The sequence below is a fragment of the Hylobates moloch genome, unplaced genomic scaffold (genome assembly GCF_009828535.3).
Source record: "Hylobates moloch isolate HMO894 unplaced genomic scaffold, HMol_V3 SCAFFOLD_4, whole genome shotgun sequence".
NCBI classification, from domain to species: domain Eukaryota; kingdom Metazoa; phylum Chordata; class Mammalia; order Primates; family Hylobatidae; genus Hylobates; species Hylobates moloch.
In genome coordinates this window covers 46,067,242-46,211,420 of record NW_026652279.1, presented here as the reverse complement: position 1 = coordinate 46,211,420, position 144,179 = coordinate 46,067,242, and the positions used below count along the sequence as shown (strand labels likewise).

General features: G+C 39.0%; 1 protein-coding gene across 7 annotated transcripts; it reads left to right on the top strand.

Moving 5' to 3' along the window:
• The first annotated feature begins 37,517 nt into the window (after positions 1-37,517).
• Positions 37,518-137,098, top strand: GAP43 (growth associated protein 43). 7 transcript variants are annotated; one of them, XR_009213120.1, is made up of 8 exons: positions 73,307-73,860; positions 78,396-78,790; positions 90,349-90,946; positions 92,324-92,433; positions 93,022-93,093; positions 113,808-114,144; positions 114,556-114,643; positions 136,465-137,098. XR_009213120.1 is itself a non-coding variant. In XM_032150119.2 (4 exons), exons 2-4 carry the CDS (start codon positions 78,653-78,655, stop codon positions 136,551-136,553), a joined length of 825 nt encoding a protein of 274 aa, XP_032006010.1. In that variant the 5' UTR covers positions 37,580-37,728; positions 78,396-78,652; the 3' UTR covers positions 136,554-137,098. The 7 variants fall into 7 exon arrangements, 3 of the variants coding, with proteins under 3 accessions (XP_032006011.1, XP_032006010.1, XP_058293457.1); XR_009213121.1 differs by lacking the exon at positions 113,808-114,144; XR_009213122.1 differs by lacking the exons at positions 92,324-92,433; positions 113,808-114,144; positions 114,556-114,643 and adding exons at positions 91,391-91,489; positions 92,054-92,213 and having other exon boundaries at positions 73,308-73,860.
• Positions 137,099-144,179: the final 7,081 nt, after the last annotated feature.

Here is a 144,179-nt window from a genome sequence, read left to right as displayed (position 1 = left end):
GGAATGGATTCTCATTAATTACAGCTATGATACTTAATTCTGTGCTAACTTAATTTTCTAATTGTAAAAATGAGGATAATACTATGTACGTTGCATCTTATGCCTCATGGGTTGGTTAGGAGAGTCATGTGAGACTGCGTGAAAGTACTTTGAAAATAATTAAGTGCTACAAAGACGTAGAGGATTATTAATAGCATCTGACATTTATTAAGTACTTATGATGTGCCAGGCATTGTGCCGGCAGTTTATATTCATTAGCTTAGTTAACTCTTCTGCAACCCTCCGAGGTAGATGCTGCTATCAACATTTCATTGAGGAGGAGACTCAGCTTTACATCAATTATTTGCATAAGAGTAATTGTCCCAAAGAGATTTCAGACTTGAGCAACCATATTCTACAATCCCCACATAATCGTTTTTCTCATCAATTATTATGGAAGATGCCAAATGGCTGAGTGACCATTGTCTACAGATGGACAAGAACAAACCCTGCTCATTCTCCTAATGATGACCAGATTTATACTTGGGGTCAGAATGGGGTTAAAAACCAAGCACCTTGCTGGGGTTGGAGTGGGGCAGAAGTGGGTGGAGAAGGTAAGCCTTGGAAAAAAGAGCATTTCTCAGGAGACTCACTAAATCCCTTTCCTTCATGTATGCATGAACATGCACACTCCTGCCTTGGGTATTTAACCAAGCTAATTTCACACTAATATTCAAGGCTTGCTACAAAGGCACTGATTAATCCATTAGCCACCTTTGTTAACAAGCTGAGGAATTACAGCTTCAACTGCTCTCTTCCTGCTCAAAGCCCAGTGGGACTGCCTCACATTCTCTTCCTTGCCATGGATTCAATAGAAGTTCCCTGGTCAATGAACCAAGCCACTTGAGGACAAAGTTTGAAGCCAAAGCTGGAGAACCTGGGGAGCCAGCAGATGATTCTGGGAATCTTGGCTTCTTTTTATAAAGGTGAATCCAAATTCTGCTCTCACTCTCCAAAATTCTCTAGCAAAAGCCTGAGGCTGAGAGCAAAAGGTGAAATGAGACTTAGAAATAAAACCCCAGAGGATGTGTGCCTGCATATTGTGCGGAAGCAGAAAAAAGAAGAGAATACACTGAAGAGGGAGGGGCGGTATATTTGATGTTGGAGTGTCAGCATTTCCTAGCTAGGAGAGAGCCTGGCTGGCATCGAGAAAGCATCTCCCGCAAGGCTGCCCTGTCCTCACCCCAATATCTCCTGGAGCGCAGGGCCCCAGCGAGAACTAGCAATCATGCTAATTGCATGCTGGCTGGAGAAGCAGTAGCTAGAGAAGAAAGTCACTGTGCGATGAAGTAAATGCCTCAGTGCTGCCCAGTTTGCAGAGAAATATTTGCAGATTCTGGTTAGGCCAGTGTGAATAGCACAGGGACATCATCTATTCTTTCTTGCCACCCCTTCCCTAATCCCTTCCAGAAAAATAATGCAACAGAGGAGATGGGAGGGACTTGGGGTCTTCTGACTTCTTTCCTAAAAGCCAAGAGTCCTCCCAAATGTATACTGAAGCTCACTGCCCTTTAATTTGATTTATTATGTATTAGGCACTGTGTCAATCACTCAGTATACATCATCTTATTTAATCTTCACAACACTCCTAAGAAATAAGTGTTATTATCTCTTTTTGCAGATAAGGAAATTAAGGGTCAGAAAGATTCAGTAACTTGTAGCAAGTAATATAGATACAAAGAAATGAATTAGGGTCAGAACCCATTTTCTCCAACTCCAGAGCTCGAGCACTTATCCCTAAAGCTTACTGTTGAACTGCCACACTTTGGGTATGTCCCAAGCAAGAATAGCAAAAGAGAAGTTTGGCTTTGGTGATCTCAGGTTGTGTGCATGTGTGTGTTTCTGTGAGTGAATGCATGCTTATTTTCATTCTATTTTCAATCTCTTGCTCTCAGTCCCCCAATTCTTTGCACCCATATACACCTTTTACCTATCCTAGCAGTTTTCTTATTCTTAATTATCTTGTCACCTACCTGAGAAATTAATTCATGAGCACGTGTTAAGAATTTAATAATTTAACTTTCCCTAGACTATTTGCATTTTAAAAGGAAATAAAGAGTGAGATGCTGATAAAAATGTACCAGTCCTTCAAGCAGGAGTAGGTCAAGATATTTTCTGGAAGAAGACAAAATGATAATTCGGGGACCATAAATCCCAGTTCTTTTCACAGAACAGGTGAACACAAAAACTCAAATGTTCAGACTAATCTCAGATACATATGGATTAAAGGAGGAAGGAGAGCCCAGGCTGATTCTGTTTGAGATTGCCCAAACATGCATGTTTGGGTCTCAAAATGGAAAATGTTCCTGGCCTTTGAGGAACAAAAACTTTTGTGTGTCACCGAGGCCCAAAGGCAGGGCTGGACCCAGGAGAGGGAGCATGATGGAGCATAGTCTTCCCCCGCTATGTCACCTCATGCACCCCACCAGCCCAGGGTAAGCAGGCACAGCCTCTCTGTCTGCATGTCACCCATTCCACAGCAGACCCTGATGTACAAGCTCAAGATTTCTGTAGTATTCAAAGCAGATCAACCCATACTACAAGCTTCATAGTGAACAGGAAACAGTCTTCCTACCCTTGCATTTCAGCATAGAAATGCAGGCTGCAAAGGAAGAGGGGTTTGGGGAGACAGGAGGAGGGGAAACTGGAGAGTATCACCATGGTAACTACCTTCCTGGCATCATTTTTTCCCTCAGACCAAGCCCATTCCCAAGAGCCCAGCCCTTTCTGGAGTGATAGCCCTGTGCAGAAAGGACCATGCACTGTGCAACTCTGTCATAGATCGTGCTCAAGTGGTTTTTTCTCCCTCCTCAATGCATAGTCTGAGTGTTTGTTCTTCTGTAGTTTTCTGCTAACCAGACTAGTCACGGTCTCTGTTTCCATTTCACCAACTGCTACCTCATTCCCACTCCCCAAATAGAATATAATAAACTCCATGAAAGCTAGGAATTTTGATTATGTTTTTAGCTGATGTATTCTCAGTGCATAGAACTGTGTCTGGTACCTAGTAGGTGCTCAATAAACATTTGTTTAATAAGGGAAAGAATAAATTTATACATTTGTCAGAAAATGCATAGTTTAGCTTTAATACAGACACCCATTAGCATTTGGCCAAATATGCCTAGTGAAACCATTGAAATTCCCATTCCTTGGCCACACATTGGGTTACAGCTACAGCTTGTTGCTTACTGAGGTAAACGCATAGGGCAAGTGTTGCCCTGTCTAGAAGGTCAACTTTCCCTTCCCAGAACTTTAAATCCAGATCTGAGTTTTTCTACCTTCTGAGTTTCTGGTGAGAGCCATAAAGTTAAAATGGGTTTGCTCATTCATTTATTCAATTAATATTTAGTGAGTCCCGATACACCAAACACTCTTCTGGGTGCTGGAGCCAGAATAACGACTGAAACATAAACATGGAGTTTATGCTCTTTGGAGTCATGTATGAACAAGACAGGGTTTCTGCAATAAGATGCCCTGTACTCATTTTTTTTTCCTGGAGATATTTAGCTAGTTGTATAACCAAAGAGGCTGCATTTTGCCTACAAACATTCCAGAGTGGGCTGAGGAGGGGAGCCTCTAATCCTTTGGTATAAAGAATTGGGAAATATTTATACAAAGGAAACTGGAGAGTGGCTTTAAAAAAGAGAGTGCTGGTATTGACGGTTGTTGTAAACGGGATAGCCAGAGGGCAGATGGGGGGACACTCAAGGACCTGAAAACCTAATGCCACTAACACGCTGATATGAATTAGTTTCTCAAGCAGGTGATTAGGGAGCAGATTTCAGTTTAAATCCTAGCTCTACTTTTTCTTAGCTCCTGGTATTAAACAAATGCTCATTAGCCTCATTTGCAAAATGGAGGGATGACACTGTTGCTCATCCCACAGGATTTAGTGAAGCCCAAGACCCAGTGCCTACCTCATAGTGGAAGCAGGGCAAATCATAGTACTGGTGAACTGTTGAAGAATGAAAGGGAGCAAAGATGAAAGGGAGACGAGAAGGTCCCCACAGACAAATCTCAATTCTGGATTTTGCCAAAACCAGATCTTGTCCCTCCTCTCAGAGCCAAACATAGACATTACTTTACTAGGGTTGGGTTTCATGCTCTGTTTTTGTCTTTCCCATTAGAATGGTGATTCTTGAACTTCAGTATCTACAAAAGCAAATGTGGACACGTGTTAAAACACAGTTTACAGAATTCAAACCTAAGAGACTCTGATGTTGTGAATCTGAGATCAGGCCCAGGGATCTATATTTTAAAATGGCAATTCAAGTAATTTTCATGCATGTTATTGCTAGATCCTACTTTGTAAAACTTGCAGAGGACTCCAAGACAGAGGTTATGTAAATTAATCTGAGACATAGAAGTGGCAATGCATTGTAAATAGAAGGTGTAAGCAGAGGTTAATTTACAGAGTGTAGTAGTAATTATATTTAAGAGAGGCCTGGCTCAGGACTACCTCTGGAGTGAGTTGTCTGATGAACACAGGCCCTGCTATTTTTCATCCTCTCAATAAAGCAGCTCTCAGTTTGAGAGCTTTCACTATGTGACTTAAAACTCTAAAGCTATCCCCAAGTATCTAGATGTTTGATAGTCAGATGGTAGCCTGGACTTTCCTCTATTCATCTCAATGATTCAGACTCATGTAGATGACCTTAATTGTCCAAGTCTTTACCACAATTCTAGGCTTAGGCAAGTTATTTCTGTAATCAAGTAACTCTTCATAAATAACCAACTTCACAAAATTAGCAAGACAGGAAACAAGCAAGAGCACACTGCCATAAGTAGTACATGTTTCCATGTGGGTAATTGCTGGGGACTATCTCTTCTCAGAATGTCAATGTCTAACGAGAGGAATCTATGTAGGAAAAGGGAACAGAAACAAATGACAATAATGAAAAACATTTTTATAACTAGAAGGAAAATCTTGTAGTCCCAAATATAGTTAGCCACAGTAGGCCTGTTTAATAGTGAAGGGGATATCAATTAAATAAAAGCTTACTGGCAGTGCAATACCAATTAATCCTAAATGAAGGCACATTCTTTCAAAATGCAAAGTTGTGTCTTTAGGGTGCCAAAATGCCCAGTTGAGTAGTAAAAAACCAAGCCACTAGGGTTGTTTTGTCTACATCCTTATTTCACAGGTCTTTTGTCTTCACTACATCCTTGCATGTATACATTTTCTGCTATTGTCCATGGGCTATCCCCCAAAGCAAAAAGAAACTTGGAATAGCATTATGTATAGCAGTGTGGTAGACTGTAACAACATTAGTGGGCCCCAAGGACCCACACACCTCTTGATATTCAGCCCTTCAGTAGTTCCTACCCACATGGAGTTGGAAACCCAATGCTTTGGAAAATGAGATATTAGCAAGCATGACTCAAGCAGAGGCCTAATATTTGCAGATTGAGCTTGTCTTTTGAAACATTTGCTTTTGAAAGCCAGCTACCACCTTTTAAAGAAGCTTGATTTTGACAATGAATAATGAGAAGACAAGCAGAGAGGGGCCCTGAAGCACCACTTTGGACATCCAGCCCCAGCTGACTCCCAGCTGAATGCAGCCACTTAAGTGACCTCAGCTCTCCTATATGAAGAATAAGAATGCTCAGCTGAAACAGTCAACCCACAGAATTGTGAGAAATAATAAATCATTAGTGTTTTAAGCCATTGGGTTTGGGATAATTGTTATGTAGCAACAAATATTAACGTAGCAATTATCTACAAAAACCTGAAGCAAATGGCATTGAATTGTCTTTCAATATACTTGGGATATGTTTTTTGTTTGTTTGTTTGTTTTGTAATTCAAGTCTAAATGAAAGACAACAGAGATGTCAGGAAAAGATAATTGATTACCCACAGGTGTCAAGAGGAGATGGCATGCCATGCTACGCAGGGCCACATTGGGAAGCACCAGGGTCTGTCAGGAAGCAAAAGAAGTGAAGGTAAAGCATGGGCAAAAGTCCTTATTATGGTTTTCATGGTACGCAATGAGTGAAGCAGGCTGATTAGGCTAAGCAGGTTTAGGATTGCAGAATCTGAATGACTTTAGTGGGCTCTGGGGTGTAGGAGCTGTCCTGAGTTGTCTCATATTTATCCCTGGGGCGATTAGGGCAGTGGATGACAGATGAAATCTTCACAAAGGAGGTAATTGGGGAGTGGGCTCTAGACTAATTGGTATTATAGGTTGAATGCTTGTGTCACACCCAGAATTCATATGTTGAAGCCTTAACCCACAATGTGATGGAATTTAGAGTTTGGGCCTTTGGGAGGTAATTAGATTTAGATGAGGTCATAAGTGTGGGGCCTCCCAAATGGAATTAGTGACCATTTAAGAAGAAGAAGAAGAGACCAGACCTTTCCCCTTCCCTGCCATGACAGGCTATGTGAGAAGGCAGCCATCTGCAAGCCAGGAAGAGAAGGCTTGCCAACAATCGGATCATGCTGGAACCCTGATCTTGGATTTCCCAGCCTCCCGAGTGAAAAATAAATGTTTGTTGTTTTAGCCACTCAGTCTATGATGTTTTGTTAGAGTAGTCCAAGCAGACTAACAAAGTTCTTCTGCATAGAAAAGGTGTGCTGTTGGGGGAATTTCTTGCTATCTCTAGGAATTAGCTAGCTCTGGAAGGGGCAGTCTCCCCTGTGTCAGCAAGGCCCTCAAGATGTCAAAGCATCATCAAATACAAAATATAAAAGACATGATTAATACAGGATTTGCGACTAGATAGAATATGGAGGCCTGAAAAGTGAGGAAATGATGGGTAGAGGCTGGAAGAACAGTAAAATTTCTACTGAAGGCTAGAGAAAAAGGAACCTGTGTTATATATTAGTAGAAAAGTGAAGGAGATTGTCACCTGTGGTAATGTAGAAGGCAAGATAAAAGAATATAACTAGTAACTTGAAATTTTAACTAAAGAGATTTCGAAGCAAAACACTGAATGTGTCAACTGGTGTTTTAAGTTAGCTGTGATAAGATATTGCTTGAGTTTTCGACAGAATTTAAAGAAAATATTTCCAGCTCAGGACTTTCTGGGTTAGACAATACCACTGTTTCTCATTTCTTCTATCTCCAGCTGGCAAAATGTTTTAAAGAAAGAAATGTCCTCATGTGTAAAGATCAACTCTATGGGGCTATCAGTAAAATGAGGCCTAAGAGTAAATATCAGGTCAAAGATTTACAACCTCTCAGCTAGAAAAAAAATCTCTTCTGAAGATCTCATGGACATTTTATGCAACATACTTACTCTCAGCCCAAATTAGGGAGAAACCTATGTAAAGAGATTTGTGTGTGCAAGATTTTGTGTAATGCAATGCATTTTAAATTTGATACATAGAAAGCCCATACCATTTTTAAAGGAGTTGTATCAGCTTGGATACAAAGGGACAGGTCAAAATGAAAAGAAGCCTCTGAGTCACCAACTTACTCTCAGCAGTTAATGGCCTGAGAGTATACTCAGCTGCAGGCATGAGCCGTTCTTTAGGGAAAGGAAAGCCATCTCACAAAGTGGAGCCAAGAACTCAGACGATCACAGTTGAGGAGAGCAATGGATTCAGAAACCGCTCTCAGGAATCACAACAAACATTTCCTTTCCCCAAGTGACATGTGCTCAGTGGATGACAGAATTGCTATGGGGGCAGTAGTTGTGTACCTCTGGCCCTCCTCCTCACTTACATTTTTGGAAAGGAAGTGTCTACTGCAGTGATTATTTCTCTTTTTTATCATTGAATGTTGGATGTGTGGGGGCAGATTTCTTGTTTTACTTCACATTTCTCTGTACCTAAGGAACCACACCCCAGGGATGTCATCTATGCAAAATTGTAACTGTCACCTTGTGACAATAAAGTTGGAACCGAAACTGATTTATATGCCAAGAGGCTAGATGCCAAGCCTGAACCTGATGCTAAAGTAAAGACATTTTGTGGGTCCTGGAAAGAAGGTAAGTATAATTTGAATGAAGGAAAGACATGAATAATTGAGGGCCTGAAGGCAGACTGTGGTGGTCTGTCACATTGGTGGCCCCCAATGATCCATGCTTCCCAGGAGTCACACGCCTGTGTAGTCCCCTCCCACATTGTCTTGGGGATCATCCATGTGACTCTTGTTAGCCAATGAGATTTTAGCAAAATGATGGAAGAAGAGGTTTGATAAGCACTTGCAGTGTTGGGCTTAAACTCTTGGTCCATTCCTTCCTGGAAGCCATATTCCAGGAGATAAAAGAGCTCAGATCAGACTGATGAATCATCAGAAGCTATGTGGAGAGAGGCCTTGGAGGATAAGGAGCCACCTTTGATGTTCCATCTGTAGTTAAACTATCAGCTAAATGCAACCACATAAGTGACCTCTGTTGTGCTATGGAACAGAAAAACTGCTCTGCTGAGTCAGTCAACTCTAAAAATTGTGAGAAATGATATAGCCATTGTTGTTTTAAGCCAGAAATTTGCAAACTATAGCCTTGCAGGCCAAATTTGGCCTACTACCTATTTGTAAATAAAGTTTTACTGAAACACTGGCAGGCTCATTTGTTTACATCTTATCTATGGCTGCTTTTGCATTACAATGGCAGAGATTATATGGCTCATAAACCTGAAAATGTCTACTAAACAGTTTCTATAGAAAAAGTTAGCCCACCCCTGTCAAACTTCAGCAGTGGTTTGTTATACAACAGTATGTAAATGGAGCAAGTGGCTAGAGAAAAGTGTAAGTCTTTACTGAGTATAGGATACAATAAGAGAGGCAAAGGGAAGAAGAGAAATAAGAAAACAAGAGAGAACAAATGCCTAAATGGGGAGATGAGATGCGGGAGATGTGACCAAAACAATGGGAAGATGAGGAGAAGGCAGAGGGAGAGAAATAAGAGGAAGAAGAACATTTCCTGTGGAATAGGTATAATAGTAGAATTGTGTTTAAAACTTGGAATTATTTGGTCAGTAACTATGAAGTCATGTTTTTGTTTTGTAGGTGGTCAGTGTTTATACTATAGTTAGTAAAAGGATCAGTGCTGTTTGTTAGCACAATATCCATTTTCCCTTAATCTGTGCCTCAGAGCTATGGGGTTGTTTTTTAAGTATAAAATATGCTCAGCTAAAATATGAATGAACCCATACTTCCTCCAGCTATGAGTGGTCATGTGACTCAGTTTCCCCAGAGATGTAAGCAGAAATCACTGAAGGGTCTTTATGGAAATCCTCTTAAAAGTGGACAGACAACTGGGTTTTCAATTCCTTTTGCCCTTAGCTTTTGTCATTTCACTTTCCTGCCTGGAACATTGATATGATTTGCAAAATTGTAACCGTCATCTTGTAACCACAAAGATGGAAGCCCTGGCTACAGATGGAGAAAGAAGAAAATACAATGAGCCTCAATTCGTAAGAGCACCTTTGAATGGCCACATCAGCCTTGGACTATCTACCTTGATATTTTTTGTTATGTGAGATAAAGGAGTCCCATCTCTGTTTATGCCACTGTTTTTCAGGTTTTTGTTACTTACAGCAAAAATAAATCATAACTGATATGGATAACGCTCTTGCTTTCCTCAGTTATCCAGTCCTATCTTCGGAGAGTTGGCAGACAGAAGGATGAAGAATAGGGATACAACATGAGAACTGCTCTCTTTTTCTCTGTAGCTATAATTTACCGTTGATCAAGCAGCCCTTGCTTTTATCATTTTACAAGTGATAAAGAGTAGGTGCATTCTTCTGATACTTTGGCTTGTTGTGAGTGAGAAATGGAAATTAGACTTAATTGCTGACAAAATTACATTAGACTGCTTAAACTAATGTACCATAAATTGTCCCTAAATTGCATGTTCCTTATAATACACTACTCGGGTCGATAGAAGATTTTTCATGTTTTATTGTGGAAAGATCTACGGTACACTTAGATCAAATACTCTCTCTCTGTCTTACCATTTTTAAAACCTGTGAATTGACTGATTGAATCTGTCAATGACTTTCAAACTAATATTCCCCTCTGGGGCGTTTTCTCTGACACCAACCAGCTTTCCAATTTTATAACACCAACTTGGTGTCCAACAGTTCACTTCTGACACTATCCAGACCCCACAGTTTAATGGCTCAGTCCCATAAGACTTCAGGCACCAATGGTAAGTTTCAGAGACCACCCACACTCTAACCAACCAGCTATAAATCGGAAGTTCCCACGACACCCTCCTGATTTTTGATAATTTGCTAGGTTGCCTCAAGGTTGGCTCACAAAACCCAAGAAAACATTTTACTTACACCTACCATTTTATTATAAAGGATACAACTCAGGAATAGCCAAATGGAAGAGATGCATAAGGCAAAGTACGAGGGGTGAGGCGTGGAGCTTCCATGCCTTTTCTGAGCATGCCACCCCCTGAGCAAGTGGAAATGTTCACCAACCTGGAAGTTCTTCAAGAGTTTTTGTAACCCATGGCCAGGCATAGTGGCTCACGCCTGTAATCCCAGTAGTTTGGGAGGCCAAGATGGGTGGATCACCTGAGGTCAGGAGTTCAAGAACAGCCTGGCCAACATGGTGAAACCCCATCTCTACTAAAAATACAAAAATTAGCCAGGCATGGTGGCAAGCGCCTGTAATCCCAGCTACTCAGGAGGCTGAGGTAGGAGAATCGCTTGAACTGGGGAAGCGGAGGTTGAAGTGAGCTGAGATTGTGCCATTGCACTATAGCTTGGGCAACAAGAGCAAAACTCCATCTCAAAAAAAAAAAAGAAAGAAAAAAAAGCGGGGTATGGGGTTGGGTGCGTTTTATAACCCAATCTCCAGCTCCTCCTTCCCTCCCCAGAGGTCAAGAGGCAGAGCTGAGAGTTCCCATTCTTTTAATACACATGTGGCCTTTCTAGTGACCAGCTCTTATCCTGAGGCTATCTAGAAGCCCCAACATAAATCAACTCACAAAAAGAGTTATCCAAAGGGGCTCCTTATGAATAACAATAGACATTCCTATCACTCAATAAATTCTTAGGGTTTTAGGCACTCTGTGCCAAAAACAGGGGACAAAGGACAAATGTATTTCTTATATTACCACATTCTCATTCATTTTTCTTCCTCTAGCTAACCATAGCAATGGTATATACACAAAGTCCAGAGTATTTTCTCCAGCAGTTAATGAGATGAGTATGAACTTCATAAAATTCTCAACTCTTACATCATGATATGGTTTGGTTGTGTCCTCAACCAAATCTCAACTTTAATTGTATCTTCCAGAATTCCCATGTGTTGTGGGAGGCACCCAGGGGGAGGTAATTGAAGTATGGGGGCTGGTCTTTCCCATGCTATTCTCATGACAGTGAATAAGTCTCAAGAGATCTGATGAGTTTATCAGGGGTTTCCACTTTTGCTTGTCCTTCACTTTCTCTTGCTGCTGCCATGTAAGAAGTGCCTTTGCCATGATTCTGGGGCTTCCCCAGCCATGTGGAACTTAAGTCCAATTAAACCTCTTTTTCTTCCCAGTCTCTAGTATGTCTTTATCAGCAGTGTGAAAATGGACTAATACACAACTATAAGAAGAAGCAATGGTAGCCAGTTTAAAACTCTTCAGATAATCCTTGTATTATCATTATAAAATTCATCTAATCCATGCTACCTAAGACTGGGTAATTTATAAAGAAAAAGATGTTTAACGGACACAGTTCCACGTGGCTGGGGAGGCCTCACAATCACGATGGAAGGTGAAAGGCACATCCTACATTGGTGGCAGGCAAGAGAGAGCATGAAATCCAAGAGAAAGGGGTTTCCCATTATAAAACCATCAGATCTCATGAGACTTATTCACTACCATGAGAACAGTATCGGAGACAGTCTATTAAATTATGGAGATGATTCTTTAGTTAATGTATACTAATTATAAGAGGAAATCTATACAGGGACAACAGTTTGGGTCAACTAAGCTAATTGGAGTTCTGCTCTGTAGAACAGGCGTCCTCAGCACCAGGGCTGTGGACTGGTACTGGTCTGTGGCCTGTTAGGAACTTGCCACACAGCAGGAAGTGAGCAGCAGGGGAGCCAGCATTACCGCCTCAGCTCTGCCTCCTGTCAAATCAGTGGCAGCATTAGATTCTCATAGGAGCGCTAACCCTATTGTGAATTGCGCACATGACGGATTCAGATTGCACACTTCTTATGAGAATATAACCAATGCTTGATGATCTAAGGTGGAACAGTTTCATCCTGAGACCATATCCACGCCCCCCTCTCCATGGAAAAAAATGTCTTCCACAAAACCTGTCCCTGGTGCCAAAAAAGGTTGGCGACCACTATTCTGGAAGAGACAACCCAGAAGTCCGAGATTTTGAGACTGAAAGTCTTCTCAGGCTGTCAAATGTGTTAAAGCTACTTCCAGGGAGCTGTCCAGACCACGGATAGATTCTGTCTGAAGTGCTCTCTTATACATCCAGAGCCACCCACCCATCTGACTGCCTTGCCTGGAACTTTGTCTCTCTGACTTCAAGCGCTCTTAATAACAGCTGCCCACCCTGACCCCATCAGATCCACATCTGTCCATCATTAATCCTTATAATCAGTTTCCTGATCCAATTGGTTGTCCATGACTTTATCTGACCTCAACTATCATCCATTCCAGTAGCATAACATGAGGCAATTGCACACTGCATCCGTACTGAAGTTGTCGCAGTGAGTCCCCTACTGCTACTATTTTAACTATGATAACTGCCATAAAAAATGCACCCACATATATGCATTCACACACATATATACACACACACACACATACATACACACACCAATAATGCAACACTCAAAAGTTATCAGGTTATAAGAAAAAAGATTAATAGAAAATGGAGATAATTCTGATCCAGCTTTCTTTTTAAAAAAGAAGCTATATTTTTTATATAAAACATTCTCTTCAGTCAAAAGTCTTTTCAGGAAACAAAAGTCTTTCCAGGAAACAAAAGTTTTACAAAATTATTTTCTGTGACTACATGTACCAAGCATTTAATCAATTCTAATCATTTCATTTAAAAAATCAGAAAAAAACTTAATTTTTCCCCAAATTCACACAAAAAGACAACTATTAGTTTACCAAAAATTTAACTTCTGGCTAATGAAGTGTTGTGTACGCTCAGCCTAGAAAAGCTGAGAACAAAGCAAGTGTAAAGCAGTGGAATCTGACCACTATAAAAAGATATGCAATATTAAAGCTGGATATTCAGTTAAGGAGAATTCATGAGGGAAAAAACAGACCAATCCACTTGCAAGATATGAGATGGCATATCTAGAATAGATGTTTAAGTATTTGGATGTGGATTACAGCTAATCTAAAAATACACAGGTGGGTATATATTTAAGCTAAGTACATTTAGGTAAATGCAAAAACGTCAGATGCATTTATTATATCTTTGCTAATGTGTAAAATATGCAATTTATACTAGTGTTTTGCTTGAGTTAATGCTTTCAAAGAGAAGTAAGCAAATTAGAAGGCTCATACAAATGTAGCAGAGAAAACTGAAACAGAAAAAAATAGTTTTTCTAATAAGACATAATAAATAACTAGGGATATAAAATGAAAGCTGGCTAAAAAAAAAAAAAGTACCGATTGCTTTAAAAATCTGTCCTAATAGAATAAATGAAGAAAAGTAAAATCAACAGAAACTAACAGTAATAAGCAAGGTTGAAGATAAAAACTTGGTGAGTTGAGTATTTCTAAGCAATTGGAATGAAGGAAATGCATGTGAATCACAAAAGGCATAAAAACTAGCAGGCAGCATATGCCTGGCAATCTTGTCTGTGTAGCTTTACTGAACTGACCAAAACACTGCCAATTTATTTTGTTTTGTTTTCTGCCATTATAATGGATAGTTACTGAGCAATTGATTGTATCATTGTGCACTAGGTTGGATTTGGTCATTAAGATGGATGAAATGATTGGAGCAAGTGTTTCATGGTCTGGCGATCTTAGTCACCTTAACGACCCAATTGCATTGACCGTAAAGAAGCCTGACTGCCATGCATTCCCTCCATCTTCAATGGATATATTCTTATAATCCATAAAGGAAAGTTTTCATGTTGCCTCTATTTCTTAAAAAGGCTCTGAAAACTAAGTTGACACTAAAGAAGGTCTAAAATGAACATAAACTAATAACACAACTATATTAAGACATAAATCTGTAAGCATATTGTAGATAAAGAATTTAAAAATAGCACCTACAACTGAGATGCTTTAAAAAAAAAGGTACAAGATAAAACTTCCACTATGGAATCATATGGAATCATTAAATTGAGATTTGTAGATCCCTATATGCCTTTTTCCATCCTCCACCCACAGTATAATTTTAGGTCAAACATTAAGTGTAAATTAGATTTTAGCAACTGCCCGGTATGGTGTCCTGATCTCCCAGCTGCATTCAATAGAGCTTCAAGCCTGTAGGCTTAGCCCTGTCTCGCATCCTGAGGCAGTGCTTATTGAGGCTGGTGAGGTCTTGAAATAAATCTAGACACCTAGACTGGAGGCCTGAAATTTTATCTATGACTGCTAGGGTTTTTTTCATGACTTACAACTATCTTTTCCTGCCCGTTTCACCCAAAAACTGTAATTTCAGAGTGAATTGTAGGTGTCCTTGCAGCCCATGTTATAGAGTACTCCCCCTGATAATTAGCCCTGGCTGTGCTATCTTACTTCTGCTTAACTTACTTCTTTTTGGTTTGTGACCAGTTATCATGAGACAGGCATCCCTCTCCCTACGCCCAGAGCCCAATTCTGCACTGTAGTATATCTGGCTAGAGCCTGGACCCCACCTGGCACCTGTCAGCGCTCCACACCAGGAACTGGAGCTTTGCCTGAACTCATCCTTCTGGAGGAGATTCTGCAACATATGGGCACATCTCCCAGAACCATGACTGCCACCTGCCTGGCTCCCAAGGGCTCACCCACTGCTGTGCTCTGTCCTACCACATTGGACCTAGTATCCAAGATTGCCTGAACCATAACTGAGCCTGCTCCATGCTTTTCAGCTGGGCTTTATCCTTGCCATTTCGGGAACTAACCTTACAGTTCCATCTCCTTGGCTTCTGCTCCACTAGTCTGATGCTTCTAATATCTGACATCTTTCTCATACCAAACCCCTTCATACCTCAACCTACTAGAAGTAACATCAAACCGGAGGCCAAGAAGCCAGTTTATAGCATTATTTCAAACACTAACTAGTCGTTTTTAATTTTTCAGTCTCAGTTATCTGAACTATAAAATAAAGGGTGTTGGAGCACAATGCCAGAAGCTCCATTTGATTTTGATCTTCATTTATTCTACAGAAAGGCTTAATATTTGGTTTAGATAAGTGAAGAAATTGTAAAATGAGCATTCATAAAGTTGGTGAGAAATGTTCCCATTAGGATGACATAAAGGTCAATATTATACATTCTAATTTGGTTCTATTTAGTGTTATATTCATGATCTAGAAGGGAGTATGCAGCACACAGTGAAATTTGTGAATGATATTAAAATTTAACTTATTGAAGACAAAATAATATAAATGGACCTAAAATGCTTAAAAGACAGGTAGAAAATATTAGTGTTTGGGCTGTAAAAATGCCAGCGAATATATCAGGGAAAATGTTATTCAAATAGATGTTACACAGGTGAGAAAAACAGTAGAATCCATGTCCAAACTATTCAAAGACAAGTTCCATAAAAATTTTGAATTAAGAAAGCAGTGGAGTAATATAAGATGAAAAACAATTCTAACTGGGAAACAGAGCAATGATTAGAGTGTGACACCTGATCTTATCCCCTATGGCAACCAGGAGCTGTTTTCCAACCCCCTTTCTCTTGCTTTCCTTCAGCTCTAAACACAGTGGGGAGAAAAGCAAGGTACTTACTTTTCCAACCTCCCTGCTGTCCAGGTGTGATCGTTCAACTCAATTCTGACCAACGCGGCACAGGGTGGACTGCTGGGAGGATTCTGGGGAAGCTGTTGAGAGGTGACAGCATGCTGGCAGTCCTCACAGCCCTCGCTCTGGGCACCTCCTCTGCCTGGGCTCCCACTTTGGTGGCACTTGAGGAGCCCTTCAGCCCACCGCTGCACTGTGGGATCCCCTTTCTGGGCTGGCCAAGGCGGGAGCCAGCTCCCTCAGCTTGCAGGGAGTGTGGAGGGAGAGGCGGGAGCGGGAACCGCGGCTGCGCGCGGCGCTTGCGGGCGGGCTGGAGTTCCGGGTGGGCGTGGGCTTGGCCGGCTCCTCACTCAGAGCAGCTGGCCGGCCCTGCGGGCCCCAGGCAATGAGGGGCTTAGCACCCAGGCCAGCGGCTGCGGAGGGTGTACTGAGTCCGCTAGCAGTGCCGACCCACCGGCACTGCGCTCAATTTCTCACCGGACCTTAGCTGCCTTCCCGCGGGGCAGGGCTTGGGACCTGCAGCCCGCCATGCCTGAGCCTCCCACCCCCTCCATGCGCTCCTGTGCCGCCGGAACCTCCCCGACGAGCGCCACCCCCTGCTCCACAGCTCCCGGTCCCATCAACCACCCAAGGGCTGAGGAGTGCGAGCGCAGGGCATGGGACTGGCAGGCAGCTCCACCTGCAGCCCCGGTGCAGGATCCACTGGGTGAAGCCAGCTGGGCTCCTGAGTCTGGTGGAGATGTGGAGAACCTTTATGTCTAGCTCAGAGATTGTAAACACACCAATCAGCACCCTGTGTCTAGCTCGAGGTTTGTGGATGCACCAATTGACACTCTGTATCTAACAGATCTGATGGGGACATGGAGAACTTTTATGTCTAGCTCAGGGATGGTAAACGCACCAATCAGCGCCCTGTCAAAACAAACCACTCGGCTCTACCAATCAGCAGGATGTGGGTGGGGCCAGATAAGAGAATAAAAGCAGGCTGCCAGAGCCAGCAGTGGCAACCCGCTCAGGTCCCCTTCCACACTGTGGAAGCTTTGTTCTTTCGCTCTTTGCAATAAATCTTGCTACTGCTCACTCTTTGGGTCCACACTGCTTTTATGAGCTGTAACACTCACCGCGAAGGTCTGCAGCTTCACTCCTGAGCCAGCGAGACCACGAACCCACCAGAAGGAAGAAACTCCAAACACATCTGAACATCAGAAGGATCAAACCCCAGACATGCCGCCTTTAGAACTGTAACACTCACCACGACGGTCCGCAGCTTCATTCTTGAAGTCAGTGAGACCAGGAACCCACCAATTCCACACACACTATTACTTTCTTACAAAAGGGCCATGTATTGGTATTCCTGCTTCGTCTCTTACCTGCCTGAAAAGCATCTGTAATTCCTGGAGCTGTAGCAGCCATTCTACCATCAGAGACAACACCCATAGGATGGGAGGAAGGCAGAGAGGGGGAAGGCACACACAGAAAATGGTTAAATATATCCAAGCATACAAAAGTAAAGAGCTTGGGTCCCTAACGATGCCATCCATGAGATGAATGAATGCAAGAAATTACTTACCACCATGCTTCTTATTATAGAATAATGTTCAACTCTTATTTTTATTTTGTTTGTTTGGTTTTGTTTTCTGTGTGTGTGTGTGTGAAAGAAGGTTTCGCTATGTTGCCCAGACTGGACTCAAACTCCTGGGCTTAAATGATACTCCCGTCTCAGCCTCTTTAGTAGCTGAGACTACAGGTGAACCCCATTGTGCCAGGCTTCAATTCTTAATTTTTTAAGTCATTAATAAATTGGGTTCAGTTACTTATAGCTCTAAAGCCTTCCTGGTACATCCCTTCTATGCCCGGTTTTGCACATACATACATACACTCCAAAAAATTTTACCCAACAGTGATGAGTCTTACATAAATGGCAGAGTATAGTAGCATTTCTGGGGCAAGGGAGTTGGGTTTAAGGAAATTTTGTTTCTGTTCTCAAAAAATTAAAATGTGGAGAAAAGTGTTTATTAATAAAACTAATGAATTTATTATTGGTTCATTAATCTAGAGCTGAATATTGCAATTATGTTTTGAGAAGAAATAAAAAAGTACTAATCCCAAAGAACCAGCCTCTGTTCATCAAGAGCAAATCAGGCTAGTTTCTACATTTCTTTCTTTAAATGGGGTATCATGTATTAAATAAAGTCATTCATTCAGTGAAGATTTACTGAGTTACCTAAGATGTGATGGGCCATGTGCTAAGAACTGGAGATACAAAGATAAAGACAATTTAATTCCTTCCTTTAACAAATTTGTTGCTTTTCAAGTTCCCATCTAGTGATGAAAATAGGCAGGTAAATAAATACTGTCAACATGTGACAAATGCTTGACAGTGTCCTGTACAAGAAAGAATTGTAACATGTAAGAAATTGTGGTATGAGGAATGTCATTTTTCACAGAGGAGAGTATATTTTAGCTGTTACTTGAAAAAATGAGAATTCAATCACTAAACAATGGGGAAAATTATTCTGTGAATTGCAATCAGGGTGTATAAAGACATAGAAATAATTAAGGCATAGATGTATTTAGAAAATGCAGTAAATTCGATATTTAGGGATGTCATTGGAGAGGTAGCCAGACAGGTTACGTGATGATGAGGCATTTAGACATGTTTCTGACATGAACTGAGAGCCACTGTGGGGTATTAAGTAGTGGAGGACCATGACCTGGCAGGTTTGTTTCAGAAAGATGATTCTGGTTGTAAGTAGAGGAAAGATTAACGAAGTGAGACTACAGGCAGTGGAAGTAATCAGAAAACTACCATTTAAAAAATCTGACAAAAAATGAGAATTTAAAGTATTGACATCTAGCAGGTTTCGTGACTTATTGAACGTGGGTGAAGAGAAAGAGAGAGGTTTCCAGGATATTTCTGGCTTGGGCAAGTGGGTGAGTGGTAGTCCTATAAACAAGAATAGGGATTGCAGGAAGAGGTGCATATTTTGGTGAGAGGATGCAGGGGGAAGAAAAAAATGTTCATTTTGGGAGAATGAATCACGCATATGGAGATCTACATTTGAAGCAAAATTCCAACAAGGTCTAGGCTGAAAATAGAGAATTTAGAGTCATACCCAAAGATGTGGTGGTGGTGGAAGCTGTGGGGATTGCTGAGAATGCCCAGGCAAGTGGAGACTGAGGAAGAGAAACCTGACAAAAAGAAAGGGAAGAAATCCAGTGATGGAGAAAGAAAATTAGGAGAGTAAGGTGTCATTGAAACAAAGGTAAGAGAAAAAGAAAAAGCCACATAAAACAGAAGTGGTTAGTCTTGAAGCTTCAGAGAAGTCAAATAAGGTAAGAAATCACAAGCGTCCATATGTATGTATTTGTGTGTGTGTGTTGCAACTATGAACTTCCTGGTGACCCAGTGGAGTGGTGAACCCAAAAGGCAAATTGCTGAGAGCTGAGAATTGAAGATGGGGTGAACAAGTGCAGATGGTAGGCAAAGGAGTACAGTAAGATGGAGAACTAGAGTTGAAGGGTAATATTTTACTTATAAAGAGAAGAAAGAGGCTAGAGCCATCTAAAGGATGAGGCTAAAGATTCAGTTGAGAAGAAGAGAGTGATGATATAAGAGACAGAATAGGAGAACCAATGTCTCTGAGGAATTACTGTGAGAAGATGATATTCCAAATATGGAGGGGAAACTTCCACCTCCACTTGGCCAGGTTCGGGTGCTGATAAGTCTGAAGGTGGCAAAGCAGCAAATGGGTGGAGTCCCTGCCTGAATGCATCTACTTTGTAAGTGGGAGCAAGGTCATGGTATTAGTCATCTGCTGAGAATAAAGGGGGACAGATGGAATAGTAAGCCCAAGGAGAGTGGAAAAAACTGAAATCTGCAATATGCCAAATGGGAGAAAAGGCAGAGTGGAGAAAAAAAAATATTTTCAGGCACAGCTTATATGTTATGTTTATATACTAGAGAGTGGAGGTAGGAGAGGCAGGTTGAAAAGAGAGATGAGAGGAGGTATCATTGATGCATCCTGGAGAGTGTGATCAGCTTTGCATAGGGGGAATGTAACCTTTATCTCTGACATAAGAAGGAATTAAGTGAGGGATTCGGGACTCAGTTATGCACTAAATAAATAATTTCTCCAGAGTCTTATGCACAAGGTGAAGAAAGAAATTTGGACTAGATGCAAAGGCAATTCAGTAGGCAAAATACCTTGTTGAATCAATGTTGATTAATGATTTGGTGTTTGTGTGGAGTGAGAATTCAATTTGCCTGGCCAAGGATTCTATCCTTGGCTATGTCCTGTAAGGTCTTTTTTTTTTTTTTGAAAAATTCAATACCTTGGGTAGAAAAATATAAGGCTTGCTAATTAAATGTGTACAAACAAGCCAGAAGGGATAAAGATGATGGAGATCTGGGATGACAGAATTAAGATCTAAAGAATATTGATAGAGTGAAGTGATTGGTTTTATCTAAGGAGATAAAAATAAACAAGAACACATATCCAATATTTTACCCTGGTGAAAAAAATGAAACAAAATTATAATACAACTGAAAAGTTCAGGATGGTGTAAATAAATGTTTTGATATTCTAGTTGGAATACATTAGTGGTATTCTAGACATGGTAGTATGGGCTTTTGTGAGCCAATTTTTTTTAAATTTATTTATTTCAGTAGGTTTTTGGGGAACAGGTGGTGTTTGGTAACATGAATAATTTCTTTAGTAGTGATTTCTGAGATTTTGGCACACCCATCACCCAAGCAGTGTATACTGTACCCAATGTGTAGCATTTTATCTCTCACCCCCCTCACCCTTCCCCCTGAGTCCCCAGAGTCCATTGCATCATTCTTATGCCTTTGCATCCTCATAGCTTAGCTCCCACTTATGAGTGAAAACACACGATATTTGGTTTCCATTCCTGAGTTACTTCACTTAGAATAATGGTCTCCAGTTCCATCTAGGTTGCTACAATTTCCATTATTTTTTTCCTTTTTATGGCTGAGTCATACCCCATGGTATACCACATTTTCTTTACCCACTCATTGATTGATGGGTATTTGGGCTGGCTCCATATTTTTGCAATTGCAAATTATGCTGCTATAAACATGCATGTGCGAGTATCTTTTTTGATTAATGACTTATTTTCCTCTGGGTAGATACCCAGGAGCAGGATTGCTGGATCAAATGGTACATCTACTTATAGTTCTTAAACAGTGTGGAATCTCCACACTGTTTTCCATAGTGGTTATACTAGTTTACATTTCCACCAACAGTGTAAAAGTGTTTCCTTTTCACCACATCCATGCCAACATCTCATTTTTTGATTTTTTTTTATTATGACCATTCTTGGCAAGAGTGAGGTGGCATCACATTGTGGTTTTGATTTGCATTTCCTTGATAATCAGTGATGTTGAGCATTTTTTCGTATGTTTGTTGGCCATCTACTTATCTTTGTTTGAGAATTGTCTATTCATTAGCCCACTTTTTGATAGGATTGTTTGTATTTTCCTTGCTGATTTGATTGAGTTGCTTGTGGATTCTGGATATTAGTCATTTGTCAGATGTATAGATTGCAAAGATTTTCTCCCACTCTGTGGGTTGTCTGTTTACTCCTTTGATTATTTCTTCCGCTCTGCAGAAGCTTTTTAGTTTAAGGCCCATCTATTTATCTTTGTTTTTGTTGCGTTTGCTTTTGGGTTCTTGGTCATGAAGTCTTTGCCTGAATCAATGTCTAAAAGGGTTTGTCCAATGTTATCTTCTAGAATTTTTATGATTTCAGGTCTTAGATTTAAGTCTTTGATCCATCTTGAGTTGATTTTTGTATAAGGTGAGAGATGAGGATCCAGTTTCATTCTTCTGCACGTGGCTTGCCAATTATCCCAGCACCATTTGTTAAATAGGGTGTCCTTTCTTCACTTTATGTTTTTGTTTGTTTGTCAAAGATCAGTTGACTGTGAATATTTGGCTTTATTTCTGGGTTCTCTATTCTGTCCCATTGGTCTATGTGCCTATTTTTATACCAGTACTGTCCTATTTTGGTGACTATGACCTTATAGTATAGTTTGAAGTCAGGTAATGTAATGTCTCCAGATTTGTTCTTTTTGCTTAGTCTTGCTTTGGCTATGTGGGCAATTTTTGGTTCCATATGAATTTTAGGATTGTTTTCTCTAGTTCTGTGAAGAATGATGGTGGTATTTTGATGGGAATTGCATTGACTTTGTAGATTGCCTTTGGCAATATGGTCATTTTTTTGTAAGCCAATTGTTAAGTTTTCAGGAATTTTGAAAGCCAGTTGGTAAACAGTCATTATTACAAATTAAATTATATGAACACAAAGTTAAATAATTATATTAAAACAATGATAAATACTGAAAATGCATCACTTCTTAATTATTTTATTTTACTGTTATCTATGCTTTTGAGATTATTTACATCTGTTTTATCTGTATGGTAGACGTACTATATAATGTTATGCTGTGCATCATTTTCCAGCTCTGCATTTAATGATGCCACATTCATGGCTTGAAATATGTCATGGTGGGAGTGTTTACATCATGGAAATTGAAAAATATTACAAATAATATCTTCTCCTTCCCCCGAAAGCCAGTTGTTAAACATTTAGCAGCACATACCACTTAATAATTTCACAATTAATTGGTATGATAGTGAGACACACACACACACAGAGAGAGAGAGAGAGACAGAACAGAGCTCTTAAGTTCTGTGATATATTATTTAATATTTAATATTAATTATGGCAGTGATTTATTCACTTTTCCCATCTCATCTTTTCTCACCTCAAATACAATTATTAGTTATGGATCCTACATTTTCCAGGATATAGATAAATTATAGTGTGTTGAAAGAAGATAGGAGCGTAACCAAAATGAGGAGACTCAAAATCTTGTAAAATGAAAACTAGCTCAAGAGATGTGTAGCATACCGAAGACTTGGGGAGGATGCAGGTTTTGTATTAAACCACTTGCTGAAATAATATGTGAAAGTAATATTATTGTTGGTGGCCCCAACACATCCAAACAGGGCTAAACAGGTGAACTTTATAGGGAGACAAACATCAGTTTTTATAGGAAAGAATCCCAACAGTTGTTAAAAGTTAAAAATGAAAAGCTTGGAAGTAACCTGCTTTCCTTCAAGCACAGGATGTTTTAACTTTTAGTAACATCAAATAGGGAGCTGTGTGGATGATCTTATAGGTATTGTCTGACCTGGAATCTTTGAAGTTCAGCACATGCAATGTAAATGATTGGAGTTAAGCAGAGATAAATTTCTGTGAATCTAATTTTTCAAGGCTTGTTAAGAGGGAGTCCATATCCTCATTGTCATTCAGACCATTAAACACATCTACTCTGATGGAGGTCCAAAAGATGACAATTTGCTAACAAGAAGGAAAGACACTCCTAATATATCAGATATTAGGAATGAGAATGACAAAACTAATGAGAGACTTCCTTGATTAAAAGAAAAAGTAAAACTTCAGAGTAACTAGTTGGTGACAGGAATATAGACAAGAAGATGTTTTTGAACTCCAGCTTCAAAAATTGTAAACTTCCAATGCTGTATAGTCTAAAGAAATGAATTAAAAATATAATTAATGTATGTATAAAATCACCCTCTTGTACTCAACATTCATATGTGGATTAGGGAGACTGTGGTATGGATCAAAATACAGTTAACCCTCGAACAACATGGGGGTTAGGAGTGCTGATTTCCCACCCAGCTGAAAATTCTAGTATAACTTTTGGCTCACCAAAATCTTAATTGCTAACACCCTGCAGTTGACCAGAAGCTTTATCAATAACATAAACAGTTGATTAACATATATTTTGCATATGTAGCATATATTGTAGTCTTTTTTTTTTTTTTTTTTTTTTTGGAGACAGAGTCTGGCTCTGTCCCCCAGGCTGGAGTGCAGTGGCACCGTCTCGGCTCACTGCAAGCTCCACCTCCCAGGTTCACGCCTCACGCCATTCTCCTGCCTCAGCCTCCCGAGTAGCTGGGACTACAGATGCCCACCACCACGCCCTGCTAATTTTTTTGTATTTTTAGTAGAGACAGGGTTTCACTACGTTGGTCAGGATGGTCTCGAACTCCTGACCTCGTGATCCGCCCACCTCGGCCTCCCAAAGTGCTAGGATTACAGGCTTGAGCCACCACGCCCAGCCCATATATTGTAGTCTTAAAGTAAGCTACAGAAAATAAAATGTTATTTAAAAATCTTAAGAAAAATATATTTATTTTTCATTAAGTGGAATGAATCATCATTATCCCCCTCATCTTAATGTTGAATAGGATTAGGAAGATAAGGAAGAAGGAGCAACAGTCTTGCTCTCTCAGGGGTGGCAGAGGTGGAAGAAAATCTGTGTATAAGTGAATCCATGCAGTTCAAACCCCTGTTGTTCAAGAATCAGCTGTATAGTGCAGTTGTAGATAGCTAACATTGTCTTAGAAGTTCAGTCAGGGACCTTTTTTAATCAACAAAAAATTTTGAAAGGCCTCAATGGTGAAGTTTTTGGTTGAATTTTAGAGAAGTTTGGGATTTTTAGATGAAAAAGGAAGAGAGAACTTGACGTAGAGAACTTGGAAGTAAAGAACTGAAAACCAGCAAAATAATTTTGGAGTAACTAGTAGGTCTAGAAGCAATTTAAAGGAAGATCGAATGAAGATTATTGGAAATCTTTATCCCCATGCTTTAAGGAGAGAAAATGGAGAAGTTTGTTCAAGAAAATTCTGTGGCTGGGTTACATTAGACATTCTCGTGTGTTTCTGGTAGCTTCACTATGAACAATTTTAATTTAAAGGAGAAGGGTAGATGGATTTCAGGCATAAAAAGACCAAGGTTGTTAAGTAAAAAAGCTCAGTTTTTGGCTTGACAGAATTATAGAAGGGTGGGGAAAGGAAACAGTAACCCAAAGGATTAAATTACAGAGCGAACTTCCCTCTTTGAATGAGGGTTGAAATCAGTGAAATGTATCTGTGCCTCAAGCCAAGAAAGGAGATTAAGTAAAATCATGCTAAATATCTGAAATTTATTTTACCGTACAACTGTAAATTTTATAAATATGAAACCTCCCAATACTTTCCCAGTCTGTAGACAATAGTGTATTTTAGAAAGAGGTATCATATGGTATTATAGTAAAAGAGGTATCATAAGACAAGAGAAGATAAAAGGTGATGCATTTAGGGATATGGGCTTTGAAGAAAAACACCTCTCTGATACCCCATGTGATGACAGTTAGTGTTTAATAGAACCCAAATGGAGAGCTTCAAGTTTAAAGCCCACCAGAAAGGCTGTGTTTTGTCATTTCTCCAAACCATGTGCATTCCAGAAGAAAATTTAGAGTGGGACAAATGCAGGATATGAGTGGAGATGGTGAGAAATCTAGCCATGTCTGTGCAGAACAAAATAACAATAGCAGATTGAAACAATTAGGTATTCTGAAAATCAATGTTCGAAATTTAGCTAAAACAGCCTTCCTCCTTTTTTTCCCTTATTCTCTGGTTTTCTTCATCATCTCTTCCTTTCTTCCTCCCTCCTGTTTTTCTTTAATAATTAATTGTTTATTGAAGATTCAATAGCTCTGTACTCAATCCGAGAGGGCAGAATCATATTAACCAAGAAACTAATGTGGCCTGAGCTTCAGAGCTTCTCACTTGGATGGACCATGTGTCCATGGTTCCGCTTTTGTATAATATTTGAAATAGCAAAATATTTTAACAGCAATCCATTAAGACTGCTATCTCTTTCTGTTTAAACTTCCCCTCTGCAATATTTCCCCTCAGGTCAGGTTGTGTTGAATGGCTGTGGGAAATTTAGGAAATCAGCTAAGATGAGGAATTGTATTGGTATTACATGCAGATTAGGTTTAATGGGATATATTTATGTTGCAACTAGGGACTTCTATGTAGAGTTAAGTTATTGCTAGTTATCCTGGTGTAGGAATGGCTTCAAGTAATGCAACGTGCCAATGCACTGGGCATCGTGACCAGAAGGTCAGGACCAGAGGTTGAATACAAACATGTCATATGTTGCCTGGCATCTGAAACACATGGTAAAGATGAGAATCAAGGTTTGAAATGTATGAAGCCAGAAGCTGGTCTGGGAGAAATTCCAATCATTACCTGTGCCAAATTGTGAGTGGGAGAATTCAGTTCTTATCAAAGCCTGATAAAAATCAAAGATATTTTTGTCAGAAATAAGTTTGATAATGCTGTGTATACAACTATAAATATACATATTTTTCTCTTTTGATAGCAATTGTTTGAAATAGAATTTCTCAGAATTCCTGTGTTTTTGTATTACTGCTAGTGCCCTACACAACAAATACATCTGTACATGAAGTCTCCTGTTTTAAGACTCCCAACTCTCAATAGTAAAATCAAATCCAACTATTTTAGAGGAAACGCTACATTATCTTTCCATTCTCCCTTAAAAAATTATATTACAAAGTCATTTTCACATAAAGAGATTATCAAAGAGCAGAGAGCTAAAAAAATGCAAAAAAAAATTACAGAGATCTGCCATGCAGTTATTAGAAAATATTACATTTATTAAATAGGGATTCCTTTCCCCATTGCTTGTTTTTGTCAGGTTTGTCAAAGATCAGATGGTTGTAGATGTATGGCCTTATTTCTGAGATCTCTATTCTGTTCCATTGGTCTATGTGTTTGTTTTTGTACCAGCATCATGCTGTTTAGGTTACTGTAGCCTTGGAGTATAATTTGAAGTCAGGTAGTGTAATGCTCCAGCTTGGTCCTTTTTGCTTAAGATTGTCTTGGCTGTATGGGCTCTTTTTTTGGTTCCATATGAATTTTAAAGTAGTTTCTTTCTAATTCTGTGAAGAATGTCAATGGTATTATAATTTAATGGGAATAGCATTGAATCTATAAATTACTTTGGGCAGTATGGCCATTTTCATCATATTGATTCTTTCTATCCATGAGCATGGAATATTTTGCATTTGTGTGTCCTCTCTGATTTCCTTGAGCAGTGGTTTGTAGTTCTCCTTGAAGAGGTCTTTCACTTCCCGTGTTAGCTGTATTCCTAGGTATTTTATTCTCTTTGTAACAACTGTGAATGGGAGTCCATTCATGATTTGGCTCTCTGCTTGTCTATTGTTGGTATATAGAAATGCTAGTGATTTCTGCATGTTGATTTTGCATCCTGAGACTTCACTGAAGTTGCTTATCAGCTCAAGAAGCTTTGGGCTGACAGGATGGGGTTTTCTAGATATTGGATCATGTCATCTACAAACAGAGACAGTTAACAAATGGGGCTGGGAAAATTGGCTAGCCATATGCAGAAAATTGAAACTGGACCCCTTCCTTATACCTTATACAAAAATTAACTCAAGACAGATTAAAGACTTAAGGTAAAATCCAAAACTATAAAAACCCTAGAAGATAATCTAAACAATATTATTCAGGATATAGGCACAGGCAAATATTTCATGATGTAATTGCCAAAAGCAATTGTAATAAAAGCAAAAAATTGACAAATGGGATCCAATTAAACTAAAGTGCTGTCACACAGCAAAAGAAACGACCATCAGAGTGAACAGACAGCCTACAGAATGGGAGAAAATTTTTGCAATCTACCCATCTAACAAAGGTCATCCAGAATCTACAAAGAACATAAATACATATACAAGAAAAAAAAAAACCATTAAAAGTGGGCAAAATATATGAACAGACACTTCTCAAAATAAGACATTTATGTGGCCCACAAATATATGAAAAAAAGCTCAACATCACTGATCATCAGAGAAATACAAATTAAAACCACAGTGAGATACCATCACACACCAGTCAGAATGGTGATTATTAAAAAGTCAAGAGGCCAGATGCGGTGGCTCATGACTGTAATCCCAGCACTTGGGGAGGCCAAATTGGGCGGATCACAAGGTCAGGAGATCGAGACCATCCTGGCTAACAGGATAAAACCCTGTCTCTACTAAAAATACAGAAAATTAGCTGGGTGTGGTGGCAGGTGCCTGTAGTCCCAGCTACTCAGGAGGCTGAGGCAAGAGAATGGCATGAACCTGGGAGGCAGAGCTAGCCGTGAGCCGAGATCACGCCACTGCACTCCAGCCTGGACAACAAAACGAGACTCCATCTCAAAAAAAAAAAAAAAAAAAAGTCAAGAAGCAACAGATGCTGGTGAGGCTGTGGATAAATAGGAACACTTTTACACTGTTGGTGGGAATGTAAATTAGTTCAATTCAACCATTGTGGAAGATAGTGTGGTGATTCCTCAAGACCTAGAACCAGAAATACCATTTGACCCAGCCATGCCATTTACTGGGCATATACCCAAAGGAATATAAATCATTCTATTATAAAGATACATGTATGCGTATGTTCATTGCAGCACTATTCACAATAGCAAAAACATGGAATCAACCCAAATGCCGATCAATGATAGACAGGATAAAGAAAATATGGTACATATACACCATGGAATACTATGCAGCCATATAAAGGAACAAGATCATGTCCTTTGCAGGGACATAGATGGAGCTGGAAGCCATTATCCTCAGCAAACTGATGCAGAAACAGAAAACCAAACACTGCATGTTTTCACTTATAATTTTGAGCTGAATGATGAGAACACATGGAAACAGGGAGGAGAGCAACACACACTGGGGCCTGTCAGGAGAAGGGGAGTGGGAGGGAGAGCATCAGGATAAATAGCTAATGCATGCGGGGCTTAGTACCTAGGTGATGGATTGATAGGTGCAGCAAACCACCATGGCACACCTTTACCTATGTAACAAACCTGCACATGTATCCCAGAATGTACAATTAAGTTACATTAAATTAAAGAAAATAATACATTTGTGTTTCTGAATGCTATGATGTTTGTGATAGATATCAACGTTTAAAAATATATAACTTGTGATTTATTTCCTTATTCTATATAAGTATTCATTTCATACTTAACTCGTATTCTTTTTCTTAAAGAAGGGCCCCTCCAAATCATATACTCTTTAAGCCAGATAAGGCCCATATATATCCCTGCTGGAAACACCAACAAATTGGTGTTTAAATGGTTTAAATTTAAAACAAATTTAAAAAACAAATTTAAAAACTGAGACATGGTGCTTGCCATCCAGAAATGTGCACTTTAGGCAGGATATAGGCTTGTAAATAAACCGTCACAATACTGAAAGGCGAATAGAAAAGAGGTATGCAAAAAGTTCTGTGGCTACTTCAATGACTAAGTCCAATGGAATGCTTTGATTTCAGCCTGTGATGGTGTGTTGGTGGTGGAAGTTGGTGTAATTTAATGGAATTTTTCACCTTACCTGCTTAATGCACTAGTAAGCCCCTGAGTTAGATTTTTCACTCAATCATAAACTTCCTCTGGAGCTGAGTGACAAGTTAAGTCTTAGCTTATGGGCTACATAGATGAAAATCTTCTCTTCCTGTGCCACCAGCACAGGGCTCCCTCACTAAGATTTCTTTATTATGGAATATTGGCTATTCAGAAATTCAGGTGGCTTCTATGGTGTGCTGGAAGGAGGAATTCTGAAAGGACTTGAGACAAGTCTGGAAAGATGGATGGAGTTTTGGAGGGTCCCCTAAATCATCCAGATCTTGGCTTCAGAAATCTTGTCTGCCTACAGGAAGCAGGGTGAGTCCTGGCAGTGATGCCGTACTGAAAGGCTATCAGCCTAATTAATATGGTGACATCATATCATAGAGGCAAGCCTCTCCTTGGAACCAGATGCAGCCATGTCTGCCTGGAAGCTTTTGGCAGGCTCTGCCTGGCATCATCATCTCAGAACAACAATCCAGGTCTGGTCAGAAAATATTTGCTGAGTACTTGTTATGTGCCAGCCACCAGGACAGGTGCTAGGAGTAAAAAGACGAATAAGAGAGGGCCCCTGCAAACAAAAAACTTACATCTGAGTGAGGACAGTAAATAATATTAGTGTGGCAAGTGCCAATAAAATACTGTATCCTGCGTGTTATGGGACCCAGAGGAGGTGAGCAAGTCTCTTCTGGGAGTTCAGAGAAGGCTGCTCAGGGAAATTTACTATTTGTCTGGTTACTGAGTTTTCAAGACTCATATGAAGTGGGTAAATTTTTCTAAGTATATGGAACAGAATGGCTTCAAGAATGGAAACAAGATGGGGTGTTCATTGAACGATTTCATCATTACATTATAAAGTGTAAAATGGGGAGAGGTAGAAGATACTGCCAGAACAGTTTCAGGAGTCATTAATTCGAGCTTGAGCTTTGTTCCTCAGACCATTCTTTCTTGAAGTGTGATCCAAGGATCACTGTGCCAACCTTATCCCAAAACGATAACTATACACATTGCAGATTCTAAGCACTTCCTCCCATCTACCGAGTCCAATGATCTGTTAAAGAAGTACAGAGAATCTGCATTTTTAGCAAGTTCCTCAGGCGGTTCTTTTGTGTGCTGAAAGTTTGAGACTGACTAATTATGGCACAGGGATCCACAGAGGGATTTTAGGAAGGGGAAGGGTGTTGTTTGATTTTCATTTTAGATAGATCCATCTGGGTGAAGTGTGGAAGGTAGAACTAAATGGTGGGTAAATACAAAAATAGCAAAACCAATTAGAATGTTATTGCAATAATCTTGGCCAGAAATGCTGAAGGCCTGCGTTAGAGGAATTGAAGAAGAACGACTTAAAAAAGAATATTTCAGACATAAAGATGGGCAGAACATTTAGGAGGAAATGAAAACTGGTTGGTTGCGGAGTGGTGGTTGTCATGGAGAAGGAGGAGGTGATGCTGACTAGGGTGAATGATGAATCATGGGGTGCTCTACTAATACTGGGAATACATGGAGAGGAACAAGCTGGCAGCCAAGAGGCCAAGTTGAGTTTTAGTTTGAGATTGGGGTATCTATGAGCCATCTGTGTATATTCACAGCAAGTAGTTGAATACCTAGTTCTAAAGTTTCTATTTGAGAGAGATTTTATTTAATGTTGTACTGCTGGGTGCCAAGCCATGGAACAGGGCAAACATGAGGAATCCACATTTAGGGTGGTTTGGTGCTAACAGACCTTGAGAAATGTGTCCCAGACCAAGGTCACCTGAGCCCTGAATGCTGTTAAAAAGTATTTAAAAGTCCACAGGCATATTGAAGATTTCCCAGTACACTCTTAGATATAATTATTGTTTCAGCTTGATTTGTATAGAGCAACGATCTAATTTTATGATTTCTGCTGCTGCTGCTTCTTCACCTGGTAGACGCACATGAGGCATCTTCTACTGTAGAAAATGCCCCACTATAACCGAGAAGGTGTGGAAACCAAGCGCTGTAAGAATCTCGCCACTGAAAAGTAAAGATTTTAATTTGGAGTTTTCTTTGTTGTGTTTTTTGTTTTGTTACTTTTTAGCTAAGAGGATGTTAGTTTAACGTCAGTCCACCTCCATGTTGTCCTACTTCAAATCTTGGGTCTTGATGATATATTGTTTTCTGACCAGCTATTGTTATGGTTTTTGAATTTCAGTATTTCCATTCAGGATGTTTAAAATTAACATCTTGAGACAGCACAATGTAGAACGTTCCCTTCCTCTGGAAAGAGGTGTGTCATTCCATGAATAGTTCTCACTATGGATACTTATAAAATCACACCTGGTTTACTTGCTAATGCAGGTATTTAAATAATGACAAATCAATTGAATTTATAAATGACATTTTAAGAAGATAAAGGCAAGGAACTTTCTCAAGCATTTTTTAGGCTATTGTTACCTCTAGTTTACCCCCTTGATGGCTTCTTTTCTTGATCCTGTCTTTAAGTTCCTGAATCCTGAACATTTCTCAAAGTTTATTCTTTGGTCCTCTGATTTCTATAGCACACTGTAGCTCACAAAATGAATTCCCTTTGATGGCTCCAACAATGACCCATAGAAAGACAATTCTGACTCTTGTTTCTTACCATCTGATCCTGTATTGCTCTTGAACATGTCAATGCTTTCATAAAATGAACACTTTCAAGCTTGACTCATCACCTTTCTCACAAAACCAGGTCCCTTTCTGACTTTTATAATTCTCATTTTCCAGGCTGTCTAGGTTCAATCTCTGTACAACTTTTGGTTCTTCCATTCTTCTCTTCCTCCTAGATATTCTCCTGTGAGATAAAAGAAACAAAATATGTAAAGCACAAAATATGTGGTATATGTAACATATTAGGTACTTAACAGGTGACAGTTCACTTTTTCTCCCACAGTTCCTCCCAGATATATGTTTTTCTTACAAGACCCCAGTATATCTTTCTCACCATTTCATACTACAAAATGTTACCACAGGCATTCTCTAAAATGTCCCCATCCACAAATCTTAGGTCTAATTCCTTGTAGTAGGGTGACTTGCATTTCTCAAAAAGCTATGTCCAAGTCCTAATTCCTGGTACCACTGAATGTGAACTTTCTTGGAAAAAAAGTCTTTGCAGGTGTAATTTGTAATGAAGTTGAGGATCTCAAGATGAGATCATCTTGGATTTAGGGAGGGCCCTAAATTTGATGACAGATGTCTTTCTAAGAAAGAGAAAGATGGGGCCAGGCGCAGTGGTTCATGCTTGTAATTCAAGCACTTTGAGAGGCTGAAGCGGGTGGATCATCTGAGGTCAGGAGTTTGAGACCAGCCTGGCCAAGATGGCAAAACTAGTACTCTACTAAAAATACAAAAATCAGCCAGCTGTGGTGGCACACACCTGTAGTGTCAGCTACTCAGGAGGCTGGAGCAAGAAAATCACTTGAACCTGGGAGGCAGAAGTTGCAGTGAGCCGAGACCCCACCATTGCACTGCAGCCCAAGTGACAGAGCAAGACTCTGTCTCAAAAAAAAAAAGAATGAAGAAAAGGGAAAGACACAGGGACACAGAGAGGGGAAGGTCTTATGAAGATGAAGGCAGAGATTAGAGTGATGCTTCTTCAAAACAACACCAAAGATTGACCACAGCCACCAGAAGCTAAAAGAAAGATCTGGAATGTATCCTCCCTCAGAGCCTCCAGAGGGAACAAACCCTGCTAACTGATTTCAGACTTCAGGTTCTCAGAAATGTGAGAAAGTAATTTTCTGTTGTTTTAAGCTACCAAATTTGTTACAGCAGGCCTAGGAAACTAATACATCCCCTTAGCCTGATCTTGAAGATCCCTCTTAACCTGGCTTTAACCTACCTTTTCAACATTATCTCTTACCATTATCCTTTACAACTTCCCCCACTTCTGTATCCTGCCAGTCCCTTGATCATGCAGTGACTCTTTGTGCATTTTCTCTTTTCTAATGTCATCCCTTTCCCTTTTTTAAAACTCCTATGTCTTCTCTATTCATTCTAATCCTAATCCTGAAAAGAAAGGCCCATCTTAGTCTACAGTGGTTTATTTCCTATTTTGAATTCTTATCAAACACATTTGACATTGAATCATATTTTGTGCACACAGTGTTTGCTTTGCTTTTCATGTATGTGTGACTTTTCTTGAGGGCAGGATGATTTTTGCAACATAGAAACTATAGATTAAGTGAATGAAAACAGCAAGTATGGACAGAGAAAGCAGGTGTTTGGGTTGAATTATGTCCCCCTTATTTGCAAATTCATATGTTGAAACCTAACTCCCAGTACCTTAAGATGTGACTGTATTTGGAGATCTTTAATGTGACCTTTTACAGAGAAAATTAAGGTGAAATGAGGCCATAGGTGTGGGCCCTAATCCAATTTGATTGGTGCCTTTATGAAGGGGAGCTTACGATACACAGGAACAGAGAGCAGGGGTGCACATGCACACAGAGGGACAACCACGCCATGTGCAGAGGCAGCAGAGGGTGGCCAGCTGCAAGTGCAGGAAAGAGGTTTGGAAAGAACCTTCCTTTAGGACCCTCAGAGGAAACCAACTCGGCCAGCAGCCTGATCTTGGACTTCCAGGCTTCAGAACTGTGAGAAATTACATTTCTGTTTTTTAGGCCACCCAGTCTGTGCTATTTTGTTACGGCAATGCTAGAAAACTAATGCAGCAAGTAAAAGGCTTAGATTAAGCACTGAAAAAATAAGAGAAGAGGCCGAGGTGAGAGAATTGCTTGAAGCCAGCAGTTTGAGACCAGTCTAGGCAACATGATGAGACCTTTCTCTACAAAAAAAAAAAAAAAATTAGCCAGGAGTGGTGATGTGTACTTCTAGTTCACAGAAGGCTTGTGTACTCAGAAGGCTGAGGTAGAAGATTGCTTGAGCCTAGGATTTCAAGGTTGTGGTGAGCTATGTTTGCACCACTGCACACCAGCCTGGGTGACAGAGAGAAAACCTGTCTCAGAATAAAATAGAATAAAATAAAATATAAAATAAAATTTTTAAAAAGAGAGAAATAATACTAACATATTTTCTACCTGAATTGATGACATTATCTTCTCTCAAGTACCAGCCATAATCTTAAAATGGTAGACTATTTGACAGAGCCCTTAGTAAAGGCCAGTGACTTCTGGATTTATTATACAAGCAGTATCACTTTAGTATAAAGTTCAAAGAGATCTGATCATGCAACTGGGACCTGGCCTCCACCACTCTTCATTTTTTTCTAGAATGTTATTATTGTCTAACCTATAGTCAAGAAGTTAATTGATAGTATTATGAGTTAATTTGCCAATCTAAAATTGTAAAAGGTAGTCATGGGGCTTAAGCCTATGCATTTTCTAGGATTAGTTATAAAGAACAAGGATTAGTGGGTCTATTGTGTATTTGCTTGGCAAAAATGGGGACATCAGTTATTTTATTTTTTATATATTTTTTGCAAAGCTCATATCCGTTTGTGCTTTTCACTCCCTTATTCTTTTGCCGTCCATAACCACCATTGCTTAGAGAAAAAGATCCATTAGAATTGATTCCATGTTATTCAAATTAAATTTGGAATTTTAGGCTCCCAAATTGGGAGGTAATTTTTAAAGTTTCATTGACAGAATGTAGTATGTCCAGAGGAAGTCATCCAAAATGGTGAGGACCTTACACACTGAGACACCTGAGGGTAGTTGAAGGAGCAGACATCTCGTCAGAAATACATGGAGGGCTCTCTATTGTATGCAGATATCAGCTTGTTCTCCATGGCTCTTGAAGTAAGAGTTGGGCCTAAAAGATGGATCTTGCTGATTTCATTTCAACATTGAATGCTGATTTCATTTCAAGATTAAAACTGCCACTATGTAGTTTAATCTCTTTAGGACCAGAAGTAATGAAGAGTAGAGGCCTATTAACTGGTGATTGACGTAGCCTAGTGGTTAAAAGACTTTTAGAGTCCTAGCTTTACTACTTATTAGCTCTGTGACTTAGTCAAGGCACTTAACTTCCCTTAGCTTTAGCATCCCCATCAAAATGGGATTACTGCTTGTGCCTACCTCATTTTGAGTATTAGATAAAATAATGCATGTAAACTGATGAGGAAGCTGATTCTGCGCTGGGTGGTTTCACATATTTAGTCACAAAGTTCATTAATGCTTGTGCCCAGTTTTAAGCCCTAGCTTGTTTAACTTCATTATGCCACTTTGCTTCCAAGGTTCCTTCCCATAAATAAAGGGGAAAAAATATAAATGGGATGGCTGAGGTGAGTACAGGGAAAGGAGTTAGTCCCACTCTTTAAGTTTGGCCACATAGTTATGAAATGGTCTTATCAATGGAGTTATCCTGTTTAAACACCAAAAGGAGCAATTTCTTCTCCATCATCCCAAATCCCCACATTCTCTGCCTCCTCCCTTCATTACTCTTTAGCCACTAGCAGGCTAGGTAGGGTGTTCCTAATCTGCAGCCGGAATGTTTCTGGTAGGAGCCATTTCTCACCCACTCTTTGTCCTCTTCTATCACTTAAAATCATGGAAGGCTGTCCTGAAAGCAGCTGGGCTTTCAAAACTGGGCTCACTGTAACATTAAAAAATTATTAAACTCAGAAACTAATTCTGTTTTTTAATCATAAATATGAAAACTAGGAAGCAAACTGAGAAGAATGAAAGACCAAATCAGCGGATCCGAAGCAGGCCATTCTCAGGAAGACTCCTGAGGAATAATTAAGGCTAATTTTAAGTATCACCTCCTGGGTATCATCATCATCATCATCATCCCCAGGTACCTGTCTGAGATGGTCCATTTTGAAATAGATATACCTTAAATTATGTTAAAATGTACTAAGCACTTATTGAGCTCAGTGGTCTTGAAATATGCCTAATAATAAGCTGCCTAGTTGCCACTTATTAACTAGGTTTATGTCTAGGAGGGGACTATGAAGAATATGAGCTGTTTAATTTGGGGTACTTGTCATCACTAATGAACAATAAGAAATAGTTTGAAAACTTCTTTGAGATACTCACTTGCAAATGTCATCCGAGTTTCAGAAAAGTACAGTCTCTGGAGTAAAGCTATTATACACTCAGAGAGACTGTTGTGCTTTGCATGCGTTATATCATTTAGTCCTCAAAACACATTGTCAAGGTTGGCATTATTATCTCCATTTTAAAGATGAGAAAATTAGGTGCAAAGAGCTTCAGTAATACACTCAAACTCATTCAACAATAAATAACGAAAAATTGTGCTATACACACTTTAAGAGTCACATGTTCCTCCGCCCAAATTATGAAAGGCCATAGAAGGAATTTAAGAAGTAGGCTTCGTGACATATCGTTTCTTCTCATCTCAGATGAATTCACTTTAATCTATCATGATCAAATTGTAAAATATCATTTTGATCACCATCAATATTACACAGACCTGTTTAAATGTGCTCAGCTTTTTCAGTAAAATTAGAAGAAACCACAAATTACAAACAGGTATATGTGCATTAAGAAAAATAAACTACCATGTGATTTTTAGATATGGATACCAATTCTTAAACATTATTTATTATTTCTGAGCTCAAGTGCTTAGAATGTTTAAAATGCAATATATTTATGTGGATTTTTTCCAGGATATTGGAATATATATAAAATATGCTTGTGCATATCTAAGCTTTGTATTTATTTCAGGTTATATGTATACTGAGAAGAATATATAAACAGTGTATGATATTTACATATTATTTCATTTTTTGAGGGAAATTAACCTCAGTTATTAACCATGCATAAAATGTAATGGCAGATATGACTTATATTGTATAGGACTGACTACAGTTCCTCTTTAGAAATAGCTGTTCTTTGCTTCTATAATAGTAGGAAAAGAGGAGAAGAGTTCTTAAAGAAATACAAGGATTCCTCAAGCCCCTCTTCCCTAAAACATGCTCTATCCTATCTCCTGGATTGACTGGAATATCCTTCTCTGCCCCCACCCCATTACCCTCTCAATGCAATGGAAAAGTCGGTGGGTAATTGGGTCCAGATTGGAGGTGTTTAAATATTCATGAGGCTGGCAGGGGACTGGGAGGGGGCGACTGTCTAGAATGGGGGTAGGGGCCAGAGGAAGTGATTAGTCACTGAAGGCTAGCGAACAATTCCGAGAAAGAGACGGAGAGACAGGGAAGAAAAAGACAGATAGATAGATATTGGGGGGGAGGAGAAAAAAGGAGAAGAGAGGGAAGAGAAGAGAGGACAGCGGAGAGAGAGCACCAGAGAGAGAGAGAGAGAGAGAGCGCTAGAGAGAGAGAGAGAGCGAGCATGTGCGACGAGCAATAGCTGTGGACCTTACAGTTGCTGCTAACTGCCCTGGTGTGTGTGAGGGAGAGAGAGGGAGGGAGGGAGAGAGAGCGCGCTAGCGCGAGAGAGCGAGTGAGCAAGCGAGCAGAAAAGAGGTGGAGAGGGGGGGAATAAGAAAGAGAGAGAAGGAAAGGAGAGAAGGCAGGAAGAAGGCAAGGGACGAGACAACCATGCTGTGCTGTATGAGAAGAACCAAACAGGTAGAGCTAAAGATTTTTTGCTTCTTGCCGTTGTGAAATAACCAGAGTACAGTATTTCCCTATAAAGGCAAACAATTTTTTTTACTGCTTCTGCTCTGGCCATGGTGCTCTCGCTTCCTTAGCATATGGTAACTGATGGTTGCATCCCAGCTTTTATTCTTTTCTGTCTTTCATGCTCTGGTTTTGGAATGCTGCTACTAATTAGGGAGAGGGTAGAAAAAACATGCCTGTTTGGCTAGAAATATATATATATTTTTTGCTTATTAGTGAATGCTCAGCATTTGAGGTCTCTGGTCTTGAGGGTGTGGACGTAGAAAGGGGTGCGGGGGAGATGATGTGGGGTCTACCTACAAGATGGGGAGGCAATTCTTTATATTATTTGCAAAAAGCAGGGTTGAGGAAATAATATTCAGGACTGAGTATTGCCTCTCTCTCATACAATTTTCTCACATGTGCTGCGGAAGATGCCTTATTTCGTACATGCATGAGCTTCGAAGGGGCGCAAGTATTTATGGAAAAACGTGCAGGTCCTATTTATTTATTTATTTATTTATTTATTTTTCAATGAATGAATGAAACTGTGATTTGATAGATTTTTTTTTAAAGAGAAGCTAAGACAACTGGGGCTGGGGGAGAAATTGGCCATGCAGAAGGGGAAAATCCCCTTCCTAATATCAGCAGCCGATTGTGCACCAGCTGGTCGGAGGAGAGGGTGGACCACGCCCCTAGGAGCTCCGATGGGATGGGAAAGACAGCCGGGTATTACCTGTTGGAAACCAGGTCTTTTCTCTTCTCTCCTTCCCTTACTTCTTTCCTGAGATTGTCAGTGACCAGAGACAGGCTAACATCCTGGATAATAAGTATGGTGACTCATTTTCATCAGGAAGAGGGACACATCCAAGATTAGCAAGAATCAGAGCCCCTCCTTCCCTCCCCCACTGCCCAGGTTTTACAGCCATTTCCAATTGCTCGCTTATTTCTTGAAAGACATTTTAGAAACTTGATTGGGGTGAGAGTGGGAAGGAATGACGAGTGTGGTATTCCGCAGCAACCGACCATGCCATGGCAGTCTCCAAAAGAAGCTTTCAAACATTTGTTGGAATGCATTTGAGTGATTTTGGCGAAGGTTAAGGAGAAAAATGGGTGTGGGATACGGGTGAGTGTGTGCGTGTGCTTGACCGTGGTGGGGGTGGGGGTGTGGTGGGGGCAATTTTGGTCAAAGAAGCCCTTTGCAGACTGATTGCCTTAGGGGTGGGGTGCAAGAGATGGAATTTGGGTATAATTTCCAGTGCAGGTATTGGAAATTGGGCAATTTGTAATGCACTCCCTGAATCCGAACGGGGTGGAAGAGAGTGGAGAAGAAGCAGCCTGCCAGCTTAGCACATTTAGCCAGCGCCCTGGAAGGAAGGGTGGGGAGTGAGGATGAAGGAGAAGGAGCAGGAAGAGGAAGGGAGACCGAAGCAGAGTGTCAGAGCAGTGAGAGTAGAGGTTTGGCATAAATAAATAAATAAGCAGATATCCTGGATTGTGTGGGGCTATTTGGGGGAAAAAGTCGGATAGTGGGGGATTGAGTTGGGGGCGGTATTTGTAGCATCTCCTGAAACTGCCCTATGGTTACAGAGATTGATGCTTCTTCCATTGGCCCATTTTATCAAACCAGGGCATTTTCTCTCCGTGTCCTCCTTCATTTTAATATATAAATGTAATAAATACAGGTGTCTGGGTTAAGAACACTGTCAAAGAAAAGTCCTGAGGTTATTTCACTGGTGAGCTGGGGAAATAAAATTTAGGAAGGTGGAGCACTAAGCCAAAGCTATCCACTTAAAAAGCTTTAATTTTGGAAAGAAAAATATTCAGGTTCATAATTTGTTCCCACCCTATGTGTACACATGCAAGTGTACATACATCTCCTTTAATAAAGGAAATCATGTATGATTTTTAGAAAAGGAATTAGGGCTAAAGGAATTCCCTTCCGCAAATGAAGCCAGCTGCCTTCCCTGGGGCTCTATCTCACCAACAGCCCCAAGCATTCACTCTGATGTGCAAAGTGATGAAGCTGAAATTGTGTGTTAAGAGTTGTAGAAATTCGCATGTAAATGTATACAGCATCCACATACTTCATATGCTACAGTTGCATGTATAAGTGGTTTCCACATGCCTCCCTGTGTTTTAGCATCATTTATATTCAAGAGAAAATTAAAGGTATAGAAATTGTCCTACTTTGCTCATGCATTCTATAAATGTGTACTTCTGTGTGAAATGGTCATGTCTCTTATATACCACTGTTGTGTACCATTCACATTAGCCAGTATTTAGGATACCATTCAATCAGACTAAAGGAAATGGTGTATTCAGGGCGTGGGCTCACACTACACTGACTGGCATTTATGTAGCACGAGTACTTAAGTCTCACGCAGGTTGCCTGCTTGTGGATAAAATTCTGTATCATTTATGACAAAATCCAGTGGTGTCCATCCTTCTGCTGGCATCTATTCATCATCTTAGTACTTAACAGGGAATAAAACAAGGGCAAAAACCTGCAAAGGTCTAAGCTCTGCCACACCCATAAAATCCAGCAGAAACGTGGGAGGGGGGCTGAAGGGCTTGCACTTCCTTCCTCTTCCACTTGAGCGGCATAAAGAAGCAACCTTGGATTTCTAAGTTGGAATACATTGCCAGTGGGTGAGAAGAAAGCATAAATAATCTCTATTAGCCATTAGTTATCACTATAGATTATTATAGCAGGAAGAAGAGAATGAGAGTGGGGTAGAGATGAGAATGTGGTAAAGGAGTGGGCAAAGGAGGAATAAAATAAAATAATCCCTAAGATTGTATTGCCTTATGATTTTCATACATCTTGGGGCTTACTTTAAATAGCTTAATTGCCATGTGTATTGCAGATCATTAAAAACTTGGCAAGGTGTGACTTATGTCTACAAAGCAAGAAAACTATGAGGTGTTTCTTTTGTTGAAAAATAATGACTTTAGTTTGTAATTGAAGTGTAAAGAATTTCATGCAAGCAAGTAATCCCTCTACTCCCCAGCCCCCTATCCATGCTTTTTTCCTCATGCAACAAATAAATCTTATCTCTGAGAGTGTGATCTGTGGTTTAGAATTCCGACCTCTCTGTGCCTTTTCCTTGCAGTGTTGGGAAGGTGTGGAAGGATGCTGCCTTGCTGCTTGGTGCAGGCGATTCTTCCTAGTGATAAATTGGATTCCTCCCAAATCTCTCTGAGCCACACCCAGTGTCACCCAGGGACTTAGTGAATTAATTAAGCTGAGCCATTTTACTTAATATAATTGAAGCTTCTCTTTTTTTTTTTCTTTAAATAGTGATTTTCACCACAGGTTTCCAAATTTAAACAGAAAAAATATTTGAAGGGCATTTTCTTTCTTTCTTTCTTTCTTTTTTTTTTTTTTTTCCAAATTACCTGGACTTGCAGAGAACCTTAGAAAATTCATGGTGAGTCTAGAAAGTGATCATTTCTGGTGACACTATAATTCCTTCTAACCCATGCCAGGGCGCATACACAATGAGCCCTGATCTCTCCTGCTGACAGAGTCTGTTTAACTCTCTTCCCCACCCCCTCCCCACCAACCCATGCTGAGGCAACTGGAATAAGAAAATGCAGAGTTAATTTTCTTTCTTGCTGAGCTGGCAAAACTACAGAAACCTCCTTTGATGTTTCATGCTAAAGGGCAGTACTCCTGTTCACCAAGAGGGAGAGTGGCTTGGGGTCTCCTTTGCCTCTGTCATAGTGAAATTGCCAGTGTTATGCCTGGGGCTGAATTAATCCACAGACTTCAGACTTTTACCTGGCCCCATAAGGAAGGGTACTGGGGTTCTTTCAGGCAAGAATAGAATATATATATTAACCAATCATATTGATAAAGTAAGACAAATCTTCCTCTATTAATAGTTCAAAGAATGCACATAACCAGGTCATCTCAAGAGAAGGTACAGCAGCATTTAACTATTCACTTCCCTATTAGTATTAATAAAGGCATTAGGGCAACCAAGCAGTGGCTGTTGCAAACCAAAGAAGTGATTTCATGCAGGAATTCTCCCTTTTGAATTTCTGAAGGGTGGTCAGGTGGCTTTTGTACCTTTGTAATTAAATCTTCATAACATTTTCAGAAGTGTTGGGAAGCATATTATACTGTGAGTCCTTAGTGGAGGCCACTTACTGACTGTGATCTTGAATGAATCACATCACCTTGGGCTTCAGTTTCCTTCTGTAGAATGAAGAGTAAAAACCAAAAACCAGACACAAATGACCACTTTGCTTACTTTAAGGATTTTTGTAGGGCTTAAACATACTTGATGTGAAAATAAAGATCAATATAAGAAATTTTTATTCTCCCCAAGTTTTGCAATGTGAGGCTTGTCTTAGAGCCCCCAGTTTTGCAGGATGATCTAGTGCCTGCTATGTCTACCTTTCCCTCTTAGAGATGAGTTCCTTCTAGTCTTAGTTGAGCCTTCTGCTTGTACTCTTGCTCCTCCCCCCGTGTATTCCCCAGAACCCCACTCCCTCATGCCTTGCTCTCTCTTGAGATTTCATTTTCTTGTGCTGCACTGGCTCCTTTCCTTATAGCTTATGAATATGCTTTTGCCTCATCTATCTTAAAAGATCCTCTCCTGACTCTATGTCCCCATCTCTATAGTTCTCTGTCTCACTCTCCCTTTAGAACAAAGTTCCAGGTACTCTCCACCCTCATTTTCTCCTCTTCTTCACTCCCCATTCACTATTCCATCTAGTTTAATTTGGCTTTGGTTTTCATAATTTCACTGAAAAACATATTCTGAAAGGGTGCCACATCCAGTGACCCTTCATTTTACATATTATTTGATGTCTCTTTGACAGTTTGTGTTGTTGTCAATCCTTGTTCCTGAAACTGTCCCCTTACTGGGTCTGCATGATATTAACAGCTCTCCTTATTCTCCTTCTCAGATAAGACCCTGCTCAGTCTCCTTACAGGCTTCTCTTGCTCTCTTCACCCACCTCCCCAAATCTATGATCTCCTGGATCATAATCTTGATTCATTCCACTCTTCTTGTTTGACTCACTAATCCTAGGTGATCTCATCGGGTCATCCATGACCAAATCTTTAGCCACCTGTGTGATTTCCAGATTTGTAAATCAGATGTCTGTTTTTAGCTTCTGATCCATAGTTATCTTGGTTTAAGTGCTTCATTTCAGAGACACTCAAGTTTGTTAGCTACAAAACCCAACTCAGTATCTTCTGTTGTGTATCACACTTGATCTTCTTCACTACACTTATCGCTCTGATACTGTCCCTCCAGCCTCAGAGCTCTAGGAACCTGAGAGTAATCCTGAATGTATTTTATTTCAACTCCCATATCCAGTTTCTAAATCCTTTGATTCTTTCATTCTTGTTGAAAAGATTGAATAAATCCTCTGCTTTTCTACCCTGTTTATATAAATAACCTGGCTCAGACTTTTCATGACTACTCATCTGGACAAAAGCAGTAACTTTCTATGTGGAGTTCTACCACCACATTGTTCTTTAGTTTACCTTGCAAATAACACCACAGCTATCTTTACAAAATGCAAATCTGGTTTTGTTATTTTCTTTGTTAAAATATAAACTCTTCAGCATGAATGACATAATCTAGTTTTGCCTGCTTTTCTAGTGCCAAACTCCAACAATCCCCCCTCCTTTTTTTTTTACCTGATGACACCATGCCAAGATTTCAGGCCTTGGTGCCTTCACTTGTACTCTACTCTCTGCCCACGTTAACACTTCCCTCTTAGCCTGAAATTTTCCCACTTTCCCTGAAAGAGTTAGCTCTTTGAAGCCATTCTTAACCTTCCTAATTAAGTTTTCTTCTACCTTCTTTTTGCCCATGCTGTATTTTGTACTATCTCTATTATCACTTATTGCACTATTTGACATTTATTTTTTTACATACTGGTGTCCACACCGTGAGCTTCTTGGGGAAAAGGATGAAAACATAATTCTTGTTTCATCTCTGCCATAATACTTGGTACATAAAATAACTCATGTTAACCACGAATAATCTGTTTGCTAAATAAATATGGAACCAGGTTTACGGTCTTTTCACAAGCTGTAGCATATCTAAATGGATAGAATCACTAAGAGATTTTTTAAAAAATGTCTTGGCATGAAATTTTAAAGTGGAACTGACCATCAGTGATTCTTGTTATTCACTTATAGACATTGACAGCCATCAGTTTTTAATAAAAGCAGCTACAAAATGAACCCATTTATAGACTGTATTTCTCTGAACTCTCATAGCTGGCACTATCTCCCCTCCATGTCCTCCTCGTCCAACAACCAGCATTACAGCCCCACCCTCTCTGGTTACCACAACTCTGGATCTTCACGTGCCCTTCTTTTGAGGCTCCAAGTACTTGCACTCACTGCTTTGCTTCACAACCATTACAAACAGACCATAAATCAATCTGTGTGATCCATATTTTTTTCTTTAACTGCATGTAGTGCTGGCCTGTGCTTAGGTGTGTGTGCTCAAAAATTAATTTTACCTTCATTTAGATTTCTTTTCTTCCCTCTGAAGTATCCACATAATAATATTTCACAAAGAGAAATCATGATTGGAGGTACAGGGAGGGTGAATGGTAAGTAGTCCCTCAAATGACTGTTAAATGAATGTTAATGTCAGATGAATTGGATTTTTCTTAGGTTTAAATAGACTGAAGGGACTTGGGTTCTGAAGTAGGCCTATTGTGCCCAGCATGGAACAAATTGCAACCACTGTTTTCCATGAAAACACTCTTGCCAGATGCTAAGTAGTGTATTTTCTCTGACTGAATTGGCATGTCCTTCAGAACAGCAGAAAGACTAAAATAATTTGTAAGTGAAGTTTGTCTTCAACTGGTAAGGTTCAGTAGTATTTGTCAATTGCCATCCCCTCACTTGATATCTTGCTTACTGCTCCCAATCTCTTTGGCATTGAGTTTTTCTGTTATTTTCTTCTCCTGTCAGAACCAGGTAGAGTTTTTCTGATTAAGTAATATCAGTTCATGCTAGTGTTTAGTGGGTGAGGCTATGGAAGGAGAACTTTAAGAAAAAGTGTGTTTCTTCAAACTTTCTAAAAACTATTCATAGAGAAAACAGGTATTTTACGCTATGTCTGGCACATCTTAGATTCTCAATAAATATTTGTTGAAGTAATAAATGTAGGAAGGGAGGGAGCATCATGATGGGTCATTAGGGGAGATGTTTTGGGACAGACGACCATTTCTGATTACTTATTCAGCGTGGGCTTTGTGTAAATGCAAGCTCAGCTCTATTAGTCCCCCTCACAAGGTGGATGTAGTCAAAGTTCAATTCCCTCTCCTGTCTGCTTAGATCAGAGAGACACACTTTCAGTCATTTCATTCAGGTTTATGATGGGAATGCGATCTTCCAGATTTCCTATCCTTAATTATTTACAGATCTTATTTTCTTAGATGTTGTTTGTTTAATGTCCTGTTTCATGTCTTTGTAGTGGAATAAACCCTTTCCCTGGGTTCTAGACCTGGTTCTGCCAATTGCTTGTCATGTGACGTTGGGTAAGTAATTTAACCTTTCTGAGCCTAGTCTATTCATCTGTGTAGTGCGTACATAAAAAGAACCTCCAAATCCTGTCTTACCTTTTTTTTTAAAAAATTAGGTTGGTGTGAGTCTCAAATAAAGAGATAACAATAAAAGTGTTTTGCAATGTGTTTTTGAAATGTAAGTATTAATAATTAAGGAATTTCATAGATCAAGCACTAAAGTACTCATGGCTCTAAGCAAACAAGAAGTACTCTTGCTCTCTGTATAGAATACACACATTCCCCATTTCCATCTGACTCCCATACTCTACAGAGTAAATTTTTTTTTTTTTGAGATGAAGTCTTGCTGTCATCCAGACTGGAGTGCAGTGGTGTGATCTCGACTCACTGCAACCTCTGCCTCACAGGTTCAAGCAATTCTCCTGTCTCAGCCTCTCAAGAAGCTGGGACTACAGTTGCATGCCACCATGCCTGGCTCACTTTTGTATTTTTAGTAGAGACAAGGTTTCACCATGTTGCCCAGGCTGGTCTTGAACTCCTGAGCTCAAGTGATCCACCCACCTCGGCCTCTCAAAGTGTTGGGATTACAGGCATGAGCCACCGTGCCTGGCTCAGAGTAAATATTAACCATGCTAATGGATGGGAACATAGTATCTCTTTATTATTTCCTTTGAAAACTTCAGTGACAGAATTTAGATAAGCCAATATACAAAGTGTTATAAGACCCAAGGATCACTTCAAATGCATTAGAAATACCCACTGTTTTTCTTTTTATCTTTTTCTGTTTTAGTCTTTTCCTCACATTTAGATCTCTCTTCTTCTCCATTTGCTAAGTTTGCTACTTCCCCCTCTATACCCACCCCCCCTTCACCTCCAAACTGGGTTCTCAGCACTAAGATGGCCTGGCATGCTGTGCTCACATCCATCATATGAGGGCCCGGTCAGGCAGAAGAGTGGAGAGAAAATGCAGGGCTCATTGGGAGACTGAAAACCTAGACACAGTTTGGTTGGGGGAAGCACATTTCAAAGATGATCACTTGATCACCATTTCCACAACTTGACTTTAGGGCTCCTCAGTACAACAGGAATAAACCTTGATTAGAGAGGTGATATGTAATCCTAAACCTTTCCAAACTCAACTCTAAATGCCATAATCTTCTGAGCCCTCAAGATCTCCATAAAGGACATTATAGTTCTTCTGTGTCCCTGGGTATGACTGGGATAAATTACCAACTTAAAACAACAAAATTTATCAGATTCTCCTATAAGCACAGAATTCTACAAACCAAAGAAAATGAGTTTTTAAACATATGCATAACATTTAGAAATACTTTAAAGTATAATAACTGGATCAAATTAGTCTAAGAGATTCTATTTTTCCTAGAAGCCAAAAGTTTAGCATAAAAAAATTAGTATCGTACATATTTTGCCAAAATACTTTTATACAAAGGGCTCATGTAGACTGCAATAGAAAGGTGTGTTAACTAGAAATTTGAAAATAAACTGGTGTCCAGAAGGAAATATGATTTATTTAATTATATTTATAGTTGGTTAATGGTGAGTATCACCTTTAATCTTTCACTCTAGCTACATCCCTTTCTCCCTCTTTCTTTCTTCTTCTGCCTCAGAACACACTACTTCTATTATATATGGGTTTTTTGATTGGGAACAAGTATCCAAAACCAACTTTAACAGTCTATAAAAGGAATTTATTGGAAAAAAAAAAAAGTAGCGATCATATGAAATTAGTAAGTTGAAAAACAAAGCCTATGGGAACCAGGGTAGAATTTCAATAACAGGAATTCATAAACTCTTTCTGGGGCCCTGCATCAAAACAGACTCAGTTATTAACAATCCCAGTTACAATTCTAAATTTTAAATGGTGAGAGAGAAAGAGAGAGATGAGAGAGACAGAGGGAGAGAGACAGAGAGAGAGAGAATGAGGATGAATGAATTTTATTGGGCTTGCTTGGGTCACCTAGTAACTGCCACAGGGCCAATATCTCTGACTGGAAAAAGGGCTGGGTGACATAGGTTAGAGACAATTTTGGTAAGCCCACACTTGTAAATCTAGTGAGAGGGTAAGCTGGTTGAGAATTAGTCTTCTGCATATATACCTATATGTCCAGATAGTCCACATGTGGGTTAGCTACCCGAGTCAGGAGGAACTTATCTGAAATGTGGTGGACTACTCAATTTTCCTTTAGGTTATTTTCAATTTGGTCTGTATTACATATTATTGGTAGGGTTATTATCACTGATGGCTCTAAAAGGAAGTAGTAACCACACAGATAACTGAACCTATGAGCATATACACCTAAAAAAGAAAGGTCAGAGCAAATCTCCATACTGGTTTCAGTGTGGAGATGACAGACACTGGGTTTTCACCATCCTCCTGAGGCTTACCTCTGGCAGGTGCCACCTGTCTAGGAGGAATACTAGCTACCATATATTCTTGCTAATTTGGAATGGTGTAGCTTTGCTCTAATGTCTCTTTTTCAGGTTGTAAGGTCTAGTTTCTGCAAAAAGATTGGACAATAATGGGTGTAAAACAGCTCAATTGGACTTATCTTACAGAAATGCTACTCCTTGACATTAGTCATCTCATTTTGAATGTTCTTGAATTAATTCCAGCAATAATAACCACATTTATCTATTTTTAGCAAATTGGCACTTTGTAAAATATCGAGCTGTTGTTTCCATATGCACCAGTTTGCTCTAAATGTAGAATATTGGTAATTAGCCTTACATCCATTATTTATAATTCCAGTTCCAATAACTATTCAAAAATGTTATTTTTAAATGAAAGTTGGGAAGACCCTAATATCCTTTCATTAATGACTAGATAAAACAGCTAGATGAGGCAAAGAAAAAAATAAACAAAATGATCTCCAAAGGTTAAGCAAACTCAGAAATCGGTTGCTTTTCTTAAGTGGCTGCAGAACTTCTTAGTCAGCATAACTAGGCTTGACTGGAACCTGTGAGGATGCATATCCCCTTCCTATTCTTACTTTGCTTTGATTCTGGAACCAATTTATCTGCTTGGAATATAAGCGGAGAATTAAATTCCTCTTAATTGCCAAACTAGTTCCTATAACAGCTGTTTCCAAGGGATTTATTCTACAGGTCTACACAAATTTTAATAGAGGCAATTGTCTCTATTTACCTAAAAATGAAAGAAAGAAAAAAATTGACTGGATATGGTGGCTCATGCTTGTAATCCCAGAAATTCGGGAGGCTGAGGCTGGAAGATTACTCAGGAGTTCGAGACCAGCCTGGGAAACATAGTGAGACCTTGTTTCTACAAAAAATAAAAAAATTAGCTGGGTGTGGTGGTGCATACCTGTAGTCCCAACTACTCTGAAGGCTGATGAGGAAGGATCTCTTCAGCCTAGGAAGTATAGGCTGCGGTGAGCTGTGATCACACCACTGCACTCCAGCCTGGGCGACAGAGCGAGACTCTGTCTCAAAATAAATAAACAAACAAACAAATAAATAAATAATAAAAATTCCCCAGTTTCTAAATAATTAACTTGCAGTTAGATTTATAGGTCCATGTTGTACTGAGGGTAGCCCACTTTGGTTGTCCAGACTCTTACTAACATTCCAGTGGGGAAAATAATAAGCATTGAGTTATATTTTGCATGGACATTGCATTTCGGTCTTTTCTCTTTAAATCAATTTTAAAAAGTAATATTTTATTTGAGAGGTGGGAAGGAATAAGAGACTTCATAAGGGAGAATGATATTGTCTTACTTAAAAAACACCAGTTCTTTCTTCAGTAAAATCCAAACTGGGAGTTTGATCTATTCAAAGATTATTTTTTTTTTCCTGAAATGCACCATCTGCAATATTTCCTTAACTCTCAAGGACTTGTTTATCCTAATGAAAGAGAAGGAAATTGTTTTCTCTATCACCTGGGAAAGTTACTCTGGAGAACTCAGGTTGGTATGAAATATTCATTTGAAAAAGTCTTTCACGATAATCGTCTTAATTCAGTGTGCCTCAGGGCTTTGATTGCCTTTGGTTGAAAGACGCAAGGTGATAGCTTTTTGATAACTCAGCCAGATTTGTGCATCCATAATGATGGACAATTAACTGGAGAACTGTATAGAAAACCTAAGGACAAGACTTCCTTGCTTACACATTCTTTCTTCCATCTTAAACTTTGTACCTTACACCTCTTGAGTGAAACCAGTATGGAGAAGGAAATGAGGATTTCTATAATTGAAAAGGGAGAAGGAGACTAGAGTTATAAAATAAAATTACTCAGTTTGGAATTGGGCCATAACCTTCTAGTAAAAACTGTCATGGGATCGTTAATGACCACAGATGGCTCAGACCTCACTTCTGAACATCATCTGGAAAACACAATAAGCCTAAGAGAAACAGTATTCAGAAAAGAATCCAAGAAGTATTCTGCAGGACTAGGTATGGAAAGAAAAAATAATAATAAGTGTGAGCACTAGTATGCTTAAATATGCATAACCAAACTTAGGACCCAATTCAGTTTTTATCTTCACTTAGTGGAAGGAAACTATTGATTCTTAGCTACAAAGAGAACTGCCAATTTTCTTGTCATAGTTGTTGCCATATCTTATGCTAGACCAAATCTTTCAGCAATGAACGGTTTTCCTGCAAGCGTCTACCATTCTCCTGCATTATCATTCCCATGTCATTGGAAACTGATTGGTTTGTGTACATACTTAAGTCTATTTTATTAATCATATCTTACCAAAATTGTTACTTTTGCTTAACTTGGATATATAGTAAAACTCCATCTGTAAAGAATCAAACCATAAGAACCATAAGAATACCAATAGGAAAATTAACTTTCCCATTATTCAAGGTCTCCAAATATTAAAAATATTATTTTTCCTTTTACTCTTTGTGGTTCCCTCAAAAAGAGTCATGTTGAAATAATTATCTTCTTTGCAAATTAGACTTTCTACTCCCCTACTCTTAACAATATCTTTTGGAGATCCCAGCACATTCTGAGTTTCCCAGCTCATAACAGAAATCACTGATTACTCTCCTTCTCTTATAAAAGTCATACTATCAGTTACCAAATTCTTTTTGTAATGTATTTCACATATGCTCTTTTCATCTTCTGCCAGCCTTTCTTAACCAGCATTCCAGAAGAGAGCCAAACTCAACCCTTAAAGCCCTAAGGCTCTAATGTCCATATGTATGTAATGAGTTAATCCCTCTCTTGTGCATCTAGATGGGTGCCAGTTATATACCATCCTTGGAAGGAGAGAAAATAGTCACTCATTTTCATGTTCTGTGGTTCAGATGAGAAACTCCAGGTGAAAAAAGGCTGGACAGCTACCAAAATTCTCTACATATTGCCTGCTGGCTAATCTTACGTTTAATCCCCCCTTTCCCCAAATGTCAATGGTTTCTCTTTGTTTACAAGGTTAATTCTAATTTATTTACTTATGGTTGTGTTTCAAGGCTCCTTAGGATCTATTACCAATCTCCTATTCTTGTCTTATCTCCTAGTGGCTCTGGCATTGACTAGGCTTGTGAATTTAAATAAATTTAGTCTCTCTCAGTTGTCATTTCCTTTTACGTAAAACAAAAGTATTGAATGAAATCATCTCTAAGGCTTTCCAACTTTTAACGAACATGTTCTATAGCAAAATGCCTGTTTTACTTGGATATTGTGTCCCACCCAGACTTAGTATAAATTTAAGTATTAATTTTCCTATACTTTTGTTCATTGTTACTGCCACTACTTGAAAAGTCCCTTTTTGGGCCTAGGTCAATCTTGCCTAAACTCTGGGCCCTGAATCAAAACTTACCTCATTTGTGAGGGCTTTCCTGACTAACACAGTTCTCCATGACCTGTTCTGCCTCTTAGATCTTTTGCAGCATATACTACCTGTCCCCTTGCTTTGGCATTCATCAAACAGAGCCTTAACCATCCGTTTGCGTTTTTATGTACCTGCTTCCCCCAAGTAGTTTGCAAACTCCTTAAGGGTAAGATATCCAGTACAGTGCATGACTCAAGAAACACATATTGTATCTACTCTGTGATAAGCTCTGTATTAGACTCTAAGGGAATGTACAAGCCAAATAATTTCTCAGAAAGACAGGTGGATCTATCTTGCATTACCTCTCTGGGACATTTGACATCATGAAACATACCTTGCCTCTTGAATCTCTTTATTTTCTTGGCTTTCATAACACTTGTTTCTGCTGACCTTTCCCACCTACACCTTTGGTTGCATTTTTTTCCCACGCTTGGCTTCTCTTTTCTACTAATCTCTGAAAGGTTGGTTTTATTCAGTGTTTTGTCCTTATACTTGCATGTTCTTACTCAACACAAGCTCCGTGAATAATCTAATTTGTGCCCATAAGTCTCACTTGGACTAGCGAATCTCAAATTCTTCAGGCTCTCCATCCAAACCTACTTCCTTGGCTCTAGAGCTTTATATCTTACTGTCTACTGGAAATATTTTGCTGACCCACAGGAACCCCAATCTCAACAGGTCTTAAAAGTAAGTCACCATGTCTTGTTCCCAAATCTCTTCCCCTTTTTTAGCCAGTCATGTAATTCAGAAACAGAACCCTTATATCTTCTTTTTTTCATTGGTTGCTATTATTCTTTCTCTGGTTTCTATAAGTAAAAACCAAATAAATAAAAAACCTTTTCCTTCCTTCCTTTCCTCTTCTCAAAAATATGTCATTCATGCAAGATGGGGGCATAGTAAAAATATAAATAAACAAAAGAAAGAAATATGTCTTGACTCTATCCACTCCATCTCCAGTCAGCTCTAACCCAGCCATTTTTCATGGAGACTAATGCAGTAGCCTCCTCCTATAATCACCTTCTTCTACCCTCAACCCTTTACAATCCTTCCCTCAGTAGCCAGAGTGGTCTTTTGAAAAGTGTCTATAAGATTGTGTATCTCCCCTATTTAAAAATCTTTGATAGCATCCCATTCCACTTAGAATCAAAATCGAACTTATTACAAGGCCTAAGAAAGCCTACATTATCCAGGCTTTGCCTCCTTTTCTAGCTTCTGCTTAACAACCATGCGCCTCTTGGTCACCAAGTCTGTTGGCCTCTTTTTAGTTTTTAAAACACATAAAACATGTTCACACTTCAAGGCCTTTGCATGTGTTGCTCCCTGTGCACAGAATACTCTTTCTCTGGCTCTTTACTTGAGAAGCCTTTCCATCTGAGTGGTGTCCAAGTCACTCTCTAACACATCACACTTTTTTTTTTTTTTTTATCTTTTTGGGATGCTCTCAATCTGTTTTTTTTTTTTTTTAAGTATTTACTTTTCAATATTCTGGTCACTGCCTATCTCTTCAAGCTTTAAAACTCATCCCTCTTCACATCCCAGACTCTATTGTAATTGTGTTATTTCATGGAATGGCCCATATTATTTCATCCTTTCTCCCTTTCTAAACACTGTTCCTTTTGTCTGTAATGTCTTCCTTCCTCTCCTTTTCTACATGACACATTTCCTGTTTATTTCCATGAAAATAAACAGGAAATATGTGGCTGCAGTTGTTTTCTTCTTTATGGAGACTCTCTGATCCTCCAGTCTAATATAATTATTCTTCCTTTTGTGCCTTCATTATGTCTAGTACATACCTGTATTACAACATTCAATAGACTTTATTATATGTATTCATGTATATGTCTATCTCTTTTGCTATACCAGGAGCTCCTTTCAGGTAGGAGTTATGTCCATGTATAGATCTAGTTGAATGCTTTGCATACTATGGTTTTTCATTAAATTCGAGTTGAATAAGTGCAGCCTATAAGAATGAACAAATACCAGTGTCCAGTGAGTAGTATGAGATGGCAAAATTTGGTTAGGACTAAGGCAAAGGTTGGCCAGCTTACAATGATCAGTCATGGAAACTGTTCACTTCTGGCACAGTCCATAATTGGGCAGCTAATAGATATTTCACACAGAGCTAAGACCACACAGACTTGGATTTCACCCAAGTCATACCAGCTGGTTGCTTCAGCAAATAACGGTCACCATTTTATAGAGAGATACTTTAGTCAGAAAGATAGCCATCCTTGACACTATAAACTTCTTAATATCTGGGCTAAGGATGAGTACTCACTGTAAAATATACAGCTATATCATTTTAGCCAATTATTCTGCTTCCTAAGCTTGGTGCTGAACAGTTAGCCTCTCCTCACATCTAAAGCTTGTATCTTCTGGTACTCCTCCCACAGGAATCTTGGTGAGGTTTCAGATCTTCCTCTTTGTCAATAATATAATTTATAGTTGCATGTACACTGTCTCTTACCTTCTCTAGTTAAAAAACTATGTACAATAACGCTTAGTTGTTGTTATTTTTCTTGTCCTCCTTTATTATGGGGGAAGTATCCATCTGCCTGATGTTATTGTATCTATCCCCAAACCAATAAACAAAGGAAAAGTACTAGTAGATTTTCCTATAGGGAAATAAAAGTACAAATGGCCAGAAAAATCAATGACTTCTCAACCCTAACTTGTATCTCCTACACACAAAAATATAATTCCTGGGGGACGGATCTGGGAAGGAACGGGCTTCCCCTTATAATTCTGGTGAGGGAAAAATATCTCCAATTAAATCTGTTCTCTTTGCAAGAATATTTAAGAGAATCAAGAAGGGAAAAGAATGGTCCACGAACATTAGGTAGCTAGATATTTTTGAAGTGAAGCTAAATAACACAGAAATTAAATATATCTCTTTGGGGTCTAGATGGGAAACAAACACTCTCTTGGATTTATTTTTTTCAGGAAATGTTAGTCTAAGTTTCAAGCTGGTAACTTGGAAAATAAACTTTGGAAATACATCTCACTTGTAGGTTGGGATAGTGCTCACTCAAAAATAAAATTTAGGAAGGACCAAAAGAATATAATTTTTCTGTTCAGAGAACGGATGTTCATAAGGAAAGCAAGATGAGTTACACTTTAGCTGAAAAAATACGTCACTTTTTTTCCATTGTACTTTAAAATTTTTAATTATGTCGAAGGTGAAGAAGATGCATGAGTAGTTTGGGGTGCCAGGTAAGACAGGCAAGTATTCAGTATTGAAGACATTGATTTGGTGGGATATGGTAGAATTTTGAGAGACCCATCAGTCATGGGTAAAACCACTTAAAGCCTTTTCTAGAAAATAATTCATTTGCTATTCCACTTCTCTGGTCATACATTCCTTTGCTTCCAGTTTGCACAGGCTTTTCTATTAGGCTGTTTTCTCAACAAAACTATATGTTGACAGAGTGGAAAACCATTTCCACCTCAAGGCTCTGGACTCCTCAATTGATGTACACCCAGAGACACTGCAGTGTCAGTCCACTGTAAATTCAAATTGCCAGTAATTATATGATATTCCAAGAATACCCAACAAGTCTGGGTTACTCTGATTAAACCAAATTTCTTCCAAACTCTCTGGAAGGAAGAAAGCGGTTTCCCTTGGATTCCAGTGATGGGTCAAGAGGTCAGGTCTATGTTGGCACAAGAAAATTGGAGATTAGATTAAGGAATAATGACGTTTACTGGGCACTCTCCCTATGTATGAGCTTTTATTACCTCCTAACAATAAAACTGGTACTATTTTCTCCATGTGAAATTCTTTCTTTCTTTCCTTCTTTCTTTCTCTTTTTCTTTTTCTTTCTTTCTCTTTCTGTTTCTTTTTCCCTTTCTTTCTTTCTCTTTCTTTCTTTTTTCTTTTTCTCTCTCTCTTTCTTCTTTTCCCTCCCTCCCTTCTTCTTTCTTCTATTTCTCTTTCTCTCTCTCTTTCTTGCTTTATTCTGTTTTTTTTTTTTTTAATGAGGTTTTACTATGTTGCCCAGGCTGGTCTCGAGCTCCTGGGCTCAAGCAATCCTCCTGCCTTGGCCTTCCAAACTGCTGGGATTACAGGTGAGAGCTACCACACCTGGCCCTGAAATGTTTTTTCCTCCATTCTACCAAACCACATTCTGCCTTCAAAAATTCTGTTGAAAAATCACCTTCTTCATAAAATCATTTTAAACATTTCCTCATTCCCTATCTGGTTCCATACGGCATTCACTATAGTAACCTCCTTAGCAATTCCCCTTTTCTCATATTGTCTATGTGTGTGTGTGCCTGTGTATGTGTGTGTGTGTATAGATACACACATAGAGGTGTGCATATATATATATACACACACACACAATATATATATAAAGAGTGCATTTATGTTTTGTGCATATATTATACATACACACACATACACACACACACACACGCATAGTGCTATCCTGTTTCCCTAGAAACTGCTAAAAGGCTCATTCCTGAGATTTCCTGTTTTAGATTTCACAAGGCACTATGCAATGCTTGCACATACTGGGTCCACAGTTGAAGCTACTAAATTTTTATTCAAGCTCCCAAGGAAAAGTTGTCACCTTCTTTGTCTTTATACCTGATGATGATAATTATCATTGACTAGTAGAGCTAAAGAGAGCTTAGGGCTTACCTAATTTGTTTTTCTTTTATCTTGTATTTATTTAACCACAGCATCTTTTTGACCCAGATTGAAATATTTCGCAGAATCCAAGAATGTAAAACAGATAAAAAGATGTTGTTGCGGCTGAAGCAGAGTTTGGTGGCCCAGAGATCTGTCTGGTTAGCTACCTCCTGTCTCCTCTGAAACCCCCTGTTGAAGCCTGGGGAGCAGTTTTTGAAACACTGATCTACAGCCAATCCTTCATGGTGCAGATGTTAGGAGGTTCTATGCTCAAGGCCATTCAACTCGAAAGGGCTTAGATGGAATTTCTTCCCACGTCAGTGCTACTCTTTTCAGAGGGGTGCAAGAAGACCATACTCCCAATTTCTAGATATACATATGCCTAAATTTTCTAAAGTTAACTCAGCATTTGTGTGATTCAGGAGTAAACAGGGCTCTTTTGCAAATGAAGACTTAGAAGTTTTTTTTTTGTTTTCCACCTTTTGACTCTTACTCAACTTATTTTTCAATTAGGCTTTATCATCAAGACCAATTTTAGACACAATATCTCCTCTAATATTGTATTACAATCCTTTATTCATTCAAAAAACATTTATTAATAATGTACCATGAGCCAAGAACTTTGCTGGGTACTGGAAATTTTTTTTTTTAAAGAAACACTCTTTACCCTAAATTAGCTCATAGTATAGTGTGGTAGACATATGTGTGTCAATTTAAAAGTCTGTATTCTAGAATGTGCTCTTAAATAATTTTACTTAATCTCAGGTAGTATTTTCCTAATTGTTCAAGAATATTTCCCAGTATAGGCTTACACTAATGTTTCTTCTTGTGTAGATGTGACTATCAACAAGCCTTGGAGGTTTGGGGGATAAATTTTGTAAATAATAGAACATCCATAGATCTAAAGACTTAAGTACCACAACTCCAAAAGATTTTTAAGAATTAAATATGTTAATATTTATAACTATGCCTGCCACATAGTAAGCACTTAACATTAGTTATTACTCGTTATTGTCGATGCTGTTGTTGATGATGACATTTTGTCTACATTAAGTGAATCATATATCTAAATAGCTTTTTGTGGTGATTCTTAAAGGACTAGTTTCTGGATTTTAGGGGTATATGTGTGTGTTTGTGTGAATGTATGCATACACATCTGAAGTTCAATGAAAATACAATTGATAAACTGAGAAATGAGTTATTAATGCCACTGACTTAAACTTTGCATGTCCTATGCTCTCAACACTCTTTAATGCTAATATACATTGTTTCTGGCAGTCTTAGAACTCAGAGATGTAATTAGCCTTATCTTACAGATGTGGCTAATAAAGGTTGAATAAAAATTTCAGGCTGCCTCTACTTAGAAACCAGAGAGGCTCATCATTTGCAAGGAGCTGGAATGTAGACATCTCAATACCCAGACTCAGTCACTTTTTATCTTCAAGGAATGATGTAAATGATGCAATGGCAATTACAAATTATCCTCAGCGATGGTGGTATCCACAGTCTGTGGCTATGGTATCTACAGACCCATGTTCTAATCAGTTGGTGGTTTTGCCTTGACTGTGTTTCCTGGGTCCACTTTCACTTGGTTCCTGCCTAATTTTTAAGCCTGTTTCTCTAGCGTTGCCATTAATACTGTGAGCTCTCTGATACTATCCTCCATTTCAGGTTCCATTGCTTGCACTGAAAAATCTTACTGATGTAACCCTGTACTCAGAAATCAGGAGCAAGCTGCTAATATTTTTCACCTGGATTATTGCAATAGCCTGGGAGCTTTGCACTCACTGTTCTGTCTGCCTAAAATACTTTGTTGCAACATATTCACATGAGTAGCTTCCTTACCTCTTCAGGATTCTACTCAAACTCACCTGTTTACATCTTATCAAGGAGAAGTTCTCTCATTACCCTACGTAAAACGGCACCCCACCCTAACACTCCTTATCTGTCCCCTTTTGTTCTCTTTCATTTTATTTTCTCTAGCCCTTGTATCTACTCAAGATACTTATTATAATCTGCTGGCACCAGTGGTATTGTAAACTCCATGAGGGTTCCATTACTCTTTTGGTGACTTATATTTCCTGGAGCCTAGTACAGTGCCTGGTACATATCAGGTACTCAACAAATATTTATTGAATGAATATATGAATGCACTTACATTATATTCAGAAGTAATAATAAGAATAAGCTAAACACGTGCTACAGCTAATGCATCCATTTCCACCTGCCTCCACGTCCTTCCTGATTGCTGTTCCTTAATCTGAACCAGCAGTAAGCCATATATTTCTTTCAGCCTAGCTGTCAGTCTAAGGTATGTGATGCAGTGGATTTCCCAAGAGTGATGAAAGAAGAATTTGGTCCTGCTCACCACTACAAAATGCCTATTTATTTCTCCTTTTATATTTTAATTGTTTAAATATTTGGGGAGGATTGTCCTGCTGTGGTAAATTTATACTCATTAAATTGTCAAGTGTAACTGTATTATTTATTTATTTATTGCAGGCACTGTAGGGGAAATGCTTGCTTTGCCACTGGCACCATCTGGCTTTGAGTGATTATTGTATATTACCTGATAGTTTTTGGACAGGACTATCAGGGTGATGAATGGGTGAGAGTGGGAGGAGTTCAAACACTGGTTGAAAAAAGGATAACAAACCTGTAGCAATAAGTCCATCACCATGAAGCATTGTGAGCACTGAATAAGACAGAACATCCATTCCACGCCCTATTTGCATTCCCGGTTAATCTTCAAAGAGTCAACATGGCAAAAACATTCTAAGATAAAAATAGCAAGATCTACTAGAAAAGATTAAAGTTTCAAGGCAAAAAGAAAAATCCTTTATGGTTACTGAGTATGCTGTGAATCCACATAGTTGTGGTTGTAGCTAAAATGCTGCATATTTCTTCTCTCAGCATCAGTGATTTATAAACAGAGAAATTAAAAAAAATGAATCTCTGAAAACATTCCAGAAGAAAATTTGATTTGTGGGAATTGAAGGATAAAATGTATAATGGCAAGTGGCACAATGTCAGACACTGGGTTCCGTGGTTATAATCTGATCTCAAATCAAAACCCAATGCCCCTGGCATTCTCAAAGCTGGATCATCAGGGGTTTTATTCCAGATAGAAGTGAGGTCATAGCTCTGCCAGTGTAAGGTAACTTCAGCATGTCTGAATCCATCTAACAGTCTTGTTGAGGCAGGGAGCCTAAAGAAGCTATTCAATCTTTTATCTTTCTCCAGGGAGAAACAACTTTAAAGTGTATGTATTGTTGGCCCCTATATCATTTTTATCAACAGATCATCTATTGCTTTCATGGTATCTCAAGAGTTAGAAGAAGTTTAGAAGGCATCTTATCTATGAGTTATTCATTTATTCATTAGGAAATCTTTATTTAGTGCCTACTATAAATTAAAGGATATAGGGTAAATATATGAATCAGATATGTTTATTCCCTTTACAGGATTCATTAATTATTTTCTGTGACATCCTTGTTAGGTTGGAGTTCAGGCTTTGGGGCAGTATCTCCAATAATTTTTGTGTTGATGCTACTCATTTAATACAACACTCCTCAAGTGAGTAAAGGCAAATTAGCCTTCACTTAAAGTAGTGAGGCACAACCAACTCTTCTTTACCCCTCATTATTCAAAAAGTCAGATGCAGAGACCAAAGAAGAATCAGAGTGGAAGTGCTGAACAGTTAACTTAGTGAACTCTTTCACCTTATCTTCTTGTTTTGGCTTCTGTCAAACTTCACTGTACCTGGTCATTCTCTATGCTTATCCAGAGATGGAAGCAAAATACTAAATTTTCATATTTGTAACCCAGTAAATACTAGTATCTTGGTGACAAAAAAACCCAAAAATGATCTAAAAGTCCCCAAACCCCTTAATATATTTTAGAACACTCTTTCTTTTTATTGAATGAAAACTCAGTTTAGTTTTGTTTGCATACACAAATCAAGCATTGGAATAAATCTTAAAGAGTTAAAATGAAATGACTATATTTGTAAAATGCTTAGAAATATCCCCAGAAAAATATTTCTTAAGGCTTTTCAGCATTGGCTGTGGCAAGACATAAGGCATTTCAAGGTCTCATAAAATAAAAAGTAAAGTAGCATGCAAACATATGCAGACACAAAACTCTTAACTCTGGAATTTTAGGGATTTTTGAGATTTCTAGTCTGGGTTTAAGATAATGGTCAATTGTCACTTCTCGGAACTTTGATTTAATAATAATTTTAAAAAATTAAGTGTTGGACTAACTTTTAAAATTTAAAATATACTCCTATAACTAAACCATATTGGATTATGCCTTTTGCCAAGATTATTCTTAAACCATGATCTAAGAATCTCCTATTATTCTTTCACTGTCAGGATCCAGAAACTCAGTGCCAAGGGTAAGTCAGCCTTAGATAAACAGATTGTCTGGCCTAGGCCACCAATCTGTCCAACATTTGTGACCTATAAAGATTTTTTTTCCTGCAAGCAACTCTGCCTATGCCAACTGTTTATATGCACAGTGGAAACTTCCAAAGCTGTCATTTCCTAGGTTTGCTTTGCTTATACAACTAATTACTACTGTGCTAGAAATTTTTTTCTACTTATTGGATCCCAGAAAGGCTCAATTAACCAGTGCCTTTTGGTCAACAATAGTAGCTGAAGAATAAGACCTCAAGATTATAGCATTTAAACTTTGCACAGTTCGTCTTGGTGATATGGCAAAGATTCAGGGATAATTGCCTGATAGGCAATATTGCCTAATAGGATAGGTGGGGGTTCAGAAGGGTTCTAATGAAAGAGAAAAAGAGAGAGAACTTCAAATCATACTGAAGAAATAGAGGAAAGCAGAAGTAATCTGAGACAAAAGAGGGAAAGCCCTTCGGATATCTCGAATTAAATATAAACCCTCAGAAATATTTGCAGTGCTCTAAGTTAGTAGATTGTCATTTCTTATGGAGAAGACATAATTAGAATGGACCCCAACCACAAGAGACGTCTCCATTAAGACTCATTTGCGATTTGGTACCATATTGCAAATGAGTCTTAATATGAAAGATGTGTCAGAAACCCTCTTCTCACCCCACTTTATATATCAAGTATCTCTTTTCAGGAAACTAAACAATCAACATGTATTTCCTGAACCCCTACAATGAACCAAAGTCTATTAGCGGTAGTATGGGACATTGTGATGGGGGCAGAGGGATACAAACCCCACCAACAAGAAGGGTGCTATGATTTGAATGTTAGTTCCCCTCACATTTCCTCTGTTGAAATCCTCATCCTCAGTGTGATAGTGTTAGGAGGTCGGACCTTTGGAAGGTGATTAGGTCATGAGAGTGAAGCCCTCATGAATGGGATTAGTGCCCTTTTAAAGAGACCCCATAGGGCTTCTTTGACCCTTCTGCCATGTGAGAACATGAGAAGGCTTGGTCTATTACACAGAAGACAGGCCCTCACTAGACACCAAATCTGCCAGCACTTTCATCTTGGACTTCCCATCCTCTGGAATGGTGAGAAATAAATTTCTATCGTTAACTACTGTTACCCAGTTTATGTTTGTTTTGTTTTTTAATAGCAGTGGGAACTAAAACAGAGAAGAACGAAGGTTGATATTTAAGAAATATGTACAAATTAAGGAATAACACTCATAAAAATAACAAAACAAGGCAGTTTGTAATTAAAATATACAAGTACTATAAGAGTTCAGGACTCACAGGAGGAGGCAGGGGAAACTGAAAGCTTTAAAGAGGCAAAAAACTAGGAGAGTGCCCAGTATGAAGGGAGAGTAGAAGGCATTCCAGAGAAGTGGGATAACATGGGGCATAGTCATGGAGCCTTGAGGGGACCATCCTAAAAAACAATGGAGAGTGCTTGATGGTAAGAATTAGAGGGGAGGGAAAATGAGCCTGTAAGATAAACCATAGCCCAAAAACAACAACAACAACAACAACAACAACAACAACAACAACAAAACGGCCTGATAGGGCAAGAACTTTGTGCCATTAGCAGCTTTTGGCTAGGGGAGCAAAGTGAGGTAAAAAGCATTTATGGCACCTGTGCATGCAGGATTGCATGGAAGACTGGAGGCAGGAAGCAAGTTAAGAGGTTATCACTTGAAACATGTATACAGAAGAGAAAATAAAACCATGGACTAGAGTGTTCATAACTGAAATTTAAATGTAAAATGAATTGCAGACCTTTTGAAGAAAAATGGGTCATTTTCAGTGCCTATGACACATGAAGAAAAGTCTCTGCCAATACATGTGGTCCATGACCCTTTCAATTTGGCTAACCAGTTGTTTTGTAGTCTAGGCTGTATGACAGTGTGACAAGGCTCGTCATGGAAGTAGTCCTTCTTTTACGCAATACTCTGGGCCCTTTTGCAGATCTCCTTGCATTCCATTTTTATTTCCCTAATTCTTGGACTGCTGGCTGTATACCTCAACCTTCTTTTCTGCTTCTGACTCCTTCAGGTAGACCTTATCTGATATGCTGTCCTCGCCTCGAGACTGGGACTCCTCTGTCCACTGGGCTCTTTCTCCTGCTCTGTTCTCTAGCTTTGGACACCATCTTCAGCATTGAACTCTATTGTCCTATTTCAAACCCACTGCACCCTATAAGCAAGGAGAGTCCCCCTAACTTGCCCTATGATGGGTGGAGAAATAAATATGATTATAAGATTTCTAGCTTAGATTTACTGGAATGGATGGGCTATTGGCAGAACTGATAAAAGGAAGAACTGATTTGGTGAGGAAGACAATGATTTTTATTTCCAGCATGGCCAGCATGAGGAAAACATCCAGAATGAAATGACTAATTGAAGGTCCAGAAGTGGAGGCAGAGGGTACAGGGGGCAAATGACTCAAAGGCTGATTGAGAGCTTATTCATCTTCATGGCATTAGTTGAGGAAGGGTTAGAAAGAAAAAAGCTGAGGGAAGGGCTTACTCACCCTTCAATGGCAAAAGATACTTCATTAAGAGAAAAAGAAAGAGCAGTTAGCAAAAGCATATGGGATCAGGGAAGCTAACAAAAAGAAAGCTCTAAAATAAATGGTGAGTACTATTAAATCAGAGTGATTAAGAAGGATGAGAATGGAGAATAGACCATTGAATATAGGAATAAAGAGACCATTGATAATCTCCGGGTGGGTAGTTTAGTAGAGTAGTGAGGATGAAAGCCAGAGTTTAAAGGCTTAGAAGAGGATTGAAGTGGAAGAAATACAGATAACTGGCATAGACCACAAATCTAGAAATTCGGTATTTCTCTCAGTCAATTCCTGCTGCTACAAAAAAAAAAATCACAGATTGGTTATTAGTAATAGAAATTTATTTCTCACAGCTCTGTACGCTGATCCAGGCACCGGCAGGTTTGGTGTCTAGTAAAGGCCTGGTCTCTGTCTCCAAGATGGTGCTTTACTGTTGCATCCTCACATGGCAGAAGGGCAACAAGGAATAAATTCACTTTCTCAAGCCTTTTTATGAGGACACTTGCTGAGACCTCTTGACCTAATCACCTCTGAAAGGCCCCACCTCTTAATACTATTGCATTAGGGATTAAGTTTCAACTTGAATTTTGAAACGACACAAACATTCAAACCATAACAGTGTCGAATGGAGAAAGAGAAATGAGACTGTAATAAAAAGGTGCTATTTTTCAAGGTAGGGAGAAACCTGTTTTAAAGTAGAGGGAATGGGGGGAGGGGGGAGGGATGTCATGAGGAGATATACCTAATGCTAAATGACGAGTTGATGGGTGCAGTGCACCAACATGGCACATGTATACATATGTAACAAACCTGCACATTGTGCACATGTATCCTAAAACTTAAAGTATAATTAAAAAAAAAAAATAAAGTAGAGGGAATAATAGAGAAGGGAAGCCTGAAAGGGTAACAGAAGAAATCAATGTAACAGTAAAGAAGGGATAAGTTCAAATGTTTAGATCTCAGCAGAGATCTTATAGAGAAATGATACAGCTTTGAAACAGAAAGGAAAAAGGAGGACAAGAAATGTATTGAAATGGGATGGTTTATATTCAGGGGATCCTGTCAAAATCCTGACTTTTGATGCTGCATGTGATGACTCCCACCTTTAATCCCAGCTACTCAGTAGGGTGAAGCAGAACTGCTTGAGGCCAGGAGTTCAAGAACAGTCTGAGCAATATAGTGAGACCCTGTCTCTAAAAAAAAAAAAAAAAAGGAAAGAAAACGAAAGGAAAAGAAAATCTGGAAACCCTCCCCTCTTTTTTCCCTCAGTGAAGAACTTTGGTTGGCTGTTCAGAGTAAAAATGGGAAAGCAAAAACCTTCAAGGGAGTTTACTAACTGACAGGAATGAATTAGACAGCATGTTCCCAAGTGTTCTACGGATCACCTGACTTAGTGTCGCCTGGAGAAGGTTTTTAAAATGATCTCTGGAGGAGACACTTCATTTACAAGGTCCTCAGATAATTATGATGCTTGCAAACGTGCAGGAGTGAGTGCCTTGTTGGAGGTGGAGCCATCTTGAAAACACTGACTAATTTAGGAACCTAGCAGGAAGCTACGTTGTCTCTCATCCGGTAGTTATTTTTCTCTTCACATCCCTCACAGGGCTTCCTTCACTGGGTGTATTTCTATGGTAGAGTGCAACTCATCCCAGCATACACTGGCATAAGCTCTTGGTGAGGTCCAAAATATCAGCGAGGGCATTATAGTGTATCTACAACCGAAAAGAAAACCTCAGTACTGATTATGTGCACACATGAAGTTTCAGAAGAATGTAAACCATGTATTTTTTCTACTGAATTACCTTTCAGTCCATTAAGAGTTTATTTCGGGTAGTCATCTGGGATCCCCTTCTCTCTGTGAGCCCCCTTTCTTTTTTCTTTCCCTCCCATACCATTTCCTGTTCCTCTGTTCCTCCTTCTCCCCAATCCCACTTCCATCCTTGACTTGAGGTGGGACATTAGATCTTTATGGTTCTGTGCATTGCACTGAGCTCTACCCTAAAGACTCAGCACTAGAATGTGCACATGTGGAAGATCCACAGGCGCTTTCTTGCTAATCTAACCATCTCTAGTAGCATAACTTTGATATATAACTATGATTTTTAAAATCATTCTCTAGTATTTTAAAATCATACTCTAGTCTTTTCTTACTCTAGTCTTTTCTAACTCTAGTCTTTTCTTACTCTAGTCTTACTCCTTCTAAAAATTAAAGGGGAAGGAAAAAGTGTGTGGAAGAAAGTAAAATCTGGCCAGGCATGGTGGCTCATGCCTGTAATCTCAGCACTTTGGGAGGCCAAGGTGGGAGGATTTTTTTGAGCCCAGGAGTTCCATAGCATCCTCAATAGCAAGACCTTGTCTTTACAAAAAAAAAATCAAAAAATTAACTGGGCATTGTGGCATGCTTCTGTAGTCCCAGCTACTTGGGAGGCTGAGGTGGGAGGATTGTTTAAACCCAGGAGATGGAGGCCACAGTGAGCTGTGATTGGACCATTGCACTCCACTCTGGGAGAGACCCTGTCTGGAAAAAAAAATAATAATAATAATAAAGAAAGTAAAATCCAATTCTGTCACACTGAGAAACATTTTATTATTTGGAACCCATATGCCAGGAGGCCCTCAGTAAATGAAGCATGGTCATTGGAGGCGGGGTTCTGCAACATTATGAATTTCTTGCTAAATGAAGTCAAGTCTCCCTCTTTCTCTCTCACACACACATGCATGCACACTCATTGCACATACGAAAGACCTGTTGTTTGAAAAGTTAAGTTAGTGTTTCAAAAATATATCATTTGTTTTTAATTTGTTGCATGAATTTTTTTGTTCATTTGGCAAGATAAATTTTACTACCAGTTATCTAGGATGAGAGGGAGTCAACTTTGAACCCTCATTTGATGCCTAACCTTGGCATCAAGAGAAAAATCTATCTTAAACTCAGTTCATATGTACATTTCTATATTTTTCTTTTCTCTTGCTGCATTCCATTTTATTTACCAACACAGAAACAGAAGGCTGTGGTTTCTCCATTTCCTTTTTCTGATAAACACCTCAAAAGAATATAGTAATTTCCTCCATTTTTATCTGGCCCATGCTTTTCTTAAACACATGTAATCTGTTCTTCCCTCCCTCCCCCACTGTTCTAAAATTGCTTACCCTGAGGTCCCTGGTGGCCTTGTAATTTGCATTTGCAAAGACCTTTCTCAGCCTTCACTTAACATTTTCGCATTGCCTCTGCGGAACACCCCTTCTTAGGATCCTCTCTACTCTTGGCCCCTGTTCTGGCCCTCTTCAATTGTGACTCCCCTCCTCTAGGCTGGTTTTACTTTCTCCTCTGTCTTCTAGATAGAGGTGATACAAAAACACGATCTTAGTTTTTCTGATCTTTTATTTTTAATTCTCTTCATTAGAATTTTCTCCCACCTTCATAGCTTCAACTATCACCTTCTCATAAAAGACACTCAAGTGTATATTTCCTGTACTAAGATGCTTCTAGTTGCTTACTAGGTGTCTAGTTCCTTCCAAACCTTTACCATTGAAACTGAGTCCATCACCTTTCCCCAAAATCCATCTTTCCCTTTGAATTCTCCACAAATAAACTGTACGGCTCATTTCATTCTGAAGATATTATCTTTTGTATTATTTATTTAATTATTTCATTTGTTGTTACCATATTTACACAGTAATTATGTTGAGGGAAAGAATTGTATTTTCTACATCTCTGTAGATGGTTCTTAACCAGCACTTTTTTTTTTTTTTTTTTTTTTTTTTGGTGACAGAGTCTTGCTCTGTTGAGTCTTGCTCTGTTGTCCAGGCTTAAGTGCAGTGGTGGCACCATCATAACTCACTGCACCCTCAACTTCTGGGATCAAGCAATTCTCCCACTTCAGCTTCCCAAGTGACTGAGACTACAGACATGTGCCACCATGCCCAGCTAATTTTTAAAAACTTTTTTGTAGAGATGGGTTCTCGCTCTTGCCCAGGCTAGTCTCAAACTCCTAAATTCAAGTAGGATCCTCCCACCCCAGCCTCACAAAGCACTGGGTTACAGTCATGAGCCTCTGCACCCAGCCTCCTGTGCAGTGTTCAATAAATGATTTTTATTAAGACGTTTCAGCTAAGTTCCTAATATTTTGCATATACTTCTCACTGTGGTAATTTTTGAAAGGGTTGACAGATTTTGATGAAAATGAATAGATATGAAGTGTAATTTTGGTTCAGACCACCATCTTGAGACAAAATAGTAGCTACTAAATGTACTGACAGGAGAATTTCTGTAACTTATTAACAGTGGATTCTGTACAATTTTATATACCTCTGCAACTGAATGTGTTCTGCTATTCAGAACTTTTGAAAGAGGAAGTTACCAGCCAAAGAAATTATGAGGCAAGTTGAAGGATCTAGTTAGGTTAGACTAAGCAGACACTCAAATGAGAGGGCAGGCAGAGCTAAAACTTCAAGACTGGGTTTCCATACCTCATCTGGCAGAATACTGACAACAGGGCATATAAATTTTTGTCTTTTTTGCCCAAAATATGAGGTACTGGGCTAGGCACGGTGGCTCATACCTGTAATCCCAGCACTTTGGGAGGCTGAGGGGGACAGATAACTTGAAGTCAGGAGTTCAAGACCAGCTTTGCCAACATGGTGAAACCCTGTCTCTACTAAAATTACAAAAAAAATTAGCCGGGTGTGGTGGTGCGTGCCTGTAATCCCGGCTACTTGGGAGGCTGAAGCACAAGAATCACTTGAACCTAGGAGGCGGAGGTTGTGGTGAGTGGAGATCTTGCCACTGCACTCCAGCCTGGGCGACAGAGTGAGACTCTGTCTTAAAAATAAAATACAATAAATAAAAAGGTAATTTTTCCAATGTCAAAGGAGACTAGAAAAAGTTTTTGAAGAATGGTGTCTGCCCCCACTTTGTGTGGTGGGGTGAAATACCACTATTTCACCAAGGGTAACCTGCGCCTCCTGAAACTTTTATTTCTCCCAAGACTAAGTTTACAGATTCTTAGAATTAATGAGTTGAAAAAGACTTGACCATCTAGTTCAAATCCCTTGTTTAGAGACATGCCACCTGCTTCTTAATCCTGGTTGTATGTTAGGTTTTCTAATCTTGCCTCTGGGCCTTATTTCTGAAGTCCCCACTCTGCACTGGCCCTAGAATTTGAGTAATTCCATCCAAATGTAGATATTGCTATTATATTAAAAATAACATTTTGCCTTGTTCATGTTTAATAAATTTCCTTATGAAAGATAGATTCATGTATCACTTTTCAGATACTTCACATCTGAAATTAAAAAAAAAAAATTAGCCCTAATGAACATTTTCTACAATACATGGATCAAGAGTAGAGAGGAAATATATTGGTCTCCACATCTCCCCTTTCCACTCCCCCAACACCAAATCCACTGTCTATAGGCATTTACACATTCCTTCTGTGATTGGATGATTCTGCCTTTTTTAAGGCTGAAAAATTCAACTCAATTGACTCTCACAGATTTGAAGTTTTCTGCTATGGTGTAAAAAATACATCCATATTTCAACTGTTTTCACTTTAATTTATCAGTTGGCCACAATATATATAAAACAGAATTGCCTGGTGCTCAGAATGAAGTACCAAGTGATTCAAATATTGACTTATTCTACTCAATTTCAATATAAACTTAAGCAAGTCACATACTTGTCCATTCTTCCAGTAGATGAAACAGCAAAGGAGGAGAGTTTATCTGAAAAGTTCTTCTCTGGAGAAAGATACTTAGAAAATACAAATGGTCCTTACTGAAGACCCCAGCTCATCCCAGGAAGATCTGAGGAAAAGATGAGCAGACCCAATGCTACTTCAGCTCACCTCTCTTAGCAGTCTTTTTTTTAAAGCTCTGTTTTAATTGAACACTATGTTCCTGAGTCAAAAGAGTGCTTCAGTAAATCTGCCTTCCTGGGGCATAACGAATCACACACAGTCACACTTTCAGAAAGACGAATCCTGCCAAACGTTGGCTGGACAAAAGATGGCTTTTTTTCCCCTCCAGCAAAAATTACTCAAATTGCTTGAGAAAGAAACACAGTATGTTTATCCCTGTTTACAGATATTTAGCCAGTGCCCCTTCAGAGGGTCATGTTCCTATAAACAGCATCATGATAATTATATCCACTGCTGCAAAGAACAGATGTGTAAATTGGTGGTTTCTTGGGGGAAAATAATACCAAGTCCATTTTCCAGAAATGTACACAGTACAGTGCAGCTGTAACATTCTGTGCAGAGGTCTCATTAGTGTCTATTACTGAGTGAGGTGACATTTAAAGAATATGGAAATTCACGGGGGGGCATCTAGCAGGGAAGTCCAGAGACACCTAGGAAATGATTCAGATGGTTTGGTATATTTAAAAATTTCTAGTGATACTGGGCAAATCTCCACATCTAAAGAAAGTAGTAACAAATATTTGATTATAAAGTTTTCCAGGCAAGAAATATGTATTGAGTAGAGGGTAGGAATAGGAAACTTCGCATGCCCCACACACCTCTGAGATCTGTGTAACTTAGGTATAGACTAAACTTTAGTGAGGCCGGGTTGCATCAAGGTGGTCAAATTTTCGATCTGTGAGCACCAGAATATTTCTAAACTCATTGCTGAAGGGTCTGGCAGGGATCAGGGTTCCTGAAACTAGAGTCAATGGTTCCTTATTTAAAAAGCCAATGTTACCTTGGACACAAGAATTAGATGAAATCCTTTCTCCTAATGAATTTATTTTGTTGTAGATACTTGCTTTTCCCCAGGATATATATTTATGTGACTACATGGTAATCAGTATTATCCCTAAAAATTAAAACACAACACTAAGTTCAGCTTATTGTATTAGAATAGCTATTGAACAGGTCTGTTATTATAAATATGCATATCACTATAAGCTTCACTATCTTCTCTCTGCATAATTCTCTTAAATCATGTCAAATAGTATGTGCAGAATATTATATACAGGGATCTAGTGTCTGCCTGAAGGATGAGATTTCTCCTGAACTGGGACTATCAGTACCTTCATAGGTACCAAAACTTTGCATAAGACCAATATGTATTTCATAACTTAGTAAATGTGACAAAACACTGAAAGTTAATTTGCATTTACACTGAATACTATAATATTCAATGACATTATGCAAAACTGGGGCATTTTGCTTCTGGGACAGAAAAGTATAAACTATTTTTTTTCAAGCTATGCTTGTATAATTCCACACGAACTACCCAGGAGGATCAAAGCATGTCAGAATGACTGAAATACAACAGGAACGGTCTAGTCTGTTAATCTGGATTTTTCAGGCCTGGGATGGAAGGATAATAAATTGAGACCTGCCACATGCCTTAGGCCAAAGCATGCCTTTGACACTAATGATCTAATTCAGTTATCTACTTTGTCCAAAATTCAGCCTTCTCATACTCTGTGCCCTGGGGACATAAACAAAAACACAGGAGGTGATGAGGGTAGCCCCAGCTCTATCTGGGGCTCTGCTGACTCACTCTCTTGGTCTCGGTTTCAATGGCTATGAAATGACATGGTGTGATGGTCTCTTCTAGGCCTTGTGTCTTATGTTCAGTGGGTCTATGCATGCTGGAATTTAGAATAGTGATTCTTGGTCATTTTTGTGGGATAGCGGCTGCTGGGTATCCACTTGACTTGAAAGTAAAGAGGTAATAGGGTAGAAATAGAAAATTCTTAATTGTTTAATATAAAATCAAGGAAGCTGTTTCCAAACAGGACTGTGGTTCAGGTCTAAGGACCACAGATGCAGCCCACTAGCACATTTACTAAAATGCCGTTTGGGCTCTTTATACTAGGCTCCCTCAATCAGCATCTCTGAAAGCTGAACCTATGAATCGGATTTAAACAAGCCTCTTTGGTGTAAATACATACACTGAGGGTGAGGAACCTCTGATCTAGGTAAAAGAGGACTTTTTCTGCTAATCTGAAATTTGGTTGGGAGAAAATTATGTAATCTACTTAAACTTTGATTTTGTAATAATAGAAATGTTATCTATCGTTCTCAGAAAGTAAAAGTGTGAGTATCAGTGGAACAGCCCTTTAGAGAAGTTTCTTAGAAAAGCAAGCAATTTCCTAGTAAAAAACGGATTGTATTTCAAAAAGAAATTGTTAAACTTGAAACAGAAAACGCTTTCCCCACAGAAATAACCTAAAATTTCCAGACCTGTCTGTAAAACTCAGATTGATCCAAAATGTAACTGAAATTCTTTATGTTTGCAATGGAAACATAGAAGAAAATAATGTTACTGGGCTTCGGAGTGTAATAGAACCATTTCCTCATATATAATTTCATTTAAAATGCAAATATATAAAAAACTATATACACATATATTTGTGTATAAATATAATTTCCCTTTTCTAGTCTGCAAGTATTATGGTAGCCCACCTCCAACAGTACTGAGAATGAAAATTATAGCAAAACTCTTTTGTATTAGCTACTTTTCTGTCATAATGAGAGTCTCAAGATAAATGAAAAGAGGGATGGATAAAATGATTTTTTATGATGGGCAAAGGTTGGAAGAAACACCACGTGGGGAAAGCGCAAAGAGAAAACAGATAAAAAGAGAATAAAAGAGGAAATGAGTGGCTTATGTGAGCAAGTGATGAGCTAAAGTGGAAGTGTAGGAGAGGTAAGTTGCTTAGGTCTAAGGAGAAAGACTGCTTGGGTGTGTGTTCACCCCCAGGCCAAAGAAAGGAACACTGGGTGAGATTTTGTCAACCACCCATAGTTACCACCAGATGGTGAAACTGATCCAGGGTCTCTTGGGTATTGATCAGTTTATGGGGAGATGGGGAGAAGACTATCTTTCACTTGTTAATTCATTAATTTCTTTCGCAAATATTTTTTCAGTACCTAAGTCCCACGGACTATGTTAGGAGCTGCTGTTAAAATGACAAACCAGATAAGGTCACTGCCCTCAATCAACTTACAGTTGGGTGAGAAGCTATCAGGTACAAGTATGGCCCCAGAACAAATTAGTCTTTTCTAGTTAACAATCTTATGTAATGAGATGTGGCCTTGCTCCTTTGGTGACTTGCCTCAAGGAGCCCCAGGCAAAACCAAAAGAAAGGCTCAGGAGTTCTTTTTCTCTACCATCCAGCCCATACCTCAGGGCAGCGCCTGGCAGGCTTCTCTTCCCTACCCCTTGGTCTTCCATAATCCAATCTTCAGTATTCCCTTAAATAAAAACGTACTTGCCTTTGGCCTCCTGCCTTCAAAATGTTTATCTTTACTTGTTTGTTTTTTGAGACAGGGTCTCCACTCTGTCGCCCAGGGTGGAGTGCAGTGGCATCATCATGGCTCACTGCAGCCTTGACCTCCTGGGTTCAAGGGATCCTCCAACCTCAGCCTCCTGAGTAGGTGGGACCACAGGTGTGCACCACCACGCCTGGCTTTTATATATATATATATATATATATATATATATATATACACACACACACACATACACACACACACACATAAGATATACATATATACATAATATATATACATTATATATAATATACAAATATATATACACATTATATATAATATACAAATATATATACACATTATATACATACATATACAAAATATATTATTTCATATATTATTAATATATGAAATATATAACATATATTAATAATATATGAAATAATATATTTTGTAGACACAATTGCCTTATGTTGTCCAGGCTAGTCTCGAACTCCTGAGCTCAAGCAGTCCTCCCCACCTCCGCCTCCCAAAGTTCTGGGATTACAGACGTGAGCCACCGTACCCAGCCAAAAATGTTTATTTTGATTAGATGACTGGTATTAATCTGATTAACCAAAGAGACAAGGTATTACTAAATTCCTCATCCCTGGTAACATTTCCATGTTAGGTGTTTTCCATTTGTTTTTTCTTTTCCACAAAACCTTCTTTGGGGTATTACATACCTTCGACACATAAAAAAGCTATGAACATTCAACACTGAAATAATCATATAAACCAAATATACTGCACTACTTCAGGGATACTCTGAAGCCCATCCTTAGACCCCAGACTCAAACAAAACAAAATACGATGTAAAGAACCGACACAAATCATGGGAGTTTAGAGAACAACGTGAAGGGCAGCAGAGGAGAGGGTTGAAGCAAACTTTTTGTTTTTTTTCCTAAGTAGGGCTGGTTCTTGTCTTCCTTCTCCCCACTATGCTTCTTACTCTTGGGCTTACAAACTGCCTGGTTTCCCTTCTCTAAGTCAGGGCTTCGTTTCTCTGCCTTGGCCTTCCTACCCCACCTTCTGCGTTCTGACTCCATGAGGCCCTCTTCGCGTCTCATTTTCTGCCTTCTTTAGGCGTTCCCTCGGCGGCTCTGCAGTGTGATCTCATCTCTTTGTTTCCCCCCGGCTGCCGTCAGTCACCAGCTCTCTGCGCCCCCACCGCGCGGGCTCGCGGCCGTGCTGCGGGCGTGGCCTCGGCCGCTGAGACCCTGGGGACCGCAGGGCGTGGCGCGGCCTCCGCCTGTTGCCCGGAGAACCCCCCAGAGGCAGCGACACGGCGCTCGCGGTCCGCGGGGCCCCTCCTCCAACTCCGCAGACCTCCGGGGAGGCCTCTTGCTCCCCGAACACCCGGGAGTTCGCTTTCATTTTAACAAATCTCCACAATCTCTTGTTTGGGAGATAATTGCTTCTTTCAGGGGCTTGGAGAACAAAAGCGTCAGCCCAGGGCCCCAGGTCTCTCCGCGGGAGGAAGGCACCCAGGGGCGAGGCGCCGGGCTCTCTCTTTCGCCCTTCTTGGCCCGCTCGCCTTCAGCTCCCACCCGCAGCAGCAACCGCAGCCTGCTTCCGGGGACTGAGCAGCCCTGGGTCAGCCAAGGTTAAGCAGCGGGTGGGGAAGAGGAGAGAAAGCTGGGTCAATTGGGAGTAACCTTCTCGTCCCGCCCAGTTTTTCCTTGCTTGGAGGCGGCAAAAAGCACTTTAGCATTCCTCGGGCTGTTTGCGCCTCTTTCTCTAACAGGGCCAGGGGAGTGGAAGAGCGGCCGGCAGGAAGGTTTCTTTGTCAGCAAAAGCGGACCTTTGGAAACTAAACAGCAATGCTCTGTCTTTAGAAGACAGCACAGGAAAGAAAAAAACAGCTAAGGAGTCAAGGTCAGAGACTCCATTTGGAAAACAATGGCCCTTCATGATTATTACTATTTTTAAAAAGTTTTCTAGGCTTTTTCATTTGAGCTTTCCATTGCTCACTATGAAATGCAGGTTCTATAGACAATTGCACACAAGTTTCTTTTTCGGGGTGGGGGAAGGTAAATGAAGCAGGTGGAAAGAAGTGAGATGATTGTAGACGTGGCCAAATTTAGACTTGGTGTGAGATTTCCTCTTCGCTTGGAAACACATGGCACCAGCATGCATTTGTTCATTCATTCAATAATGTGAATGAACACTGAACACTACGATGTGATGGGCTTTGTCACAGGCTGTAAGTGGCTTCAGGTCCACATGAAAGGGGAGCCAAAATTAAAATAAAATATTAGAGAGAGAGAAAAGGGAAGAGGGGCAAGGTGTCAGGCAGCAAGCTTCTTAGGGTCAGAATGGGTCTCCATCCCTAAAAGCTGATGACTGAAGAGACCAACGAGGGTAGACGAGCTGTAGAGAGACAATACTGCATCTGCCAGTGATGAGTGTAGGAAGCTCATGAGGGTTAGAACCTTCCCTCTCTGTTTTCTGACCTCTTTTTCTTTTTAAATAGGTTGAAGCCAACTGTGGTAGAGGATAACAGTGATTCGCATCTTATTTATTTATTTTTAGCAGCCCCCTCCCCCGCAACTAGGACAGTGAGTTCTATTCAGATTTTCAACACTGCTAAAAACTTGGCTTTAAAACTTGTGAAGGAAGGCATTTCTTTAGAATCTTTCACTTTTTCATCGCAGAGGCTTTGGGGGAATGTTTAGCTTTTTGCTGAATCATGAAGGGTTTGTTACTGCATTCTGAGAGGGTAGGAATTAGATGCCTAAAGGATGGTGTCTGCTTTCCTGTTGAGGTGGTTTATTTAACAGTTCATAGAAGCATGCAGGTCAAGTCATCCTCAACTGTGCAGAGTCAAGGGTCTTGCCACATGGGAGGCTGGCCAGCGGAGAAGTTTGGTGCTCTCTCAGTTTGGAGATCCTCATGTTGTATACACATTCCAAAATTTCCAGTAATTATATACTTATGATTACTTATATATATGTAATTTCAAATATATATGTAAAATTTTAGAAGGTAAGTGACAATACAGGCCACAGTGTGGGGGAGGCACTGTCCATTCCAGATACTAGAATAAGATCACAGATAACTTCTTAGATGATTCTTTTCTAGAGAAATAGGGATGTTTCTTTTCTAGGGAAATAGGGAACTGTAATTTCACATATATGTGTAAAATTTTAGAAGGTAGGTGACAAAACAGGCCACAGTGTGGGGGAGACACTGTCCATTCCAGATACTAGAATAAGATCACAGATAACTTCTTAGATGTTTCTTTTCTAGAGAAATAGGGAAACAGAACATATATACATTTGCACACAATTCAAACTTAACACTTTGAATGTTTGCCTTAAATCTCCTAGTCAACTCCCTTAATGTACAGACAAAGAAACAGGTCCAGAGAAGTGAAGAGACTTTCATAAAGTTGGAGTCAGGTTGGGCTATGTCAGGCTTGGCCTCCTTGCTGCTAATTATTTCTTGCTGCTAATTATTTCTCTGAATTTAATAATAGAGGCACCTCTGAAACTGTCTGAAACTTTTCATTTAAAGAGATATTCAAAAAGAACTGTAGATTTCTTAGAATGGGTGTGTTTAGTCTGAGTGTTGTGGGCCAGTATATTTCATCATTGAATGTGCAAAAGATTTGTTAAAATGGAGATATTGGTTCAGTGGGCCTGGGCGAGGCGACAGTCTGCATTGTCAGCCCAAACTGCCCTTAGTGGTGCAGATGTTGCTGGTCCACATGTGCAACGGCTAGGCTGTAGACAGCATCTTTCCTCCTTGCCTTTCCTTCTTGCTGAGGGAACAGCCCTGGGGATTTAAGAAGCCCTTTTTGTTTCTGTTGCCAGGTCACTGTGCTCCCTTAGCTGATCTGGATACCTTTCACTGCCTTGTCTTCATCCAGATCTGAGATTGTTAGAAATAGTCCCTAGAGACAGGTATCTTGAGCTGGAGGGTGTGATCCTTTGTCTAGTGACTTAGCACCATTTAACTTGGTTCCACAAAACGTTTCTTTCACACATAAGCAATTTACTCAACTCAGATTGTTAAAAAAAAAACTCTTTTTCCTTCCACAAGTGTCCTCCCAGCTGCAGCTCATTGCACTCCCTTGCAGCTGGGAGTGCAGCTGGCATGCTGCTAGCTCACTGGTCCGGCCCTTCCACTGGAACCCAGCAAGATTTTTGTGCTTTTTTTCACCACTCTCTTCTATCCTGCACTTCTGCATGTGACGCCTAGATTTAGCTCTAAGTGCCTTTGTGCAGCATCTGAGTTGAGCAAGCCGCTAAGATATAACTGGGCAGAGGTTCTTCTAAGGCAGGCAAACTTCAGTGTCACCCAAAGGGTGGTTTGACTTGGCTTCGGTTTGTCAAGCCCACTGGGCTTTGATATGACTTTGTTTTTGTTTGTTTGTTTTTGTTTTTTTTGAGAGGAATCTTGCTCTGTCACCCAGGCTGGAGTGCAGTGGCGCGATCTCTGTTCACTGCAAGCTCTGCCTCCTGGGTTCATGCCATTCTCCTGTCTCAGCCTCCCGACTAGCTGGGACTACAGGTACACGCCACCAAGCCCGGCTAATTTTTTGTATTTTTAGTAGAGATGGGGTTTCACCCTGTTAGCCAGGATGGTCTCGATCTCCTGACCTCGTGATCCACCCACCTCAGCCTCCCAAAGTGCTGAGATTACAGGCGTGAGCCACCGCGCCCGGCGATATGACTTTGAATTGCAAGTTTGGCTTGGGGAGAAACTAGGGCTTTTTTTTTTTTTTTTTTTTTTACCTGGGAGCTGTCAAATTGCAAACCACAGGGCGTGCTCACAAGAGAAGTGGGAAGATAGGGACCATTTCATGAATTTCTCAAATGCCAAAGCAATTCGTATTTTCTTAGCTTGATAAGCAATGGGAATGTCTAAAGTTTGTTTTTGGTGGGGGTTTGGGGGAAGGGAAAGGGCATATTGTAGTGAAACTACAATTCTATTTTAGCTTACTCTGATAAAATATGTTGCACAGAGTGGAAGACAGACTAAGGAAGAGAGCTTCTTAGATTGAATGTTATAGTGTTAGCTTTTATTGTCAGTTTTAAACCTTAAAATATGAGAGTAATATTTCTAGGTAGAATTTCTGACATTTGGTAAAAGAATCTTCGTCTAGGTCCTCCCTGCATACCCACTGCACTATCGCCACCAGCTACCTCTGTTATTGCCTTGATTCTCTGCAGTGCTTTAAACCTTCTGTTGTATGTTTCTTGGGTGCTTCCATATCTTCCATATCATGGCATAGTCACACAGATGCATACTCATTTACCAGAGGCTGCAGAGGTATCAGGTAACTTTGGTTTGTTCAGCTTACTGAGTTTTGATATGACTTTGAATTGCAAATTTGGCTTGGGGAGAAATTCGGGAATTTTCTACCTAGTAACTGTCAAATTGCAAACCACAGGGAGAGTTGGCTACTGGATTTTTCTGGGAATCATTTATTCCTAGTCTTGGGTATAATTCAGAGCTGATACCGTAATATGGGGAATCCTTGGTTTCTGATAAGTAAATCAGAATCCTGGTAAGAGTGGTGACATCACCTCTTGAACTCAGGAGAGTCTCCAGGACTTTGCATGCAGCAACACATCTGTAAAGCTCCCTATTGTTGGAGTTTCGCTAATTTGGTGCTCTGTACATCCTTTTGGGCCATGTGATGTCACTTATGAGAGGGCTGTGGCACGTCTCATAGTGGCGTATATGTCAAGTAGAAAGTTATTTTCATAGATCTCAAGACTGCAGAATTAGACAATATCTCCCTATTTTTACCCAATTTAGTCAAATTCTTTCATTCAAAGATTAGATTATTATTAATCCCTGAATGCGGGTTCATAGGAATTAATTCAAGAGTTGTAAAATTTGCTTGCCTGGTTTCCAAACTAAATAAAAGGGAATTTTCTTTCTTTGATGGCTCCAAAGGGTTCGGTGTTTCTCCCTGCAGAACCACAAAGTGGGAGGTGTGCTGGTGCTTTGTACCATGAACTACATAGTCATCAAACATATACATTTTCTCCACAACCTATGCTGCATAAATAATATGATACTTTTTGAGTATCATTCGATTCAGAGCAATTTGTACGGCATGCATGAAACAGTTCTAGATGGATTTCCTTATATACCTCACTACAATTGTGAAAAAAAAAGGAACAGGAATAGTTGGTTCAAGTAAAAAGCAATGTTTAATTTAGGAACTCAGGCTGAATTTAAATCCTCACACTCAGGAATAAATCGCAGAACCTTCTCTTTACCACCTGCTCAATCCCTTCCTTCTGATAAGAATGCATAAGGCTGACTCTAGTCCATTCATTTGCTTTTCTCATTTATTAAATAGCCGTAGTTCCTGACCTGATGCCCTCTCCCTCCCTCTTCTCCCAGTATTGCTTTCCCTGCTGTCTGATATTTTTCTCTCTTGCTTTCAGAATTAAAAGGGAAGCTGGTCTCTGGGTTGTTTTCAACATCTCAAGTGTGAATTTTCCCTGTCAAAATCTTCACAAGGAAAATGAGTCACAGCATCACCTGGGTGACGAGGTCATAACACCTCAGCTCTTGCTTAAAAAATTTATTTCTACTTTTCTATTGTAAAGAGATCTCAAAACAGGAAGATAAAATTGGACTGACAGCTCTGCAGCCTAGTCTTTTAGACAGTGAACTAGGCCAGCATTGGCAGACACTGGCGATGACAAAGTCCTGCTCTGAATTATGCCACCCTGCACTCCACTTTTTACCTTGCCTGGGAGGCTTGAGGAAAAACCTTCAGAGAGCAGATCGACCTAGTCCTTATTCACTTGGCTTCTTGACTTTCTGGATTTCAAGGGTAATTTTACCTCACATGTAACCTATACAAGTATTTTAGGTTCAAACCCTGACTCTGCCACTTACTAGCTGTATGACTTTGAGCAAATTACTTAATTACTTAACTAATGTCCTTCTACTTAGTCTTTTCTTCTGTAAGATAATAGTACCCATTGCATAGTTTTGTTCTTAGAATTGAATTAGTTAATATACAAACTATATATAATAAATATGTTTAGGGGTGTGTATATATCATATAAAAGTGCTTAGAAGAGTGCTTGACGTATAGTTTTAAAATTTGTTATTATTACGTTCTCCAAGCGTATGAGGATATTTTATGTCATTACTTTTAAAGGTCGTTTTTTTATAAGTGTTAGTGGGAGGCATTTATTATTTTTTAAAGTGTGCATATCCCTGAAACATCCCTCTATGGAGCTATAAAAGAAAACTATAAAATATTTACCATATAATTCACTCACTCCCCAGTCTCCAGAAAGTAGCAATTTTTACTTCATTTGTATTGTCTTCTTCCAGGCATTTTACAAATACTATTTTCTTTCATCCTCAAAAAAAATTCTGCACAATAGGTACTAGGATTCTAATATGGGGGATGAGAAAACTGAAATTTAGAGAAATTAAGTAATTTATACCAGGTCATACATTTAAGCAGTGAATGAGCCAGGATTCAAACTCAGATCTTTTGACCCCAAAACCATGCCAGGTAACAAGTAATCAATGAGTGTCAATGACTGATCATCGAGAGAGAATCCAGTGCCAAAAATGAAGAGGGTGTCAAGAAAATAAGAGCAAGGACAATAGCAGCATGAGCAACAAGAACAAACTTAGATCCAAAATTAACAGTTAAAGATGTTTCTGAGTCCTGCATATTTTTCCTTAAACTGTCCAGCAGCTTGGGGACAGAAATCTAATTAATTAAAATAGAAGTCTATGCATGTTCAAACCACATGCCTTGTACCTGATGCAATCCGCTTCCACCTCAGTCCTGAAAAAAGGCATTCAATTATTTTTTTCTACATGTGGAAGAATACAACAACATACCTTCTAGAATCAGGGAGAAATGTACTTGCTCTTTTTTTTTTTTAAATTTCTCAAATACTGTTCTATAAGGATAATCACTCACCTGGTGATTAATATAGAATGTTAAGGTGTGTACAAATTACTGCTGATAGATAACACTGTCCTTGCAAAATCATCCTGTGGGCCCCCCTCAAATAAATAGGTATACTTCAAAAAGCAGTATGCTTGCTATACAAGTGCAGTTTTAAGAAAAATCACTCAGCTCTCCCTTGCAAACGTGTTCTTTCCCCTAATGCCTCCTAGACAGAGATCCTGGAGCCACCCCCTTCAGAATATCTGAAATATAGACCAATTTTGCTCGTTAAAACTACTTCAAGTAGTCCTAGAGCTGATATTAGGATTGCTACTTATTCAATCATACTTTTCAAGTGTTCAGTGTTGAATTCTTAGATTGAATTTTCCATTAGTTTCCTTAAAATATAAGAGGTTGGAGGGCTAAGTTTAAGACCCATTCTACTAATTGTGAGGCTTTCCACAATCTGTGTTTCCTTATTTTTTTAAAGGGGGTGGCCCACTTGCTTAGCCTTCTTCATTATAATTCTCAGAGGAACCGTTTTAAGTTGAAAGTACTTCATAACCTATAATGCATAAATTTAAACCACTGTCATTTCCCCCCCACCACAGCCTTTGGCAAATGGGGTCTTAAATTCCTTCTCCCACCAACTAGACTTTTAGCATGCATTCTGACACGTGTTGTGTATCCTTACTAGATATGAGGTATATAATATTCGGGCTTTACTAACTATCCAATGGGGGTGCATTGGATATACTTGGCTTGGCAATTTCAAATTATAATGATCTTCAGTACCAGATGCTCCTAAGCTAGTCCCCTACAAATGTCTGGCAGCTTCATTTATAACTTTTATCAGGCTTGAGTATTACCACACACAAGCACATAGAGTAGCTCTCAGAACCTGCAGAGGCAATTGTTTTACTAGACGTGTGAGGGATATAGTTGGATCAATGGGATAGATACTGTATATGAAATAGTGGCTAAATGAATTTGTGTGTGTGTGTGTATGTGTGTGTGTGTGGTTGGGGGATGTCAGGTGAAGGTCACATATTTTGGGGATGACTAGATTTCTAGTTTCAGTGAATTTCTATCTCACTAAGCTCCTACACTAGGTGAAGTTTTGGGGGATGGGTAAGTTAGAGAAGACTGAGAAAGAATCAGTTGGTGTGTGTCAGGTGATAGTAGAGTGGGACTGTGATTTAACTTTGACAATGTAAACAGATCTTCCCCCTTCCCAAGATAAGAAAGAACAGAGTTGAGTACTGTGGCACATTTTACATGGTTTTCTGCTTATCTCTTTGAGAATAGATAGCTCAGTAGTACTGTCGAGTTAAGAAATAGCTTTTCCACTCTCTGAGTGATGATACCTACAATCACGAGGATGAATACAGTCCCCTGACCAAATCTCCTCTGGTATTTATCTCATCAACATGCCTTAACTTAATGTCATGATGCTGTAGAAATTACTCTGAGAGAATAATAGTGATGGCAATAATTATGATGAGAATAATGGTAGCAGCCACCCCTTTCTGATTATGTACAAAGTGTCAGGGACTGTGCTGGGTGCTTTATGTACATTAACTCATTTGATTCTCATATCAGTCCAATGGGATAGTTTTATTATTCCCCCATCCTGCAGATGAGGAACCTAAAGCTGACTTGCTCAAGGTCAGGATCTACCAAGTAACTGGCAGAACTGGAATTCAAACTTACACGTCTAACTCCACAGCCCATGCTCTTAAGCACCAGGGAATATTGACTTTTATAGGAGGAGGACTAAGCATGGGCTTTGTCATTCAGAAGCTGGATAACATTGGGCTCCTTCCTGGTTCCTCATCTGTGTTGATTATAAAACAGGCACAGTGATGTGTTCCTCACATGATCATGATGAGGATTGAATTGAAATACTAAATATATATACTGTGCACTTATAAATGTAAGAAGAGAGAGGAAAATGACTGCTGGAGAGTGGTGTGATGAAGGCTTCAGCATTAGTGACCTGGAGCGAGAACACCCAGCCAGCGAGCTGAGTGTTCACACACAGAGAGTTTACACACTCTGAGCACCAACACAGTGTGGCATGTGGTCATGCAACAACTAAAAATAACATTTTTTTTTAGTATCAACTATGTGCCAGCACTATTTTAGCCACTGAAGCTTAGAAGATTGTAAAAAAACAGATAAAGTTCTGCTCTCAGATTGTTTATAGCTCAAGCGAAGATTCAGTTAGTAATAAAATAAAAACATATAGCAGATGATCATAAGAACTAAGAGGGGAAAGACAGAGAAGTGGACCAAGAGTGACAACATTTAAACAATGGTGTGTGGTAGAGTGGGTGAGAAAAGTCTCTGACTCATTTATTCATTGAACAAAATGTCTCAAGTACCTACTGACTCAGACTGTAACTTATGAAGGGGGTTTAATTAAGAAAAAATAGATGAACAATCATTATTTGTTATAGCAGGAAGACTGTAGTAATTTAAGTAAATACTTATCTTATTTCATCTCACATTTTTGAGTATCCAACAAAAGACACTTCGCAGTGTCTTACCTGGAAGGAAGATTGTTTTATGCTAAGTTCCCTGGGCTCTGGGGCTCTCTTGCTGCTGGTGAGCTCTGACCATCTTCAGGAGCTTGGCACGTGCTTTGCTCTTGGGGCCTCTCAACTGGGAAAGATTTGCCGCTGGTGGTAGTACAGGGGTTTGTCTGCTGGTAGACTGCTTTTCTGTCTTTTTCTTGATGCATTGGCTTCCTGCACCTCTTCTTCTGTCTTCAGTTGCTAGCAGAAGAAGCCTCACAGTCCCTCTCATGGACTGGTCTGTGATAGCCTTTTTAGCTGAGTGGTGGGGAGTTCCACCCTTTTGTTCCTAGCTCACAGTGGCTGCTAAAGGCATAGCAACCTCTCTGAGAGCAGAGTCTAGCATCCCCCTCACTTTGCCAGCCCTTCTGTCCTTTGAGCATGTCATTTCTTGAGGGAATCAACATGTGCTTCTGTAATGGGCAGTGTCCATCAGAGGGTTTGCTCCCATTGCTCAAGAGTAGAGAGGCTTCCTCCCAGGGCTGACTTCCCATAGGTATTTTCCTGAGTCTCAGTGATTTTGACCCTTGATTCAGTTAGGTAACTTATACCTATGTCTGCTATACCCAAAAGTTCTAGAGGAGTTTAGTCAAGTGATTCTGTCTGGCTTGTGCCTTGGTACATGACCAGTATGATTAATGTGCCTCGTTGCAACACTGGGCTCTTCCAACCCCAGTTTAGGGAAGTAGAATTCCTTCCTTGAATAACTAAGGGACTAGTTATTCCCAGCCTACTCCCCTTAAGACTTGGAGAGCAATATACAGATTAAATATAAATAGTGGGGAGCAGAGATTCTTCAGCAATCTCCCATGAATATTTTCACCACTTTTATTTATTTATTTGAGATGGAGTTTCACTCTTGTTGCCCAGGCTGGAGTGCAATGGTGTGATCTCAGCTCATCGCAACCTCCGCCTGCTGGGTTCAAGCAATTCTCCTGCCTCAGCCTCCCAAGTAGCTGGGATTACAGGCATGTGCCACCACACCTGGCTAATTTTGTGTTTTTAGTAGAGACAGAGTTTCTCTATGTTGGTCAGGCTGGTCTCAAACTCCTGACCTCAGGTGATCTGCCCACCTCAGCCTCACAAAGTGCTGAGATTACAGGCATGAGCCACAGCACCTGGCCATTTTCACCAGTTTTGCTAGTGAAAACGCATATAAGCGGGGAGCTTATATGCTCACACCGTAACCCCAGCACTTTGGGAGGCCGAGGCAGGAAGATGGCTTGAGTCCAGGAGTTTGAGACCAGCCTGGGCAACATGGCGAAATGTTGTCCATCTCTACAAAAAACACAAAAATTAGCTGGGCATGGTGGCACATACCTGTAGCCCCAGCTATTTGAGAGACTGGAGTGGAAGGGTTGCTTGAGCTTGGGAGGTCGAGGCTGCAGCAGTCATCTCAGATACTCAGATACTGCCACTGCACTCCAGCCTGGGTGACAGAGAGTGACCCTGTCTAAAAAAAAAAAAAAAAAGAAAGAAAAAGTACACACACACACACACACACACACACATACGAAAAATAATTTTATTGATATGACTCTAACAAGTCAATAGATAAATATAAATCAGTTGTCTTTATCTTAGATGTATTATTATTTTCAAGTGCTTGTTTATTATTATGATCAATGGCGTTTCTACAGCTTTGCTATTTCTCTCCTTGTTAAACCTCTGCTTACTAATTTCTATAATTGGGGAATCAAATACCTGTTGTAGTTAGATGCTCTTAAATTCCACCACTGAGAAGTGAAGGATTTTTACAAAAATTGACAAAATCGAATCCAGATTTCTTCACCTGTCATCATCTTTCTGAAATAGCACTAATAGAGATGCTCAGATTTTGGAGTCATCCAACAAATATTAATTGAGCATCTACTTTGTGCCAGGCACCATTCTAGAAACTGGGCATTCAGCTGTAAGTAAAATAGACAAGGTACTTCTCAAAGGCTGACTTCTTTTCTGTTTGAAGGCATCAATTGCAATATGTTATTTGCCTCTTCTATGTCTTTGTGGGACATAATAGGGTTATAGATATACAAAATAAAATAAAACATAACTTTTCAGACTGGAAACTGAGTTCTACTCTGATAATGCTTTATACTATGTTGAAGATACCACCTCATATTATTTTGGAAGCAGGTGGGCTGTATATGTTGAATAAATAATAAATTAAAGTGGACTGAAGACCCATCTTTTGATCACCAGCTCTTATCTGAAAAGTTAACATTACTACTGCAGTTTCCAATATGAGATATTTTGTTTTCTTATATAGTTTCATTGCTGCTCTGTGCACTTTGCTTCCCATTCCCCTCATACCCTTAGTTAGGTCTTCAAACCAGACTGCATGTTGGGGAATCTGGTGTATGCCCGCTGTGCTTATTCATCTTTTTAAAGGATACTTTCTTCCTTACACCTGCACCGAAACCAGCAGTGACATTCTATCTATAGAACTGGAAGAGGCTGGCCCACTGTCCTCTCTCTCCTCCCTAAGGGGTATTTTACTGTATTTTTTATTTTTGTCTAGGTTTAAAGAAAGTACAGAAGCTTCACTGTGAACTACTTTAATACTTGCACATTTTCCCTAAAAATTGCCATGATATCAATGATGCTTAAAAACAGATTGAAATTTTGTTATGTGAATTTCACCTCAATAAATTATTAATAAAAAATAAAGTGAGCCATAAGTAGGTACTTCCTAGATTTCATTTATATTTATCAACACTTTATTCTGGTTCCTTTACCGGCTGTGCAAGATTCTGAAAACTACAACATGTTTAAAAAACATTGCTTAGGATATCTCTGGCCTTTCAAGTTTCTTCTCAAAAATAACTTTGCTTGATCAAATGGACTATATTTTGGTTTACTAAAGATGTTCTCAGAAAGAAGAATGTGTGTACGTCAATGATTTGTAATGCATTTAAAATTCAATACTGTTTTTTAAAAACTTAAGTATTATAATAGTACTATTTATAGCTAGCAGAAGTAGATACAGGGCCAAGTTTTAATTTGCTTGGAAGGTTGAGGCATTCCTATGATAACTGGGAAAAGTGAAATGCATTGAGGTATCCCAGATGAATGGATGATGTTATTTTTAGTTCTGAAAGTTAGCCATTCATGGATTTTTGCCTAGAGCTCTTTTGTAACATATTGAATGCAAACATTGGACATTTTAGAATAAATCTTAAGTTATCCATTCCTCCTTTCCCCAAAGGAAAAGAAGACCAGAGCAACAATGTTGGATATTTAAGTAATTACTTCTTATTTCTGGCTTTCTTATCTGTAATTCTTAAATATCAATTAAAATCATTGTTCATTCATCTAATGGATTTAGAAGTTTCATTAGTGTCAACAAGTTAGTGTAATGGTACTCTTCATTTTTTCCAACCAATATTCATCTGAGATTTTAATGTTTGTTTAAAAAGTAGGGATGTCCTACCCCTTGGTTTCCTTTAAGACTTCATAAATTGCAGAGCTCTCAAACAAATCAATCAGTAAAAAATATTAAGCCATAGCAATAAAGATTCCTGAAAAACTTACGGTAACTTGTAATGACACCCTTCCTACCTATAACGTACTGCACTGGAATGTCCTCTTTACTTAATTCGCAGATATCAACAATTCTATGTAAAAATGAAATAACTTTGAAATTCCCTCAGAAACATTAGAGTTCATTACAAAGCTTATTTGTGGCAAGACTTAGTTTAAAAAATAAATCTATCTTTAGTGACATTTATGAGCTGACTTTTTAACCATTAGATACCAGGATTCCTTTTCTGGACATTTCATCTTAACTCACAGTTTTAGAGTGTTGTCCTTACTTGAAAAGAGGAGTGTAAGATCAGGTGTCTACTACAAATTCCTGGGAAGTTATTGATTGTTAAAGTACTATGATGTGGTTTAAGTGTATTTTCAAAAGAATTCTATGTGGGTAGACACAGTATCCTTCTGTTCAGTGGCATTTGTATAGTGCTTAACATAGGCTCTGGGTATTTTTAAATGAATAAATGAACGAGAACGCTGACGTGAAGCCTTATGGATTATCTACTACAAGTAAGTCCAAGCTATTCCAGCCATGCAATAAAATTGGACTTGGAGGTAGGTGGGAGGGGAGAAGATTTGAGGTCAAATACAAGCTGGGCCGCTGCCTCCCTCACTCGCCCTTTGAATTTAGGCAAGTCACTTAACTTTTCAGGGCCAGGGCTGTCCCTTTTGGAAAGTGAAAGTATTGTGCTGAATGTGCTGAGTAGTCTCTGGTTTCTCTGGGCTTGAATGTCCTTCATCTTAAGTAAGCTCTTCTATTTCTAGTGGGGAAAGGGTCAAAGTGTTCTCAGAACCTGGGGCTACTCCACATAGGCAGTTTTGGGAAATGTTCTTTTTCTCCTTGTCTTAACAAAATACACAACAAAATACACTCCCAGTCCACTTACCTTTATACTGTACTGTGAAAAGCATTTTACCAGGAAATAACCTGTAGTTTAAGGAATATTAATAGAATCATTAGAAATACAAAAGAAAAACACACAAACAAAATCCAGTGGTGTCTAGCTTTGAACCCAGTTTTAACTGAAAATATTTTTATTTATGGATGTCTCTGTTCAATCACTGAAGTCTGACCTCTTCTTAGCCTGGTTTCTTTCCTTCCTTTTCCTCCCCTCTCCTCTTTCATTTCTTCATCTGCTCCCCACATCCCTTTCTTCCTCCCCCGTTCCCTTCCCTTCCCTTCCCCTGGAAAAACTTCTATTATTTTTTTTTCCCAACTAATCTCTAAAATTTAGTTTTCCTAAATCTCTAATGATGAAGTCCAGCAGTTTCTCCAGGATGAGCTACATGCCTGTGGAGTACCTTGAGCATCTTTTTGGGTATAGTCACTTATTTGAGTACCTGGCTCTTATAAGACTGTCTTCACCTCTCTCTCCTAACTCTTGTTTTTCATGGTTCTCCCCCTTTCTGCTCACTCCTGCTTCCCTTGAATTTCTTATACTTCTGGGTTGTTTAGGTGAGGTTTGTCTCACAATCTTGGCACCCTGGTCTAGTCTTAGCCTTTCTAAAAAGTCATTCTAACATAGATGCTGTGTTCAGAAGCTTAAATTCTGATTTTTTAGAAAATCAAAGTTGCAGATGCTTTAAGAAATTGAGAGAGAGAGAGAGAAAGAGAAAGAGGGGGGAGAGAAAATTGAGAGCCTTTCTTTATCCGTGTAGTTTCCTTCTTTATATCATGTAGACTCTCAGCTTCCTTCTCTTTGTGATTTCCAGCTTTTCAAATGTTTCATCCCCCTATGCCTTATGTTCAAAAGAAAAGACAGAGCTCTAAAATTTTAGCTTTCTTGAGTCACTAGAGAGTCTTTTGTGGACACCTGCTCCTGAAACAATTGACTTGTCTACTTTCACAAAGAGCAGTATTTGTATTAAAGAACCAGTTGGCATCAATGCCCAAGTGCAGGTGTCCTAACATATAAGATGGTGCTTCATTCAGAAAACTCAATATAGAGTAAAATAAATTATCAACATCTTGGCTCCATGCTCCATTCACAACTGTTAATTTTACAGGGTTATGCTTCCATCTCTGAGCAGAGAGCTCCTGGCAGGGACAGCTGCTCTCGTGTCTCAGATTGGGCTGTGCTCATCCCAGTAGGAGTCATCAAGAGCAGCAGGGTAGCGAGAAGGTGATAGTACATCAGAGAACTGAGCAGTGGAAGAGGGAGAAGGACGGGCCTCTCCAAAGTGCTTTTCATTTACTCCTTTAATCTTTGTGTGTATACATGCATGGTTAACTAAGGAAAAAGGAAAAGTTGACTTGAATTTGACTGAGAAAATTATCAAACCTGCTTTTACTCCTACATGTAGCTCATTTTCAAAAATACTTTTGTGCATCCACTGGTATGTTGATGGTCCTATGCAGCAACAGGTCTGTACTCTTGTCCAAAGAATGTCTAACAGTCCCACATCATGATTAGCAGGAGCTGGGTCACTGGGGCAGAGCTGGTTTTACTGGTGGAAAACTTCTCCTGAGTTGTTCTATATTAGCCTACCTCCTAAACTGGAGCAAAGGTCAAGGCCAATCCAAGATTGAGAACAGGCGCCGAACATGTTACATGATAAACTCCCTTTTATTAGTGGTCTTTTGAGGGAAAGTTGCTGTCTTGTTCTTTGCTGTTATTTCTGCTAGAACAGTGTTCACAAAAGTGAACAAAAGTTCAGTACTCAAAAGTTAAAGAAATCTAAGAATGGAGACTATCAGTAGCCATGTTGGGGCACCATGGTGAACAATGGAACTGGATAAAATTTTGTGTACTTGCCTACGCAATTCTTTCTATGACCATACCTGCTGTTCCTATCCTCTGATTTAATTTTCATGTGGAAAATAGTCATTTGCAGCATATATTAGGCTACAAATGTTGCCATCAGAAGTTAAAATTCTATATGCTAGTCTCTTGTCTTTAGTACTAAGATGGCTCTATTGATGATAATATGAACACATTTTAGGTTCCCAATTGCTTTGGGAATAAAGAATTGTATATATGTTGCTTTTTCAAAAGGAGAAACAGTGTTTCCCATCATTTTTTAAAATTCAGGAATAATGGTCTTTTTTAATTCAGATTTTGAAGATTTGGTATGTTTATTACTAATGTTAGACCACACGCAAGAGAAAGTTAGACATTATTTTGTGACCAGCATTGTGAGTTGTCACATTCTGAACAAATCCCTTAAATACCTGGAACTCATTTACATTTAGCATAAAATCCTGATGGGATTTATGGTTTTAACTTTTACTATACTCTTTGTCTTGAATTTATTAATTTCCTTATCAGGCTTAAAACTTTGGGGAAAGTAGACTTTTGCAAAATATTTTTTTAAACCATTAAGTTTTATACAAAGTCCTTCTCAAAAACCCTGAAAACCCTCTATCTTTCAGAGCTCTTTGATAAAAACCTGGGGTGAATGTGATTTGTTTTTTGTTTTTGTTTCTGGTTTGTTTGCTTTTTTGAGACAGGGTCTCACTCTGTTACCAAGGCTGAAGTGCAGTGACACAACAACAGCTCACTGCAGCCTTGACCTCCCAGGCTCAAGTGAGCCTCCTACCTCAGCCTCCTGAGTAGCCAGGACCACTGGTGCATGCCACCACACCCATCTAATTTTAAAATTTTCTGTAGAGATGGGGTCTATGTTGCCAGGGATGGTCTCGAACTCCTATGCTCAAGTGCCTTCTGCCTTCACTTCTCAAGGTGCCTGAATTACAAGTGTGAACCACTGCACCCAGCTCGTAAATGTGATTTGAGTTGTCAAAGCACATCTAAAAAAAAAAAAAGGCTGGTTTAAGTTTGACATGGAGCGACATTGAGCTGAGGAAAGAAAATACGTAGAAAATAATGCCAGTGGCCGGGTGCGGTGGCTCACGCCTGTAATTCCAGCATTTTGGGAGGCAGAGATGGGCGGATCACTTGAGGTCAGGAGTTTGAGACCAGCCTGACCAACATGAAACCCTGTCTCTACAAAATACAAAACTTAGTCGAGTGTAGTGGCACATGCCTGTAATCCCAGCTATTTGGGAGGTTGAGGCAGGAGAATTGCTTGAACCTGGGAGGTGGAGGTTGCCATGAGCCGAGATCACGCCATTGTACTCCAGCCTGGGTGACAGATTGAGACTCTATCTCAAAAAAAAAAAAAAAGCCAGTGATTCTGGAAGGTCCAAAGGACATTACTTTTCCCATACAATACTGTGGGAGAAAGATGAGGGTTGATTTGAACTTCCAGGGTACTGTTGAATTCTTAACTCCAAAAACAGTGCCTGACACAAAATAAATCACTTAATAAATATTTGCTGAATGCTGAGATTTAAAGGAGAAGAATGTCACTGAAGCCCTCTCCTTTTTTTCCCTTCTTTTGTCTACAAAGGTTGAAAAAAATGATGAGGACCAAAAGATTGAACAAGATGGTATCAAACCAGAAGATAAAGCTCATAAGGCCGCAACCAAAATTCAGGCTAGCTTCCGTGGACACATAACAAGGAAAAAGCTCAAAGGAGAGAAGAAGGATGATGTCCAAGCTGCTGAGGCTGAAGCTAATAAGAAGGATGAAGCCCCTGTTGCCGATGGGGTGGAGAAGAAGGGAGAAGGCACCACTACTACCGAAGCAGCCCCAGCCACAGGCTCCAAGCCTGATGAGCCCGGCAAAGCAGGAGAAACTCCTTCCAAGGAGAAGAAGGGGGAGGGTGATGCTGCCACAGAGCAGGCAGCCCCCCAGGCTCCTGCATCCTCAGAGGAGAAGGCCGGCTCAGCTGAGACAGAAAGTGCCACTAAAGCTTCCACTGATAACTCGCCGTCCTCCAAGGCCGAAGATGCCCCAGCCAAGGAGGAGCCTAAACAAGCCGATGTGCCTGCTGCTGTCACTGCTGCTGGTGCCACCACCCCTGCTGCAGAGGATGCTGCTGCCAAGGCAACAGCCCAGCCTCCAACGGAGACTGGGGAGAGCAGCCAAACTGAAGAGAACATAGGTGAGCAACTGCGAGGGTCAGACGCAATGGGAGGATGGGGAGGGAAGTTGCTATTCGGAAGACCAGGCCACCTGGGTCATCGAGGGAAAGGAAAAAGTCTAGAAGGTGTTTTCCAGAAATCAAGGGAAGCTGTGCTTAATTTCCCAAAGTGGCAGGACTAGGAGCTAAGGTTACATTCCCAAATATCTCCATGCCTGAGAGAGGAATCAGGCAGGTCTATGTAGCAGCCAGTACTAGAAAAATCTGGCAATTATCTTAATTGGATTGATATATGCAGTCAAACTAGGTAAATCTGCTTTAAAAAAGTATTCTGTGTGCTGATAGACTTAGTTTAATAAGTAATTACTGAGGCTACATATATTTTATGGATGGGAATTAGCTAATGTGATTATTTGGCTCTAGAAAATGCCTGGTATAAATACAGCCATCCTCTTCTTGATCCAGATTATCTAGTGTGTGAATTGCTGGCAGCAAAAGTATAATCTCAGACCACCCTTCCCTATCTCACATTATGTTTCTGGGCATTCTCTCCACCATCAGTTGGTGAGTAGTGTGTGTATATGTGGGTATGCTCGGAGAATGTTAATTGTAACATTAATTGGGGTCAAACATAATTAGGAAAATAAGTCTGTCGATGTTGCCAAAAACAAAAGAAAAACCCAAAATACAGAATATGTTGTGAAGTCAAACATAAATAATCATTTTATTATTGAGGACACAACTTTCTACAATATGCATAAATAATTGAGGGTTCCTATGGTTACAAAAAGGTACTGGATTCTCTTCAGTTTGGAGCTGTAACTTGAAAGTTGGAGTGTTTTCACTATTACTGCTCAATTATGCAGAATTGGAATAGAATATTCCCAGAGCAAGATAAATTCAAGAGAGCTTCGTCCCTGGAGACTAGATCCTTCCCTCACCCCAACACATCCACAGTGGTAAAGGAGGCCAACAGTTTCCATGATCTTTCTCTAGTCTAATATGACCCATAAATACTTTCCACCCCCAAAGATCCTCAAAGATAAAGTTTCTTCTGTGTCCATTTAAAAGATTGGGTTTACTCCTTTAGAAGTGCCTCGGATTAACCAATGACGTTTGTCATCCAAGGGTCTAAATATGGACTGAACCACAGTGTGCTCCTTGGGAGAAAACCTACTCCATGAGAGTGGTCTGAGGAATGTTTTGGCATCTGACCATCAGATTGAGAAAGTAATGATTGGACTTTTACCTTGATATACATTTCCCCAAAATCAGATGCTGCAATATGGTAGGTGAATCTTCTAGATATTTTAGGTCTACTTCTTTCATCTTATCCCTAAAATTCTATGAATAAGATGCCAGATTATGTTAATTAACATTGTTATTGGCATATTCCAGCTCTGGATAAATCGTATGCTTCTTTTCATTTTGAATCTTTATTCTAACACACAACTGTCCCAGGGGCCAGACATTGAGGTTTAGAAGATGGGAATTTTTCCCTGGAAAAGGTAAGGCATGTGATAAAAAGTGGGGTGTGGGTTTTAATTTACTCAGCAAAGCAAAACTTAACTACTTTTCTTTAGATTTAAGGTTTGAGCCTCAGATATGATGTCTGGAAACACTTTGCATATCCACAAGTTACTTAATGTGTCATTTCCATAAATCTTAGAAATTAATCATGCTTTTAAATACAGAACATATCTGACATGGCACAGACCATATTTTTTAACTGGGATTTCTAAAGTTGTGAGAAACAGAGACATGATGTGATTTTAGATATATGCTTATGATTTGGGTTGATAGAAGGATTTCTTGAATCTCTAGGAAGTCTAATATATATTTTAAAAGAAATTAAGTTTTATTATTTTTCAGGTTATGATAACTCCAAATGAATTAATGAAATATTTTATGTAGTAAGTTGTCAACAAATGTCAAATATTGAATATAAATTGATGAAATTTAAATTATAGATAATAATTTGTTCACTTATTTATATATTTCTCTTGCATATTTGCTTATTCTATTCATTTATTTGATTAAAAATATGTCTGGTCAGTGAAAGCAAACAGCACTCTTCTCTGCCCTAAATGTTACAGATTCTGACTGAAAAATGTCTTAATTAATCAGACTTTATCATGTGCATTCAAAGGATTAAGTTCAACTTGAAGGTAATCACAAAGGGCAATTTACATTGTTTCTTAGAGTTGGGTAGGTATTGTCCTCTTGGTTAGATTCAGAAATGCTGCCTGTCATTTCTTTCTGGATTGAGGTATCTAGTAGCTTTGCCTGCTCTTATGTGACAAGCACAGATTACTCTGCTGTGATGAATCTCATGGGATCACAGAAGGTAGAGGTGACAAGGAGATCTATCACATCATATCAGGTCCAAATTCCCAGGTGCCCTGTAGTGCATTTCCTCTGTCTTCCACTGTATTTCATTTTAACCTGGGTTAAAGTAGCAGCATTTTCCACCAGGCTGTACTGTTTGGAAATGGGTGGCTACCATGGGTTGCTTTAGAATTCTACGGCTGCCTGGAGGGGCATGGACAGACAATCTAACAGGGTGCAATAGGGTTAAGGGGTAAAAGAGGTACAAAGAGAAAATCTAAGAAAATAATTTCTGTCAATATCAGGCTTAAAAATTTTAGATCAGATATGATTATTACTTTAATACCTATGGAAATGTTGGGGGAATTATAAATGTTATTTATTTTACTTCTTTTACTATTTACTACCAACCTGTTTGTTATGGGGTGATGTCATTTGTATTTTCATCTTTGAAGTTGGTTGATTATTGTTATTGTTTTAAATTCTCCAAGTATGTCCACCTCTCCCTACTTTGCCACTCTGCCTGCCCAGCTCTTTACGTGCCTGGTACGAAAACATTTCAGTGCACCTCTGATAATGATTCCTTTAGAGGAAGAGAAGCGTTTAAAACATCTGTGGGACACTGCCCCATTTAGCCATGAGTAGAGAACTTTGAAGCCCCCTTTAGTGATTGTATCCTTGGGGTCTCCTGCTGAGCAGTGTCACTGTGCTCATTGGCTCTCAGTGAAGGAATTCTCTCTTACGTCTCTTCTTCTCCATGGTAGCCTATTGATCTTCCCCAATAGAGGACTCTGCTGTGGTCATATTCAGTGATGTGGTACTACCAAGATAACCTATCCGGAAGGCTATCAATCAGTGATATTGATTGGGTGGCTGCCACAGGGTCCTTGACTGATGCTAGTTGGAAGTGTAGCTCTGAGTGACTTTAGATGTTCTGTATGTTGATCTTGGCTACATTTTATTTTCATGGTCTCGGTACACCTTGCAAATTGATGCCATCAGTAATGATCAAGAAAAGAGGGAGGAGTTTCTTATTGCCATTCCCTGAATAGAAAAATTAACTTAGTGTCTCCCTACCTCTCTTCCTCCTCTTTTTTAACCTTCCTTCCTATTCTCTCTCCTTTTTTTCTATTCTTCCTTTCTTTTTCCTTTCCCTTTATATTAACTTTCTTCTGTGCTAGGTATCGGGGTCACAAAGATGAATAAGATATGATTCTTTGGCCAGGTGCGGTGGCTCATGCCTGTAATCCCAGCACTTTGGGAGACCGAGGCAGGAGGACTTGAGTCCAGGAGTTTGAGACCAGCCTGGGCAACAGAAGGAGACCCCATCTCTACAAATAATAAATAATTAGCAGAGTGTGGTGGTGTGTGCCTGAGGTCCCAGCCACTCTGGAGGTTGAGGCAGGAAGATCACCCGAGCCTGGGAGGTCAAGGCTGCAGTGAGCCATCATTGTGTGCCATTGTACTCCAGCGTGGGTGACAGAGTGAGACCCTGTCTCAGAAAAAATAAACCAAACCTAAACAAAAACAAGATATAGTCTTTTGACCTTAATGAATTCTTACTTGGTATGGGGGTAGTATGAAATTCAGGGAATGACATTGAAAACAATCATATTTATAATCTCAATTAAATTCTGCAAATAGGTACAGGGCACTTCCCTATGCCAATGCACTTTGGACAAAATATGAATGAAGCAGTGCTTCAGGGGCTAAGATGCAGTCTGCTGCTTACTATAAAAATGTTTTATATAACGTATGTCCTGATACTCAAATGATTAACAAAAAGAATAGATGCAAAATTTAGAATTTCTAGAATGATAATTGTGTGTAAGAAAATGAAATACCCAGCTCATATTTCTGAACTAAAAAAATTATTTACGTTTCCCAGAACAATATTTTCCCTAAGGCCCAAGGTAACCATCTATTTTTCAGCTTTCCAAAAGATAGGTCCACTTCTACCAAGCTGTGTGTTAGACGTGAGATTTTCCAAGGATATTTACACTCATTTGGCAGGGTGCCTCATGAGTGGCTTTGATTTGAAATGTGGTTTCAACCACTTCCTAAATTTATACACAACTCACAAAGAATGAAAATTTTGGTTGTGGAAGTCCATAAATGCTGTTTATAAAACATGGGCACCCTGTCAGATACTCAGTGGTATACCTCTTAAATAGTGTTGATTATTAAGCTTTTATGGAGCACTTTTATATTGCTAGAGTAATCACTTTTATTGGCTTTTCTTGACAACAGCCCAACGTCATTTGATCATATTTTTCTTTCTATTTTTTTATTCAAAGAATAGGGACAAAGTAAATGGATATTCTGGCCACAAATACAGCCAGTGACAAAACAAGGATCAAACTGATTGAACTCTAAATCCTCACCTTAACTGTAGCCCTACAGTTCTTTCTCTCTATTAAGGTGTTATGTTTTGTCTCCGTTTCTGCATTTTTTTTTTTTTTTTTGAGACAGAGTCTTGCTCTGTTGCCCAGGCTGGAGTGCAGTGGCGCAATCTCGGCTCACTGCAAGCTCCGCCTCCCGGGTTCACGCCATTCTGCTGCCTCAGCCTCTCCGAGTAGCTGGGACTACAGGCGCCTGCCACCACGCCCGGCAAATTTTTTTTTGTATTTTTAGTAGAGACGGGGTTTCACCGTGGTCTCGATCTTCTGACCTCATGATCCGCCCGCCTCGGCCTCCCAAAGTGCTGGGATTACAAGCGTGAGCCACCGCGCCCAGCCTGCATTTTCTTTTTTATCTTAGCTGTTGTTGTGATCTGATGCTTTTGGGAAATACCAACCAGGACCTTACTAGGATATTCTCTGTCCTACCTGCCCTGTAATACAATGTAGGGAAAAGATCTTTCAACTGAAATAAAGAGACCAGGGTTCTAGTCTCAGTATTTCTACCAACCAGATTTTAGGCAAGTTATTGCTTCTCTGGCCCTCATTTGTCTCATCCTTAGGAAAAGGGACTACGATAGTTGGTTTTTAAGGTTTTCTTTCAAGAGTTAAAATATAAAAGTCTAATAATAGGTATCACTTAATGAGCATTTATTAACTGCCAGGTCCTGTGCAGAGTGCTAAGTGGGGATTGTTCCATTTAATCATCATAACCACTCTGTGGTAGTAATGTAGTAGTGTAATTTTCCCTTCCCTTTTTACAAGGAGAAATCTTAGCTTTAGGGAGACTGTGGGACTTAATCATTGTTGACAGCCAGCAATGTTGAGCCAGAAGCCAAACCCTGAGAGTCTGAGAGGTCACATGCTGAACGCTGACACTTATCCAAGTGCTATTCTGGAAGAAACAAAGAGAAGAGGAATGTCTAAGGACCCCAACAATGTGTTATAATATAAGAACATCTCTCTTCTTTGGATAATTGGATATTCCAGACTCTTGTCTGGGAATTATTAGGGATAGCATTTACAGATGGGTATCTAGTAACTACTATAATTCCTGATCATAATTCCCTCACAGCCCTATCACCCCAGAATTATTAGGGATATTAAACTATTTCTGAGTCTTAGATTCTTATTTCAAAAACGCTCCAAGTACTGTTTTATTAGACCTGAGAGAGCTATAAAGATCAGTTGAAATTGGTTGTTCTTAACACGTGTATTACTGACTCCATCAAATACATCAGTTTTCCAGGAGGATCTGAAAATTAGAAATGAAAATTTTCATATCTCAATCAGATAAAAGTCATTTTATTTATTGTAGGCAATTGCTACCCTAAGTTTAGTTTATCAGAATTAGTATCTTTTTTATATTCTTGTTTAGGTCTACCGCCCTTTGGCAAGTGCATTTCCAAAGGATCTGGTACCTTTATAACTAAAACATTAAAGAACTTAATAGAAGAGACAAATTAAAGAGCAATCATTAACTTTTTTTTTGAGACAGAGTCTCACGCTGTAGCCCAGGCTGGGGTACAGTGGCACGATCTCGGCTCACTGTAACCTCTGAGTCCTGGGTTCTAGTGATTCTCCTGCCTCAGCCTCCCTAGTGGCTGGGATTACAGGCACCTGCCACCATGCCTGGCTAATTTTTGTATTTTTAGTAGAGATGGGGTTTTACCATGTTGGCCAGGCTGGTCTCGAACTCCTGACCTCAGGTGATCTGCCTGCTTCAGCCTTGCTGGGATTACAGGTGTGAGCCACTGCGCCTGGCCCTTTCATTAACTCTTTAGTTAAAAAAGTAAGCAGATAAAAGATGAAGGAATGTGTTGTGGAGTCACAGGACTCATACTGTTGAGGCCATTCATTCTTTCATAGCTTATATTAAATTGTTACTATCACCTCATAAAAGAATCTGAAAAACAGAAAGACATGTTCTTCCCCCAATTTTAAAGTTGTGAAACTATATTTGGAACTAAAAATTAATATTTCTTAAAATATAGACTGTCATTCAGATATTAACACATCTTCATAAAATATTTTTCTTTTTTCTCTACATACATGTGCACACACACACACACACACACACACACACACACACGACAATCTTGCAATGGTAGACCAAGGAGGCATCTTTGAAGTGTGGGACATATGGCTTCTTAGCCAACCATCCTCACTTTTCCATAGTCCCTTATTTTCTTAACTATTAGATAATGGGCTTAAGGGATGGGGTTGATAGTAGAGAAGTTTAGATAGAGGGGCAAAGAATCTAGAAGAGTCAATTCTAAGAAAGTTTATTATTAGACTAGAGGCCCAGAAGACAGCAAGAATATCTCCGTAGAGGTTTCTAATCCTGTCTTACACTTGAGATTGAATATAAAGAGTTGAAAATGATGTTTTCTGATATGACTGGACTTCTGATTCATAATCCTCCTAACCCTGTCTCTGGATGGAAAACTATAGCTATAATAGCTACAGTGGCTATAGCCTATAGACAGCCATAATTTGCTATCAATAGTTTCATTTCCATCTTACACTTAATTCAGTATCAGTGTATTTTTATATGCTTTTATTTCATTAAAGTAATTAAACAGCTTCAAGGGTTAATAAAACCTTGGATGCTTATGTAGAGCAATGGATACATCTGATAGACATCTGATAAGCTTTTTAAAATTTTGTCAGTAGACTGTCATTAAAACATAAAGTATTATATGGATAAGCTAATACAAATCTCTTCCAATTCTTTTTTTTTGAACTCTACATTCACAGTCATTGGATATCTGACCAATAGTGAAATTGGCTAACAGGCCTAAGTATTTGAATTGGGCTATGGAACGTCCCGAGAAAAGGTGGTATGGAAGATATACAAGTTAGATGTGATTACTCAGCAATCCTCACACTTATTTGTAATCACCAAATCACAAATTAGAGGATTATGAGAATTAAAATATTTCAGTTTGATCATCTCACACCATTCTACTTGGAAGGGAAATTGTAGTTCTTAAGATATCTTCAGGGGAAGAAAATATTCTAGGAAGGCTTTTTGCCTTTCTTTGTAAAACATGTTCAACATAAGTATTCTATCCTGGTGGCACGTATACAGTGAAATAACCTTTGAAGGTTTTTTTCCCCTGTTTTATTTTGTTTTTCCAGTATGAGTTAGTAGAATCTTTTGGAATTTGAAATAGAAATCAGAAGCCATTTACCTAAAATGGTCCCTTCTTACTGGTGCATGATGAATGTGTGTGTCTCTCAGATAAAGTGGACATGAACATTTCTATAGCCTTGAAAAAAAGTTCTCTTCCCTGGTGTATGACAAAGTGAAGGATATAATTTAGATATGTTTAAGCACTGTATCCATGCCTGTAGTATCCCTTCTGCCAGTTTCCAAGCACATATGTATACACACACATTCAATATGTAGGGAAAGGGCTGCCCAAGAGTTCAGACTGTAGGGAAAATCTGGAAGAATGGTAAGTTCTACATTTTCTCCACCCTTCAGGCCAAAAAGAAGTAGAGAATGGCTCCAGGAACACCCCTCGTCTCTCTGAGGGTGTGTGTGAAGAGTGATGGTCGTTTCTCGGCTAGTCATGTAATCAGGATATGTTTGTGAACCTACAGTGGGTTGAGGAGAGCTGAGAGTTGGGACTAAAGCTATCTAAGATGAAATTTATAGTGCCTAAGAATTAAAACCCTGGTTTGGCTAATTAGGGGAACATTATCCAGGAAGTGTTCTTGGTGTAGAGGTTGCCTTAGCTGAATCTTAAAGGATAAAATGTACCCAATGAAAAGGGATATCATTTATTTAAAAACTTGAGAAACCACCTTTCATTCAAATTAACACACACATATAAATAAATTGATTCAGGTCATAATTCTGCAGCAGCTTTTTAACCTTCAGTGGAAAAAGTAGCTTCATGTCTGTGTTGTTTATTGTTGCTTTTCCTGCATTTATGACAATACTTTGAATGAATAATATTATGCCATAGAGAAAATCCTAAACTTACCCAGGAAAATGAATACAGAAGCTCATTGGAAAGTTTAGTTGTTACTCAGGCCCATAAGTCATCCCTGAGGTTGCCAGAATTCAAACCATTTAGGCCTTCATAGACCAGTGTGAGCATTTTGCATTATATTTAGAAACATATTGAGAACTAGAGGAAGTCAAGGCTGCTCCCTACTGAAAGCAGGTGATTAATTTCACTCCAGCCACATGAATGACCTGTGGGTGGCCCTTGCCAGTGTGTGACAGAAACACCCAGGGAAGAAATGATTTGCCAGGTTCCTTGGCTTCCTTTCCTCATCTGACACGATTAAGTAATCTTTGCAAGGTGTGTAAGAGTCTATTGAACCTGCTGTTGCTCCACTATAGGGTGAATTGTTAATGTGTTCCCAAACCAACAGTGTTGGGACACAGACCAGTAAACAGGCTTTCCCACTCCTTAGTGCAAACATAATTTGTGTACAGCCTGTGAGCTATTCAGATTACAGGCCATGAGGGACATTGCAGTGGAAGGCTGAAAGGATTCTTCCCTACACAAAAACTGCAACTTAAAGTCACCCTCATGTATTTGGTAAAAAGACAGAATGTGCCCCACTTTGTGAAATTCTATTCCAGTTTAAAGGGCTAAGAAAGCGCAGAGTTCAGTAATGTGGTTTCAGTGTTCTCCCCATTGGTGTAATCAAATCCTTTTAGAAGGAAAACTAGCGGTGAAAGATTTTTGATTTCCTCTTTCCTCTTCCTTTGATACTGGTGGTTTAATTATAATAGATTCATAAAAGAACCTGGCCCCTATTGGAAGACGTGTTAGTTTTCTTTTTCTTTCCACCAAGGTGTAAACCATTCATTATGATTTTATCAGATACCTGCAGTGGCATGCTGGTAAACTGGCTCTCCAAAAAATAAAACAAAACTCTAAAAGCCTTTATTTGTAGTTTTTGCCAATTTCTATGGTATAAATACTCCCATCCTAGCTGATTTCAGGCTACCAATGTGTAATTTCCAAATAAGGAGTTGGGAAGAGGTGCTAGTATCTTGCTCTCAGCAGCCAATGTTAGTCAGCTCCAGCATACCCCAAATCATTATATTTTAGCAATTTGATTAATTTTATTTTGATAATTCTAAAATACTAAGAATAGTAATTATCAACTTCCAAATACTATATCAGTATAGAAGCATATAAATATCCATTTGTAAAACCACATAGTTATGTACATACATATATATGTGATGGCATGATTTTCAACATTTGCAGTCATTTCTGTTGAGCATTGTACACTTGCTAAAGGCTAAGGAAAAAAAGTAAAGTTTAGAATTGGTATTCTTGTATTCAATTAGAAAAACAGTTGCTACTGAAGGAATTCGTACATTGTCCTCAAAATTTGATCTGAGCTGTATCTTTTTAATGCATTGAAAGGCTTTTTATCTTTTTTTAAAGGAAAGTGCATAATTTATTACATTTATGAGGTTATAATAAAATGCATACTTAGGAACTTTAAACATCAGTTAAAAGTAATCATCAGACATAAAATTCTCAAATCTTGGAACCCAAAATACTAAATTTTAGAATTTTCTTAAAACCTCTTTCTCATGATTAACTTAGTTTGAAAATTATTATGTTCTTTCATAAGAAAAGAAGGAAAATTTAAAAATAGACATGTTGATGGAGGCAATAGTTCTTCTCAGCTGGTTTTTCAGAGATGATTTCAGGGTTCAGATTGATTTGCAACCATTTAACATTTAATGCAGAGGAAGAGTTGACTATTTCCTTCCCTCATACTAATTTTTCGTGAGAAAGATGCTTTTAGTGCTAGGAGGAACATTGTGAAACAATGTCTTCACAGAGGTAGAATCAGATGAGTAAGTAATTGCTGAATGCAGACATTTTCAAAATTGTTAGCCTAGGCACTATTTGCTCAAATGAGTTTAAAATATATACATTAAACCCCAAAGCAGAGAAGCTTTGGTTGAGAATGATAGGGGAAAGTGGAGATGACTGAAGATGCCCTGAAATCCCTCCCCCCCCTTTTGTTTTTGCATCTATTCCTACCCTCTAAGTGGATCATTTCTGAGCCCTGAAGTACAGTTTGAAAAATGCAAATTTCAGAAATTTCTCAGCTACTTATTGTCTACATGTGGACAGCAACAAAATAGTCAATGCCAATTGATCTCATTTACTGTAAGCTGATCTTCACAATGAGTATGGATAACTGCACCCATATTGATGACATAGTAGATTATGCGTATTACTTACAAGGTCAACAGAAAATTGATTCATATTACAGTCCTATTGTGTAGTCGCAGATAGGACTGGTCTGAGTAACTTCTAAACATGGCTTTAGGTAACTAAGCACTGTTCCATTTAATTTTAGTTCCATTGGTATTAAAACCATGCAGAATTTATTTTCTAAATGATATTTTACAAATAATAATCCCAAGGAAAATTTATTTTCTAGAATCCTCAATCAGTGAACTTTGAGTTGTGTTGCTGGAGCCTGGAGTTCCATGGAGCAGCATCTCAGCAGTAGTTTCTGGGAATTGGGGTTGTTTTGCAGAGGCCAGGTTAACAAAGATTGGGGCCCTAGGATTGGGGTCCTATCTCGCAATCCCCTACACCTCTACCAAACTATTTAATGATCTTGGTTAAACTTTGATTTGACATTTTAACTAAAAATAATTAAAAATTACTGTTTTGGCCGGGCGCGGTGGCTCACGCCTGTAATCCCAGCACTTTGGGAGGCCGAGGCGGGCGGATCATGAGGTCAGGAGATCGAGACCATCCTGGCTAACGCGGTGAAACCCCGTCTCTACTAAAAATACAAAAAATTAGCCGGGCGTGGTGGCGGGCGCCTGTAGTCCCAGCTACTCGGGAGGCTGAGGCAGGAGAATGGCGTGAACCTGGGAGGCGGAGCTTGCAGTGAGCCGAGATCGCGCCACTGCACTCCAGCCTGGGCGACAGAGAGAGACTCCGTCTCACAAAAAAAAAAAAAAAAAAAAAAAATTACTGTTTTAAACTGAAGACCAAATTCAAAAGGTCTTCAATCTTGGCAAGATTAAAACTCAACATAATTCAAAACTCATCTTTTCAGGCAGGCACCCAATCTGTATTTAGCTTGAATTATTTAGTTTACAAACAGATACTGCTCAAATTCTAAAATTTGACTTGTAGTATAAATCATAAACAAATGGAATTTGAATGACTCACCCAGGGTTACTAACAAAAATTTTTTATTATGTATTTATTTATGTATGTATGTATTTATTTATTTATTTTTGAGATGGAGTCTCGCTCTATCACCCAGATTGGAGTGCAGTGGTGCAATCTTGGCTCACCGCAACCTCTACCTCCCAGGTTCAACCGATTCTCCTGCCTCAGCCTCCCGAGTAGCTGGGATTACAGGAGTGTGCCACCATGCCCAGCTAACTTTTTGGATTTTTGGTAGAGATGGGGTTTCACCATGTTGGTTTCACCAGGTGTCAAGCTCCTGGCCTCAAGTGATCCACCCACCTTGGCCTCCCAAAGTGCTGGGATTGTAGGCATAAGCCACTGCCCCGGCCTCAAATTATTAAAATTATTATATCCATGGGTACTTTAACTTAAAAAAATAGGCTAATAATGCAGTAATATTTTTTAGTTCTACTCCAGTGTGCAACATAATTGTATAAATAATGCATTCCTTCTGATAGGATACTACTTAAAAAATTCTATCTATACAATTTTGGAATATCCACAAAAATAAGATTTCTAGAAGGTTAAAGGCCAAAATCGGTCTAAAAAATTCTAAAAATATCTGTCGCCTTTCTTTTTCCCACTCCTTAGCCCTAGTGGACAATAGCTGTTTGTGCCTCTGTGGAAGCAAATGCTCCAAAGGGAAATATGCATGGGCAATGGGGCCAATTCTTATTTAACTCCACAGACTGACATCCTAAATGCCTCTTCAGTGATTAACATCACAACGTGACACAATTCAGCTGGGTAAAAGGGATAGGTCCCATAATGCCATGCTCACTCCTTATAAATTCAAGTAGACTACTTGAAAAACCGCTCATACAAAGCTATGAATCTATACCTGTCCATATCAATGCCCCATGTAAAACTTCCCAATGCTTGCCTACCTTTTGCAACCTGAATGCAATCTAACTTATTTCTGCAGCATAGGAGGCCTCATGTGATCTCACGTCTTAGCTTTCTGATCAGATGTCCTTCTACTCTGCCCTTCTTCCCCATTCTCTAGCCCTAATAGCTTTCTTAAGGTGTCTTGAATGCATACAGCTTGCTCCTGTCCCAGGGCCTTTGCACTTGCTTTCTCCCTTGAGCTTCCATGGTCACCTCTTAGCCCTTGCCTCTTGGCACGCAGGTCTCCATTTGAATGTCCCTTGCTCAGAGAAGACTTCCCTGACCATTTGGGCAGAACAGCACTACCCCTACCAATGCCAACGGTTATATCACATTACCCAATTTATTTTCTCTGTAGCATTCTTAGTGCCTAAAACGACTGTGTTTATCTGTGCTGTCCTCAGTTTCTCTCCCTCTCAGTAGACTTTTCATTTCTTGAAGGCTGCATGGTAGTTCCAGTGCTCAGAATAGAGCACAGCACATAGAAGGCTCTCAATAGACATCCACTGACTGGCCAATAATATGGATTGCACTTATGGAGAGATTTCTTTTCATAAACAGCTTGAAGGGGAAAGAATCATTTAATTTTTTTTAAATTGGAAGCCCCACAAGAAAAGCTAAGAGTTTTTCAGGCAAGTGTCCGTTTTTATTGCTTGCAGCCCAGTTCTTTGGAATTTTATACATCAGCAACTTCTTTTCCATAACCCATTTCTAAATATTTCACAGGCACCCAGACACTCTGAGTCTGAATGAGGGTATTTGATTCAGAAGGAAAATTGGTCAGAATGTGAAAAAGGAAGGTGGGCCCTTAGGAGGAACAAGGTGGGGATGTGGATAGAGATTCTTTACTTCCTATAGAGAAAAGGGAGAGTAGGAGGGAAGAATAATGGGGTAGAAAATGGAGAAAAAAGCGGGAGGAAAAAAAGCAGAAGAGGACCAGAAATCGATCAGGGGAGGCAGAAAGAATAAGCAAGGGCAAAGTGGAGAAAGAATAGATGGTAGAAAAGAGGAAGAAGGAGTAATAAGCGAGAAAGCAAGAGGCCTGGGAGAAGCAGGGCTGGAGGGGCGCTGAAGAGCAGGGGAAGGCACTGACTGAGCTGAGTACCAAGAGACAGCCGTGGTTTTCTTGTAGCTCTGTTTCTGACAAGCTCTCTGGCCATGGCCAAGGCCAATTTACCTTCCTTGCTGGTAAAAGAAGATGGTTTTACGGGATCTTCCAGCACTAGCGCTCTCTGTTCTTGGCTTCACAGACAGCAGGCCCTAAAGGGTTCCTTGGCAAATGGATTTTCTGTCTTTGAGCAGATCTAAGTGGCAGATGGGGCACAGCTCCCCTAGGAGAGACCCCCCCGCCACCCCCTGCCCACCATTGTCTGAGCCCTTCTGCAGCATCAGTCCCCAGCCAGTGCTGCCTCAACAAACCAAGAGACATTGTCTCTGCTTGCTTCCAGACAGGAAAAGAGAAGGATTGAGTTTCATAATCTCACAATTTTAAATGGAGGCCTATTTCGATACAAAGTTTCAGATTACAAGGCATGTTTCAGAAACATTCTTTACTTGGAACACCTCATAGAGAGACAGTCTTGGAACTGGACAGTCCTGGGTTCAACCTCAGGTTCCTCACTGCATGGTTTTAATGATTTGTATAACCTTCAATGTCTTCATCTATAAGATGGAGTTTAAAATGTTACCCTTAAACAGTTGTGATGAGGATTTCATGAGGTAACATATTTAAAGAACCAGGTATAGAGTAGGTCCTCAATTAGTATCATTTTGCCTAAGTTCTGAAATCCTCATACTCTCCTCTCCCCATATGAAGATCCTCTGGGCAATTCTTTTTTTTTTTTTTTTTTTTTTTGAGACGGAGTCTCGCTCTGTCGCCCAGGCTGGAGTGCAGTGGCATAATCTCGGCTCACTGCAAGCTCTGCCTCTTGGGTTCACGCCATTCCATTCTCCTGCCTCAGCCTCCCAAATAGCTGGGACTACAGGCACCTGCCACCATGCCTGGCTAATTTTTTGTATTTTTAGTAGAGATGGGGTTTCACCGTGTTAGCCAGGATGGTCTCGATCTCCTGACCTCATGATCCACCCGCCTCAGCCTCCCAAAGTCTTGGGATTACAGGCACGAGCCACTGCGCCTGGCCCCCTCTGGGCAAATCTTAAAATTGAAGATGGTAAAAGCATGGATAACCTATCATCTTCCTACAGGTAAAATAGTGGAAGAAATTACTTCATCCAGCAAATAAAGAGAACAATGGTTTCTTGGTGACCCAAAGTAAAGTATTTCAGAGTATTATTTTGTATTCATAGTAATAAAAAAGACAAATATATTATTCAATGGATACTGCAACAATAGACAGAATTGCAACAAACATGAATTTAGCCAAATCTGTTGTTTGGAGGCCTGCAGTGGAGGAGAAATATCAGAGGGGTCTTGGAATCAGTCTTATCTATGTTTGAATCAAAGGTCCAGTCCCTAACCAGCTCTATGCTGTTAATTCAACATCAGGTTTGTCATTGTGAAATAAAATATCCTCATTGCAGAACTTGGTGGTTGTCGGTATTAAATAGATCACGTGTAAAAGGTGTCTATTATGGTATTTTATTGAACACATAGTAAGTGCCTAATAGAAAGTCACCATTGTTCCTGTCCTTTCAGCTGAAGCTATTGGGAAACTTTTTTTTTCTTTGGTACTACACCTGATTTTATGAAGGAAATTAACGTGCAAATAGGACATGATTTATGGCCAGCAAGAGAGACACATAATGATTTGCAGTCTCTTTTGGGAGTCAGAGACTATTCTATTTGGCCTACCTTGTAGCTCAGCAACATTACCAAGTCCTTACATTATCAGTAATGATTGAGCCTGGAAGTCAGCCAAGGCTACCAGGTAGTGATGTTAGGATTAATTTGGGCTTCATGTAATTGGTCCCTCAGAAACTGCAATCTAGGGATTCAATAGGAAAGGTTGGGACACCTTAAGGGAAATAGCTAACACACTCTTTCCAGGTAGATACCAGCTATAACTTATCACATCTTGGATTTCAATCCTACAGTCTTAGACCTAAAAGGAAACTTAAAAATTGCCTAAGCCTGGGAACTGGATGGGCTTCAGGAGGGTTCTTTCATCTCCTAAGATTATTTGCAACATGTTATACTGTGTGTGCATATGGATGATATTCTTGGCAAAATGACCTTGTCTTTCATCAGATACTCTACTGGGACCACTGCACAAAAATATTATGATCCACTATGCTCGAACAATCTCCAGAAGAAGTTGTGTGTGCCTGTGGTTTAATGAACGATGAAGCATGTTCTGGGATTCAGTTGCATGGTCTGGCCGTGGTTCCACAATGGGTTAGCATCAGAATAGAGCAGATAAACCCAGATGTTGCAAGAACTGTATTCTACTGTCATTCAGTTAATTTGTCCTTATTAATACGTATAATTTCCACACTACACAGGCATTGTGAGGGATGTAGATTATAAAAGTGAATATCTGTTGTCATGGAAGTTACAGTCTGGACGGGGAGAAAAGTAAGGCTCTTAAAAGAAAACAGAAACAAAAAAAACTCAGGACCAGTATAGAACAAAATAAGTTTGTGACTGCCTGCAAACTGCAGTCTGTAGTTGTGGCAAAGGAATTCAGAGGCCATGATAGTGGGTAGGGTCTGAAGAAAAGAAATGAGCATTATGATGAAGCATTGGTGAGGATACCGGCCTTAGTAGTTTGTGCCAGTGAGGAGAAGGTAGGGCATGTTGGACCTTGAAGTGGTCAGAAGTTTTCAGTCTTGGTCCAACAGCAAATAGAGGGTGGTTAAAATTTTTACTTCACCATATTATTTTGCTCCCAGAATGACTCTGATGTCTCTATGAAGTGTACACAAAGCACAATCCACACTTATGAATTCGATTCAGACTATTAATATTATTTCAGCATACTTGTTAAAGTGACTTAACAATCTACTTCTAGACTGAATTTTTGGTCATATCTGAAGGACCAAAAAATCAAAATTGATTTAGGATTAACTTCAAAATAGGACCCAATCACAATAGTTGTTCCTATTGCACTGCTATGCAGTTTGCCTGGGGTCATTTCTTCCTAGAGAGTGACGCCTGAAGTGCCTGCCTTCCACTCAGCCTCCATAGCTGGGAACAGAATTACACTGGTGCCCTCTGCTGGGATGAAATGGGAAGTTGATCAGGAAACAATGGTGTCTTCGTCTTTTCAACCTAGAGACGTAGGTGGCGATTCCCCGGCCCACCGCAGCCTCCAGGCTGGATTCATTTAGTGTTCTCTCCAGGCCTGCCTGTCAGGTGTCTTCTTTGCATCATACCTGAATTTATTAACCAAAAGGAGTAATTGGGTTTTTATTGTAAGAAGGTTGTCAGCTAATTTTTAAAAGTAGTCCAAGGAAATGCCGCCCCCTTTCCTCTGACAGTTTGAGAGCTGGGCCCTGGTTCAACACACAGGGCGACTCATCTTGGGTGGTGGCTTGGCCGTCTTGCTAGAGAACAATACATATTAAGGGCCACGGGGAGACTCTGGGACCGTTTTAAAAAATCCTGTTAAATTATTATTATTATTATTATTATTTGTTTTAATGGTGAAGAAAGCACATTGATATTCATTGCTGATTTTCTTGGCTCAAATAAACAGCATTAATGCTATGGTGTTAAATTCGATTTAGAGTGTCTACTCTGGTGTGCCTTTGGTACCCTGCTCAGCTGATTTTTCTGCTAGAGGTGAAAAAACGTTCAGTTGTAATTAAGAAAGGGGTGGGGGAGTGCTGAGAAGGAAACCGAAAGAGAGAAGAGTTGTGAAGTCTCATGTGTGCAAATTGGTAATGAACTTCTAAAATAAAAGGATGGGGGCTGGGGCGGGGCGGGGCAGGGGAGAGGATGGATTGAAATGATCCTTTCCTGCGCCCCACTTTTATTTTATTTTATTTTGTTTAGGATCAATAATATGGACATGGAGGTCTGCCGCTGGTTTCCATAACAACCTGGCTTATTGAAAGACTGCAGGCTCCACGAATCCCCAATTATCAGCCTTCCAGGGCTTATTAATGGAGCTGAGCATCCCAGTGAGGCAGGCAGCTCATTGTTGGCACGTGCCTGGTGGGCTGGCGGAGGGTGGAGGAGATGGGAAGAGGAGATGTGTGGTGAGACAGCAGCCATTTTTCCCCGTCACTTGCAGGGGGCGGGGGGAGCAGTCATTCAGGAGGCTGTGAGAGCCTCTCTTGAAGCCCTGAGCGGCTGCCGCTGCTGTTACAGGCAGCCCAGAAATCGAAGCAAAGCTTGTTTTTCCAGCTCCACCCCAAAGCCATCTATCTGGAATAAATCCATATGAATATATCACACGCCCTGTATGTTTATTGAGCTTCTGTAATTAGTCGGGCTTTCCTCACAAAGACAATGGTGACTCTATATTTCTAATATTAACTCAAGCCTTAATTAAAATGTGAAGCCAACCTAATGCATATTTGATAGCTTTGAATTACTCAGTCTTTGGTCTGGCTTCACTTATTAGGCCCTCGCCATAGAATAATTACAATAGCAACAATAATACCCATGATCATCAAAATACAGATAACATTTACTTATCTTGTGCCAGGCTTTCTGCTAAAAGCTCCACATGGAGTTTCTTGTTTAAGCTTCACAATGATCCTATGATGAGGGGTATCACTGTCCCTTTTTTACAAATGAGGAAACAGAAGCAAGAGAACTTAAATGACTTATCTTAGGCTACAGGGCTAGTGAGTACATCAGAGTCTCATTTCTGCTCCCTTTCCATAATTATTTTTTATTATTCTACATAGGTATCCTCAAGATAGAAAAAGAACAGCACATTTATAGTAAATTTTGTGCTATTCAATGTTAATTGGGGAATGAAACATTCTGGTTTATCAAATATTTTGATTAATAATTGCTATTCATGTCATGATTGGATTTCCAGTGGGAAAGATCTGGGATATAATAAAACATACACAACATTAGAAGTATAGTAATCATAGTCATAAAATGCTTCAGGATCATTATACAAATGTGAATTTTTATTGTAGTGGAGAAGTGTTAGTTGATAAAGACTTCTGTTTGACAAAATGCCAGTTGAACTGTTTTTATAGCATGGAAATACCAGTGCCTTAACACTTTTGAATATTGTAGATTTCAAAGTGCTTTACATAAACTACCACAGAAGTTCAATGTGATGAGAAAAGAAAAATTTTAGGATCTTTCAGAGTTAAAGAATATTAGTGCTTGGAAAACCTTAAATGCATTAAATACTCTGGATCCTTAGACTATGCTTTTTAAAACTGGAACCTTAGAGTAACTGGGAAATGGAATGTGACACACCCTTGAGGTGGTTCAATGCAAGTCTGTCATCAAGCACTGTTAAAACAGATCAACATTTCCAGAAATTTCATCACAGTTGCTCAAATAACATTTTTTATTATTTTAGTCTCCAGAAGTGAAAATAGAACTTGTTTCCAAGGCCCCCAACTTTTTAAGAATTAAGAGAAGTGACAATATGGATTGTTTTATTTAATACTTAGCATATAATCTAAGCATTTTACATGTGTCATCCATACACAGCAACCCTATGAGGTAAGTACACCCCTGTTTATAGATGGAGAAATCAAAGTACAGAGAACACATAACATGCCTGAGGTATCACATTTGGGAAACACATTCAAACTCAGGCAGTCTAGTTCCTGAGTCTGTGTTCTTAACCAGAGTTGTCTATACTCTCTCCAATTTGTTTCTTTCTATTCTGCGTTTAATCCACAACAATCACATCTACCTCCTACCCACTCCCCAAACTCCCCATCCAGTGAAACAGCTTTAGCCAGACTCACGAGTGACCTCCACATTGCCAAAACCCAATGGCCAATTCTAAGGCCTCATCTCCTTTTACCTACTAACAGCATCGCAGAGTTGATCACTTTCTACTCTTTGAAACACTTTCGTGACTGCTCTTCCAGGATGTTGTCTATTCTGATTACTTTTGCCAACCTACTGGCTAGTCCCATTCAGTTTCCTTTGCCTTTCCTTCATTTCCCTGATTTCTAAATGTTGAGTTACCCCACAGCTCAGTTCTTGGATGTCCTCCCCTCTTTTCTCTTCGACATTCGGTCTCTCTCTCTCTCTTTTTTTTTTTATTTACATTTATGCCTTTGGTGATCTCTCCAAGCTCATGGGTTTAAACACTGTCTACCATGTGATAAGCCCCAATCTCCCTTCTATAGCCCGGACCTCTCTCCCCACTCCAGACAACTGCTTACTCTACATCTCAACTTGGATATCTAACAGATATCTCAAATTAAATCACTTGAAAACCAAACTTCTGTCTTTTTTTTCTGAACTTACGCCTTCTCCAGTCTTTCTCATCTCAGGAAATGACAAGTCCATCATTTCCTGATACTTAGGCCATATGCCTTAAAATTATTCCTTTTTTTCTTTTCCTTTGACAACATTAAATCTATGAGCAAGTCTTATTGGCTCCGCCTTCAACATATATCCAGAATCTCAGCACATCTCACTTTTTCTAGCACCCATTTCACTTCAGCAAAAGTTGTCCTTAAAGTGGCCTCAAACCTCCATGTTCTCAGCATATCCACTAGGTCACCACTTGGATTTCCTCTCCTGTTACTCTCCATTTCTTGGTCCTTTCTAGCAATACTGATTTCCTTGCTGCCTCCCCAACAAACAGGTGTGCTCATATCCAGGGAATTTGCAATTTACTGTTCCCTCTGCCTCAAAACCTCCCTCCTCTAGAAATTTATAGAATTCACTCTCTAACCATCTTCAGCTCTCCGTTCATATATCACCTTCTCAAAGCAACTTTCTCTTCGTTTAATAGTCACCCCAGCAGGGCGCGGTGGCTCACGCCTGTAATCCCAGCACTTTGGGAGGCCGAGGCGGGCGGATCACGAGGTCAGGAGATTGAGACCATCCTGGCTAACACAGTGAAACCGCGTCTCTACTAAAAATACAAAAAATTAGCCGGGCGAGATGGCGGGCGCCTGTACTCCCAGCTACTCGGGAGGCTGAGGCAGGAGAATGGCGTGAACCCCGGGGGGCGGAGCCTGCAGTGAGCCGAGATCGTGCCACTGCACTCCAGCCTGGGCGACAGCGAGACTCTGTCTCAAAAAAAAAAAAAAGAAAAAAAAAATAGTCACCTCAACCTCATCCCAGCATTTCCCCTTCTTTTTCCCATTTTTGTTATGTTCAGGAATTTTTGTTTGTTGGTTAGTTTTGTTTGTTTGTTTGTTTTTAGACAGATTCCTGCCATTGTTGCCCAGGCTAGAGTGTAGTGGTGCAATCTCGGCTCACTGCAACCTCCACCTCCTGGGTTCAAGTGATTCTCCTGCCTTAGCCTCCTGAGTAGCAGGCACTACAGGCGACCACCACACTGGGCTAATTTTTGTAATTTTGTATTTTTGTATTTAGACGGGGCTCCACCATATTGGTCAGGATGGTCTCAAACTCCTGACCTCAAGTGATCCACCCACCTCAGCCTCCCAAAGTGCTGGGATTACAGGCATGCACCACCACACCCAGCCAATTTTGTTATTTTCATAGTGCTTACTGCCATCTAATATATTATATGTTACATTTATTTATTTATAATAATAATGTAAACTTCATGAAGACAGAGTATTTTTGGTTTTATTATTATTTCGTACACTGTGGTATTCTCAGCAACTGGAACAAGCAATAAATGCTCAATAAATATCAATTCATTCAATAAGTGAAGAAGATACCAAGCACATGTATTAAACAGGCAGTTCTGAAGGAACTTTCTCTCTGCCACCTAAGCACATGTTTCCCCACCTTCCTTTGTCCCTGTACATTCTTTGGTGACTCATAGAGTTCTCACATGTAATGCCATCCTCCTAATGACCGGAAGATGATGGCCACTGGACAGCAGCTATAACTGGGTTGTGTCTGTGGCATCAGGGCACTAGCCCCTTGTTTTAGCCTCACTGCTTCACAAGCCCTCCTTACGTGGAGTCCATGCCACAGGGAGGAAACTGTTTCATCTTTCAATGCAAAGGATATATCTCTAAAAGCAGAGAACCATTTTAGCAAATTCAAAACCAGTGGGAATTCTGCCCAGACTGGAAATAGATGGCAAAACACACTTTTGCTTAGAAGTGAGCTGCCTTTCTTTCATGTTGAATCATCAAATCAAAGTCATAGAAACTTTAATGTCTAACAAAGAGTCTCTGGCAGATTAAAACTTTCCACTTATAAATTATAGTTAACTCAGCATTTACCTATTAGTAACCCTTTTGTAGTATGTTAAATTTGCTTACGTATTGATTATAACTCGATGTGATTGGAACGTTTTTCCATACGGGAGTATTTCTTCAAAGGAACCACTGCATAAAAATTCAGAGTACATGTGCGTGTGTGTGTGTGTGTGTGTGTGTGTGTGTATTATATATATAATATATATATAAAATATATATAATATATATATAAAATATATATATATATAAAACCAGTTCTGTTGGTCATGATCAGAGTCCAAGGATTAAGTCTCATATCATCCATTAGCTTTGCACAATTAGAAAATAGTTTTGTGACTCAGATTACTCCAATAAAACCAGTAGGTCTTCTCTTAAGATTCTAACTGTGGTTGGTAAGAATAAATGCAGAACACTGTGAGACAAACAAATCTAGTTTGTATAGCTGTAGACAATCTTTGGTGAGAAAAGTCTGCCTATGTCTGTGTGGCTATGTTTTTATGTGGTGGGACTTAGAAAGTGGAGTGGAAAAGTGTGGGTAGAGGGTGGAAATGAGCACATACTTAGGTGACGAGAGAGATGAGGGTGTGGGGGTGTCAGTGCTACCTGAAAAATCCTAATCCCAAAGGAAAGTGGGAAGGGACCAGGGTGACAGCAAGCAACTATAAAACTTTAAAATCTATGGACCAGAACCCCTGATAATAGGAATCTGTTTATAAGTTAGATAACAAAATATGTTTGTATATATGATGACTTGGCCCTAAACTGTAATCCTTCATTTCTTACTCATAGCCTCAACATTCCCACCACCATCCTCCATTGTTGGAACAGCTGCCCAGCCCTTACATATGACAAGAGAAAATGGGAGGAGCAGGAAGGCAGGACACCTTAGGCATAAAAGGCTGTGTTTCATCTTTACTGCTGAGTCCTTGTAAAAGTGGCAGCCATTCTCGTGGATTGGAATTCCCTGCCCCTGATCTTAGGTGGACAATTGTTGATTGTGTCTGTCTACCATGGAAAGATTTGGTTTACTGAGGAAGTACTTTGGCATTGGCAGGAGGTTGATAAGAATACAATCATTCTACCTCCGCTATTCATCTTGAACATCCTGCATCCTGACACCTGCTGAGTAAGACAGATTTGTACCTTGTCACCACATGTGTGATGTGCACGTGAGAAACATTAACAGGGTTGATGCCACTCTCTTACAAAGAGAATTTTGTTTTCACTTGTTCTCTCCCATATTGCTCTAACACCCTCTGTGCCATCGTTCCCAACCTTCCTTCCTCTTCCCCCACCACTATGCGCCCACCCAGATCTCTTGAGAGTCGTTACTACTCAGCCCATCAGCCAAAGTTAGTGGGTTACCATGGTAACCAGGCAGCTGGTGTCTAGACACTCTGAGAGATGCCTTGCAATTGAGCTGCAAATCTAGCTTCTATCAAACACCCCCTCTCTTCCCTCCTCCTCTTTCCTCCCATTTCCTTTTTATTTACAGCAGGCATTAATGCCAACACTGAATGGAGTTTCTTTTTGACAGGCCATTAAAGGAAGAGGGGAATGAGAGAGAGGGTGAAAACCCCCAACTTGCTGTCTTGTCATATCAGTGCAGTGAGAAGACAACCGAGGTGACAGATTCTGATCTGGTTTGCTCTTTCTTCTTTAAGAAGGATTTTATTTAATTAAAATATTTTAAATTAGGAAACAGTGCTGCTAGTCCATTGGGAGTCATATGCATCTTTAAGAGCCAGTAAAAGCATTTTCAGGATAGAGCTTGAGCTGATGGCACTGGGTTGAGGTAAAATTTTTTTCACTGTGTCTGGGCAATCAATGTAATTTCTCTTTCTATGATGCTCAGGAGAATTACATGCCTGTAGTATTACTAGATGGGAAACTATGCAGTGGGATACAGGCAAGTATAAGAAAGGGCCTTAAATGACACCTCAGATCTGGAAAAGTCAAATTTAACTGTTCCTTATTTGTCTCAAGAAAGACAAAAGCAGCTTCTGACAGCCAGGAGCTGGCTTGGAGCTCACAAGTGAGCCTTAGTGTTCTCCTGTTATATATAAACAATTTTGCAGAACACCAACATCAGACAAGGTCACTTTGTGTGACGGATCAGGACAAACAAGACCACCATAATAATCATGTCTGAATGCAGACTAAATATGCACATTGTCCAAACCATAAAATGTCTGAATATTTCCTCAGCCTGGCCAATATGAATAATGATGCTTACTTTATTCCTCCCTCTTCCTAGATGATATTTATTGAGATGCCTAAAAATAAAATTACTCCTGTTTTGTGACAGCATTCCAATCCAGAGCAAATTTCTGTTTCCCTAAAACCACCTCCAAATCACCTAACATCTGCCCAAATAAAGCCCTTTCTAGTCCCTTCTTGTGAGACACCTCATGATTCTCCATGCATAGAGTCTTCCTAGCTGCAACATGTAAATAAACCCACCTTTGCTCAACTATGTATGTGTTCCTTTTAGTCTTGGCTGTAAGTGGTTGATGCTCCATAGAATTTCTCTCTATATTATTATGTGCACTAAAGTTAACTTCAGTGAAAAAGTGTTTTTCTCATTTTCTCCCACATCTAAATATTTTCTATACCATCTTTACCCCAAATTTATTGCTATACCTTCCTGAATTCACTAATTTTCTCTCTGAAATCTCATAAAAACCTAACGTAGAAAACAAAATTAACTCTATTTTTTCTATCTCTAGTATTTTCCCATTTTTGATCTCAATAATTACACAGGATGCCTCAGGGCACAGATGATTTTATAATTATCTTTACTACTCATTGAGAAATTTATTACCTGAATTAGCAGTGATGACAAGGCATGTAGATCAGACTGACAGGAGACATCAAACATGACCCAGTCAAATGACAGTAAGACTTTGACAAAATGTTTAAATTTAGTACACTTTCCCTTAAATCCCAAGGAAAGTTATGTTCCCTGTTTCAGACTAAAGGGTGTCAGATAATTTGTTGGGGCAGCAGCCATCTCCTCTCCCGTTCATATTATGATCTGTCAGCTTTAAGTGACTATTTTAGCTACCACTATCCACAACAGAGAAGAAGTTTGGAAGAGGTCCACCTTGGGAACAGAATGATATGTTAAGATATGACTCTACTCGTTCTGATATTAGTATCTTCTCTGCCACCCCCTGAAATGCCAGCTTGGTGTACTGTCATATATCCTCTGCGCCCCTCTGTGAGATCACTCACCACTCACCGTCTCTCTTTCAAGTGAGTTCTGTACCTGGCTTTGGAATCAGTATCATTGTTATTCCTGGGGTAGGGTCATTTAAAGAGCCCTACACACAATTGGCTCACCACCAAGTCAAATGGTACCCACCAATAATTGGTTTCTTACTTGGGAACAGTTCCATTAACTAGACTTCTGCTTGGTTTACATTACCTACATCCCTATCTTATCTGTTTTAGATTCTGGTTTCTCCAAGGCTAAGGCCTAGCCTTATTCTCATCCATTCTCTTGGAGATGGTAATCTTGTTCTTGGACCTATAATTAGGAGGCTCTATTGTTGGCTGACGGATTTCCCCAAATGTCCATGGTTGGTTTACATTGGACGTTTTTAGTTGCTGTGTTCTACCAACCTCCAATGTTTGTTGACGACTTCTGCTGTGGACCTTCTATTTTATTATTTCTCATAATCATAAGCCTCAGACATTCCACCCCCGCAACCTGTCCTTCCTCCCATTGGCTATTACTGATTCCATGCCCAAATTGTAGTAGTATTGCTAGACTCAATTCTCTTTGAGTCTGATATATTTAACATCAATTGTATTAGTACAGTTCCTATTTTTAAATATTTTCTTTCCATTTCTTCGCCTCCATTAGAGAGATGTTCCTCTGAGAAAGAAGAATCAACAGATATAGGTGCATTTGGGAGAGAGGGTTTTAAGTCTGAATCACTGAGAGAATGTTAAGGCCAATCTGGTTACACTTGTAGAGATAATGGTCAGGTGATGTCTCAAATAAAGACATCGGATTGGAGCCAGGAGTGGAGTCAAGATTGTACTTACTTACTTGGGAAGTAAGAATTTGGAATTTAAGAATTTAAGAAGTCGGAAGTAGAATTTGGAATTTGATAGATATGAGACAAGGAGTTAAAATTTCATGATAAAGAAAGTAATATGCTTACAGTGATCTTTAAGGATTAATGATAAGACAGTGGTAATATAAATCAGGCGGTTACCTGGATAGAGGTCAGGATTGAAGTCATTAGAGGGAATGAGTTTTTCTGATACAGAGTCTACAAGGATAATGTAGACTTGAATCTTGGATTGCGGTCATGTTAGGGGACAGAAAGAAAAAACTAGACCCAGAATGGCAAAAGAAAAGCTAGAAAACAGCAGAAATAAATGCAGAATATAGTGCTCATTGAAGCTAAGAAAAAGAAATATTTTAAGAAGGTGTCAAAGCCAAAATGCACCAACAGTTAAGGAGATGATTTTACTTAATCTGTTGCAAGAGACTCCAGGTCTCAAGATCATGTCTTGGCAGGGTGGTTTTCCATTAGACTTTTATAGGAAGGAGTAGACAAGTTATAGGTCAGGTAATTTTGTGTTGTTTTGCAATCAGGGGAAGTCCAGTCAAGTAAACAGGATTTGTTTCTCTGTGTGTGTAGCTCATTTCAAAGGAAAAAATTCTAATCTCAGCTAAACATCCATAAGCCAAAAAATGGAAAGTTAGAGTATCTGTATCTATTTTGGTCAGCAGGTTCAGGCAAAAGGGGAAAGGTCTGTATTTGCCCTTGTTACAGGTAAAGGGGGGGATCATCCCTGAGTCTTACGGGAAGTTGACGCAAGTCATATGGAGAAGAGTGTTCTTCAAGGTTAGCCATTTCCTGGAGTACAAAAAGATGTGGGAGATTTAAGAAAGCAAAAGGCTAAGGGACTTTTCTAATTGTTGATGTTTCGGGAGTACAGTGCTCAGGTAAAGGTCAACAGTCAAAATAAAGAGTACTTAAGGAAAGATAAAGAACAATGGTAAATGAGAAAAGGCCTTAGGATTGGGAATATGTATATTTATGAAATCAAGGAAAACACTGTTATTAAACACAGTAAAGCTAAAATTCAGTTCACAGAGAAATAAGGAAGGAGAGGTGAGGAAGAGATGGCACAATTCCAGTTTATTTTTTAGTGAAGTTTGGTGATTGAAGAAGAAAATAAGATGTTTGTAACTTTATGAGGAAAGAGGCTATTTTTGCCTTTTTGAAGGGCTATCATGTGTCAGAGAATATATTTGAGATATATTTGTTCTGTGTTATTCCAGAAGACAGAACTCCATAGAAACTTAGAGGGAGTAGATTTCAGCTGAGTGTCTGGAATAATTTACTGAAGAGCTGGAATGCCTGTTAAAGCAGAGGCTGTCCATCTGCCTGGGGTGTCATAGGGGATTCCTGCATTAGTTGGGGAAATGCTAGAGGATCTCCCCAGCCTCTTTCTACTCTGAAGTTTCTGTATGTATTCTGATTGCTTTCAAATAAATAGGATTTTGAAATAAGGTAGATAATAAATAGGAGGCAGTTTCTAGATGTAAAGTATGTCTTGGAAAATGGCTTTATTGGAGAGGAAAAAAACATTGGATTGAGAAAAGTGAGAGATGATTTTTCAAATGGCTGTATTATATGATAGGCAGAGCGTACATGACTCTATAGTGCTATCCTCTAAAAACATGGACTCTCCATGACTCTTTGTTCTTTAACTGTTTATTGTTTCAGTGTTTCCAAATAGTCAAATCTATAACATTCTTTGCCACTAAAAATAAGTAAAGAGCTTGGAGATCTTTGACTAAAAAATGAAAAATCAGTACAAATACTAACATCACTTTTTCAATATAGTTCTGGTTGTGTTCCAGTGAGTGCTATTGATTCCAAAAGTGATTTTTTACTCAAAAGCAGCACCGTAATTTGACAGGCCCCAGGAAGCCAAGGCACACAATGACTGCAAAATGGATTGTCCCAGTAAGAGATGGAGATTGCATTTATTTACACACATGCAAGTATATAATGCAAGGCTTTTTTGGTATAATAATATTTAAAAAATTAACTCCCAAACTGAGTTAAATCTTCACAGTTGGCTTTTTAACATTCTGCTGGCACTGGAGGTGAAGGGGGTGGTAGATGGGAGGAATTATCTGCACTTTTATTTCCTCTTCCTCAGGATAGTGAAACGATCTCTTAAATTCTTAGATATGATAGCATTTGTAGTAATTTTAGCTATCTCTGGATTTTCATTCTCCAGTAACTCTTAAGCCATTTAGTCTATGAAGCCTACCATAATCAAATGCTAACTATTCAACCTTAGTTACTAATTTTAGAGGTCTCCACTTGTTTTCTTTCTGCATAAAATATCCACTTCACCTTCCACAATTTGAACATAACATGTTAGAATTTGATAAAACAGTAATCCTCAGCCATGATTCTGCAAGCCTCCAGAGTATCTAAAATTACTTTTGGTAGGCCTTAAAGCAAAATTATATTGAATTACCTTGCATTTCTCAAACAAAAATAGGAATGGAGAGATGGAAGAAAGAAGGGAGAGAGGAGTGGAGTAATACAGTACATTTAGGACTCTTGGAAGAGACGCAAGTTAAAATCAAGCAGTATAATATACTCATTCCCCAAGGCTATGAAAGGCAATGTGATCTAACGGAGGATCGCTGAATTCTAATTAGCTGTGTGTCTTTGGACAAGTCACAGAAACTCTTCATCTTTAGCTTTTCTCATAGAGAATAAGGAACTGAAATCACATCATCTCTAAGGTCTCCTTCAGCTTCTGTTACTTTGTGATTTCATGAACAACTACAAGCTGAGTCTGTGACAATATATACAGATTTTGTATTTTTGTCCTGATTTATGTGGCTTAGCCATTTGCTTTGATAAAATTAACAAGACAACTGCCAACTCTCTAGTTTACTTTGTGCTGTGTAGATACAGCCATAAGGGAAAATTAAACAACAAAGACAAATAATTGTCTGGCTAATCTCAAGTACTACCCAAACACATCATGCCGAACCATGGCAAGGCATGAGCTGAATGAATATGACCCATAAATGCAGTGCTTTTATTTAAAAATTTAAATGTTACCCAAGCAATAGATATAAATAGGAAATATTTTTAGGCAGCTGTAGTCACTATTGGTGTCATTCTTACAGAGCTAAAATTATGTCTGGCTTTAGTTTCTGTATTTTAACCCTGGTGTCAGATAATTAAATCATTTAATCAAATATCAGATCATGGGATTTGGCAAACCTAGATCTGCTTTTGCTTTTAAAGGTAAGTGTTGGAAATACCAACTTTATAATAAGGAATATTAACTCATCATATATTAAAACATTTAAAATAATTTATTGAATTTTTAAATGGAAATCAGTATAACTGAAAGATAGTTCGTTAGCTTTCTCAAAGTCTGGCAGACACGAATTACTACAGTAACACTTTTATGATTGATCTCATTAGATGAGATCTAGGGTGACATTGTTGAAAACAATGGGTATAATAGAAATACCAAAACATAAAAAACCCAAACTTTTGAAAAGGCTGGTACAATGCTTATGCAATCATTCGATGAATGTGAAAAACTGTGAGAAGGAAAAGCTAAGAAAGTAGATTCAATAAAAAATTACCAACAAACATGATTAGCCTGTTTAATTTTTCCTCACCTCTTAAGTATGGACATAAATAATTAACATCAAATACACGAGGTATAATTTTTTGAAAATTATTGACTTCCTCCAAAATGCAGCAGGAGGAATTATAGAAAATCCTTCGTGGAGGGTGGAGGTCGGTGCTAACTTCAATCATGTTTGAACAAGATTCCAAAAGAAGTATGACATCTCTTTGCCTAGAAATCTTTCAAGAGAACAGCCACTTCCTACCCCATTCTGATTCTTTATTGTTCAAAGTCTGCTGGGATTCCCTATTTGAGAAGGCCCAGAAACAAGAGTGTTTTGCATAAGGAGAAAGAAGAACCCCATCAACGCAGTCTTCTCAAAGGATTTCTCCTTCATCATATGCCTGTCCCCAGATAACTTCAGTACTTCCTGGAAATGAGAACTTTCTCACAAAAAAGCTGAAAAATCTCATTGCATCTTGCCATTTTCCTGAAACTTAAGGGATCAATTATTAAAAAGAAGTCTTAGGGTCCTTTTCAAGTATAGGATTCCAGCATTATGATTGAACAAGGGAATTTTTCTTGAAGTTGGATGGAATGTCTTAAGCCTGGAGAATTGCCATCCTCTCTGTAACTTGCCTATTGGATGCAAGATTTACTACCCAGCTGGGGGTAGGCCGTGACTTGGCCTTTTACTCACTCAGTATGGTAAACATAGTTTTTCTACAAATGAAGCTAACTCAAAGGTAAGGCTTTTGTTTGTTTAATCAACTGGCTGCTGTTCTTTAGATGTGAAATAGAGAAGGCTGTTCTGCTTTTAAATACCATCGATATCAGAAAGGTCTTTGCCCTTGAAGGCATTACTGCTTAGTAGCCTTGATTCTTGTATTACTGAATCATGACTTTTCTTCTTTGCTGCCCTGCAAGTTTGGCCGATGGTCACCTTTGCCTTTGTGATCATTTTTGGACTTTGGTCCCTGACTTCAAAGCCTTTTTCAAAAAACTATTTTTTTTTTTCACTCCACAAGCAGAAACTTTACAAGTCAGAGACTCTTCTCTTTCTTTGTCAGGATATTTGAAGACAGTTTCTCTTTGGCTGTGAGTTATGATTGGATAAGCATAAGTTAGAAGGGAAAAGGTTGAAGATAACTCATTTATTAGGCATTCATGTGAGCAAAGAAGTGGCGTTTTAAAATTTTTATTGTCATTTAATGTTCATCACAAATTTATGAGGTAGATATTATTATTCCTATTTTACTTATGAAGAAATGGAAAAGCAGTGAAGATACATATTGATTACCTATATGTGAAACCTCTTAGCACAACGCTTGGCACATAGTAAACATTAACCAATGTTAGATCCCTTCTAGTCATATTATAATGGCCAACACTTATAAGCACTTACTTAAATACGTCATTTATTGATATGGACTTCAAATGAACACATTTAATTGTCATAACAACCCCACGAGGTGGGTACCAATATTATAAAAAATTAGGCAGTGAGAGGTTAAGTAATTTACTCAAGGTCATCGTGTCAGAAGTAGAATTTATTTATTTATTTGTTTGTTATTTATTTGTTTCTATTTGAGACAGGCTCTTGCTCTGTCACCAAGGCTGGAGTGCAGTGGCTCACTGCAGCCTTGACCTCCCAGGCTCAAGTGATCCTCTCACCTCAGCCTCCCAAGTAGCTGGGACCACAGGTACATGCCACCATGCCCAGCTAATTTTTTAATTATTTGTAGAGGCTGAGTCTCCCTATGTTGCCTAGGTTGGTCTTGAACTCCTGGGCTCAAGTGATCCTCCTACCTCAGCCTCCCAAAGGGCTGAGATTACAGGCATCAGCCACTGCACTCAGCCTGAGAGACAGAATTTAAATGTAAACACTCTGGCTCTAGAATCAACTCTCTTAACTACTATTCTGTGCATCTAAAAATAGTTATGCTTATAGTAGATATCTATTTCTTACTTTTTCTTTATATATGAATACTTGGTTATAAAATTAGAAGATAGGTATAAAATTAAAGTTAGCAAAAAAGTGGAGAATGATGGGATAATGATTTTCATGGCTATGAAACAGAATAGCATTGGGTTCCTTTTTATAATCCATTCTTTTTAAATTTACAAACTTTTGCTATTTCCTTTGATCATGGTAACATTATAGGACCACAGGTTTTCTTCCTGAGGTAATTGAGGTTACTTTAATTACTTTGGTGACATCTACATGTCACAAAGCAGTCAAGATATATATATCGGGATACACACACACACACACACACACACACACACACATATATATACACACACATATATGCCAAGTACCTACAAACATACTTTCCAGGCATGTTTCTAGGTACTTGGTATTCACTGGTGAACAAAAAAAAAATCTCTGCTTTTGTGGAGTTAAAACACCAACAAATGTATACCTTTCTTTTGAGAAGTTAGTCCACAGTCAACTGAAGAAGACTAAAAAGATACCACAAACCATGATATAATGCAAGGCATATAACTTCCATATGAGAATGAAGTGGTGAATTCTGTTTAGTGTAAGTTTGGAGGTTGAAAATATAGTTGAGCTGGGTCATAGGAATTGTAAGCAGTAAATCCAAATGAGTCAACCTTGAAGATTTACTACATCCTTCGCTGATATCATTGGCTGGTCTGCCTCCCAACTCCAGTTTGTAATTTTTGGTTAAAGAGATATCTTTGGTCCAGATCTCCATAATCAAAGTCCAAGAAGGGAATTCTTGTGCATATAATTTATTGGTGCAAACTTATAAGAGAATGAGAAAAGAGGATAGAGCAGAGGAAGATACCAGGCAAAGACGAGAGTTCAGGGGAAATGTGGTCTCAGCCTGATCCAACAGAGAGCTCTGAAGCACAAATTGCACCATAGAGGTTGTTTTGTCCAAAAGCAAGGGTACTGGAGTGGAGTCACGGTAGGCAGAGGGGCATGACCCCTCAGGAACCAGGTTGAGGTGGCTCCTATTTTCTATCCCTTACCCAAGTGGCAGGTGGGGCTGTTAGCAGCCAACACCTCCGGCAGCTGGGGGATGGGAGCATGGACCTGGTAAAGAAGATCCCAGAGGGGCACCAACAGCATCTACTACAAGGAATGTAGGACATCTGAAAGGCACATGGAGAGATGTAAAGTTGTAGAATATTTGAGTGGCAAGTGAGGGAACAGATGATATTGACAACTGGCTGTTTTTTGTTTTTGGTTTTTTTTGCTATCTCTTTTTGCTTTGGTGGGACATTTATAAAATCTGAAATAGGTATTATTTATTTTTACTTCACTGAAAAATCTTAAATGCCAGTAGTTTAAGTTTAGTAAAATAGAAAAATCAGCACTGTCATTCAGAACCCCAGATTTGCAGTTAGTTCTTGTAGGCAAATATGAGACTGCCTTTTATTCTGATTAGTTTTGATTAATGGGAACCTCTTTCATTTTAAGTCAGAGTCCACAAATTTACATGTCTTACTCCAGACACCCTGCCTCCTCTTGCTTTTGCAGCCAGAGTTCTTTAGCATTTTTAAATGACTTTAGGCAAAACCTGCACTCTCCAGTTCCCCACAGACCCCACTGCCAATTTTACCCTTGGCCAGATTTTCACATTAATGTTGTTTGCCTGGCCTCTTAGGCAATTGAGTTTGTGAAGGCTGGAGGCTGAAATCCCAGCTCAGGTTTTCACCTAGCTGGGATTCTTCTCAACTGGGATCCTGTGGAGTGAAATGGGGAGATGTAGAATTGAAATTACTGATGTGTTTCTTGTAAACTTCTTTTCAGAGTGTTAAACACATACAATTAACATTGACTTCCTAGAATTAAAGGTTGGTAAATGGATTATGTTCTAAAACAATAACATAAATTTGCTTATTTCACTCTAAGGCCTGTGTCAAAGAATATATGCTAATGAACCAAATCATAAAGCACTTTTTCATTTTCAAGGTGATGTACAAACATTGACTAAGTAGCTTTTTAAAATGCTAATATGAAAAAAGGTTATTACTGGATAATCAGTTATATTGTAACTGTCTTTTATAGCAGTTTAAAGTCTCAAACGGCATTCTCAATTTTCACTGCATTTTGCAAGTATACATGAACATATATATGTATACACATGCGCAATTGATTTTAATGTTAATTTTAAACAGCTGTTTTCAAGCTTTTTCAGTTTATGGCTCGATAACTTTTTCATGGCACCCCTAAACCTCTGCTTATTAGATAGTTAGGTTCAAGGAGCTTAATAATAGTATATTGCACAGTATCCAACAGATAGTTTCTCCCAAATTTAAAAATATATATTGGCACTCCTGTGAGTTCACTGTAGCACCCACGGATTCATGTGTATGGTTTGAGAACTACAATTTAAAGTGCTGATTCACTATAATGTGCCAAGCAATGTAGATAACTTATGGTTACCATATAAAATAAAAGTTTCCCAAAAGTTTTCTTTCTAGGAAATCACATTCTAAGTCAACCTAGAAAAATTATTCACCTACTCTTTTTTTTTGTCTGTAGATATCACAGGCTATACCTTGACCTAGTTTTTACTGTGAAAATTGAGAAGTTTGAACTGAGTGAAATAAGTGTTAAAATCAAATTTTGTTTGGAGATAATTTAGATATTTTAACTCAAATATTTAAAACATATTTGTTTATTTTAAACCTGATTAAAACTGATTTGTGGAGTTTTTAAAGAGGGAGAATAACAAAATCTTTTTCTGATTCATTGATCAGTATAAAAAAGCACTTATATAGTTGAATATCAGTGACATGGTTCTGCTTATTCCAGTCTTTCTTTTATAACTTGGTTTAGTTCAAATCTCTGAGAAATCCATTAAAAATTGTTTTGAACCAAATTTTTGGGATATATAAACTGTTTTTATTGAGACCAATTAGCTCTCCAACCTCTTGCTTGTGTCCATGGTTAGAGTTCATAGCAAAAAAATTTCATTATTTAATGTCCCTTCACAGTGAAAACTGGGTAAAAAAAATAGTTAATAATAAAATTCTGTTGAAAATGAACCCTCCCAAAGTGAAACCTAGATTTTATGATTTTTGTCCACTCAAATTATTTAAGAACGTAGCCTATTTTTTTCCTTCTTTTCCATTTTTATGTTTGGTAAGATAATTAAACCAAACTATCAGCTTCATTGTCTCAGCAAATCCAGCCTGCCAAGGCATAAAGATAAAGCATGTTTTTGGGTTTTGAATGTCATCTGCACCAGTCTCCTAGAAAAATATCATAACATAAAGGAAAGAGTACTGGGCTATGAGTCAGGTGTCCTGGATTTCAGTGCTGCCTTTTTCAATTTTATGACCATAGAGAAATTACCTAATCTCTTATAGCTTCAATTTTCTTATCAAAAAATTGGGTGTTAAAGTATCTCTTACGTTACTTCAAGCTTTAGAGTTCTGTGGTTATACCATATATCAAAGTTCTTAAATAAAGCTATAAATTCTTCACGGTTATTTGTGTGTGTGTGTGTGTGTGTGCACGCACGCGCATGTATTTGGAATTCCCCTGGGAGAATAGAATAGTCCTTATTTCAAAAAGAATTCAGGAAATTATTTGAAGGCAAAGTGCTATGAGCCAACACTGCAACTGTGATAATGACCACTTGCAATCAATTTATGGCAAGCTCACAAGAATTTGAAAATGCTGAGAGAACAGAGCCCCTGAAACTCAGGTCTTTAGAAGCCCATGATAAAGTTTGGGCACACATGGGATTTTTAAGTTCTAAATACACACACACACACACACACACACACACACACACACACACGCACCCCTACAGAAAGGAGGAAAACAAAAATTCCTAGGATGAAATGTTTCTAATCATCACTATTAGTTAACAACACTCACTATCACATTACTTTTCTATTCTCGACATGGCATTTCTCATAATTTCTCAGTGCCATCGGAGCCACCAGTGTTTATCTTTAGGCTGACTCTACATTCTACCTCTTCCCTCCAACCCCCAAACAAACTGAAGCAATGCCTCAATAGACCCACAGATTCCACTGCCAGCTCAGCATGTAATTTAGCTGGGAGCAGGGATGAGGGAGTGATTTTATTTGACTGTTATACTAAAGTGAGAATACCCTTAATTTCTTGTTTTAAATTTTAACCTTTAGAAGTTGACTTATTCATTGTAATAATGGTAAGAAATAAAGTTAACATCATTTAACTTAATATATTTACTTCATCTTATTCCAAAAATTATTGAAGGCAAGTAGGCAAGCCATGTAAATTATAATTATTGATGTTTCTGCATATTTCTAGTTGGAGAAGAAGAGAGAACACTAATTTTTGATGATTTGGTAGACATTCTTTATAAATAATGTTTTAAGAAGTTTTCAAGGCTAGTCAACTTGCACCTTCTTTGGCTTTAGTTTTAATTTTTTTAAAAAAACTCTGGTTTTTTTCCTCCGTTAAGAAAAAAACACTGTCTTTTGTTCTGTAGACTAGAAATATTATATTCTGTCCTAGTTTTATAAGAGTAGCCTTCTTTAATTAATAGTCACTCATATCTTTATTTTCTGAGTAGTGCTCTCTAATTAATTAGTCACTCATATCTTTGTTTTCTCATCAGAGTCAGACTTTACAGAAACTTTCTAGAGAAGAAGGTCTCTTAATCATCTGTCTGGGAAAGAAGCTTTTTGGGGGGTAGTGGAAGAATTGCTTTTTTTCTCTTGAGACTATTAAACTTGGGCAGCTAGAATTAGGTTGAGTGAGTTTCCCAAATCCTTCATTTCCTGAAGGTTGGATTAAAATTCAGCAAACCTCAAACCCCATAAATGGATTAAAATCTCGACAAACTACATTCTGCACTTTAGATTTTATAAAGCACTTTCAAATACCTCCCTTCAAACTCCAAACAACCAACAATAAGGCAGGGCAGGCATTATTATTCACATTATGTGTAAATTAGGAAACTGAGACAAAGAAAGGAAAAGCATCTTCTCTGAGGTCATATGATTAGTTAGTGGCAAAGTTTAGGCTAGAATAGGAATCAGCCTGGTCTTAGGCCTAAACTTGACGGAAAAAGTAGACATGTAGATGGCATATTGCAGATATCACTGGGACCTCATCATGCTGCCTCTGATTTTTCTTCTTGGTAACTCTTTGAAATCCGTAAGTATATAGTGTTATTAGCAAAAAGGTTATTCTCTCTTTCAAGGGCTTGGAAAGTAAGGAAGAAATGGGGGCAGAGGTGTTATTTGCATAATTCTCCTCACATCAAAATGAAATATACTGGCTTAGTGTTTTGAAAGAAACTTAAAATGTGAAACATAGTAATGAAATGAGCAAAATGTGGATCACAGTGACCACTGAAAGCCATGATCCAGGCTCCAGATGGACATCTGGTATACAGCTAAAGAAAAAGACTGTGTGAGCAACAAAAGGGCCATATGTGAGTTAGCTGCCAAAGATTTTTTTAATTATTATTATTACTTTCCTTTGAGCTTTTGAGGTGATGATGCTTAATATTCAAGAAAGATGAAAATAAAAAGAGAGGAAGCAAACACACAGCCCATTGGTGATTGGTAGAGTAATTGTGGGCATGGCCCCAGGATGACAGCAGCTTCTATTTAATCAATGTTGACAAGGCTGGGGAGAGCTGGGCAGGTCCCAAGAGGTAATGTTTTACTCGGAAATCCACTCAACCTAATTTCAGTAATGTAGGGCTGTGGAGGGGCCTGGACCGGAGCCAGAAAACAGGGCCATTAGAGCTCAGCATAGGCAATGGCAGCTGGGAACATCGCCATCCCTCCAGCAGCATTGCAACCAGGCTGCCTGGCTGAGCGCACAAGCAGCCGCTGCTGCATATGCTCCTGGTATTTGCTCACCAACAGAATGCATCGACATGCTATTCTCATCCTTTCGAGGAAACGAATGGAATGCATAAAGGCAAGAACTGCTTCCAAACTCTATTTTAGCAAGAATCAGAGAGCAAGTTTGGCATACATCTTTCAAGGACCACTGTGAAATTGTCCACCTAATCCCCTGAATCCTTTAAGGCTACCATTACATTGTTGTAAATACATGCAGAGATAACTTAGATCTTTATTGCTGTCTTAGTGTGGTTTTGATCTTTCTTAGGAATTGTGGTTGTGGATCAAGAATATGGAAACTACTATGGTTTTTCCTTTTTCAAAACTTCTGAGATTCATTCAAGTTAGTCAGCTTTGCAAATCCAAGAGAAGTGACCCAGGATGAATTATGATCCTTAGGGCTGAGTGCTTCTTATCTAGCTATTCTTTCCTTTACCATTCTTTCTCCAACAAACAACACATTATTACAGTAATTTGCTAGCATATAAATTCCAAGAACTTAGAGGTTTTTGCTTTGTGTTTTCATTGCTGTGTCACCACTGCTATATTTGCAGTTCGTGGAACAGTGTGTGGACATAGTAAGACTCAATTTCTTTCACTGGATGAATAAATGAATGAACGAAAACATTTTCTTTCTTCCCTTTTGAAGGATCCTTGAGCTATCATGCATCAAGAATGTACGAATTTACTTTCTATGATGTTAACTTTCTCTTTTTAAGTTAACACAGAAATGACAAAATTCACAGAGGCTGCCAGTGAACGTGGTGGTAATCTCTAAGCTGTCTTTGGGCTTGGAAGAGCAATGTTTTTGTCAAGGCTAAAATGCCATGGCATGGGCAGATTACAGCTTTCTATCAGATTCTGACATTATCTGTCCAAATGACTGAATATAATTTTTGAGACTAAATCTTGGCACAGCAAGAGTATTTAATCAACTTCATTAAATAATTTAATCAAGTTTTTGAGCCTCTAGCTTAAGCCTCTCATATAAATAAGGTTATTTACTCCTGAAAATATGACCATGTTCCATTTGAAAAATTTGTGTCTTGAAAAAACTTTTTTCCCCTAAAAGGAAAAAAAGCCTAAACTACTAAATTTAAAAACTAAATTTAAAACTAAAACATATCATCGGTTTTTGTTTATTGTCTTTGTTTTAGACACATTCTGTTTTATAATAGAACTGGATTTGGGGGATTGATTTTGCCCTCGTAAAGATGGATTTGGGGAGAAGCCATCACTAGGTAGATAATAGTAATAGTCTTAGGAAATTCATTCAATGGTCACTACACAGCCCGAGTGTCTTTGGCTGCTATAATAAAACACCATAAACTAGGTGGCTTATAAACAACAGACAAATTCTGGTAAGGGCCAGCTTTCTCCGTACCTTGCTGTGTCCTCACATGGTGGAAGAGACTAGCTAGATCTCTGTTGTCTCTTTCATGAAGACACTAATCCCAGTCATGAGTCCTCTACCCTCATGATTTAACCACCTCCCAAAGATTCCTACTCCTAAGACCATCACCTTAGGGGGTTAGAATTTCAACATATGAATTTTGAAGGAACACAGACATTTAGTCCATAATACTGTGACTCATTTTCGTTTTTCCTGTAATGTCTTAAACAAATTAACAGTACTAATATTAAGTTTTAATGTTTAATACAAGTGAAAGTACTATTCAGAGGCAAACTGAAAAGGAACAAGCATATTCTACGCTTCACCTTGCTGGATTTCAGCCGTCACACTAGCACTTCAAGGCTTTCCTCATTTGCTAGCTCCAGGTCATTGCTTCTACTCACTCATTCTATGTCACTTGGTGTTGAAAATCACACTTCAATCTTCTAGCCTCTATAGCCTCTTCCTAAGTAATAACTGTCTCAGAGGGAGGTTGATCCGCTAGATGAGGAATGTGACTATTTACTCTAATTGGATCATGGTAATTGGAGTGACCAGCTGGCCTCAGCCATTCATTTGTCTTTGACACTCACCATGATGATCAAAGATTTTGCACAAAATACTAAAGATTACATATTAACTCATCTCTAGCATTTACAAATAATACAATTAGTGCTGGAAAGTGCCAAGACCAGATTTATATTACAGAAGACTAATCAGGATTCTTCCCTTCATTTTTAGCTGCTTTTAATGGTACAATTTTTAAACGTTGTAAGCTTCAGGCCTACATAGCTGTGGACTGGACTCCCTGCTTTAGTTATCACTCTGAACTCACCCATTCTTTTTGGGCAAAGGTAAAACCAGGGAAAGCAACTAGAGTAAAAGCTGCTGAGATAACTCTGTCCTACGCTGGAATTTACAGTGTGGCCTTAGGTAAACCATTCAGTCTCCCTGTGTCTCAGTTTCCTCGGCTGTGAAATGGGGTGATTAAGGTAGATGTGAGAATTAAATGCAATGATACAGGCACACTTCACACTGTTCTGAGCACATAGTAAGAGCTCAAAAATGTTAACTGTAGCTAAATACTTTATACAAAGGACCAGGGAAGTCATAATCCATAATTCTTTCCAGGCAGTTGTTTTAAGCTGCTGAATAGAACAGGTAAGAAACTGTAGATATAAACTAAACAGTCGACATTATTTATCACTGCAATGATTTATCTAGGGTTGACATCAGTGGGAGAATAAGCTAGCAATATCAAAATATTCCCTCTGGTATTCAGGCTTAAATGGAACTATTTATACAAAACTTGGATTCTGTTTATAATAAGTTCTGCTTTGTCAGAGATTAAAACCTTTCCCAAACTCATATGCAGTCTCCTACCAAAAGTAGAGTTAGCTAGAGCAGGTGTATTGTCCACATCTGGCTATTGTCCCTTTATTTGGATGTAGAATTTTAAAAAAATGTTATCATGAGTTCTTAGTTTATCTCACTTTGGAAGTTGTAAAAGATTGTTGCTTTACACTGTTTCCTCTGTCCATATTTTATTTTCCTCCCCATAATTTCTTGGTGGCCTATAAAACTTTCACTGCATCTATTGACTTGACCCACTATTTTTGCTGTCAACTAGTCATCCCTTCGCTTAAAACAAAGCAAATATTTTGCTTAATATTCAATAATATCAAGTAAAAAATTAGTTTAAGCTCATATATATATATATATATATAGACAGAGAGAGAGAGAGAGAGAGTTTTATATGTTCCAGCTAACTAACATTTCCTTTTGTAGCCATCGAATCAAGCTTCATCAATTTTAATTTATGGTTTTTATTTTATACTTTGGAGCCAACGATTTTTTAATCTCTAAAATTTTATAGGTCACTAAAACCCCGTGGACTCTAGCTACTTAGTTTCTAGTGCTGAATTGGTAAAATGAGTTTGGCCACCTGATATAATCAGAAAACCTGAACAAATAGACCTGAGTTCTAGCTCTGGCTTGCTCATAAGCAAGTCATATGATTTAGGAAAAGTTCCTTTATGCACCTAGACTTCAGTGTCATCACCTGTAAAATGAGGCTGTCTAGTCATTCCTTCACTCAACAAATATTTACTGAAGGTCTTTCCTGAATTAGGTTCTGTGCTGGACACGGGATTCAAGGTTGAGCTGAAGTGGGTACTGCTGTTACCCTTGAAGAGTTTATGGTTTAGTGACTGGATGATCTTAAAGGGTCCACTCATTTCTAACATTCTATAATTATACATTTTATTGTCTTTTTTTTTTTTTGACAGAGTTTTGCTCTTGTCCCCTAGGCTGGAGTGCAATGGCAGGATCTCTGCTCACTGCAACATCTGCCTCCCAGGTTCAAGCGATTCTCCTGCTCCAGCCTCCCTAGTAGCTGGGATTATAGGCATGTGCCACTATGCCCAGCTACTTTTATATTTTTAGTAGAGACGGGGTTTCACCATTTTGGCCAGGCTGGTCCCAAACTCCTGACCTCAGGTGATCCACCCATATCAGCCTCCCAAAGTGCTGGGATTACAGGTGTGAGCCACCGCACCCAGCCTGAATTTTATTGTCTTTTAAAGGTATATTATAAAAGGCTTTAAGGACAGCAAGGATTTTGCTTTTTTTTTTTTCTCAGTACCTAAAAGAATGCCTGGCACAGTGCAGGTGTCCAGTAACAACTTATTGAACAAATAAGTTAATAAATACTTACATTTAAAATACTTTGAAGCATTTGAGAAAATGAATATATATTGAAGCTCTCTTAATAGAGCTTCATAATTTCCCGTCATAATAAACAGATTTGTGCCAAATTTCATCTTTTGTCCTAGGACCAGGCAATGGATGACAAGAGAAAGTGGGAGAATTTGGGAGGATTTAGCTTGATTGTATTCCAACAAGGGAACAGAAAGTGCAGCTGCATCTCAGAACCATCTGAATGTTCAGGTTTCTGCTTCTGCATTTTTGAGTTTTGTTCCCTTTATTCAACAAACATGCAATTCTCACCTTTCTCAGTCTACTTCCTTTTTGCTCTCATTTCCTAATCTCCCTCTAAGCATACATAATAGCTCCCATGTCTTTATTTTGGAAGGAGAGATTTGAAGTCTTCTCTTGCTCCTATAACTACTATCTTTCTACATGTTTCTGGGTTGTGTAAATCAATATTATGTTTATTTCACAGTTTGAAAAGGGCACTAAAAACATTGCTTCTTGGAACTGATAAGGATGGTAAACTACCTTGGGCATACTTGTAATATCCAAAGGTTTGAGCAGGGTTAGGGAACTAAGCAAGCTCTCCAAAAGAATTCCTGATTGTTTTAGAAGGACTTCACTGAAATAAATCTGGAATCTTTCTTCTGGTAGAAAATTAAATAACTCATTAGCACACCAAAATTTTTATAATTCCTGAGGAATACTGCTGATGCATAGAGTATTATAATGATCAGAATTGAGTTAGTTTCATGCAAAACTTAGGTGCACTGTTGTTCAAGAGGTAATAATAGTCACTTTGGAAAGCTATAGCCTTAAAAAAATATTATGAGTAGTAGTAGGTAGCATCACTAGAATAACTATATTTTATGAATAGCTTATAGTGAGTTATGAACTCTATAAAATAAGTCAGACTTTAAAACCTTGGTGAAAAGTGAGTATTATAAGGTAAAGTTACCCATCATAGCTGCTTACTTTATTTACCAGACTAGTCTAGTTAGATTCAAAAAACCTAATCTATTTTCAAAAAATAAGCATTTCTGCTACTGAAGAGCTCTAAAAGAATGTTTTTTGATAGGTATTTCAGAGAAGAAATTCCAGAAATGTGTTGAATAATGGTGGGTATAAATGTTCAGCTTTATCTGAATGTAAATATGTAGCTGGCTGATTTAAAAGAGACATATATTTTGATGAGCTCTTTTAATGGTCTCCTTAATGACCCCATTTCTCTAATCTCAACATCTACGTACAGTAAAACTATTTTGTTTAGTATTCCTAGTTTAATCTCCTCAAAGCATAGCTGTATTATATTCCTTGCTCAAGGGCTTTCAAACTATGTCTGTTATCTTCTAATTAAACACAAATTTGTTAGCCTAACAAAATTCCGTGGACTCCAGTTTACCTTTCCAAGAATAATCAGCACCTAGTAGTTGTTAAAAGGAGGACAAGCAATAACAATAGATCCATTTTAAGACACGGGCATCATCAATATCAGGGATTGAGAAAAAAAAAAACAGCTAATATAGTAGGCCTGGGACTGCTATCCTTAGAAAGGCTTGTTTGCAAAGTTGACCATTGGCTAGCATCTGGGATCTTGGATTTTGAGAAGATTCTCATCATTCCTTAACTGACAAGAGTGTTCACTGGCCATCAGAGAAATGCAAATCAAAACCACAATGAGATACCATCTCACACCAGTTAGAATGGCCATCATTCAAAAGTCAGGAAACAACAGGTGCTGGAGAGGATGTGGAGAAATAGGAACACTTTTACACTGTTGGTGGGACTGTAAACTAGTTCAACCATTGTGGAAGTCAGTGTGGTGATTCCTCAGGGATCTAGAACGAGAAATACCATCTGACCCAGCAATCCCACTACTGGGTATATACCCTAAGGATTATAAATCATGCTGCTATAAAGACACATGCACATGTATGTTTATTGCAGCACTATTCACAATAGCAAAGACTTGGAACAAACCCAAATGTCCAACAATGATAGACTGGATTAAGAAAATGTGGCACATATACACCATGGAATACTATGCAGCCATAAAAAAGGATGAGTTCGTGTCCTTTGTGAGTTCATGTCCTTTGTAGGGACATCGATGAAGCTGGAAACCATCATTCTCAGCGAACTATCACAAGGACAAAAAACCAAACACTGCATGTTCTCACTCGTAGGTGAGAATTGAACAATGAGAACACATGGACACAGGAAGGGGAACATCACACACCGGGGACTATTGTGGGGTAGGGGGAGGGGGGAGGGATAGCATTAGGAAATATAGCTAATGTTAAATGACGAGTTACTGGGTTCAGCACACCAACATGGCACATGTATACATATGTAACTAACCTGCACATTGTGCACATGTACCCTAAAACTTAAAGTATAATAATAATAATAAAAAGAGTGGTTCCAGGTGCCTAAAATCATAGTACAAACAATGTGGTTTATGCTGAACATCTATTTTTCTTCTGGGAGTCTGAATTTTGTACCTGCTTGTACAGGTACAGGTAGGGGAGGGTGCCTACCTGACCAATTACCAATGCAAACTCAGTTAAACTTCCCTAATAGATGACATCTTCCATGTGTTACGGTAATTTATTGCTGAAAGAATTAAGCACATCCTGGGTGACTCCATGGGGAGAAGACTCTTAGAAACTTGTTTGGTTTCCTCCAAACTTTGCCCATGTGCAACTTTCTGCTTTGCTTATTTTCTGCTTTGTTTATTTTCTCCTTTGCTTATTTTGCTTTGTGTTCTTTCACTGCAATAAATTTTAGTTATGAAGCAGACTGCATGCTGAGTCCCATGAGGCCTCCTAGCAAATCACTGAACCTAGGGGTGGTCTTGGAGGACACTGACACAGGGAGTTGATTGTTTGGCAACACATATTGTTTCAGAGCAAATAAATTCTTTTTCCACAAGCTAGCATATTAGTAAACTATCAGATAGCATAAAATCAGTTGACTGAGTTCTGTTGGGAAACAAAGGAAAAATTTTCCTTCAAAAAGACATGATATCCTCCCTGTTAAGCAAAGCAGTACTATCCCTATGGATAAATGTATTCAGTTGGAATGTGCTTGGCTGCAAGAAACTGAAAACTATTATATTACAATGCTTTAAAGAGGCTAGTGACTTGTTTCTGAGGGAAAGATATCTAGGAGTGGTACAGTCACTCAGTGATGATTTTTTCTTTTTGCGCCACCATCCTTAGTGTATAGTTTTTGTCTTCATGGTCACAAGGCAGCTGCTACAGTGCCATGTATTGTTTGATGTCCAAGTGATCAGGAATAGGAGAATGTGAAGGGCAAAACCCAACTCTGCCCTCTCTAGGGACTTCTATCTCTATATAATTGACTAGCACTGTCCCACAGGAGCTGAAAATTCAACTACTTCACTTTCCAATACTGGAAATGAGTGGTAAGAGACTTGGAATGGATGCTCGATGGTCCACATAAATTATCTGTCACAATTCTTCTGACACTAATAGAACAGCAATACAAGATTGTCGTTGATTCCCTATGTGAAGATCCTGTATGTGGATACCTTGATTGTAAGGCTGAGAGATTAAAGACCACAGTAACTTCTGTTAAGTGGTCTCCTTGTCACTCACATACCTTTGCTCCTGAGTTCTTCCATAGGTGCCACTGAACAGCTTCCTTGAGGTAAATTCTTCTGAACTTGGAACGTATATTAACTGGGATATTAATAATCTCTTTTAATCTTAATGCTCTTATGAAATGACATAAAAAGAAGAAATGCATTGCACCGTTGTATGAGCAGATAAGACAACATACTAACTCTCTCCTTTTCCCCCCATCCTATCTTGTTTTCTTTCTCAGAAGCTGTAGATGAAACCAAACCTAAGGAAAGTGCCCGGCAGGATGAGGGTAAAGAAGAGGAACCTGAGGCTGACCAAGAACATGCCTGAACTCTAAGAAATGGCTTTCCACATCCCCACCCTCCCCTCTCCTGAGCCTGTCTCTCCCTACCCTCTTCTCAGCTCCACTCTGAAGTCCCCTCCTGTCCTGCTCACGTCTGTGAGTCTGTCCTTTCCCACCCACTAGCCCTCTTTCTCTCTGTGTGGCAAACATTTAAAAAAAAAAAAAAAAAAAGCAGGAAAGATCCCAAGTCAAACAGTGTGGCTTAAACATTTTTTTGTTTCTCGGTGTTGTTATGGCGAGTTTTTGGTAATGATGATTCAATCATTTTGGGAAATTCTTGCACTGTATCCAAGTTATTTGATCTGGTGCGTGTGGCCCTGTGGGAGTCCACTTTCCTCTCTATCTCTCTCTCTGTTCCAAGTGTGTGTACAATGTTCCGTTCATCTGAGGAGTCCAAAATATTGAGTGAATTCAAAATCATTTTTGTTTTCCTCCTTTTCAATGTGATGGAATGAACAAAAAGGAAACAATTCAAAAAACCCAGTTTGTTTTAAAAATAAATAAATAAAGCAAATGTGCCAATTAGCGTAAACTTGCGGCTCTAAGGCTCCTTTTTCAACCTGAATATTAATAAATCATGAGAGTAATCAAGGTCCAATGGCTCTGTGTTTCTGTTCTACCTTCTCATTAGTTGGTTGGACATGCTAGGGTCTTACATTTCATCTTTTTCCTCTCCTCTCAGTTTTACACCAACGACGCTGATAAAGAAAACACAGATGAAGGCTAAGGCTCTGGTCAAGACCAATAGCTCCAGCCCTCAAGGGAGATATCTGTTGCAGGCCTGTCTCTTTGGCTTATGGGTGGCTTTTAACTGTGCCTCTTCACATCTTCCCTTTATGCCTGTCTTTGTGTCCAAATTTCCCCATTTTGTAAAGATACTAGTGATACTGAATTGGGCCCACCCTAATGACCTCACTTTAACTTAATTGCCTCTGTCAAAGCCTCATTTTTAAATGAGGTCACATTCTGAGGTACTGGAGCTTAAGGCATCAACATATAAATTTGGGGGATAGGGCACAATTCAGCCCATAAGAGACACTAATTTATGACCAGCCTATCCAACATGGTGAAGCCCCATCTCTACAAAAAATACAAAAACTTAGCCTGGCATGGTGGCGGGCACCTGTAATCCCAGGCACTCGGGAGGCTGAGGCTGACATTGCGCCATTGCACTCCAGCCTGGGCTACTGAGGGAGACTCCATCTCAAAAACAAACAAACAAACAAACAAAAAAACACTAAGACTCACTCTTACTAAAATAACCTCAGAGTATTTTCATTATTTAAGAGAAGTTTAGTTTATCCAATGAAAAGTTATTCTAGGTTTTGCTAAGGTAAATATTACAAAGAGGAGCTGGGCGAGGTGGCACATGCCTGTAGTCCCAGCTACTTGGGAGGCTGAGGTAGGGAGATAACTTGAGCTCAGGAGTTAAAGTCCAGCCTAAGCAACCTAAAGTGACCCTGTCTGTAAAAAGTAAATTCATTATAGAGATGTCTACAACTCTTGAAAACCCCCAGACTTTTGTTTAATTAATTTATTTTAACCCAAGTATTGAGCCAGTCCATTGTATCTTTTTCAGCTTATAAGTTTATGTTGAATTTACAATTCCTACACAGGGCAGCTGTCAGATTCTTGATTAGTTATAATCATTGTACCTGCTGATGTTGATCGTATATAAAGAAAAGGTGTACATTAGCACATCCATTTCAAATTTCTTTCCAGTTCCAGTTTTTAAAATGCCTTCTGTTAGAAGGTAAATCTTGTAAGAAACAAAGCAATATCTCTAAGTCCTGAAGTATCTATGCTCTGTATCCCTCCCTACGTTTTCTAAATCAATTCTGGTGCAGATTCCTAACATGTCATGTTCTGCTCTGGCCCTGAGTCTCCTCTCACAGACATGCATGGCTGGGGGTTCCCTTCAGCTTTCTACCCTCACCTGCAGATGGAAATTCCTAGCTAGGAAGAGAAAACTAAGTCAAAGAAAAAGTCCTCATACTAATGAAGATCAATTAAATAAGTCATCCTCGGAGTTTCAACCTGTACCTTGGTAACTATGCTCAGCTTTGTGTAGAGCTAGTGCCTAATTAATCAAAGAAAGGTGAAGCCATATGAAAAATGAGTCCTCACTGAATCAACACGGTCTTTCCTTGGTCACTGACACTAAGTCGAATTTTCACTGGGAGAAACAACCTAAAGAAAAAGGTTAGAAAGTATCAATAACATATATTAAAACAATTTAAGAGTTTGATTTCATTCTGAGTTGGTCTGAATTTCATGGAAGACTTGGAAGCAAGAATGTCTGGGGCTCAGTCATGATCTGATTAGAGTCTCATCAGATGTGGAATAAGCTGCTGAAAAGATCATTCATAGATTGAAGTTATATCACATAGGATATCTGGCAACATACTGCTTTAAAAATTCTATTTTACCTCAAAGGTTTTTGTTTCGTTTTTGTGTTTTGGTAAGAAATGATTTAATCTCTTTCTCAAATCTATACCTGAAAGCAACATTCCTATGACTGGAAAAATTCAACTTCTTCAAAACACAATTCTAAACATCTTCTGCTGAATCCTTATTTATACTGAAAGAAATAGCCTATGATCTTTTAGGCACATATTAGTATATACTGTTTAATGGTCTTATTACTTGTGTTAGGGTTGGGAACTTTTTTTTACTTATTAGTATCTTAATTTATTTCATTTATAAACTTTTGGTTCCTTAATAGAATTGTAAAGGTGGAGGAAGACACATTAGAGAGGCTTGTAATAGAGCCTCTAAGACACAATAGAGAGGCCCCCAAAGGACATACCAAGAATCATTGCAGCCCTAACACTAAATGCAAAACAATGTGACTCAAACTTACAGACAATACACAAAGTCAGGGAGCAATTGGGATGAATAGGCCATTCAAGACACAGAAACATACAGGTTCTAAATTCTGTTCAGAAACAACCTAAGTTGTTGATTCTGAAACACCTAAATCTGGATTACTTTGAAAAATAAAAACTAGGTTGAGGACAAGTAAAAAAGACCTCAACACTGACAGGTGATATTTTTCAAATAGTAATAAGGTCAGACAGTGGGCTCCAGACCCAACATCTCATTGATAGCAAAATCATCTCCTTGTCTGTATGAAATAAGGTCTTTTGAGTGAGGTGTATTATTTGGGTCTAAAATGTTCAGTTATGATGTAATACAATTTAAGTCTCTTTGAAGATAAAAGGATTTCTAAAATAGAACTCTTTATCTCTATCACCCAATCCACATTTGGCTGATTTTCCTGTCTTTTACACCATCATCTACCCAGTGGCTTAGGTCAGAAATCTAGAAAGAAACTTGATTCCTCTTTTTTTTTTTTCACATAACATTTAATTCATGAGAGCAAATCTACTGCTGTGGATTTCAAAAGAGAATAAAGATAAAATTTGTGCCTGTTTCTCTGACGAATCCTGCACTTCTCTTGGTCAGTTTGTGGTGATCTAAGGGTTCTTTTACAATGATTCCACCCCATACTCAGTTGAAAAGAAAAATCACAGAAGAATTAGAAAACTCTGTGTCAGTAACCTGAGTTAGAGACACTTGGAGTTCTCAAAAATGCATTATTCCCAATGTCAGACACCCCCAGAGAAGCCGGTTAGTTCTGCAGTTGGCATGGAAGCCCAGACAACAGGAAAACCAGATTAATGAATAAGTTCCATACAGCGTTATTAAGATCACCACAAGTTCCATTAATTTCTTTTTTTTTTTTTACCTTCCCAACATTGACTGTTGTCATGGAAACACAGCTTCTATTAAGCTGGTTATAAAAATAACTTAATGATTGGTGATCCTCCTTGATAAATGTCAGCTAATAAGCATTAGAAACGTGGGTGTGTTTAATTTTAGATAGAACTTTTGCCTAATTTTTCTTCCTGGGGGGTCAAAGCCCATGTCTGCCTGTTATGTAGGCAAGGCCTGAATCCATGTCTACCACCATTTTCAGTCACATATTTACCCCGATATAACCTCATTTTTTCCCTTTCTTCATGGATAAAAATTCAGTCATCAGGAATGAGTACAAGATTGAGCTATGAGAATGATGAGTTATTAAATCCTTTTGGAGAACATTATCAAGGCAGCAGAGATATTTTGAATGTACATTTTCCAGCAGATTGGTTACCTGATTTGTTTCCTTATAGGTATGTGTCATGGTTGGTAATTACAGCATGTTTAGTGTTACAGATGTACCTTACTAAGTATATTTTCAATGAAGTGAGATGCCTCTCCATAGAGGAGACAAATTTCGGTTAATCTCATATTGTAAAAGATCTGGCTACGGAAGCACATAAATTGTAATTAAATTTTAAGTTTATTTGATTGTTTAATTATCCAAGCAATACTATTTTATTATAGAAAGGTAGAAAATATAAATAAGGAAAAAGATAAAAATAATCCACAGTTTACTATGCAAAATTAAGCCATATTTATATTTAAAGATTCAGCCTTAGATAATCTGTCTACCTGCCTAACTGCCTCCTCTCTTCCCATATATCATCCACTTATCTATTTAAGACAAACATGGACTTATGTTATACATATAGTTTTGTAAATAACTTTAGACTTTCAACTACAAAGTTTTAATAATGTGTTTATAATATAATTTTGTTAGCCAGATCCATAAAAATGGAAAAATTTGGTCAAAGGACATGAGTACTTTAAATGCTTTTTATATAGATTGCCATGTTAGAGACACAGGACTTTAAATCTTGTGGTTTCCATTGCGACTTTCCAATGCCATGCCAAGCCTCAGAAGCCTGAGACAAAAGGAAAAATGTGCAACCTAATACAAATGCTTTTTAACTTACAATTGGTTTATGTCCCAATAAACCCATTGTAAAATTGAAAAATCATAAGTCAACCTATTGTAAGTTGAAGACCATTTGCATACACTTATCAAAGTATTGTCCCATAGTTTGAATGAAGTGAGAAAGTTAAAAACAGATCTACAAACAAAAACATGATTATATATAAAACCCTGTGTTGCCCAGTCCGTTGATGCGCTGTTGTCAACCCTCGTAAACATGCCTCCTGGTGGACTGTATTGCTTTGCCAGACCAGTAAACTGAGGGCTGAGTGGAAGGGATTTATTCTATTGCACAATAATATAGTCATAAAGCAAATAGTCTGTCTCTATTTAAAATTTTGGTATTTTGTTTTTCCATAGATATTTTTGCATTAATTTTGAATTTTGAAATATTGCATTAAAATACTTTTTTTGTGTGTGTGTGAGACAGTCTCACTCTGTCACCCAGGCTGGAGTGAAGTGGCACAATCTCTCTTCACTGCAACCTCCGTCACCCAGGTTCAAGTGATTCTCCTGCCTCAGCCTCCTGAGTAGCTGAGATTACAGGTGCTCGCCACCACACCCAGCTAATTTTTGTATTTTTTGGTAGAGATGGGGTTTCACCATGTTGGCCAGACTGGTCTTGAACTCCTGACCTCAAATGCCACCTGTCTCAACCTCCCAAAATGCTGCTAGGATTACAGGTGTAAGCCATCGTGCCCAGCCCCAATACTATCTTGATTACTAATTTTTTGACGTAACCTTACATTTTGCACTTAAGGCAAGTAGCCTTAACTTGCCTCACCCTAATCCTGGCCCTGCTGCTCTCAAAGGGAATAGTAGAATCATTGGTTCCCAAACATTTTCTGAGGACCATTAGGCAGCTGTGATTATGTGAGGTCTTAGTAATAACCATGGACTGTAATGCTTGAGAATGGGTGGGGCATGAGGACCCGGGAATTAAATATCTAATATTCCTAGAAAGTTAGTAAGATAACTAAGAAGTTTCCCAGCTTTTTAGAGAAGGCATTGCTATGAACTGACTGTTAGTGTCCCCTTAAAATTTATATGTTGAAGCCTAATTTCCAATGTGATGGTATTTAGAGGTGGAGCATTTGGAAGTAATTACACCATTGAGGGTAGACCACCCCCCCACCCCAATAGAATTAGTGCCCTTATTAAATGAGGAAGGGATATGAGATTTCTCTCTCTTTCTTCCATGTGGGGATACAGCAGGATAGCGGCCTCTGCAACCTGAAAGAGGGCCCTTACCAGAACTTGACCATGCTAGCACCCTGATCTTAGACTTCCAGTCTCCAGAATTGTGAAAAATAAATTTCTATTGTTTATGTGTCACTTGGTCTTAGGTACTTTTGTTATTGCAGCCAAAACTGACTTAGAAAGTATAGATTATAAAACAGCTGGATACAGACAACAAGGAATGGTTAGAAACTGGTTTGGGCTATGGAGAAGTGAGAATTCATGATCTATCTAAACCCTCTGAAAATACATTAAAAACTAAACTAGAATAAAACTGGGTCTATCCAACCAAAGCACCAATTTATAATGCCAACCTCTCTTCAGGGTTGCACTTGGGAAGAGTACAGTTATGAAACTAGATGTGGTCATTTGAAAATTGTGTTCTACATGGACACAGGAAGGGGAACATCACACTCTGGGGACTATTGTGGGGTGGGGGGAAGGGGCAGGGATAGCATTAGGAGATACGCCTAATGCTAAATGACGAGTTAATGGGTGCAGCACACCAACATGGCACATGGATACATATGTAACAAACATGCACATTGTGCACATATACCCTAAAACTTAAAGTACAATAATAAAAAAAAAAGAAAAATTGTGTTCTTACTATGAAGCCATAAAACAGAATGAGATCATGTCTTCATAGGGACATGAAGGGAGCTGGAGGCCGTTATTCTTAGCAAACTCACACAGAAACAGAAAACCAAATACCACACACTAAATGATGAGAACACATGGACACATAGAGGGGAACATACACTGGGGCCTTTCAGAGGGTACAGGGTGGGAGGAGAAAGAGGACCCGGAAAAAATAACTAATGGATGTTAGGCTTAATTCCTGGGTGATGAAATAATCTGTACGACAAATCTCCATGACACAAGTTTACCTACGTAAAAAACCTGCATTTGTACACCTGAACTTAAAGTAAAAGTTTAAAAGAAAAAAGAAAAATTGTACTCCTGAAGAAGCTGATCAAGTAGAACCTTTTATAAATTGGAGTGTTGTGGGAAAGAAGTGCTAATTAATTAACTCACCATGGGTGCAAATTTACGTTTAATCCATAGATAAGAATATGGCTATTTCATTTTACATTTAGAAGTAAAAAGGATATAACTCTCTTTTGGAATTAGAAAAAAAGCATGGGAGGAAAAATATGCTTTAAAAATTTTTTTTCTGCCACGTTGGAAAAATAGAACAAACATAGAAATGAAAGGAGAAACATTGGCATCTGTTTTTCTTTTTCTACCTTCCCCTATGCCTTTTCCTTTCTTCCTAGAGTAAGTAAAATAAGCAAAAGATCTCCAGCCTATGGACACTGCAGTGTTCAGTAAGTAAGGGGAAATGGGGAGACAGCATGAGGGAGGCAGCACCCCTGTTCCAGCTTCAGCAATCTCAAGATTCAGTGAAGGTTGTAACTATTACATCCACCTGAAGGGGAACAGCAGCCTTTGCCTTAGCATCAGAGGTCACCAATAGGATTCCACAGTGCTGCCTTTGCCTACTTTCTGACCTCCTGCCTCTGAACCA

Bases quoted from the DNA above. Each gene is read 5' to 3' on its own strand.
- GAP43 (XM_032150119.2), top strand. From the start codon at position 78,653: ATGACAAAGTCCTGCTCTGAATTATGCCACCCTGCACTCCACTTTTTA. The intron at 78,791-90,348 runs GTAATTTTACCT...TTGTCTACAAAG, and splicing joins TGACTTTCTGGATTTCAAGG to GTTGAAAAAAATGATGAGGA. The intron at 90,947-136,464 runs GTGAGCAACTGC...TTTCTTTCTCAG, and splicing joins CCAAACTGAAGAGAACATAG to AAGCTGTAGATGAAACCAAA.